We start from the raw sequence: 137,262 nt of genomic DNA, 5'->3' as shown, positions 1-137,262 counted from the left end.
ATTAGCTAAAATAAAATAAAATAAAAATATAAAATAATTAAAAGTTGAGAATTGATCTAAAATATAATTATATTAGAACTAGATAAAAAAAGGGTTAGAAATTACAATAAATAATTTAGGATTTAGAATATTAATTGTAATTTAACATATAATTACATTAAAATTAGATAAAATTAGTAATTACAATAAATAATTAAGAATTTATGATTGATTATGATTTAATTGAATTAATATTAGAAATTAAGTGTATAAGAGAGGAAAGAAAAAGAAAATAACAAAAAAAGACATAGGATTTGAAGGTATTATTGTCATTTCACATGTATAGTTAACGGAATTGATGATTACACTTTGGTCCAAAATCAGATGGGAGCTTTCTGACTATATTTGAACCACATAGGGGAATAAAATACACTGGCCTCAAAACACGAGCTTTTTTTTATATAAATATTTTAAAAAAAAACAAATTAGAGAATTGACACACTTTTCTAATTATTTGAGAAACTATCCCATTTTTGAAATCGCATTGATAATGACGTGCTAATGTGGCAAGTTGAAATCTCATTTCGCATGTTGAAAATGAGATTTTAAGTTGACATGGCTTCTATTGCGATGACATGACAAGTTGAAATTGCATTTTAAACATATGATTTCAACATAAACTCGCATTTTGAAAATGTAATTTTAAGTTGCGCAATTACAAAACCCATTCTGAAAATGACATTTGAAATTGAAATTTAGCAATTCCTTGGCAGATTGAAACGAATTTCGTTTCAACATTTTTTAACACACATAGCCAAACTATTCATATTATTTTAGTACAAGTAAATTTTTATTCATGTCAAATCATCACTCCTTGTATGTGTGTGTGTGTGTGTGTGTGTTTTTTCCTTCTTGTAAATTAAAGTGAATTTTGAGAAAAGATAAGGACTCCATTAACGTAATATAGTAAACGCTATAATTTAACATAATTATATTGAGTTTCCTTATTTTAATTTGTATAATATTTAATTTTTATCAATAATTTTTTTAATTATATGGATAAAAAAATAATATTGTCATCATTTTTAAACAAAATTGTATATTTTATGTTATTTATTTTGTGCTTACATAATATCTATATTAGTTTCAGTCCATTTAACTTTACTAAAAGGGAGATTAGTGTAATTATATGAAAAATGTGAGGCTTGATGTATTTATTATTTTATTTTATTTTGTTTTGTTTTTAAATTTAGAGGAGGTCAGTGTAATTTACCTTAAGAGATAATAAATGCACAACATAAGATTTTTATTGAAGAACCATATAGTGGTATGGTATAAATTCAAACTCTAATGCATCGGTGGTTAATTCAACAAGTTAATACATATGTCAATAGGTAGTCACTAATGTCACATGCATTACTAGCCTTACAAAAGATGAAGTCAATTTGAAAATGTGACAACTCTTTGAATCACCTATCTACATAAAACTACAATTATGTCAATTGTAATGTTTATCATTTATTTCATTTTACTCATAAAAACATAAATGTTATAACACATTTTTATATTAAATTTGGAAATGTGACAACTCTCTTAATCAATTATTTACATAAAACTACAATTATGTGAATTGTAAGATTTATTATTTACTTCATTTTACTCATAAAAATATATTATAACACATTTTTATATTAAGAAATATGATATGACATACAACATAGTCACTTAAGATTGATAATATTACACCACCAAACCCACAATTCCTTACCCAAAAATTTTAAATCACTTCCATTTTTGAGGATGTCAACCTCTCAAGGCTACCACTATAGTAGACAATGTAAACATAAATTTCAGAACATGAAACTTCATGTTTCGGATCATCTACCATGTGTATTATCAAGAAATCAAGACAAAAAACATACCTGAATCCATCGATGAACAGTTAAACGGAAGCGTCTGATTGTCAATAAAACCTTTGATATTGACTATGTTATTGCCTTCTAATCCTTTCCCCTTTGTGCCTTATGTTTCTCCTTGAGAGGATTTAGAAAACAAAACAGTATTCTTGTTTTTTTCACTCTTGGGAAGGAATAGGGACCATAACATTTTAAAGGTTGTAATTGGTTTTCATAACTGAAAGGTAATGAAAACCAATAAATTAACCATTATTGGTTTCATAACTGAAAGGTAATAAAAACCAATAAATTAACCATTATTAGTTTCATAACTGAAAGGTAATAAAAACCAATAAATTAACCATTATTAGTTTCATAACTGAAAGGTAATAAAAACTAATAAATTAACCATTATTATTATTGGTTTTAAAACTAAAAGGTAATGAAAACCAACTTTAACCAATATGTTTTAATTTCTATTTCTGCCCCTCATAGAAATAGAAATTATACAACTAGTATCTACACATTAGGTCCATAACACATATACCCTTAAGCCTATTAACTAAATTGAATCACTTAAATTGTAGGCTTCTTATAAATGATAACACCACATTTAATTATGTGGTCCCATTGAGACATTATCTAACAATCTCCCACTGGACCACATATGTATCCTGAAAAATGTGCTTAACTTTAGTGAGCTCAGAAATTTGTTATCATAACTTGAGGGTATCCAAACAATCTTGTCCATTAACTATATTAATATAGGATCAAAGCGGTCTTCGTTACATTAATCGTAACTCGACCCACCAATGGTCACGTATACGAATACAGCTAAATGACATAGATCAATCATGGATGCGTAGCATGGAAATTACATGTGATGTGATCCATACATGCCTATTTCCAACTGGTCCTACTTAACTTTATTGAGATCAATACTTCACAATACGTAACAGAGCGTAATAAACTGAATACCTCATTTCTGCAGAAATTAATCTAATTACATAGATAAAACTCAAGGCTGGCATAAAGCAGTAATATAAATACAAACTCCCACTAAACCAGAATGTTCTCAAATAGAACAACACCCATCTGAGCAGTGTGCTCATGAAAGACCTTGGGTGGTAGTTTCTTCGTAAGTGGATCCGCTATCATGGAGTTTGTCCCAATGTGCTCTATGGAAATCTGTCCACTCTGCACTCTTTCTTTTACAACTAGGAACTTGATATCAATATCCTTTGATTTTGTCGAGCTCCTGTTGTTATTGGAATATAAAACTGCAGACTTATTGTCACAATATATCTTAAGTGGTCTTTCAGTGCCTTCCAAAATACGCAACCCAGTGACAAAATTCCGCAGCCATATCCCTTGGTTTGATGCCTCATAAGATGCTACAAATTCTGCAGCCATAGTGGATGAAGCTATGAGCGTCTGCTTTGCAGACCTCCAAGAAATTGCTCCGCCAGCTAACAGATAAATATAGCCTGATGTGGATTTCCTACTGTCTTGGCATCCAGCAAAATCGGAGTCGGAATATCCAATGACCTCTAACTTATCCGATCTCCTATATGTGAGCATATATTCCTTTGTTCTCTGTAAATATCGCATAACACGCTTGACTGCTTTCCAATGATCCATGCCAGGATTACTTAAATATCTGCCTAACATGCCAACTATAAACGCAATATCCGGACGCGTACATACTTGAGCATACATTAGACTCCCTACAGCCGAGGCATAAGGAATCTTCTGCATTTCTTGAATTTCAAGACTGTTCTTCGGGCATTGGCTGAGACTAAACTTGTCTCCCTTAGCAACCGGGGTTTCACCTGATTTACAATTTTGCATGCCAAATCTAATGAGTATTTTTTCGATATAGCTCCTTTGTGATAATCCCAGAATACCCCGAGAACGATCTCGGAGTATTTCGATTCCTAATACAAAGGAAGCATCACCAAGATCTTTCATTTCAAAATTCTTAGATAGAAATCTCTTGGTGTCATGCAATAAGTTTATATCGTTTGTGGCAAGCAATATGTCGTCAACATATAAAATCAAAAATATGTGTTTACTCCCACTGAACTTGTGATACACACATTCATCAACAACATTAGTTTCAAAACTATACGAAGTGAGAATTTGATGAAATTTGAAGTACCACTGACGAGAAGCTTGTTTGAGTCCATAGATGGATTTAGTCAATTTGCAAACCATATTCTTTGGGTCTCCTGACACAAAGTTTTCTGGCTGCACCATATAAATTGTTTTGATATCCATTTGACGCAACTCAAGATCAAAATATGCAACAAGCGCCATAATTGTTCTAAAAGAATCTTTCGAAGAAATTGGAGAGAAAGTTTCTTTAAAGTCAATTCCTTCTTTTTGAGTAAAGCCTTTGGCTACAAGACGTGCCTTATACCTCTCCACATTACCATTTGAATCCCTTTTGGTTTTAAATATCCATTTACAACCTACGGGCTTCGCACCAACTGGTAATGAAACAAGTTCCCAAACTTTATTGTCTTGCATAGACTTATATTCTTCATTCATGGCTTCTATCCACTTATGAGAGTTGGAACTTTCCATGGCTTGACGAAAGTTGATTGGATCATCTTTCGACATTCCATTTTCTACCTCATGTTCCTGGAGATATACAATATAATCATCTGAAAATGCAAATCTCCTTTCTCTGGTGGATCGCCTTAATGGCACAGATTCTTGAGGTTGAGGTTGTAGAGTTTGTTCCTTAGGAACAATTACCTCATCTTGAATGGAGGTTTGAACTATATTATCTTGAACAACATTGTCAGGTTGAGGATCCGAAATTACTTCTCGAGCAATGACAGGTATAGGAACCTGTGATTGGTCAAAAGTAGTAGTAGGAAGTGGGATTACTCCTGCTTCCTCCTCAAAGACAATATCTCTAACTGGATTTCTCCCCCCAAACTCAACATCCTCAAAAAATGTTGCAATTCCCGTCTCAAATATTGACCTATTTGTGGGATCATAAAACTTGTAACCCCGTGATCGTTCGGCATAGCCAATAAAGTAGCTGCTAATGGTTTTAGAGTCCAATTTTCGTTCATGAGGTTTATAAGGCCTCGCCTCAACAGGATAACCTTTTAAACAATTATGCTCACATTAAGTTACCAAACAGATAATCTCTAAATAAATTAATTTAATAACAACATCTCAAGATACCTAGCACAACATTAATACCAAGCCTTTGGGCAGTGATATTAACTGTAAGTGGTATTCTTGTTGTAATGATCAAACATTGACAATAAGTTATGTCAAATAACAAATCTATCTTTTGATGGATTTATTATTCACATTAGGTTTCCTTGACAATTGGCACATGTTTATCACCACAAAATGTGTGTGTAATTCTGCCAAGTATTAATCATGTCTTTGGACTGATAAATACCCGCATGAGATACACAGACATGAACTTCAAAACATTCCATATAAAACAATCGAGACAAGAGAGATCACTTTTGTGACATCTTGTTTGAATAGACTTATATTGAGAATGTTAGAAAATTAAATTTCTGTAGACGTTGTATGAAATTACATTAAATTTAAAGATTTCTAAATTTGTTACCCCGTATATGTTATATAATCTGCAGCAATCCCAATTATATATATACATATATAAATAGAATTGACGGGTCAAAAAAAAACTGAATCCATTTGGAAAAATGAACCGCCCATCCGAATTATGTTCCATTTCCAGAAAACAAAACAGAATTTGCAGCAGAGGGAAAACAGAAATACAAAAAGCAGAATCTGATTCCAAGAAACTAAATAGAATGAATAAAAGCATATCTATTCTGATGATACACATGATATAACCGCTCTGATACCACTTGTAAACATAAATTTCAGAACATGAAACTTCATGTTTCGGATCATCTACCATGTGTATTATCAAGAAATCAAGACAAAAAACATACCTGAATCCATCGATGAACAGTTAAACAGAAGCGTCTGATTGTCAATAAAACCTTTGATATTGACTATGTTATTGCCTTCTAATCCTTTCCCCTTTGTGCCTTATGTTTCTCCTTGAGAGGATTTAGAAAACAAAACAGTATTCTTGTTTTTTTCACTCTTGGGAAGGAATAGGGACCATAACCTTTTAAAGGTTGTAATTGGTTTTCATAACTGAAAGGTAATGAAAACCAATAAATTAACCATTATTGGTTTCATAACTGAAAGGTAATAAAAACCAATAAATTAACCATTATTAGCTTCATAACTGAAAGGTAATAAAAACCAATAAATTAACCATTATTAGTTTCATAACTGAAAGGTAATAAAAACTAATAAATTAACCATTATTATTATTGGTTTTAAAACTGAAAGGTAATGAAAACCAACTTTAACCAATATGTTTTAATTTCTATTTCTGCCCCTCATAGAAATAGAAATTATACAACTAGTATCTACACATTAGGTCCATAACACATATACCCTTAAGCCTATTAACTAAATTGAATCACTTAAATTGTAGGCTTCTTATAAATGATAACACCACATTTAATTATGTGGTCCCATTGAGACATTATCTAACAGACAAAGCTTAGCTCGTACATGCTACTATGACCAAAGATCCCTAGCGAGAACAGTTTGGACAAATGCAAACATGGGAAGCAAATTTATAGGATGTGCAAACTATGGGATAATCACTTCCATTATTTATTAATTAAGTAATTAATGTATTTATATTTTATGTTCTATAATATTTAATTACAAGTATGAATTTATTTATTAAATTTTAGATTCAAGCTATTTGTGAGTACTTTGAGTGGATTGACTCACCATTGTGCCACTGCTCGCGTAATCTACCATACCAAGACTTGTGGAACGAGTAAATCATATGGAGTTGGAGCTTGAAAAAGCTCAAAAAAATGAGAAGTTGTATCAAAGATTTCTGCTAGGAAGCTGGATACTGTTTTTAAGCTATATGGCATGTACTCTAAAATAAAAAATAAAAGAAGTGTTATATAAGCTGATATGAGAAAGGAATAACCCTTTTGGAAACCTTGTTTCTCTAATATTAAAACTTGTATTTTGAGGATCATGTGAGACATGCCTTTCATCATACCTATGTTAGTTTGACGAGGCTAGAAGACTCAACCTTGATTTATCTTTAATTTATTTTATATAGGTTTGGATTTAGGAATTAATTATGTAATGTCGTTTATTTTGTGAATTATTATCATATTGGGGACCTTGTCGGTTGGCCTTTAAATTCCAAGCTTATTGATATTGTGATTAATATTGAGATCAGAGAAATTGATATTGTTTATTTTCCTTTATTTTATCTTTTCCATTTGCTTGTTCCAATCTTGCTTACGATTCAACATCATTATTTTTCTGGATTTCCTACTATTTTCCCCCCATATGAACTATGGAAGTGTGCAAAATTCCACTGATGTCTCGTAAGTCTTTGAGTGTTAGTGATTTCTTGGAAGCAAGTCTCAATTTGGATTTGCAAATTCTTAAAAGAAACCAAATTCTGAAATTTTCTAATTTATGGATTTTTGTTCTCAACATATTTGGATGAATTATACAAAAAAATCAAATAATATTCGCAAAGGTACAACAATTGAAATGCTGATAATTAAACTACAAGCAAGCCTTTTGTTTTCCAACTTTTGTGGAACCTTTTTTAATTTAGTTGCATCGTATGTGTATTTTTGGCTTATTCCGTGTGTTTTGTTGTTTAAATATCATGAACTATTGAAGTAGATAGTGGCACCCTCCGCGTGTATATATATATATATATATATATATGAATAATGTTATAGTACACTAAATATGCATTCTTCTTTAACCTTGAATTAAAATAAAATTATTATTCTTTAAAAAATGGACGACTGGCTCATTCCTTGCAAAGGCCTACCTTCATCCACGCCTGGCAAGGGCCTACCTACCTACCTAGTATATATATATAACTGTAGTAACTAATTTTTTTTTTTTTAATTTGAAAAAAAAGGTTGAAACAAAGGATGAAACTAATGGACCAAAATTAATGCAGATATCGTGTAAGCACAAAATAAATAACGTAAAATATATAAGTTTGTTTAAAATGGATGATAATATTATTTTTTTCATCCATATAACTAAAAAAATTATTGATGAAAATTAAGTATTATACAAATTAAAATAAGGCAATTGAATGTAATTATGTTAAAATTATAGCTTTTACTTTAGAATAATGCTTGGGACCCCCTTTTGGGGGTCACCCCCTCACCCCCCTTTGCCACGTGGCAGGTGGTGATTGGAGGAGCAGGAAAAAAAAGAAAAAGAAAAAGAAAATGTAACCAATGAGAGAGAGAGGGGGTAAAAGGGAGTGGGGGGAAAAGGGGGGATGAATCATTGTTGTTTACTTTATTACGTTAAGGGAGTCCTTATCTTTTTTCAAAATTCACTTTAATATATAGGAACGAAGAAAAAAAAAAAAAGGCATACAAGGAGTGATGATTTGACATGACTAAAAATTTATATGTACTAAAATAATATGAATAATTTGGTTATGTATGTTAAAAACTGTTGAAACAAAATGCATTTCAATATGCCAATGAATTACTGAATTTCAATTTCAAATCTCATTTTCAAAATGGGTTTAAAATCACATTTTCAAAATGCGAGTTTATGTTGAAATCGCATGTTCGAAATGCAATTTCAACTTGCCATGTTATCGCAAAAGAAGTCATGTCAACTTGAAATTGTATTTTCAACATACGATTTTAACTTACCACGTCAGCGCGTCGTTATCCATGTCGACCTAAAATCGCATTTTGAACATGTGATTTCAAATTGAAATTGCATGTTCAAAATGTGATTTCAAAAGTGGGTTAGTTTCCCAAATAGTTTGAAAAGTGGGTCAATTCTCTATTTTTTTTTTTATTTTAGAATATTAAAAAAAAAAAAAAAGAACTCTCAAAACACAAGGGGTTAAAATGAATTTTGCCCAATAATTCTTGTTTTGTTTATTGTTACAATTTATTTAAGGGTGATGCACCAATAAATCCCAAATTGTGATTTTATGAATTGTTTGGTCTTCCATTTTTTCTTATGGACCCAAAGGTCCCATTCCATTGTAGATTACATGAAGCGACAAGTTATAAACACGCGTGTGTTATGTGTTAAGGGAAAAATATGAGTTTTCTCATAATGGTAATAAATGTAGATTTTGTCAAAACGTTGCCAATTCATACTATAAACTTTTAGGCTCCTTCCTTCTTGATGAATGAATCCCACATTACAAACATGGGAAGATTCCTCAATTCACTATTGGAAACATTGCATTCACAAAGGGAATGATGGATTAATATTTCCGTTTCTAGTTGCCAATTTCACATCGAATTTGTGATGTGAAAACCCTACACTATCGAAACCCTGTTGTTTGCAGTCCCATTTGTTCCATTGATTCAAACATTAGAAAGTAAATCGTCAAACGTTAATGGAAATGCGAGATTTAGGTCCATATGCGGCGATAGCGAGTTTGGGGATACAAACCCTACGTTGGCGAGGCGTGAGATTGGGTAGACGTAGAATTTGAAAAGTGACCATAGGGCTCAGTGTTGAAGGTTAATGATAATGAAACAAGAAGGTATGTAATGTTTGATTTATAGACAATCGTAATGGAGAATATTATATTAGGGTTCATTTCGTGGTGGGTTTTAAAAGGATGTATATATTCAGTTTATATTAATTGAATGTTTGTAGTGTTTGTTTGTCCATGAAGTGTGTTTGATGTTGACGATGTGGGATAGTTGTTGTAATGTGATAATGTCATAATTGAATATTAGTTTGAATTTGGGACACCTCTAGTGTTAAAATAATGCATAACATCTTCACTTTTTACATTTGGGTGTCTTGTTTTGGGGTTCAATTTGTTGAACAATGGGTTGGTGATGTTCACCTCCAGCTAACATTATCAAACAAATATCTTGCATAAGTCAACATTCCATTCCTATTACAAAAATCGAATCAACATTAGATAAAAATGAATCACAAAAGGGCAATGACATCAACTCAAACGGCACCAAATCAACCATATACAATTTTCCAAAATAAAATGGATTAATTGATTCATAAGAAAACTATTAAGATTAAATGGATCAACTTTCCCTCATATGAGATTTATTAGCAAATTTTAAAAATTATAAAAATTCAGTACATTTTTAAAAATATTTTATTTTTTAAGTGCATATAAAAAAATGACTAAATTATTAAAAAAATCACTAAAGACAACAAAACACATAAAATAAAATAAAAAAACTCAAAAACTATTTAAAAAAATTCAAAACCAAACAAAATAAATGTTTTTTAGTTTTAAAAAAATTATTTTTAAAATTGAAGCTTATGAAATGATCCCATTTATAAAAAAAAATTATAGAGTCATCACTGATAATATGATATAATGAAACATCATTAAAATCATAACTAAAACTGGGTATATGAAACACACCCAAAAGGTCTCGTATACTGTAAAAATTCTCCCAAAATAATTGATAAATTGAGAATAATGGTTACCACATAAATTGAGAACAGAGTGAGGTCTATGCAACTTGAGAGTTTTCAATATAAACGGTTTGAGAATCTGAATAATATTTTATTAATTTTTGTGTCTTCTTTAGAGACAATTAAGAGATGACGTTTTTTTTTTGGGTGAAATTACGAAGTGCGTATAGTAATTAGAAATAGACAAAGTTCAAGGGAATACTACCCCGGGTTTCTTTTTGCTGCTCCGTCTAGGCCCGGTTTAGGCTCAAGCCCACAAAGCAGCCACTTTGGCCCCGCAAAAAAAGGCTGAAAATAGGGCCCTAAAAATATTTAGTCTTTTACCAATCTGTTAAAAAAGGCCCAATTTAATATTACAAGTTCAAAGGCCTAAATGAGTACAAGGCCCAATCTAAACTTAATGAATAAAGGGGCCCATCTAAAATATGAATTCATAAAGAAAAAGGCCTACTGCAAAATTCTGTTTAATACATAGCCCAAATATAATTAAAAGGCCTAAAATCTTTTAAAATAGGATAATGTTAGAGAAACTAAGACTCCGTTTGGTGGAGTTTTCAAAATTTAGTTCCACACTCACTTTTGAGTATGGTGTTTGTTTAGGGTTTTCAAATCATAATTCTACACTCATTTCTCAAAACTCAATTCAAAACATAATCATTACTTTTCAAAACTCATAACCAAACACATAATTCAAAACTCTTTTCAAAACTTCATTCAAATCAATATTTTAAAAATATTTTAATTTTGTTAAGATTTTAAATATTTTAATATTTAAATATGTTACGATTTTTTTAATTTTTTAATTTTTTTTTAATTTTTTGAATATTTTTAAATATTTTAATTTTTAAATATTACGATTTTAATTTTTTAAATTTTAAAATATTTTATAAAAATAAATTCAAACTCTATTTTATAAAAATATTTTTAAATATTTTAATTTTTTTGTTATGTATTGGTTACGATTTGAGTGTAGAGTTGTGAAAGTAGCATAGAGTTTCGAGTTATATGTTTGGTTATGAGTTTTAAAAATAATTTTTTAATTGAGTTTTGTTTTATGTGTTTGGTTACGATTTGAGTGTAGAGTTGTTTTTAAATTTAAAATATTAAAATTTAAAATTATTTTAATTTTTTGAATATTTAAATTATTTAATTTTTTACGATTTAAAATTTTTGAATATTTATTTTAATTTTTTACTTATTAAATTTTTTAGATTATTTAAATTATTTAAATATTTATGATTTAAATTTTTTGAATATTTATTTTGAAAAAAAATTATTTCCTTTGTAGTATTTTCAATTAAAAAATTGATTAATGTTTTTTTTTGTTAATAATAAATTTTTTTAATTGAATTTTAAAAAGAGTTTGGTTATGAGTGTTGATCAAAATTTTCAATAATGTGAAAGTAATGTGTTTTGTTATGAGTTATAGCAATTTGAATTAAGTTTTGAAAACTCTTTTCAAAACTCATAACCAAACAAATTTTCTTACTTCACATGTCAAATCAAACTTTCAAAACTCAATTCTACATTCAATTCAAAACTCAATTCCACACTCAATTCAACACTTTATTCAAAAACCATAACCAAACAAATTTTCTACACTCAAATCATAATTCTAAAACACACAAACTCAAAATACAACTCATATTCTCAAATCATAGTTACAAAGCTCTACCAAACGGAGCCTAAATTTTCTACTAAATAAATTACCAAATATCTCACGAAATTTGAGGCCCAATCAATCTATTATCTATAGTACCTGTGTTGCTGTTCGTTCCTCCATGACTGGCAATCGAAATTGGGGAAATACAAAACAGAAGCCCCAGAGCAAAGCAAAAGCAAGCCACGCATGGACGCACAAAGATCAATTGATGTCCAAAGGAGGAGAAATTGGAGGCCTAAAACTCAACATTATTGATATTTTCTCAACTTTCATCCATCAAAAACAGTGAAGGTGTTTTCTTTTACTCTCTATTTTATTTATTTATTGATTTTATGGAACTATGTATCTTTTTTAAATTAATGAACATTTAATATATTTTTTATTTTATTTTTATTATTTGTCTCATATTATATTTGTTATACAAAATAGCTTTTAAGTTTTTGCTTAATGAAATATTTGTTTGATGATGATTATCATTTTTTTCCCTATTATGATTACATGATTTTTATTTTATTTTATGTTTATTGATTATTGGATTTGTTATAATTGAGGATCAAGTTAACTATTAGCATGATGATGATGATGATGAACTATGCCAGAAGAAAAATTGAATGGATTAGCAATTTTCATCCATTGAAAAATATTTAGGGTTGGTTTGGGGTGTCTTAAAAAAGTGTACTTTTTGTCTTTTTACGAAAAGATGTGTAAAAAAGTAGAGAGATGATGTGATGGAAAAAAGATAAAAACATAAAAAGATGGATTATATAGTTCATGCCAAATCAACCCTTAGTTGATAAGTTGGAATATAAAAGCTTGATAGGCAAATTTGCAGTTAAAAATGCAAGAAGGGTGATATTTAAGTGATACTTTGTTACTTTCTGTTCACTTTTTTGGTACTCTAACTCATATTTTGATCCTTTTTATTATTGTAAACTTTATTATATATTTAGGCCTCGTTGGGGAACAGACTTTTTTAGTAACTTTTTAACTTTTTGACTTTTTGATTAAAATATGATGTAAAAAAATTAATATGTTTGGGATGACTTTTTACGAAAAGATGTACAAAACGTAGAGAGAAAAGAGAATCTTTGACTTTTTAGTATAAGTTGTTGGTTTTTTGATTTTTTTAGTGATTTTTTGGCTAAAAGAGCCACTTGCCAATTCAGGCCTAAACAAAATTTTGTAGACTTTTTTTGTATTATTATTATTTTTAATATGCTTGAAAAGTCTCATATTTAGGCCTCGTTTGGGAATAGGTTAATTTAGTAACTTTTTGACTATTTGGCTAAAATATGAGCTAAAAAAAACTAGTATGTTTGGAATGACTTTTTGACTTTTTACGAAAAGATGTGCAAAAAGTAGAGAAAAAAAAGAATCTTAGACTTTTTGATATGAGTTGTTGGCTTTTTGGCTAATTTAGGTCTCGTTTGGGAACCATCCATTTTAGCCAAAAAGCCAAAAAGTTATTAAATTAGTCAAAAAGCCAACAACTCATACCAAAAAGTTAAAGATTCTCTTTTCTCTCTACTTTTTGCACATCTTTTCGTAAAAAGTCAAAAAGTCATTCCAAACATACTAGTTTTTTTTAGCTCATATTTTAGCCAAATAGCCAAAAAGTTACTAAATTAACCAGCCAAAAAGTTACTAAATTAGTCTGTTTCCAAACGAGGCCTTAGTAACTTTTTGACTTTTTGACTAAAAATGAGGGTTCCCAAACGAGGCCTTAGTGTTCGTTTGGGTTCTGAAAAATTTAGAGCCGGCACAGGCACTGTCGGTATTCAACTTGGATCATTTGTCTCTGGGGGTGTCCAACCTGTGTATATGGTGGTCTGTGCGTGTGTGTGGGGGAGGGGGGGTTGGGGAGGAATCAATGGTTTTTGCCACAATTGTGTTGTAGTTTAGCGGAGGATTTGAATTTGGTTCAAAATGACGTGCGTTTCTGTGTTTCCAAAGAGACCAACACGCCAAGGAAAATATCACTGCCCAGGCACACAAGGGCCCCGTTTGGTGTATCTGTTAAAACAGCTTATAGATTATAACTTAACAGATTATAGATTATAACTTTAATCAGAAGTTGTTAATCTGTTTGGTGTAGCTGTTGGATTATAGATTTAAGTTGCTGAGTAATGTTTGTTAAATAAGCCGTGAAATAGCTTTTTTAATTAATTTTTATTTTTTGTTTGTCTACATTTCTCATAAAAAAAAATAATAATCTATAGTCCATTTGAGTCTTTTTTTATTTTTTAAAAAATAAAAAAATTTAAGAGTATAACCATAAATTAACATGTCCACAGCAGAAGTTGATAATCAGAAGCAAGGGGTGAGCAGCTTCTCAGAATCAGCTTTTTTGAGTTAAAATAAGTTGTTAGAATCAGAAGCTGTTTGAAATAAGTTTAACCAAACAGTCAAAATAACTTTTTCAAAGCTAAAAGCCATAAGTTGGCTCTGAAAAGCTGAAACAAACACCCCCAAGGAAGAGTGATCAAGTGTAATCAGCGAAAATCCAATTAGGTAGGCAGTGGCGGAGTCAGAAAATTAATTTAGAGGGGGCACTTACTAATTATAATAATTTTTACAAAAATATTTTACGTAAATTTTTTATAATTGATTTCAGGAAACATCAAAAAAAAATTATTTGTAACTAGTGTATCATGGATAATACAAAAAAAAATATGGATATAAGCCTTAAAATAAATTATATAATGATAAATTATTTTTTGATACAAAATTTGATTAAAAATTCTATATAATGGTAATACCACGTCATCATTGGTATGTAACATCACCCACTAATTGTAAATAAACGCATAAAGAGTGAACCTCACATGTCAAATATAACTAACAATCTAATAAATTTCATATCTTTATAGTGAGATTACTTATACTCGCATATCACTAATAATGACATCGTCGTTACATTCAAAAATTTTCATAGCTAATATGGTTTATTTATAACAGTCTCTTCATTTTTAATCAAAACAACCGTTATTGTTTTCATAATTTTTAAAATGTCATTGACATTTCACTCTCACTACAACATTTTCTTAGTTTAGTGACATTTGAAAGTGCCACAAAACTATTCTTCTAATGACATTTTTTGGTCTTGTGGCATTTTGAACAAGTGCCACTTCTATCGGTGCCACGGTAGATACGAGTACCACGGTAGATACTTGCAAGTGCCACTGCACCATCATGGCTGAAAACTTTCAATGACATTTTAATGTCATGGGAGATATTATTTGTGAGACTATCAAGCGCCATTAAAAAAAGAGTTAGTGACACTTGTAAGTGTCATTACACCATCAAGACTAAAACCTTTCAGTGACACTTTAATGTCATGGTAGGCACTATTCGTGACGCTATCAAGTGCCATTCATGACGATAATTCGTTGTAGAACAATTTGATCCGCTCTTGCGGAGACTCGAACCGCCAACCTTCCGCACCATAAACCTTATACACCACACTCTTCCCACTACACCTCTATACCACCACATGATTATATATGCAACATATATTATTTATATGGTACATACATCCATATTAATATAAAAGTATATGTATAAACATAATTATTTTATTGAACATAATTTATGTAAAATAAACTATTTACTACCAAAATAAAAAAAAAAAGATCGCTTTTAGCGACTAAAAATATTTTTTATTTTTAGTCGCCAATTCTATACTTTTGGCTACTAATTATTTTTTTAGTTGCTAAAAAACTTAACTTTTGTCGACCAAAATCGGATTTGGTCCCCAAAGATGCACTTTCAGCTACCAAAATTTTGGTCACCAAAAAATTTTATTCCCGCCTTAGGATTTTAGTTCTCTTGCGATAAAAATGACCACTTTTGGCGACTAAATTATTTTTTAGTCACAAATTGTAGACTTTTGGCTACTAAAATTTTTTTAGTCGGTAAAACCCATATAATCAGCGACCGAACTTATTTTTAGTCGCCAATTGTAGACTTTTGGCTACTAAATTTTTTTAGTCGCCAAAAAGCTTTACTTTGGGCTACTAAAAATTTTTTAGTCACTAAAACCCATATAATCAGCGACCAAACTTAATTTTAGTCGCCAATTGTAGACTTTTGGCTACTAAAATTGTTTAGTCGCCAAAAAGCTTTACTTTTTGCAACTAATGCTGTTTTGGTCGTTGAAAGCTATACTTTCAGCGACCAAATTTTTTTGGTCAGGAAATTTAGTCGCCGAATATGCTTTTTCCTGTAGTGTATATTGAGTTTAATTCATTTATTTTCAATCATTTACTGCATTTTAAAAATTTAGAAAATATATTGGCATTTTTTGTTTTTTCAAAAATGTCATTATAAGCTTGGAAAGTTTTTGGCTTAGTGGCATTTCTCAAAATGCTATAAAATATTTGTTTATGACACTTTTCACCTAAATGCCATAAAAAGTAATTTGCACCTACCTAGTGTCCTGACATTTTTTTAAAAATGCCATTGCAACTAAAGTTTAGTGGCATCTGTTTGTAAATGTCACGAACATAATTTTTTGTGTCATTATTTTATAAAATGTCATAAAATTGATGTGACATTTCTTTATTGAAATGCCACTAGAGCCTTATATGTTTTGTGGTTCTATGACATTTTTCTAAAACATTTAATGCCAATTTTTATTTTTGTGACATTTTCTAAAAACATGCTACTAGTGTAGTGTCACTAAAGTGTAAATTTGTTGTAGTGACATTTTTGTTGTAGTGAAGTGACACTTTTTTTAATTGAAATGCCACTAGAGCCTTGTATGTTTGTGGCTCTATAACATTTTTCTAAAAAATGCCACCAAATATTCTTTTTGTGACATTTTTTAAGAACATGCCACTAGTATGGTGTCACTAAAATATGTTTTTGTTGTAGTGTTGTGACAATTGTTCATTGAAATGTCACTAGAGCCTTTTATGTTTGTCGTTTTGTGGCATTTTTCAAAAACGTGACTAAATATCATTTTTTGTGGCATTTTCTAAAAATATGCCACTAGTGTAGTGCCACTAAAGTATGTTTTTGTTGTAGTGTCTAATAATATTTTTGTAATTTTTTATTTTAAATTTTTTTTTATGTTTACAAAAAAAAAAACAAAAACAAAAATCCAGGGGGACACGTGACCCCTGATCACATGCTCTCTCCGCCACTGTAGGTAGGTCAAGGCTGAAGGATGGAAGGGATGACTTTGTATACGAGTTATTACACCCACAGTTTCTGGGATGCCACGTCAAATTTTTTTAATGTCATACATATTAGAAAGAAAGTCTGGTAGTATGTGATACAACAAAGTAAAACATATACGTTCTTTCATTTATAATATGATAATGATAATAATGGGTCACTGACAAGGTTTGTCAATGGCTTTTCTTAACAAAAATGCCCCAGACCCCTGCACTTCCCCACCCCCAGCACCCCACCCTCACGTGGGGGTGGGTGAAAAAAAAAAAAAAAAAATTGGCTAATGAAACCTCCACTGGAGTGCCTAGCATAGTTGTTTTCTTAATTATTTCAAAAATATATTTTACTTTTAAATCTGATTAGACTATACAAAAATGAAAAACAAAAAATAAAAAAATATAACTTTTAAATTATACTTTTTAAATTTTCCTAAACTAGATTGACCAAAAAAAAAATTAAAATTAACGCAAATTTAAAATAAAATAAAGTCACTAAAAATTTAAAAAAAAAATTAAAAAAGTTATGACCTTTAGCAGTTGCCAAACAGAACCTAAAAAACATGTAGGTAGAAGACTTTTACTTATTATCTATATTTACTATTCTGCCCCTCAATTAGGTCCAGGATTATCACCGTTCAATAAAATATTATCATACAAATATAGTTAACCTCACCATGCACACATACAAGTTAATTCACTCTAACGAATTGCACCTTTGGCAATCAAAATTGGAGTTTAAAAAAAATTTAATCACTAAAAATTGTGGAATTGACGATCAAAAATATTTTTAGTCGGCAAAAATATAACATTTAGTTACTAATTTTTTTTAGTCGGGGTATATTGATTATTAGTGACTAAAACAAAATTTAGTCACTAAAAATACCAAAATTGGCGACAAAAAAATATTTTAGTCGCCGTATATTGAGTTTTTGCTACTAAAACCATTTAGTCGTCGAATGAAAAATAAAAAATTATTTTTTATCTTTGGCGACCAAAAGTTTAGTAGCCAAAAACATATTTTCAGCGACAAAAAAATATTTTAGTCGCCGTATGTTCAGTTTTGGCTACCAAAACTATTTCGTCGCTGAATGTAAAATAAAAAATTATTTTTTATCTTTTTTGGGTCGCCAAAAACATATTTTTAGCGACAAAAAAATATTTTAGTCGCCGTATGTTGAGTTTTGGCTATCAAAACGTTTTAGTCACCAAATGTAAAATAAAAAATTATTTTAATCTATAGTGACCAAAAATTTAGTCGCCAAAAACATATTTTCAACGACAAAAAAATCTTAGTCTCCCAAAAATTAAAATATTTGGAGGGAAACATTTCAAATTTTGGAGGGATTTATAAAATTGATTAAGGCTGAATTGTGCAACATTGAGGCTATTAATTAAGATCTCTTAACTTTACTTACTTGTCAAAAAATATATTTTATACCTGTTTAATGTTAATCAGGCTGTACATAATCGGAGAATAAAATGGGCAAAAATATAGAATTTGGAGAGAAAAAGAGCTTGTTGCACGTGCGTTGACTTTTTCACACCTGCGTTGACTTTTCTTGAAAAACGGACCTGATGTTTTAAACCTCTTTGAAAGACAGCAGAAGGATAAATAGGCACGAAAGAGGCTGGATTAAGGTTCTGAAATTGATTCCAAAAAGAGAGAGGCTAGGGTTTGGAGGAAAAGGAGGATTCTCTAGTTTTCAATCCAACTTCCATGGAGTCTTCCATCTTTTCTATCTCTTCTCACTCCTCCATGAGTGGCTAAGCTCATCTTTTCTAGGGTTTTAATGAAACCTTAGCCATGTAATAGGATTTTTCATATGCTTTGATTGTGATTCGGTTTGAATCAATGTATGGATGTTTTAGAAGTTTATAATAATTATTCTCTTCATCTCTTCAAGTATTTTACTCTATGTGATTGTTTAATACTTTCCATATATTAGTTTTCTTTGTGTTTGTGTTCAAAGTACGAGACGAGTCATGCTACGAGAGACGGGTTGTGTTACTACCGTAGTTTAGAGCAAACACCTCGTGCTACGTGGGATGACTCGTGCTACGTGGGATGACTCGTGCCTGTACGTTGAATGCAACAACCCTCTTGATCAATATTTCAAACTTGTAATTGTGAAATATTGGGTATTTCAAACCGGATTGCAATTGATAGCCGATGTTTAATCTCGCCCTAGGATTTTTACCAAAAATTAATATCTCAAACCCTAATTCTAATTGTCAATTTAATTTTTTAATTTCATTTAATTCCTTTTTAGTCATAAAATCTCTCAGCCTTTTTAATCAAAATTAATTTAGGAATTAAGCAATTAAATTAATTTAATTTCACAATTGTCCCTGTGGATTGATACCTGGACTTGCCATTATTCTAAAAGAATTTGGTATAGTTTAGTGTTTAATTTTGGTGTGTGTAACGACCTATCAAATTTTGGTGCTGTTGCCGGGGACTTCTGGTGAAATTAATTAATTTAAAGTTATATTCTTATTTTAATTTTTAGTTTAGGATTTTATGCTTTCGTGTTGCTAAGTGTGCAGAGCGTTTGAAAGTGGAAGCTATCACTGAAGTGCAAGCGGAGCCAACCGAGCTTTAAAAAAAAAAAAACAGACAAACAAACAAACCGCAGCACTAAAGTGCTTAAAAAAGAAGCAAACACTCGCAAGCAAGGCACCAAAGTGCTACAAAGAAAGACAAAGCTCAATTGGAGGTTGGAGATAATGTCTACATGTCAAGCACCCGCAAGACAAGTAAAGCGTTTTTGTTAAATCGCTGTAAGTATTCTCTTCGTTGGTATTTTTGCTTACATAACTTAGTGCACAGAGTCGGAACTTAGTGTGTGTGAGTGAGTAGTGTATGCACGAGCGCCGTTCTTGTCGCCCTGAATTGTGGAGTTTAGACCTTGAATTAGAAAGGACTTTTAGGAAACTTAGAGCTTTTGCCCGTGTTCCTAGGCTTGAATATTCATATCCATACTTTGAGCCATTAGAGATGGAAAATCCAAATGTCCCGAATGCACCCACCCAGACCCTTAAGGATTATTTCACACCCACTGCACATACATCACCATCATGCATCCAATTACCCGACACCACTGCTGCTCATTATGAGATTAAGTCCAGCACCATACAAATGCTTCCATCATTCCATGGACTAGCTCATGATGATCCGTATAAACATTTGAATGAATTTCTGGAAATTTGCTCTGCAGTGAGGATCCAGAATTTCACAAATGAGACCTTAATGTTGCGATTGTTCCCATTCTCATTAAAGGACAAAGCCAAACACTGGCTGAACTCCTTACCTGCTAATTCAATCAAAACTTGGGACCAATTACAGCGACGGTTTTTGGAGAAGTACTTTTTCATCAGTAAAACCAACCAACTTAGGTGAGCCATCACTAATTTCGCTCAAATTGGTAGCGAGCAATTTCATGAAACATGGAAGAAACTTCGTGACCTTCTCCATCAATGTCTCCACCATTAAGTGCTTGACTGGCAACTTGTTCAGACTTTTTACTATGGCTTAACTGAACCTTACCGCCAAATGGTGGATCCATCTTGTGGTGGGACATTCATGTCCAAAAATGACGCCGAGGCGTGGCAATTATTTGAGAACTTAAGTGATAATTCTCTTCACCATGCCTCTGCAGCCTGGCAAGTCCGACAACCAGTAGTTGGAGCCCCAAAAAGAGAGGGCATTTATGATATCAGGCAAAACCTATAGTTAGCCCAACAAGTAGAGGCATTATCACACAAAATGGACCAATTATTAGTTGCGGGACATGCCCCTACACAACAAGATCAACTTCAATTTCACAAGGCATGTGTTATTTGTGCGAGCCCTGCTCATGATTTGAGTGAGTGCCCTTCAGCATCACAATTTTCGGAATTAGTCTAAGAGCATGTGAATGTAGCTCAAGGATTCTCCAACCCGGGTAATGACCCATACTCTAACACATACAATCCGGGATGGAGAAATCACCCTAATTTTTCATGGAGACCTCCTTCACAAGGCACTTCTTACAACCCTCCACCACCAAGGCAGAATTTGAATAATTTTGCCAACCAATCTTCTTACCGGCCACCGCAACCTTATCGACCCCTACAACCTTACCGACAACCACAACCCCCGCATGTTCCTCAAGGTAACTCGGCCTTTGAGACTCAAGTGTTAGAAATTCTTTCAAAATTTAAGGGGTTAGCACCAGTAGTTCATTCCCATACTCACTCCATTACCAAGCTAGAGGCCCAATTAGGCCAAATGGCTAACAACATGAATAAGAGAGAGGAGGGAAAATTACCGAGTCAAACTGTAGCCAACCCTAAGGATCAATGTGAAGCAGAGAGTTCAAGTGGGAATGGAAAGCACTATGAGCAGGTGCAAGTAGTGATTACTTTGAGAAGTGGAAGAGAGTTAGAGCCTCAGCCTGTTACGTCTGATGCAACTAGGGCTAAGAAGGGTGACCACGGTATTACACCCAATGAGAGAAAGAGTGAGGGAGAAACACCTAAGAGGGATGACTTAGTCCCTAGCACTTCACATGAGCCTAAGGCACCATATGTACCTAAGGCACCCTTTTCCCCAATACCTTGATACACCGTCCCCTTTTAATAAGAAAGCGGCATCCATAGAAGCAATGATGGAGGTTTTTAAACAGGTAAAAATCAACCTCCCCCTGTTAGAGGCGATTAAGCAAGTACCCTCTTATGCTAAATTTCTGAAGGACCTTCGTACGCAAAAGCGTAAATCTAGGACACATGTGTCCCAAAAGGTTGTACTCACAGAGCAAGTAAGCTTCATCTTGTTGAATGACATACCCCCTAAGCTTAGAGACCCAGGTGCCCCAACCATTGCATGCATCATAGGGGACCATTGCATTGATAGGGCCTTGTTAGATTTAGGGGCTAGTGTCAATTTGTTGCCATACTCTGTGTATGAAGAATTTGGGCTTGACGAGTTGAAGCCTACTACTGTTACTCTTCAGTTGGCTGACCAGCCCTTCAATGTGCCACGTGGCATGATTGAGGATGTGCTAGTGAAGGTCGATAGGTTTTACTTTCCTGTTGACTTTTTGGTTTTAGATGTGAAACCGGTAGCCAGTTCTAGGAAACAAATCCCGGTGATCTTAGGTCGACCTTTCTTGGCTACGGCCAATGCATGCATAAATTGTTGTACCGGGGTCATGAAAGTTTCATTTGGGAACATGCAAGTGAAACTTAATGTTTTCCAAGCATCCCAACAACTCCATAAGAGAGAGGTGTGCTTATTTGTGGATGTTGTGGATGGGATTGTGGAGGAAGCTTTACCCTTCATTCTTGTAGAGGACCCTCTAGATGCTTGTCTAGCTCATTTTGGGTTTGAGAATTTTGATATCGATGGGTCGGTTGAGGAGGTGAATGCCTTGCTTAATGCTTCTTTCACACCGGATTTTCCTCCGTAGAAAGCCCGATTTGAGTCACTTCCTCCTCTATTGAGAGAGCCCACCATACCATCTTTAGACACACCACTTACACATGATTAAAGCCATTCCCAGCCACACTCAAGTATGCATTTTTAGGGCCCCCGGATACTTTACCAGTCATCATTGCATCTGACTTGACTGCAGAGCAGGAGAGTCAGTTAATGAGTGTTCGCGTGGCACATCGAAGTGCTATAGGGTGGTCGGTGGCTGATTTGAGAGAGATAGATCCCTTCGTGTGCATGCATTATATACATCTAGAGGAGGACACCAAACCTTCTCGTGAAATGCAACGGAGGCTTAATTCTAACATAAAAGAGGTATTGAAAAAGGAAGCGTTGAAACTATTAGATGCGGGTATTATATACTCCATCTCGGATAGCAAGTGGGTGAGTCCCACACAAGTGGTGCCCAAGAAATCAGGCATCACTGTTATTGAGAATGAGAGAGGAGAGTCAGTCCCCACACAAACTACTACTGGGTGGCGAGTGTGCATTAATTGTAGGAAATTGAATTCCATGACTAGGAAGGATCATTTTCCCTTATCTTTTATTGATTAGATCCTAAAGCGGTTAGCAGGGCAAAGCTACTATTGTTTCCTTGATGGCTATTCTGGGTACAATCAAGTTCCTGTGTATCCGAATGACCAGGAAAAAACCACCTTTACATGTCCTTTTGGCACTTTTGCCTATCGCCGAATGCCCTTTGGGCTTTGCAATGCACTAGCAACCTTTCAACGGTGCATGATGGCTATCTTCTCTGACATGGTGCAGAAATTTTTAGAGGTCTTCATGGATGATTTCTCGGTATTTAGACTGTCTTTTAAGGAATGCCTTAGAAACTTGACTACAGTGTTGGAACGATGTACTGAGGAAAACCTGATTTTGAGTTGGGAAAAGAGCCATTTTATGGTTCATGAGGGTATAGTGTTGGGACATATTGTGTCCCCTCGAGGTATAGAGGTAGACAAGGCTAAGATTGACCTCATTGCAGGCCTTCCTCCACCCAATTCTATGCGTTAAGTTAGGTCTTTTCTAGGGCATGTAGGTTTTTATCGTAGGTTCATCAAAGACTTTAGTGAAATATCACGTCCTTTGTGTAGTTTACTCGCTAAGGACGCGCGTTTTATCTTTGATGAGGCATGCTTGAAGGCTTTTGAAACACTGAGAATGACCCTTACCACTGCCCCAATCATGAAATCATCGGATTGGTCACTTCCCTTTGAAATCATATGTGATGCCTCAGATTATGCTATTGGGGCTGTGTTGGGTCAAAGGGTCAATAGGGCACCATATGCTATATACTATGCTAGTCACACTCTCTCGGATGCACAATTGAATTACACTACCACCGAGAAAGAGTCGCTAGCTGTGGTCTTTGCCTTAGATAAATTCCAGTCCTATCTCCTAGGTTTCAAGGTCATAGACTTCACAGATCATGCCGCTTTGCAGTATTTACTATCAAAGAAAGAGACCAAACCTAGGTTAATTAGATGGATTTTATTGCTTTAGGAATTCAACCTAGAGATCCGAGATAAGAAAGGATCTCAGAATGTGGTGGCGGATCACCTCTCCTGAATCCTTGTTGAGTATACTAGTGACCCTCTAATTTTGCATGATTCGTTTCCGGACGAACAACTCCTTGTGGTGTCATGAGCGAGCCCCTCGTAGTTTGCACATATTGTGAATTACTTGGCCATTGGGCAATCTAAGCAAGACAAAGACCAATTCTTTTCGTAGGTCAGGTATTATTTTTGGGAGGATCCGAAATTGTTTAAATATTGCTCTGACCAAGTGATCCGACGGTGTGTGTCGAAGAGTGAGGTGCATAGCATTCTTATTTTTTGTCATTCTTATGCATGTGACGGTCATTTTAGTGGACATAAAACAACCGCCAAGATTTTACAAAACGGGTTTTATTGGTCCACAATTTTTAACGATGCCCATTAATTTTGTAGAACTTGTTTGCGTTGTCAACAAATGGGTTCGATATCTCGGCGTGATATGATGCCAATGTCCTCTATTCTTGTGGTAAAGATCTTTGATGTTTGGGGGATTGATTTTATGGGCCCTTTCCCGTCGTCGTTCGGGTTTGAGTATATTCTCTTGGCAGTGGATTATGTGTCTAAGTGGGTGGAGGCGATAGCTACCCGAACAAACGATCATAGAGTAGTAATCAAATTTTTGCTTGAAAACATCTTTAGTTGTTTTGGGTTTCCTAGAGCCATAATAAGTGATCAGGGTACACATTTTTGTAACTGGTTCTTTGAGTCGGTAGTTAAGAAATACTTTATCACTCATAAAGTTGGCACTCCATACCACCCTCAAACTAGTGGCCAAGTGGAAGTCTCTAATAGGGAGGTGAAGTACATAATAGAGAAAACGGTGAGGCTAGATAGGAAAGATTGGTCAAAACGTTTGATTGATGCATTATGGGCCTACCGCACTGCTTATAAGACCCTCATTGGGATGTCACCATATAGGACGGTGTTTGGCAAAGCTCGTCATATCCCCGGTTGAACTTGAGCACTGAACGTTGTGGGCCATAAAGAAGTTTAACTTCGACATGGCCACAACTGGGTTCAACCAGAAATTGCAACTCAATGAGTTTGAGGAAATTTGGAATGATGCACATGTGAGTTCGAGAATTTTTAAAGCTCGGATTAAGGAATTCCGTGACAAGCACAGTACTAGAAAATCCTTTGAACCCAGCCAAAAAGTGTGGCTTTTTAACTCAAAATTGAGACTCTTTTCGGGTAAGCTTAGATCAAGATGGGATGGTCCTTTTGTGGTTGTTGAGGCATTTATTCATGGCGCCATTGAGGTGTAAGATCCAAAGAATGACCACACTTTCAAAGTGAATGGCCAAAGACTGAAGCCATATATGGAGGGAATTGGGAATGGGGATATGATTGAGTCCATTGCTTCGATAGACTCTTTTTATTATGATTGAGAGATTGATGTCTTGTTTTCTCTTCTTTCCTTTCTATTCTATTCTTTTTTTTTCTTTATTCTTGCTGTGTTTATTTGCATCTAGGAGACTTTAAATCCTCCAGAGGTGTAACTCCTTTGGTGTTTGCCGTGCCCGAACAGCATCTAATGGTCTGGTATAGCCACCTAACTGTGTTTGTAGTGAGTTCCTAGGAGACCAACTTAGACGGTGGAAACTAGAGTTCGAATGGCAAAGCCTAGAACACAAAGGTTTGGAATTTCTGAGACTAAAGTTTGGTTTGAATACCTAGGGTGTGGAGATTACTTCAAAACCACCCCGGCTTGAACTCTATATGGCAGCCCCATAGGTCGAGTTAGCCTTAGCCGCCTCGATTCTGGATACCGAATCAACCTAGTTTGTCACCCTGTTGGAGAATAGGGAAAGTTACAAACACTATTAGGGAGAAAAGTAGTACCCGTGATTTTTGCGTGAAGATTATACCTTTATTGAACTTTTGTTTCTTTTCATAGGTTATTCTTGTTTTGATTGTGAAATAAAGGTACAAGTTGAGCTGAGGGTGTTCTAAAAAAAAAAAAAAAAAGAAATCCCACACGTGCGGCACTAACCACCGCACGTGCGGCAAAACTTTCAGTTCCAAATTTGAGCTTGCTTTAATTGCAGGTGTGACTGTGTGGTGTGGCAACCGAGCCGCACGTGCGGCTTGATCCCTGCATGTGCGGAACGTTGTTTCAAAAAAAAAAATTTAACGCACAGGCGGCCACAACTTTAGTCCACAAGTTGCTGCCTGTTTTATATGCATGAGCGTGGCTTGGTGTGGGGTGAGTCCGCACGCGCGTGGAACAATCACGCACGTGCGTGACGACGTTCTAAAAAAAAAAAAAAGATTTCTGTCCTGTATGTATATTTTTGTTTTATCTATTTCATTTTAACTTATTTTTATTTATTTTACTTTATTTTATTTTATTTTATTTTAAAAAATAAAAATAAAAATAAAAAAATTCAGATTTTTTTTTCCATTTTATTATTATTATTTATTTAATTTTTTTTTTGCTTTTGAAAAAAAAAAAGAAGAAGAAGAAGAAGATTTCAACAACAACCAAACCTTAGTTTTTTTTTTGACTATCACTTTCGCAACCACACTCACTCTCTACCTCTCAGCATTAATATCTCTCTTTTTCTCAACCAACCCCACGAACCCACCACCTCATCACACCCCACTATCACCAACCCTTCAACTCTCACCCCTCCCTCCTTCTTCCTCCCTACCATCTCACTGCCGGCGCCCTATTTCCTCTCCGTCCGTCGAATCTCCAGCGACCACCATTTTTTCTGGCGAATATTCCTTCTTTCTCTCTTTTTCTTCACTATTTAAAGGTAAATCCTTCCTTTTTGTTTAAAACTTTATATTTATTCTTTCAATCTTCTATTGTAGTGAGATTTCTGGATAGTTTTATAGTAATCTATTGTTCATCCTTACAACAACAACAACAACAAAAAATTAACCGTAGAGTTTTGTTTTCGATTTTGTTTTTTTTCCAAGTCATTGTCCATTGTTCATCTTAAAAAAAATAATAATCTGGGCAAGAAGACGACCGCCGCATGTGCGGCCCTCTCCGATGGACGTGCGGCCCAAAAAAAAAAAATTTATAATACCTAGTTTTTCTAATTTATTGTATTGTCCATCTATTTATTTAATTGTTTAGATGTATTCTATTATCTCAATATTACTTGTTAGTTTAATTCAATACTTGTCAAAATGTTAATATGTAAGTTTATATTATTCTATTTTATTTTGTTTTAGGTTAAATAATAAAAAAAAATACTACTAAGAATTGCATGTGGTACTTCAGTAGGTAGACTTGTGCTTAAATATCTTATTTGATTCTCATGTTGGTTTCATGGGTATATATGTCTATTGTTGGTGTGTGCAGGACATGAGTCGACGGATATCCAGCCGGGTCTCCAAAAAGGCCAGAGGTTCCACCTCCTCAGCACCACCACCGTCACCGTCACTGTCACCGCCATCCTCGCTACTACCACCGGTTAAGTTACCACGGCCGGAATGGGCTTCACGCCCGCTTCACAAGCTCACACAATTCAACATTGCATATTTTCAGCATGACCTGCTCACTTCTTAGGCCGTTGAGCAGCTTCACCTCTGGCAACAGTTAGGCCTTTGCACGGTTACGACGCCTACTTATCCTCGTTTGGTACGACTCTTCTACCAGAACATGTATGAGTCACTCACCGAGGTAGAACTGCCGTCTACTATTGATGGCCATCTCGTCAGCATCACAGAATCCATGATTGCCGACGTGTTAGGGTTCTTTTCCAAGACAGAATACCAGCCCTTCCCGGAAGTTAAGGACCAACAACCCATACACAGCCTCATCCAAGAGTACTTCCCGGGGGCCCACGGTGACGCAAGTTACACGTGCTTGCGCCGGAGCAAGCTGCATGGCCGCTTGCTATTCATTGATTCTATGGTACATAAGAATGCCCTTCCACTTGGGCATAAAGCTAAGCGTCGCTTGGAGTTTGTTCGAGTCTTACATGGTTATCAACATGGTTATCAGGTCCCGCTTGCGCACATCATCTAGATATATATGCTCAAATTTCTACGAGAGGTAGTTCGGCCTTAACCTATGCAGAACTTGACTTGGCCCCTGCCATTTGCCAACTTGCTCACACTTGTCTTCGAGCTGAACAGCCTTTCTATTGATTCAACTGAGGAGATTGACAGAACTTATCTGACTTTCAGGCAGCGGGAATGACAGCATAGCATATGTCGTATCCCGCAGCAAGTTAGTGCCCTGATTGATGAGGCCCAGGACCCCGTCCACGACCAATCACCTCATCCTGCCTCCCCAAGGGGACCCATCCTACATGACTCGCGAGGAGTACTTACAGCTTCAGCACTCTGTGGATCAAGTCCACAGTACTCTTTGTGATCACCACTAGAGTCTCATGGGGTTGCGCACGGATTTTCAGGCGCATCGAGACTATTCTCAGGCGGCTTTTGATCAGCTCAACGCTTGCCAACTCGACATTCAGCAGTCAGTTGTATCACTGTACACTGACTTTTACACATATCGAAAGTCGAGCCAACAGCGTTTTGACCAGCTCGGCGCCGGGGTTCAGGATGAAGCATTCGAGACACGGTCATTGATGGCCGCCTTGTTTGCCCAGCATTTCCCGCCACCACCACCACCGAATTCTCAATAGTATTGGCCTATATTTTGCTTTGTCTCTGTTATTTTTATTTTTATTTTTTGTTATTTCTTTTTTTCAAAAAAAAAAACACAAAAAAAAAAATTAATTGTGTGAAGTGTGTGTGTGTTACTCTATGCCTACCTGGATGTGCACCTACAATCTCTGGTAATATTCTCTTATTTCTCTTTACTTTTTCATTGAGGACAATGTCATATTCAAGTTGGGGGATAAGGGTTGTATTTTCTTTTGTGCATTTCTATTTGGCTCATAATTCATGCTTATACCTGCTTCACTTGATTGCATTACTTCATTTGATGTTGACTTGTTGCTAGTAGGGTGATGATATTTGCATATGTTAATTGGGGAGCATAGTAGACTTGTAAGAAAAGGGTTTATTGGGTAAATACTCACATGTGATGTTTGCACTAGGATAGTTGTTTGTGTTTGTGGTATTAGTACACGTGTCATGAGTATGCCTTATTTCACATAAACACACTATCGTAGTGTTGACCTCTTTATTATAATTCCTGATGTACATCATTGATAATGGCTAGGGTTACAGAAAAGAATAAATGAGTAGCCAAGATTCTTTAAAAAAAAAAAAACACTTGACTTGTTTGGGTTCGTAGCCTCTTTAACTCGAGTTATTAAGCCTATAAGGGTGTCTCTACACCTAGTGCCCTAAAACCGTCTGGTTTGGGAGTTATTGGCCCAATATTTGCTACATGGGTTAATTAGAAAGCTTAAGGGACTTAGACATTGCACAGTTAAGGAAAAATAAAGAGAATGACTTGTTCGGATTCGTAGGCTTTTGTAACAACCCCCATACTGTTTACTGATTAATGACCGATTGATTACCGATAATCACCAATTACTGTTAAACGGAACTGATAATGACTGATAACTGACTGATAATTGAACTGATTAAAAGTACTGAACTGACTGACTGAAATTGGAAACCGAATTGACTGAGTATATGTTAGTTAATTGCATTCTATCTGTTTGATTGTCTGATTATCTGTTCATGCTTATATGTTTAAACTGCTAATTGAAGGCCTTATCGGCGGCCGAACTAGAAACCGATTGATGTTCCGTGACCCTCATAATTAATATGATTTTATGGTATAATTATCGGAAAACTGATTAGGTGTGATTAAATTAGATTAAAATAAGCCAATTGAAGAGTTGGACTTAATTACCGTTTTGCCATTGAGTGGGCCACTATCTCACACACATACTTGAGCCAAGAACAACATTTCCTCAGCCATTTTCCTTCTCATTGCCGACCAAGAGGGAAGAGAGGAGAGAGAGTGAGAGGAATTGAATTCTACCTTGGGTTTTGCTTGGAGAATTGAAGGAATTGAAGTATAGATTGCATATTTGAGCTCCTAGTCTTCTAATTCAAGCTCTAGGTAAGGATCTTATCTTCTTATTGATGCTATTGAACTAGTTCTTGCATGGTTCATGCTTCATTGTAGAACTAAGTCATGATTTGGGTCATTAATGGTGAATTGAAGCTCATTTCTTGCATGCATGGTTGAATTAATGAGTTTTGAGTTGAATTCATGGTAAATGGTTACATGCATGTCCATGTTGTAAGAGTAGACCATGTTTTCATCTTGTTTTGAAAAGAATGAGCTCATTTGAACAAGCTTTGAAGCTTTGATTTGGTTTAAATCCTTGCATGTTTGCATGTTCTTCATATTCTTGAAAATGGGTTTGAATATGGTTCTAATTGACTCACCTTTGGGGCTTGAATTCATAAATTGAGCTTTGAAACTTGTTATACATTGAATTTAATGATGTTTTCCAGAATTTGGGCCCAAGAGGTCGAGTTTGGAGTGATTGAATGCTTGGTTTGAGCTTGGGAGGCAAATCTGGAAATTCCAGATTTGGCTTCCTCGCTCGAGCGAAGGATTCCCCGCTCGAGCGAGCACCTTTGTCCAGGGCTCCGCTCGAGCGACTATCGAGCGACCATCGCGCGTAAAATTTCAGCATCCAGTACTTTTACTGTTTTGCAGACCGCTCGAGCGAAGGATTCCTCGCTCGAGCGAAGCCTTTGATTTTGGAATTACGCTCGAGCGTAGAAAGTCTCGCTCGAGCGAGGCTCTTATTTTCAGCAAAGTTTGCGAAATGTTTTCTAAGTGTATTTTTGCATCCTCATCCCATCCTAGGCATTCTTAGGCCTAGTTTAAGGCACCTTGATGAGGATATCATTGTAGAACACACCAAGGCAAATTAGGGATTAAGTTATGAGATTTCCCAACTGTGTAGCTTAGTGTGTTCAACCTGTGAACTGTGTAGGGTTGGCAACTGGGGAGACACGCTCTAGCATACTGTAGCCCAGAACTCTGTGAGTAACAAATGTGTAAAGATATGTTCAACTGATTATCTTCTGAATACTGAACTGAACTGTTTACTGAACTGGTATTATTTACTGAATGAATGTATGTCCTTTATTTCTGAACTGTACTGTGGCATCCTTAGTATCTACGGTTTACTGTTACCGTTACTGTCACAGAGATCTCTGTCGGTTTCCTTGTGGAACCACTACTGTTTACTGACTGATGGCCATCATTACTGTTCGGTCTTTCAAGACCTACTGTTACTGTTATGCTAATGGATGTACCACATATGACTGTTTACTGTACTGAACAACTGAATGACTGATTGAAATGAACTGTTTTCATACTGTAAGGACATTCATTCTAAACCCCTTTACGCTTTATGTTATTCACTGGGCTTTAGCTCACTGCTCATATATATATGTAGGTGTACAGGCACCAGAACGGAGCTAGGAGCGTCAGGGTAACTCCAGTTTTGTCAAGCCAGCCTTTGTGCCTCACTGCGAGGTTCCGAGTTGCCATGCTATGGCTTGGGGGTGTTTTGTTGGTTTTCCCCCGCCTGTCTTCTGTACTGTCTAACTGTTTTGTATAGACTGACTGTTTACTGTACTGTTATACAGGGATTAGGTCCCTGTACTGTGTGACTGTTAATTTTGTATACTGTGTTGTACAGACGGAATGTTTTCTGTACTGTTATGTGGGGTTGAGTCCCTAGTTAAATGGATGTGAATATTGTGTACACTGTTCTGTACTGTTTTTGTATAATGTATGAAAAGCCTTTTTGCATACAGACTGTCACAGCTCAATGGACACTATTTATTTACTGTATTGGCTTCCGCCAGGCCCTGTACTCTGTTTCACTGTATTACTGTTCAGCAGGCCTTCGGTAATCTCGGATTACTGGCCGGTTACGGTGCTAAACCCATAGGGCCGGGTTTGGGTCGTGACAGCTTTTTAACTCGAGTTATTAAGCCCGTAGGGGTGTCTTTACACCTAGTGCCCTAAAACTGTTTGGTTTGTGAGTCATTGACCCAATGCTTGTTATATGGGTTGATTAGAAAGCTTTAATCGATCAGGACATTGCATAGTCATCTAAAAAAAAAAAATCTTAAGAATCTTAGCTGCAGCAGTTTAGTTTTTCTGTATATGTTGAGTGTTATTATGAGTTACACTAGGCTATTATAGTGGACAGTTAACTAATATGGAGATTGCACTTTACACCGAGGATACTGATGATGTGTTTACTAACATGTACAAGTACAGGGGACTTTACTCTTGTATTAACTGAATTGTGGTTTTGGCTCAATAGATTCCTTCATGCTTGTCCACTTTGCCTTCAATGACTCATTATGTCTCAATATCACACTGTAGTGGCACATAAGTTGATTGTTAGGTGGAGTAGTGTGGTTAATTGTTGTTGAGCATAGATGAATATGTTAATGTTTGTGGGAATCATTTCTGAAAACCCTCACGAGACTTTACTCGTCCACTTGGGGTAACTTTGTGGTTTAAAGGCTTATTGCATATGCTAAATGCAATCGTTGTCCCACAAAAGAGGAAATAACTAGATTTTCTTTTATTTTATTTTTATTGCTTGCTTGAGGACTAACAAGTTGTAAGTTGGGGGATGTGATTAAAGCCGAATTGTGTAACATTGAGGCTGTTAATTAGGATCTCTTAACTTTACTTGCTTGTCAAATAATATATTTTATGTTTGTTTAATGTCAATCAAGTTGTACATAATCGGAGCATAAAATGGGCAAAAATACAGAATTTGGAGAGAAAAAGAGCTTCCCGCACATGCGTTGACTTTTCTTGAAAAGCGGGCCTGATGTTTTAAACCTGTTTGAAAGACAGCAGAAGGATAAATAGGCAAGAAAAAGGCTGGTTTAAGGCTCTGAAATTGATTCCAAGAAGAGAGAGGCCAGGGTTTGGAGGAAAATGAGGATTCTCAAGCTTTCAATCCAACTTCCATGGGGTCTTCCATCTTTTCTACCTCTCCCCACTCCTCTATGAGTGGCTAAGCTCATCTTTTTTAGGGTTTTGATGAAACCTTAGCCATGTAATAGGATTTTTGATATGCTTTGATTGTGATTCGATTTGAATCAATGTATGGATGTTTTAGAAGTTTATAATAACTATTCTTTTTATCTCTTCAAGTATTTTACTCTCTATGATTGTTTAATGTTTTCCATACGTTAGTTTTCTTTGTGTTTGTGTTCAAAGTACGAGACGAGTCATGCTACGAGAGACGGGTTATGTTGCTACCGTAGTTTAGAGCAAACACCTCGTGCTACTCGGGATGACTCGTGCCTGTATATTGAATGCAACGACCCTCTTGATCAATATTTCAAACTTGTAGTTGTGAAATATTGGGTATTTCAAACCGGATTGCAATTAATAGCCGATGTTTAATCTCGTTTACATGGTTAGTGGTGAATTCTCTGCCCTAAGATTTTTACCAAAAATTAATATCTCAAAACCCTAATTCTAATTGTCAATTTAATTTCTTAATTTCATTTAATTCCTTTTTAGTCATAAAATCTCTCAATATTTTTAATCAAAATTAATTTAGGAATTAAGCGATTAAATTAGTCTAATTTCACAATTGTCCATGTGGATCGATACCTAGATTTGCCATTATTCTAAAAGAATTTGGTATAGTTTAGTGTTTAATTTTGATGTGTGTAACGACCCATCAAAAATTAATTGGCGACTAAAATTATTTAAGTCTCACCTCACTTCTCCGTTTATTCTCCTTCACCACACCAAACCTCACCCCACTTCACATGACCACTGACCACCGCCACTGCCTCAGATCACAACGGCCACCGTCGCAGATCACCAATGCCACTGCTGCCATCGCCACTGTTGCAAATCACAGGTTCTCTCTCTCTCAATTGAGCTGTGTCTCTGTGTCCCTATCTCCCTTCCTCTATTTCCCCCTTTCTAATTATTGCTCGGTTTTATATTCTTGATTCAGTTCAATTTCGTGTTGATTTCTAAAATGGGTTTGGTTGTTGTGGTTTGATTTCTGATTGTGTTTCACAGTCGAGATATAACTGTGTGAAGCAGATCAACCTTGAATTTGCACAAGATATTAAAGACAAACATCTTGATATCCTTAGAAGCAAGGTAACATTTCTGGTTGTATTATGTAGTTGCATTGGTGCCTTCAATTGAAGAAATTGAAATGTGCTGATACTCTGATTGATAAAAGAAGAAGAATTTAATCGTCTTAGTTTTCGTAATTATTAGATGCAACACACATTTCATTAGAGGTTCAGAATTACTAAGCCCTAACTTATCTATGCTTTACTTTAATTATTTTTGGGTTTTATTGAGGTTTCATTTTTCTTACTATTACATATGTTTAGAGCAAATTACTAAGTTTGGTACATGGTGATGGGTATTTTAATGGCCTAACAAGTGAAGCAACAGGGAACACTGAAAGTCTGAATTCATAAGACATAGGCCTTAGCTCTCAATGTGTCAACTCTCATATGTAGAGGTATTATGATTTGTTTCAAATATAAATGAATTGTCAACATTAGTGATTATTTGCTAACATGAATTGTTGCTATGTTTAACTATGTTGCAACTTTTATGTGCTTATAATTTTGATTATGGAATTTTCTTTTTCTTCTAAAAGATTCCTCATGTATTATATATCCAGTGAAATAAATTATTTTGTGGCTATTAATTTGTGTTTGTGCATTAATTCTTGTGTAGTTTACCTGCTATCATTGTATGAATTGCATTTGCATTAATAAGTATTTGTGTGCAGATCGGAGTATGATACCCTTGGTACTTCTGTTAAAGCTGCTGTTGTTTATCTTGGAATAGCATTAGTGAAGATTGGTTGATGCAATTTCACGTTGCCACTTGACCTTTCATTTGATTCATTTTTGCATCTTTGATTTACATCTAATCTTCTTCATTTCGATGGATATATTTCTCATCGCCGACTTCATACTTTTAATTTCCATTAACACTTTTTTTTCCCTTGCGACAGCTTGTTTGCGTGGCAACCTTTTCTTAAGGTGCCTAAAAATGACAGCTTTTTTTTTTGCTTTCGCTTTTTTTTTTTTTTGGTTTTTGTGATATTGAGCGTTTAGACTTTAGATTCTATATGGAGGATTGTGTTGCTGAAGTCCTTATGTTCATCATCATATATTAGAATCTAATTTGATGAGCCAACCTGTGAGAGCATGGGGTGTCTATATGTAATACCTTATGAACAATATGTAAAGCATATATCTGGGTATTTATTTGTATATAATATTCTTTTTAATTATGTTTTAATATTATTAGATGGACAAAAATCCATTCACACTTTATTACACAGAAATTATAATAAAAAGAAAAAGAAATCTACTACTTTTTGTTACTAGATCATTTTGTAGGTTTTATGGTCTTTCTGACCATGTTCATGGACTTGAATATTAATGATATCTAAGACTTGTTACAAATATTTATTCCTCTATTATCTTTTCTATTAACTTTATCTTTGAAGATTGGGACTTCAATTGTTCAGTCATCATTATGCAATTAATAAGAAAAAAAACACTGATGTATAAATGAGATTATTTGGTGCTTGTTTATTGATCCATCCAGTACTCAACTCTATCTCCCGTCTATGTGGGAATTGAGGAATTTCTTCTCTCATGATCTGTATAAAAATGGCTGCCAAAAAATCTCTGATAAGGGAATTGAAGCTAATACAGTAGTTTGTGCTAACCTGAAGGTCTTCTCCATTTGTTGTGGTTCATTCATTGCATTTTCATTAGTTGGTATATTTGTTGCTGTATAACGAATATTGTCTATTATATCCTCATAAATCGTTATTTGCCTATCTTAATTTAAATCTTTGAAATAACAATCTGTTAAGCTAAAAGGAATTATTCACTGATTTTTCTTTATTTGGTCTTGCTATATCAATTGATATATTCGTTGCGTTATTCATCTAAATTCAACTGAGTTAGTCATCTAATTTTTCCTTCTCCATAACCTAAACTACTTGTTAAATAAATTGAACCATGTTCTGTTTAAACAAAAATCAATCTCTGCATTTTTAATTAGTTACCTCACTGGTTTTTCCTCATTTTGTTTTGCTATATTAGTTATAATACTTGTTCAGCTATTCATCTTGAACAAATTAGCTATTTGATTTCTCACCTCCATTAGCTCAAATCACTTGTTAAGTAAACTACAATCTGTCAATTTCTGATTAGGAAAAGGAAACATATAAATGTGTCAATTCCTTAAGGTTATTCATTTGAATTGAGTCAATAATTCATTTGAAAAGATTAATTGTATTTGAATTTTAATTACAGCTTTCGAACCATAAAAAGATAATAAATTTCTTCGACCGTAAAATATAAAAGATAATAAATTTCAAGTTGTATGTATTTATTTATTTATTTATTTTTTATAATTCTAAATGCAATGTTATTCAATAAAATATTAATCGATATTATGTTGTTGTTGCAGATTGATAATGTTGGCATGGATACAGTGATTTTTTTGGGCCAGATTGATGATGTTTGCATGGGCGTAATTTACATTATATTTTTGTTTATGGAAAACATGTACACATGATATGTTTTGTTATTAAGATTTTTTTTTTTTTAATTTGGATTCTTATTTTCTTTGATATGTACAGTTAATAGTTAAGTTTTGTATACGATTGAAAATTGAATGCTACATTGAATGAATGAATGGATGAATAATTTTGTATATGCACAGGTTACAGGTGGCGCAAAACTAAAACATATTATAGAACAAATTATAAAAACTTAATGAGACCTTTTTGCGACTAAACAAATATCATAGGTTGGCTTTTGGCTACTAAAATTTCAGTCGCCAATTGTCAAAAAGTGAAACTTTTGGCCACTAAATTTTTAGTCGCCAATTGTAAAAAGGAAACGTTTGGCTATTAAATTTTTAGTCACCAATTTTCAAAAAGTAAAACTTTTGGCTACCAAATAGTTAGTCGCCAAACATACATGCTCAATTAGCTACTAAATAATTTAGTCACTAAAAGTAAAATATATATATATTTAATTATTTTTAAAAAATATGTGGCGACTAAAGTTTTAGTCTCCAATAGGTCACTTTTGGTTACCAAAAAAATTTTAGTCGCCGATTGTTCCCCCGACAAACTATTGGCGACCAAACGGGTGACCAAATATATTAGTCGCCAAAAGTAATTGGCGACTAAAAACAAGGCTTTGGAGACTAAAATTTTAGCCACTAAAAGTGAAAATTCTTGTAGTGATTGTTAGTTACGTTTAACTAGTGAAATTCACCCTTATGTGTTATCTTATTCCTTGATTGATGATATCTCGTGTCGATAATGATATAACTATAACTAAATTTTGACTTGTGGGGTAGGAAAAGGAAGAGACAATCAATAGATCCTAATTTGCAATACATTAAAATATAAATACAATTATAAAAAAGTCCAATCTAAAGAATGTATAAAATATTATGTCCCATGAGTAATTTTTCTTAGAGAGAAGACACTCTTTGTAAAATAATGTGGTGAGAAGTACATTTTATTATTTTGGAAGACATTTCAATTTCAATTTTATCTTTTTAATTTTTATTAAGAAATATCTGTTGAAAATTTTTTCTATGTGTGAAATTTCTGCGTTCAAATTCTATCTGTCTAAAAATTCTATCTGTTGAAATTTTTGTCCTAATTTTTATCTGTCTAAATTTTTTCTTCAAATTTCTCTACTGCTTCCTTTTATGTGGTCTATTTCATAGCTTTGAACAACCCAAAAACTTTGTGCAATTATCTGGTGTTTTCATTTTATTGCCCCTTAGTTTGCTTTTGGAAACAAAATGCATAAAAAAGGTTAAAACTTTGAGGAAATATCATTTTACCTCCTAACTTATCGCGCATTTTTTAATTTGACTCTCATATTTCAATTTACTTCAATTTAGTACCTAAACTTTTAGAAAATTGATCCATTTAACCTCTGTCGTCACATTCCGTTTACAATTGGACGAAATGTGTGGCACCAAAGTTCATTTGGAATTTCATTTTACCTCATAAACTATACCTTAAAAATCAATTTGCCCCCCTAATATAAAAAAAAATTAAATTTAAATATTTAATAAATAATTTTTTATCTCAATAATGAAAAAATTAAAATTTAAATGATATATACTTTGCAAAAATATATATATATATATATATATATATATAAATTCTCATTTTGAATTATTTTGAGACCATGAAGCATGGATAATTCGACAAACATGTCATACCCGTATCGGGTACTTACTGACTTATGATATTTCTGCATACATACCGGGTACACAAAATATGTACTCAATTTTTTTTTTCTTAATTTTTGGCCTATCCAGACATATCTAATATATATCCAAGCCGTACCGTATCTTAGTCGAAAATAATATTTTTCTTCTACTACAAAGATAAAATTCTTTTTACTAAACTTCTTTTTCATTTTTAGTTTTGTGCTTAGTGTGGTTTTAAAATTAAGCTATGGTTTATAAGTTATTTAATATAATAATATTTAATTTTATCTTATACCTATATTTTTGGCATTAAATGTCAATTGTCTGTTGGATTTAATAAATTAAACCATTTAATCAATTTTTGTATTATTTCAAATTAAAAATAAATATTTTTTTACAAACGTATTAAACCATGCCCGTACTCGTACCCCACTTTTTAGAGATTTTACCATGCCGCTGTACTCATATCGCATCAATACTAGTACTTATACTCATACTTGTGCTTCATAGGTCTCAAATTATCTCGAGTTGATCCTAGAGAAACTTATTGAGCCAAAAATTTCTTGACTATTCTATGTGTGTGTGCGTGCGCAATTGTAACTAGTTTATTACCCAAATTAATTTCAATAAAATTGATTGACTAATAGTAATTTCAAAATTGAGTAGGAAATTTTTTTCAAAATTCAGTGAGTTCCTGGTACGGGTACGACATGTTTGTCGAAATATCCATGCTTCATAGTCTCAAGATAATTCTAAATGAGGACTTTTACATTTTTTTTATTATTTTTTAGCAAAGTATATATTATTTAAAATTTAATTTTTTCATTATTGAGGTAAAAAATATTTATTAAATATTAAAATTTATTTTTTTTATATTTGGAGGGCAAATTAATTTTTAAGGTATAGTTTGGGAGTAAAATGACTCTAAATGAATTTTGATACCACGTCAGCATATTCCATCCAATTGTCGACAGAATGTGACGGCAGAGGTTAAATTAATTAATTTGTTGAAAGTTCAGGTACTAAATTGAAATAAATCGAAGTATAGAGGTCAAATTGAAAAACATGCGATAGTTTGAGGGGCAAAATGATATTTCCTCTAAAACTTTCTTCATTTCTTAAACAAAGTGCACTGTTGGCTAGCATTTTGGAAGTACTAATCTTTTGATTATGGCTTTAAATTGAAAAACATGTGATAGTTTGAGAGGCAAAATGATATTTCCTCTAGAACTTTCTTCATTTCTTAAACAAAATGCCCTGTTGGTTAGCATTTTGGAAGTACTAATCCTTTGATTATGGCTTTAAATAAGCAATAAAACTAGATCAAAAGTGCTAAACAAACATTATTGAACTATGGCCCTGTTGGTTTTTTTGGCTTTCGAGGGTTAATAGTGTAATTTTAGGCGTGCCAGCAAGGATCAATAAGTCATTACAGAAATTTTAATTGCCAACCAATTATCAGGCGATTGTGTTGAAATTCTTTCAGCCTTAATAAAGAGGAATTTTACTGGTGGTTTGCTTAGGAGAAACTTTTAAATAAAAACAGGCATAGAATAATTTAGAACTGAATTTCATTAAGTAAATGAGAACTTATAATGAAGTTACAATGACCCAGCCTCGAAGAGGTTCACAGCAACAATTACTTGAAACTACTTCTAAGAAATGAAGTGCAATGCGGGAATTGAAGGTACAAGAATTAAAGAACTGGAAATAAAAAAACTGGAAAGAAAATATGAAGTAAATAATTGGTTTCTAGATCTGAGTCTAGTTCCTTCTTCTGTTGGCCTTCTCTCCTATTTATACTTTCTAATGGTAACCGTCGAAGTGGACTTCCAACCGTTGAAATGCACTTCCACGATCTCTGGTCATGTCCTCACATAGTTAGCTTCCACTATGTCATTCTTTCAGCTAGGCTTTCCTCTTGAATTTTGAATTTGAATTATGATTAATTGTTGGGTCACGTCATTTTGCGCCTTCTAATTGCTCCAATGCTGCGTAGATCCATCATTACCAATATGAACTGTCACGTGTCTATTGTTGATTAGAGACTTGTATTAACTCCCTAAATTACCCTTTATGAACCACGTGTTAAGCTGTGATTGGCTTATACAAAATATGTAGTCAACATTACCCTCCGCACTAATATAGCCAATACTTGGTGATATTAGTGGATCAATGCACTTTGCCCATGTCCTAGGACGTGCATGAACTTTGCTTATCTTAGAAGTGCAACCGTCTTCTAGCAATGAAGCACTGAACTCCATTAAATTCCCCCTTATGCTTGAACATTTCCTGCACTATCTATGTATAAGAAGGGGTTGATACATCTCGAATGGCCAAACAAACCCTCTCTTACATTGATCGAGCATATGAAGAAGTGTTATACAATGATGACCGATCTCGAAAGAACCTTCACGTATTTATTAGCCACATTTATTTACCTCCATTTTATACAAGTTATGGAAGCTTTTGCAGAATACAAACCTTTAGACCAAGAATTTGCAAAGATGGATCTTGGAAACTCTTCTTCTACTCCAAAACTTTCTGCATGGGACAAGGCTACTTCCTCTTCCTCTAGAAACATTGATGCTTGATCAACACAGGCTCAACCTCAAATAAGGGAGCAGTTTCATCACAGAATTGTTGAATTCGATGATCTGTGCCTCCTTCTTCCTAATGCTCAGTGGTATACCTTTACATACCCTTTGATCGCCGTCATTGTTTAGAGGACAACTTGCTTTCAGCACTGTATACCTTCTTCCTACCAACGAGGATAGTGTAGAAAACTCCTAACCTCATCGAAGCATTTGGATTCAGTCATTTATTCTTGGTTGAGAAGGCAAAATATTGTTCTTCTGACTGGCTGGAGTGCATGAATGACTCTCAATTTCCTTCTTATTTTGGGATAGACCTTTTTGTACCCTCTTTCTCTCAGAATCCTGACTGGATGGAGGAATTGAAACTCACTCTCTTCGAGGGTCCACTTTCTTCGAGGGTCAGCATTTCTCTTCTTACCAACCTCCAGTTCCTCTAACTGCATTTCAGCAGTATAAGGCTCAGCTCTTGCTTGCCGCCTTCTCCCATTTGCCTTTCGAAGTACTTAGAGATGAGGTTTCTCACAAGGACTTCCTACGAACATGTGACATTGTATGTCAAGGTCATGTTCTCAACCCCATAGCCCAAATAGAGCTCCACACCTTCTTAGACCAACTCCCTCTCCTACTCAACTGGCATAAAAATTCTTTGGCTGCCAGTGATTCATTGGATGAAATCACTGCCATTCAAATTCATACCCAGTACGAAGCAGAGAACCTTCTTAAAGAATATGATGCTTTCAAGAACAAGGACTTAGTGTATTGGGATGATGTAGACATGGACGAGATGGAGTAGGATTTGAAGGCAACGAAGTTTAAGGTGAAGGCTGAGCAGATTTTTCATCAAATAAGAGCATACCAGCTGCAAAAACCCAGCCTAGATAGAATTGAAGATATGATAAAGAAAGAACACAAGTTCATAGAACATTGCTGGGTTAAATTCAATGAACTTGTTACTTTTTCCATTCCTTACTATTATGAAATTGAATTTGTAGCCAAATAGGCCCTTATAATGTAAATGTTTATACATTAATAAGACTGAGTTTTTGACATTCCAATTTGCATCATCTGGTTTTCATATTCCAATTGTATGATCAATTTAATATGTCCTTATTCCTTGCTTTGTTCATATAATCTATACAAACAACAACTTCGAATTAACCAATCTTGCGTCGAAGCCTGGTTTAGGTGCGTTCGAAGCATGGAGTTTCTCTTTAAAGTAACAACATGTATCTTCAAAGGGCTTTGTTGTAACAGAAAGTTCAATAAAGTACTTTTATGTTTGGGTAAGCCCTCTGGTCTTTGGGATTTCCACATTGTTTGACCAAGTACTGGCTTTGTAATGCTTACTTATTTTGAAATCCAAAAAGTCAAGCAAGAACCACATTCTAATCACAGATTATTACGAAGAATCCTTCGAAGGAAATTGTCTTTTATGAAAATCCCAAGAGAATACTTTCAAAACCTTCGAAGTAAACAAACCCCAGCTATACTTGAGTTTAAGGTATAAGACTGGCTTCGAAGCTAACTATCTACTTTCGAAGCTAAGCTGAGTATTTAAAAAAACTGGCTTCGAAGCCAACTCTTTATTTTCGAAGCTAAGTTAAGTATTTTGAAATGTGTTTCCCTCCTTCATACGGTATTCATATACTTGTTCAAAGATAGCTCTCTTTCTTGTGTTTTCAGGGATTTTAAAATAAAAGCTTTAATCATAGATATGGGTTAAACTTGGGCTTATTTGACTCGCTATGTTAAATGGGTAATTTTGGATAGAAAGGTTTAAAACCCCATCTTCTTGCGCTTTACCTATTCACTTGTCCAAAATTCTATTTTCACTCCTATTGCTCTCGACTATAATTTCTTACTTTTCTCACACTTATTTTATTTTCCCTCTTTTCAACCCCTCACTAATGGTTTTTTCTTCCTCGAAAGTGCCAGTTATTGAGTGCATGAGCCCGTCTATGGCTTTGAAGAGGTGTATTAATGAAGAGATAGTTAAATTCAAAGCTAGTAGACTAAGCACCATAGATGGATGTGTCTTTATCCCTTGCCACAGTGCTTAGGAAGAATACGTCCATGGACCTATGTTCAGAGAAGCCCCTGTTCAGCTTTCTGCTTTGTATCCTCGTTTAGAGGATCACGGCATTCTTTACGAAGGGGGTCTTGACTGAGGGAGCTAGAGGATGAACCGATCTCATCACAAACACCTTTCAAGGCTAGGACCTTTATTAAACATAAGTGGAAGTCTATCCCAAACACATAAGCTCGATAGCTGTGAACACATAGAACATCAAAATGAGCTCTCGTGCTCCATTCAAAACATCTCCACCACTTTGTCACTTCGGCATAATCACACCATTAAGTCCTGAAAGTTTTGTTAGAATTTGGGTGAGCTAATGCCTAGTAAGAATACTATTAACAGAGTATGTAAATGATTGAAATGCATATGATAGGGCACATGCCATGATAAAATCCATATTTTCTTTTAAAATCAATGAAGCTCAATGCACAATTTTCATTTAAAATCCTCCTTATCAACAATGGGGCGGTAAATACGCAACGACGTCTTAAACAAGAACCGCAATACCATACATACATATATAGATTTATTTACTGAAAATATTCTCACATTCGTTAAATCTAAAAACGGGGGGGGGGGTGATGGGCACTCAAAAACCGTTTCCCTTCCACATATGTTGACTCCTGAAACAGCGGGCTCGTGGATACCCCAAAATCATATTTTTCCACATTTGTTGACTTTTGAAACGGTGGGCTCGTGGACACCCAAAAACCTTTTCCCACATTCATCTGGCGATAAGCTCAAGATAGGGAAATTTGACACCTTGACTCCTCACGCGAGTACCAGTACAATACACAACTCTTTTCGAAAACCCGACTCTACTATTTGGACTCATGCGCCATTTACTCCCTTTTAGCATTTTCAAATATCCAAGAGATTGTACCATATCAAGAAATGAAATTATGTAATGTAATGCAATACATGAATTTGTAAATATTTCAATTGCCTAAGATTCATTCATTGGCAAACATATAAATCTTAACATAGTTCATAATTAAGAACTTTCCAATTTCCACATTCCCAACAATACCCAACTTCCTTTATCACAATATAAAATTCCATAATGTCTCAAAATTATTATTCATACACCATTCCACTAAACATTAACCCAATTTCATTAATCAATGCCTAAATGAACAAAATTCCTTCTTTAAAGCAAAATCAAAACTAGGGTTAAACAAAATTTGGGGCTTTTCCCCTATTTGTATTTTAAAAACGAATATTCATCATCAACAACTTTTATCGTCAATAGTTATTCAAAACCTTTCAAAATCTTAGACAAAAACTCTCTTTTATGCATCAACATCCATTTAATCTAACACATTCATCTCATACATAATTACCACATATAAGCCTCAAATCATAGATATACTAAGTTAAAAGTACCTCAACCTCAAGAATGGAGACAAGAAAGTAAGGCCCGAGAAGAACTCTTCACGAAAACGCAATTCAATCTATGAAGATCACGGTCTCTGCACAGGCTTCGCTTTTTACAAGAGATCTAGGCTTGATTCTTGATTCTTGGTGAGAAGAGAGATTTCTAGAGAGAGAAAGATAGGGTTTTGCGGAGCTAGGAAGAGAAAGAGGAAACAGGAAATAGGAAAAGAAAAGTGAGAAAAAAGTACAAAAATTGACTTTTTAAGTTTGATGATCGCGCATACCGCTTGTGCGGTCTTTCTACCACTCGAGCGATGAACTCAAGCTCTCAACATTACGGTCTATAGAGCAAAATATTGGTTGCCCCTTTTTTACCGCTCGAACGGTGAAACCAACTACTCGAGCAGTCACCCTGAAAACAGATTGTCATACAAGCTCAGTTCCTAAGGCACTCTCTACACATCAATCTTATTTTCATATGTAACTATTTAAGTTTACAATGTAAATAAGAAAATACCCCCATTTGGATTCAAAGAAAAATACAAAAAAATAAAAAATAAAAAAATAAAATAAAATTCAATTAAATCAAAAAGTGATTCCTCCAGTTTTAATACAAAAATAATTTTTTGACTGAAATTTCTAAGTTTGATGTTAAAGTAAAGGGGTTAATACTTCGTAGAAAAATCCCATAAAATTAAATTAGACTATTTAATATACAAGGAATAATTGCCGTAAAAATTATTTCAAAATCGTAAGTTTTGAAAAATCTAATTTTTATACTTGGAAAATTTTCAGAATAAGTTCAATTTTTTATAGAAAACCTTTTTAATACAATTATCTCTATACAAAAGGAAATCAGGGTCGGGTCTCAACTCGTGCCGCTACATCTTCAGTGTGATAACCACACATAAGACAAGAAGCATTGACAGTCAAGCCTCTTTTTATTCTCAACTCATTAGTTAAAAGCCTACCAAGAAGGATTAACCAAAAGAGTTTTTGTGGAACTTTCATTTTCCAAACCCATTCCGACTCTAAATCCGTGTTATTTGCCACCTGGTTGGAAGGAATTTTATAGGCAGCCACAAAAGAGAAGCCTCCTCCAATGGACCCTTCCAATGAGGAGTATTAGAGAAGATAACAAGCCGAGGTAAAATGACTTTATGTATACAACCGATGGCAGCACTAGGAATTTTAGAACTCAAACAGTTCATGTCCCAATTGCCCTCCTCATCCATAAGTTTATTTAGAAATCATAAATAAACAATTTGTCCGTATTATTGTTACTGACATTCACACAATCAACCCTTTTACCTCACGATTTTTTTTTATAAAAATAAATAAACAAAACAATAATTAAAAACAAAAAATAATTAAGTAAATCTTAACTACAAAGAACAAAGAACCCCAAAGTCAACAATTCCCCACACTTCTTGTCTTCTACGCCCTACACGAAATAATGGTTTTAACGATGGGTTTTAAAATGTCACTTTTGTAATATTTAACAACATTGTGTAAACGTTGCATCTTTATAAAATTAAAACGACCCCGTTTTAATAATAGAAGGCATTTAAGGGCTGGTTTGGGGTGTCCTAAAAAAGTACACCTTTTGTCTTTTTAGATTAAAAAAGACAAAAAAAAATATATGGAGGTTTGGATTAACTTTTTGACTTGTTATGGAAAAATGTGTATTAAAAAATTATATAAAAAAAGTGTGTAAGAGATGATAAGAGAGGAGTGGGCCCCAGCCATACAACCGACTGTACAACCGGCAGACTCAATTGGAGTTGGAAATTATTGGCTAATTTTTGTATAAAGCATTGGACGGTTTTGTTTGGCCCGTGGGGGTCATCACGGGTCCCAGTTTAATAATCTAAACCGTTCAATGTGTGTAACTCGTCGAACACTATGTACCTATAAAAAATCACGTTAATCGGATATCGTTAGCTATCTGATCAGATCTATTTATTTTTCAATCATTAATTATAACACCATCCATTTGTTGTACATAACTGATTTGATCATATAGTTATCGATATCCGATCAGTGTGATTTTTTGCAAACATATAGTACTCGACGATTTCTACACATTGAACGGTTCAGATTATCAAAACGGGACCCGTGATGACCCCCATAGGACGAACAACGGTGTGTGTAAAAACCACACCCAATCATTTCTTTTTTCTCCACTGCGGCACACAACAGCTGCATACACATCAATTCGGTGTGCAATTTTTTTTTTTGAAGAAAATTGATTTTTAAATTTTTTTTTTTGTGAATAGTGATATCTTTTTGAATTTTGGAGTAACTTTTTGACTTATTGACTTATTTAGGATAAGCCAAACCAGCCCTAAATATCTAAACCCTCCCTCCGTCTCTCTTTTTTTAAAATTAAAACGATCCCGTTTTAATAATAGAAGGCATTTAAATGTCTAAACCCTCCCCCCCTCTCTTTCTTTTCAAACCCTTATTTTGTATATGAGGAAGCCGATCGACTCGCTCACTCTCTCTATCTCTCTAAACCCTAATCTCGCTCTAAGTGATTTCGATTCATTTCAGAGAGGGGATAAGAGATTCATTTGTCTCTCGCGCTCGCTCAGTCAGTCTCGCTCGCTCGCTCTCCCTCTAAATCCTCTCTACGGATTGAAGTTCAAGCTGCAGATCTCAGTACATGATCTCTCTCTTCATACGAGACGTGTACATTGATGTGGTATTTGATTTATCGTTCAGAGCACCACCGTCTCTCTCTGATGCTCTTCCTTCTCGATTTTGTTGAGTTAGTTGTTGATTTGGTTGATTTTCGTTTGTGCAGATCAAGGCATCGAGAGAAGGCATTGAGAGGAGGCAGAAAGGTTCAGATCTATACCTCCTTTTTCTCTCTCTCTTGTTAATCTGAAGGCTTTCGATTTGGTTGTTACTCTATTTTATGCCCAAATGATTAAATCCCTATATTTTTCATATAAACCGATTTGATTTCATCGGTTGAGTTTGGTCCAGCCACTGTATATAACTGTTGCAGTGCACAAAAAGAAATGTTATGACAAATGTTTAGCTAATTTTGCACAAATTTGATGGACTAAAATTTGAAACCAGGGCAGAGTCAGGATTTTTGTCAAGGGAACTCTTAGTAGAAGTCTATAACTATATATAATTATTTTTTTCTTAATTGAAAATTGAAAGAAGTAAATATTTTGGAGTGAGATAATAGAAACTAAAAACACAATTCAACATAATGTAAACACAAATCAACAAATAAGTAAACTCAATAGTTCAGTCCCTAAATAAAATTTACAAAATTAAATCTGCAAAATGAGTGGAACAGGATGCAGCCAGCAGAGTAGATAAATATCTGCTAAGTAGGTTTTTTAACATTGTGGAGGGGAAAAAAAAAAAAAAGCAACAAAAACCAGTTTTGAAAAGGCGCCCAAACTGGTACCCTACCCAAATCGAGCATTGTGCTTTGCCCTAGAAAAATTCCTCTGAAAATGGCTTCCATTTTCTTCGATTAAGGGCTTGTGATCTTCACTACACACTGCAACAGTTGCTAATTGGAATTTTGGAACTCAAAAATATATATCTGGCTCAGAAAACACTTTATCTTGAAGTTGAATGAAATGGAAACTGAGAAGGGTAAATAAGCAACTTTTTAGGTGGAAAAAAGTACCAATTCAACATTTTGTGACCTTGTTTGCTTACTCTAGGCATGAAATGATTTTAACTGGTAAGGTACTAATCAAAATTTGAAGAGTTCCATGCGTGGAAATAATAACGTGGAGATGGAGTCATGGAGAAAATGACTCGTACATTCAACACTAGTAAATAGGGAACAGGATACAACGTTTGATGCATCTTGATATATTTATTGAATTCAACTCAAAAAATCCAAATAGATAGCATACCCTGTCTTTTTGAACTAATATGTTCACTGTTTAAAAGTATATAATGGATTGGTGCAATTATTTTAATAGCATAACTTATAAATTATATTTAGAAGATTGCCAGACATTGTGCACTATCTACTAAAATCATATACTTAGCAGCTGAATTTAAGTTCAAGGTCATTTGATATACTAAATGGTAAGGGCATAATTGTTAAAGGGACACACCTAGTCCCCAAAAGGCTTAAGGCTTGTGATCATCACTACACACTGCTTTTCAATACTCATTGACTTCATGGATTGTCTTCAGCCTAGAGACCGAAAGGTCTTCTCTGGCTTCACTACAGCAGAGGTTATATAGAGCTATTTTTTCATTCGTTCCTTTATGTGGATCTTATTTACTGAAATTCAAAATTTGTTTCAGCATTATAGTCTATTGAATCGATGATGAAATGTTGTGGGAGAGTTGTATCAACTGTTAAGTTTAATGCATTACTGGTTTTTGTGTTATACATTTCAAAAAAAGCAAGCTTACTGATGAATATTTCACCGAAGTGTTACTATATATATATATATATATTTCATCAAATGAATATTTAATTTTGGAAGTAGTCAAAATACTTCCAAAATTGAGATGTTGGGAATTTGGAAATTGATTTGATAGACATTTAGAGCCTTTTGTGGAATAAACTTTAGTTGTCCTTGATGTTGACAGCTTTTATGTTTACCCTTTAGGCCGTGGTCTGTTGAGAAAGAAAAGGAACAGGTTAGAAACGCCATTTGCTGGAAAACTGGCAGCCTTTATCTCTATGTGTGCTTGTCTTGGTGTACTTTAACCAGAAGCTTACTGATGTAGGAATAGCTAAAGTTCTTATAGTACGTAATTAAGTTTTCATGGTCTAACCAAATTTTCATGTTTTTCCTGAAGTTATTGGTTGTGCTGGCGAGAGCGATAGAGGAAAGAGACCCATGGTGACGAAGATTAAAACAGATAAAAGTGATGTGACTATCTTGACATCTGACAATTCGAAGAATGAAGATCCTTGTATGTATTGCAAACCGTACTGCATGAAGAAAATATGCCACCACCAAAGTTGAAATATAATCAGTTTACAACATGCTTCTCTATGATTGATTATATATATATATATATAATTCCATGACAAGGTTCTAATTCTTATTGAAAAACTTCACATAATATGGAAAAGAACAATCTTTCTACTGTTTCTCGAGGTGAGAGACTAGTGTACTTGTATAATGGATGGATGTTTTCCCTAATGCCTCAGTTGTAGGGAAAAGCTCAAAGAGCATTACTAATTCCTGGTTGTTTCATCTTTGCCAGTGGACATACTGGATGACATGTTGGCTGGTGTAAGATGGACTATGAAGGAGTATTTGAAACATGGAGAGAATGATTACTATCCAGCTCTTCCTAATGGGCACAGGCTTTTCTTGCATGATATAAGACGGGTAGCTGTACCTGCAGCTGTTGCTATGGGTGAGGAAGGCGATATGGTTGTAAGTCTTCGAGACCCCATTCTACTTTTCTTACCAGTTAATTTATCAATTCATATTTAGTGCCATAAATTTGGGGGTAAAAGTCACTCAAAACTAATGGGGATAGAAACACATTGATTTGTGAAAGAGAAAATTAGAATCTGTCATCTTAAACAGTTCCATTACTTAAATGATAGAAATGAGTTTATTCCTGAACTTTTCAATAGAGATACATAAAGAGTTTTGTTGTTCTAATACAACAACAAACTAAATTCTATTTGTTTCCCTATGTAGCTTTTGGTGACTGTTAAAGAGTTTGGGATGTAATGGGACGACTTTGTTCCCTTGTCTTCCCCATGTTTGATGCTATTAATGGACAATAATAACTTGCCTATGCATGCACTATTAATTGTTTATTATGTGTTCTCTTTTTATGTGCAGTTGGTTACTGGAAAAGGCCATGAAACATACCAGATAGAAGGTGATAAAAAATTCTTTGATGACCGTGAGGAGTGTAGGGAAGCATTGCAGTATGCTGATGAGCTTCACCAAGCTGGAATTGACACGAGTGAATTCCTATAGCGGTAAGTTTTCTCTCTTATATTGCTTGCCAAGAGATTTTTGAGTCTCAATTATTGGTATACCGAAAAGAACCGCCTGTTTTTTGTGAGTAGCTCTATGTAGTGCAAAAAGAACAGATTTGATGCTTAACATGCTTGGATAGTCATGTCAATTCTTTTCTATATAGAAAAGAATTTATACAGATATAGAAAAGAATTTATACAGATGTGTAATGAAGCAATGAGAAGAAAGTCAAATTTAAAAGAAAGTCAATTCTTTTCTATATGTAGAGCAAAAAGAACTCTCTCTCTCCCATGCTTGTCACCTTCCATAGCCCCACATTTCCCAATGCACAACTCTCTGTCTCCCACGCTTGTCAGCTTCCATGGCTGAGTAGGAGCACTGCCGAACGTCTCCCTATGCTGTGCCGCACACGTCTCCTTGGTCGACCAAACCCAAACACACCCATGGTCGAAGCATCACCCTCCTACGGTTGTGCAATACTCTGATGGTCGAAACATCACCCTCTATGGTCAAACACTGTTGGCCGAACACACCCATGGCCGAACACGCAGAAACTTGCAACCTCCTATGCGTCCACGTCCGCCGTTGTCGAAGACTCTCATGGTTACCCCTGGTCAAACAAGACCCATCTTCCATGGCCGAGCTCCCATGACCGAAACTAACATGGCCGAAACACTCTACTGAAGCTTCAAGACCGAACCTCTTTTTGGCCGAAGCTCCCAACATCACTTTCCATGGCCGATCCCCTGACCGAAACACCCTTGGCCGAAACACTTAACAACTCCCGTGGTCGAAACACTCCTTTTGCCGCAACGCTGCTGCAACTCCCTTGATTGAAGCCCTACTCTTAGTCGAACAAAACCATCCATGGGCTAGAGACTCCCATGTTCTAACACCACCTATGGTTGAAAACCACCTCCATGGCCTGTGACACCCATAAAATTGAGACCACCGATCTCACCACAGTTTAGGAAATATCTCACCAATAACGGGTATTGTTCACATGCCAGAAACCATATTCAGAACAACCAAACAAACACCTGATCCAAGATACAGAACACAACCTAAACAAGTGAATGAACTAAGGAGAAAGAAGAGAGGGAAAAAAACACTAATGTTGTGTTTGGCTAGGAGATTTGAGGAGGGATTTGGAATGAGAAATGGAAAATGTAGATGAAATGTGAATAAAATATACTTATATTTCACATAATTTCATACACTTTTTCTTTCCCTTTCAAAATCCCTTCTTAAATCTTTCAACCGAACACTTGTAAGGGTTCAAAATTATTGAAAGAGAATAAAAGTAAAACACAGTGAAAACTAGGCCAGTTGATTGCCATGGCCAACAGACGGTGGCCGGACAGCCAACGGTGAGATCGGGGAGGAAGTTTTTAGAGAGAAAAGGAGAAGTTTTTTACAAATAAAATTCTAAATAGGTAAGCTGCACTTAGAAAGGTATTTCTCCTTTAGGACTTTAACCCCAAAAGCAATCCCCAATATTCATGCTTTAAAGTATTAGAATCAAAACTTTTCATATCATTCTAAATTAATTTCTTACTATGCCGTTAATTTGGACCATCACATAAATAATATCACGTGTGCTTAGTGGATATTTGAGATTTGTTTATCAATGTTTTTTTTTTTTTTTTTTTTTGCGCATATTTTGGTCTTTAATGATTTTTTTTAAATTCAAAAAATTTTGGGTTTTTACATTCAGCTTGATGAAACGAATTGAAAAATTAAAAAAAAATTCTAGAAAAAATCAGAAAAAAAAAACAAAAATAAGAAAAAAATATTGGATTTTTTTAAAGCTTATTTTGGCTTTTTATTTATTTTTTTTAGAATTTTTCAAAAAAAAAAAAAAACTTTTTAGATACGTCTACACAATAGGTACCAAAAGAAAGGACATAATTTAAAAAAAAAAAATGTCACTAAAGATAAAAAAGAAAAATTACAAAAAAAGAAAAGAAAATGTGACTTACATAGAAGTTTCCAAATTATATAAATAGAAAATAAAGTATATCTGAATGAGTATTTGTGCGTAGATATAATGATTTAGCTTATATGTATTGTAGGAGGGGAAAATTACCTGTCAGTAGAAGATTAAAAGAATATTTATAAATTACTGATAAACTTTACAAATATTAACTTGTAAAATGATAACTTTTTATATCAACAAGTAATTAATTTTTAAGTTTTACACTGAACAAAGAGACCAAAGAGCACTATTTAAGTGAAAACGCAGGTAGTTGTCAAAGGCGTCCACTCATAGCCTTCTTTGGCATAAGTTGCTGAACTCTTTTTAGAGACTCCGACATATTTGGACTTTTCATTACTCCCTCTTGTTTCAGAAAGCTGATACATGTCAACAGTGACGCCAAATTGTACGTCACTTTCAAATAAACCAGAGCTGACAATGCAAAATGTTTTACCCTTCAAAGGCACCATAATGTTTACCGTTGCATGCTCTACATTCCCAGATGGAGACACAAGTCCACGTACTTCATAACTTTGCAATTCCCTCTTGTCATTTTCTCACCACCCAATGAATCCATATCCTTCCAATTATCTTTCTCACTACTCTCAGCACTCAACGTGTTCATTTTCTCATCACCCAATGTACCCATATTTATCCCATCATCTTTTTCACCACGCGATGATGTCCAATAATTTTCCTTGACATGATAGGTAAAAATCCTTTATGGGTTGAAAAAAATAAGTAAATTCTCGATGATGGCATATGAGAGGACCTCATACTTATGCTGCCGCCCTTTACTAGCAAAGGGAAACTGATCGAGAACAGTCCAAGACTTGTCGCAAGGCTCACTTTTAGGCTCAAATTTCTCAAGATCACGCGAGGCAAGGTTAGAGCTAAGGACATAAAATATATCACCTATAGGACCCAATACTATTGGCCTGAATTTTGCCTTTTTCATAGGAGGTCCATCATGAACATCATTCTTGGGGTTGTTGGTGTCAAAGACATAGCAACGCTCAGATAATTTTCCTTGTTTTCCTCGTGAATGGTCTTCACCCCCAAACATATAAATTTTGCCATCAAAATGGACAAAACTCATAAAGCCTGGATACGATTCGTACGGTAACTTGAGCAGAGGTTTTGCTAACGCTGGAAGATCCTTCGTTTCCTGGCTGGAAGACTCCCCCTCAGAGCTCAAATTCAAGTCGGAAAGTTTAATCCTATGGAACGAATGACTGTACTTCCCCACACTGTACATGAAGATCAAGTAGAGGCAACCTTCTGCTTCGGACATCTGAGAGCAACTCCGCTTTTTATTTTTGACCGGGAAGCAACTGCAGTTCATGTTTAATTAGACCTAAAAAATGTCCTGAGAAACCCAACAACAACCAAAGTTAAACATCCGCTTATGATGTGATTATGTAAAAGTCCATACACATATACCTAGATACTAAAAATAAAAATAATAAAAAATAAAGATTTTGAAGATTTGGGCTTTGTTTGGTTTAACTCTCAAAACATAATTTTAAATTTTTTTTTTTAAAATTTTGTTTGATTGGAAATTTTTTAATTTTTTTTTCAAAAATTAATCTTCTACATATCAATCAATCACTTTTTCTCCCTCTTTTCTCATTCTCAATCACTTTGTTTTTTTTTATACATATCTACTAAACTATAATAAAATATTCGACTCCGCTACGTAGCTCGAAACTTTTGAGCTCGAAATTGGTTGGATTTCAAAATGATGTCGTTTTGAATTTTTTTTTTGTTTTTTTTTTTTTCTTTCTTTCTCGTTTTTTTTTTTAAGATGAACAAGAAGAAGAAGAAGAGATAAGAGAGAGCAGCTGGTGAACACATTTATTAACACATCATCATCATCAAATCATCATCATCATCAACAGTCAACAAATTTTTTTGGAAATCAACAAAAAAAAAAAAAAAATAGATCTGATCTGTTCATCAGATCCAAATCCACTAGAAAAAAAAAAAAAAAAAATAATAATAATAATAATCAACAACAACATCTTCATTGACACCATCTTCATCAACATCATCACCATCAACACATCATCATCGGCGATACTTACTGGTGATCACAGCCATCACCGTCAATCTTCCTACCCTTTCTCTTCTACCATCACTGCCATCACCGTCTTTTTCTCTTCCTTCTCCTCTATTTCTCTATTTCTCTCTCTCTCTCTCTCTCTCTCTCTCTTTCTCTCTGATTGTTTGGGTTTGGTTCAACCTTTGAGAGAGAAACGTGAAGTGGAAGGGAAAGAAAGAAAAAAAAAAAAAAAAAAATCAAAATCAAAATCAAAACCACGTTGTTTTTGAAAATTGAGTCATTCGGGGCAAAATGTTTTGAGCTACAAAACATTTTCTTAAAATATCAAATTATCTCAAATTCTCATATTCCAAAACTATTTATAAAATATACAACAAACAAACTAAAAAAATTTCTAAACTATTTCTCCAAAAATTTTTTTAGGGTGAATTATAAATATACACTTTGAGGTTTGTTTAAAATATGAATTAAAGGGTAAATTATAAATTATAAATATACACTTTGAAAAATTACAAATATGTCAATGTCAAAAATTTTTTATTTAACAGAATTAATTGAAAAAGTAAAATTTCTAACTGTTCATCTATATAATAATAAAATTATTTGAATTATTAATTGAAATAAAATTTTAACATTATTAAAAATTGTTAATTAACTTGATAATTTATTAATAAAAAGATTTATTTGTTATGAAATTAGGAACCTTAAGGGTTATAATATAAATTCTAGAATCAAAAGAGATAATTTATAATTTAAGTAAATCTCAATAAGTGTATTTATAGTTTACTTTTTTCTTTTTTTTTTAAATTTTTCTTTCAAAATCAAACCAAAAACACCCTAAATTTTCCAAGAGCAAGATCCAAAAAAGTTCAATCAAGAGGTACCGAGAGGTAATAATTACACCGCAGTGATAAAAACGTATATATTTCATAAAAAAAATTTATAATTTTAATTATTAATATTTATAAAATTTCCTAAGTAATTATTTTTTTAAAACCTCACTAAAATTTCACCGATATGACATTTCTTTAACAAAAATCTAGGCAAGAAGTTTTGATATGTAAGTGCTGTTTTGCAACCTTTCCAAAAAAGTCACGTTTTTGATCCAAGGTCCAAAAAACGCAATAAAATCGGTTTGAGAAGTTATAAAAATGCAAGTGTAAAATTACAAATTGGGGTCTATGACAAAAAAATAAAAAAATAAATTTCTTCTGTTGAGTAAAGGTATTTTGGTCATTTTAATTTGATTTGACACTATAAACAAATATTAAACAAAAGGGTCCTGTTATGGTGTGCAACCCTTTAAGGTTGCACACCATATGCCACTAACACAAAAGGCATAAATGGAAGATATAAACATTAAACAGGACAGCAACAGAAAAGGCGTAAATGGAAGGCGTAAGTTGCACGCTTAAGAAAAGTCCTAAACAAAAAGGTCAAAAGTCAACTTTTTATCAAAATTTTAAATTACTTTTCAAAAAGCTAAAAAATTTAATTAAAAGTCAAAAGTCAATTTTTTATCATCTTTTTAAAACACTCCCAAGTAATCCATTTCCAAACATTCAACTTCCATGAAAATCTATTTTCCTCTACAGTAGCGGCCTATGGTTTTTTTGGGCTTAGGCCGAACATCAAAATGAGATCTTAAGTCAGTTTGGAGCCCAGTGGCAGACACGGGTGGCGGCCCAAACTTTTGAAAAAATTACACTTTTACCATGCTATTTAAAATAATTATAAAAGAAATTTATGTTATAGGCTTTCAAAATATATATATAATCTTACTCCAACCTCTCCAAAATTTAAAGAATTTTAGTTTGCCATCTTAAATTTTGAAATTTTTTATTATTCTTATGCAATTTTTAATAATTATAAAATAAATTACTCATTCTGTCCCAAAATATTAATTCTTTATTCTATTTTTCATTATCTCAAAATATTAGTCTCTTTTTAAAAGTCAAGTACAAAAATAATATAAATTTCTTATTTTGCATTTTTTTTTTTAAAATTCATTAACAACATAAAAAGTACGATTATGACATTGATATTCTCTAAAAAATATACTATCAAAGGATAATTTTGAAAAATTATTTTTTTAAAGTGTAATAATTGTACTATTAAAAAAAATTGAATTTTTCAAAAGAGACCATTATTTTGGGACGGAAGGAATAGTATTTTAGTCACTCCAAATCTATAAAAAAATCTCATTATTATCATGTCATTTTGAGTTTTTTGTAAAATAAATTAATATTTTGATTTCTAAAATCTATATAATCTTACTTCAATTTTTCAAAAAATCTAAATAATTCTATTTTAACCCTCCTTTACACAATTTGTGCGTTTCTGCATCCACTGTTGTAGCCTATGGGCAATGGCAAAGCCAGGATATGAATTCAGAAGGGGCACGGAATTGAAAGCTAAACAAATTCATAATTCAATTTAACTTAATTGTTATTTGATGACAGAACTACAAATTAGTGTGATACAAAAGTTATATTTAAATACAAGTTTAAGTTAATCAATTAAATCATATAAAGATGTACACACAAAAATAAATATAGAGAGATAGAAAAAGAAATAAAAAAAGGGTGAATAAATAATACATAAGAGCTACTATATATATATATATATATATTTTTCCACTGCTTTAAATCACTAACGTATCAATATATTATTAATTGTTATTAATTATATAATAATTATTTATAAATAAACGAACTAATTATGAATATAAATATGAGAGGTGATAGAAAATCAATGACGCATAACATTTTTTAATATAAAATTTATAAATTTTTTTTAACATAATTAAATATTTAAAGTGATAAATTAAAGATATACATATGACAAATTAAACATTTACCAGAGACAAGCGTAATTTTCTAAAAATTGAGGGGGGGGCATATGACCAACTTTGGTTTATTTTTGAGAAATAAATTTTGAATTTTTTTTTTAAAATTTTGTTTGATTTAGTGATTTAGGAAAAAAAATTTCAAAATCATTTTCTCTTTCTTATATATCAATCAATCATTTTTTCTCTCTAATATCTCTTTTTTAATAAATTTTTCTCACACATATCTACTTAATTATAACAAAACATCAAATCATTCAAATACTACAAAACTATTTCTAAAATATACGACCAAATAAATAAAAAAAATTTCTAAACTCTCTACAAAATATTTTTTAAAAATTTATAACCCAAAACAAAACCAAACACACCGGATACGTTTCTCCGTAATCCCTTCTCCTGTGGAAAGGTTCTCACCTAAGGACATGGTTTTATGTGAGTAAACCAACCATTGTTATGGTGTTATATCACCCCCATCAACTTGTTTGTCTCCAAATTTTGATCAGGATGGTGATGTTTCTGTGGAAAACGGCAGAACGTAACTCAGCAGCAAATTGCCGAAGCTTTCTGATCACCGGTATTCACCGGGGTCGGGGAAGAATACCCCATGCCAGTGTCCCAAGTCGTTAACCAAAACAACACCATTTTCTATCAAGCAAGAACTTGGGAACTATACAATAAAACTATTCTAGAGTCCCATGTTCTGGTTTGGGGGCTGGAATGTGACGGACCAGCGAAACTTCTTACCTGTCGGAGCTATGGTGGATGTTTCTATTGTGCTTTGATTATTGCTTTTCTGTTAGGAGAGGGATCTTTTTGATAGTGTCTTATTCGTCGGAGGTTTGTGCCGGAGAAGAAAACAACTATGCAATATTTGCCGGAGCTCCGAAAGCTGTACTGTACTGCTGCTGTCCGTGGCTCGGTCTGCTGCACAGCTGTTGTGTTTGTGGTGCACTGCAGCTGGGTGTGGCGCTGCTTGTGCTTGCAATACCACGGGCTGGATGGTGCTTTATATAATATTTTATGGGTGTAATTATTATTATTATTATTATTATTATTATTATTATTATTATGAGTATTTTAATAATTATGTTACTCATAGATTTTATTGAAATATAAAAAAAATAATTTATTTTAAGTTAAATACAAGTAGTTAGAATGAAATTTATTAATAATATCAAAATAAATAATTTATACGGAGTGAATGAGATAAAAATTGATATACAATTATAATGTTTTTACAATTTCAGAGTTAAAACAAAGAATGTAAGGTTTTACATCGTGTTATTTGTATATATAATGGAAGATATTATGAACTTCGAATAATTTATCAATTTTTTTTTATCAAATTTGTCATATGCGTGTGGGACTCATATAAATCCATATGTGTGTGGGTCTCACACCCATGTAAGAGGTTTGGTAAAATATTTGGTGCTATTCGCACCTTATGAATTATTTTGAATTCTCTATTTTTTTGGACCCTCACTTATAAATTTTGAAATCCTTAAAATTTCTTTCCCCTCCAAATAATATCAAAATTATCATTGTGAAAACATTACACCAATTGAATGCACACTCACACACCAAAAAAAAAAAAAAATCGTCTTTCAAAAAACACTAACAAAACTCACCAAGAAGAAGAGCCAATGTGATTACTGTCTCTACTGCATCATCTATCATTGTCACAGTTGGTATGTTCTCTCTCTATATATATACATAATTTTTTAGTTTTTTTTGTAATAATTTCTTCTCTTGTAAAAAAAAATTTGTAATAATTGGTTTGGTTGGTTTTATTGGTAGATATTATAAATTTGTGAGTTCAGTAGAGAACTATGCAACAATATTATCGAAGCTACGCGATGAAGGAATAACTTTTGAACCTGATAATGGATTTGAGCTGCTTCTGATAACTTCTACAAGTGTTAAAAATTTTGACCATTCAATGTGTTAAAAAATTTCATATTCGGGCTGGTATTCCCGAACTTGAAAAAATGAAAACTTCTACAAGCGTTTACAATTTTGACTGTTCAATGTATTAAGAAATTTTCATATTCAGACCTGCATTCCTGAACATTACTTATTTGTTCGGGAATGCCTTCCCGAACAAATAAGTAATATTCGGATTTATATTCCCGAACTTGAAAAAATGAAAACTTCTGCAAGCGTTAACAATTTTGACCATTCAATGTGTTAAAAAATTTTCATGTTCAAACCTGTATTCGCGAACATTACTTTTGTTCGGGAATGCCTTCCCGAACAAATAAATGATGTTCAGGCCTGTGTTCTAGAATTTAGGTCATATGTTCGAGAATTCAATCTCAAAAAAATGACGAGCAGATTTTATTCTTTTTGCCATTTTTTTTTCAAGAAACTTATCCTTTCAAGGCCAATCTTCTCTGAGCTAAAAACAATATCAAAGCTATGAACATTCTCTAAGCTTTTGTTGTTGTACTCCTCTCGTTTTATAGAGTTGTAGTTACCAGAAAAACTTCCACTCATTGTCATTGCCGAAGAAGTATAGGTAGTCAAATGGTTGTCACTGTTACCGTCGGAATATTGCCGCCAAAGGGTTTTCAAGATTTTAAGGGTGTGTAGGTTTTGAAGATGGAATTTAAGGAAGATGAATGGATGGTGATGGAGGTAGGTGGTCTCATAAACTCTAATTCATGATGTAGTTGGTGTTTATGTTTAATTGTGAGATGATGTATCCTAAAATTAATAATGTCTTTTTTAATAATTTTATTTGAGGTTATTATTGTAATAAAAAAAATGATTAAAAATTAGAGGGTCTAAAATAATTTATGGGGTGTTAATAGCAGCACTCTTTAAAATATGTTGTTCACAAGGATAAACATAAACTTATGCAAAATGACTAAACTACCTACATATATATATATATATATATATTCTATACACCGGAACCAAAAACTAAACCCAAACCTAAATCCAGCTCCTTCTTTCTCCTCCTTCACCTCTAGATGAGAGTTTCCTACTCCTATTCCACCGCCACAACCACTGCCGGCGACATCAACCCTCTCCCTCCACCACACACTCTCTCTCTCTCTCTCTCTCTCTAATAGAAAAAAAAATTAAATAGATATATATAAATTTGAACAGATAGTCAAAAAAATTCAACAGATTAATTAAAGAGTAAAATTGAAAATAAAATGTCCTCCTAAATAACAAAAATGGCTTCTCACCAAATTATTTTCACAAAAGATGAATATCTCACTAACAAAATATCCACCGAAACTAATACCTTAGACACCCTCAAAATTAAATTTATCACTAATATTCTCATTCTTTAATTATTTGCTAATTATCCCACTTACATATTATTAAATTTAAATAAGTACAGAAAGTAATCTGTATATCATTCTCCATGGTAGGATGATCCAAACAAAAAGATAAATTGCTAACCTTACCGGAGAATTCAACACCTACGAACTCGTGAACATTAAACTTGGCACAACAGCTAAACTTGTCGCTCCCCCTCTGAAATCATGCCTACAACAGCTAATTAACTCCTCCATAGCCTCTCTTGCATATATATATACATCCACATTATTTTTTATAATTCTGATGTCCAATCTGTTACCTTGTTTTTTTTATGTAATCTCCTAGCATTGCTTTTATTTATTTTATTATTGTTAACGGTATATTGTCATATTGTACACCATATCATTACCATATTATGCATCACTTACCATATTGTACGTTACCATATTAAGCTTCTCCTTCTCCTATATAAAAGAGTCTTGTTATCACGACTCATCCCAGTGACCAGGGCTGGATTCGCAACTAACTAATTCTAAAATTTCTTAGATTAATTCCAAGTAATGAAATTAAATAATGCAGCGGATTAAAATAAAAGATGTAGATAAATATCTGAAGCGTACATAGAAATTATTATTTATATAACAATGAAATATTAGTCAGATAATGATTATAAGAAAAAACATAATATCCATATCAAATTTGAGGTTTTGATCCATAGGGTAAAACCATCATTCTTTAAATTTCTTCACTTGAAAGGGGTTTTAACAACTATAAGCACATGACAGAGTAAGAAATATTATACTGAGAGTATGAGGGTATAAAGTCATCATGGATAATTATTTAGGCTAAACGATGAATAGTTTGGTTCAAATAAATTATTTTTAATAATAGACATATAACACAAAATCATATAAACAAAATAATTATAACCACGGTACAAAACAGAACAAAGGGTCAATGGATCCATGATAGACAGAGGGTCATGAAGTGACTTATCAGAAGGCCAAAGGTTATTTAAGTCCCCCAAGGCATGAGACTGTCAGATGGTCACTAAATTGACAATTCAGAGAGCCAGTAATTATTTAAGTTCCTAAGGAATGGGACCTCTGTGGTGGTACTTATCCAAAACAAATATTTATAAAATCATTGTCAAATATTTTCTAAAATTTAAACAAATATATCTATGGGTTTCAATTTAAGCAAATAGAGTTCAGAAAATAATCCATATAATTGAAACATTAACATAACCATAAAGAATAAATTATATAAAATAAATTTGTGGTAACTCAAAATATTCGTAACATATATTATGGTAATTCAAGACATATATAAAACATACTATGGTAGCTCAAGGTATAATATAACTCACTTAAATAGTAATTCCTAATTATGCTCCCATTCATCGCGAGCTGACTCTCTCCCTGTGGTTATGTTTGTTTTGTTTTGTTTTGTTTTGTTGTTTAATCTTTGGGCCCAAATTCTAACATAATCAAACCATCGTAATTAGATTACATTTTATTTTATTTTATTAATTAATTAATTTATATTTATATTTTTAAAATTAATTAAACAATTAAGGTGTCACACTTGTATTCACTCATTATTCATTCATTGAAATATACAGAGTTATATTCTCTCTCTCTCTCTCTCTCTCTCTATTCTCATAACATGGTATCAGAGCTATAATTATTTCTTTTTCTCTACTTATCACCAGAATATAGAATATATTTTATGGTACCAAGGTCACTATTTGTTTCTTACTATTTTTCTCTGAGACGACCATCAACCTACTCAGAATTTCCAGACGATTTCAATGCCACAAAAATCATCTCCAACGGACCAGTGACGTGCCCTCACGCGCCACCTCCATCACCGCGTATCACATCCTTCCGTCGCCACTCTCACACGTGCCTGCACACGCGCCTCCTGTCTCCTGCGCATAGCGTCCATTTGTTGCTAACGTACGCTGCGCCCTGTCTCTTAACCTACGCCGCGCCCCTGTGCGTTATTGTGCGTTGCGCCTTGCTGACAACATCGGCCCCCCTGTTGTTGACGTCAGTCCTATCCCCTATTTGGTACTGTTTCTTGTTTTGGCTATTTTTCATCCAGTTTCGGCCTATTTTGATCATTTTGGGCCGATTGTTGACTATTTTCGACCTTCCGGATTTACTGGTGCACTTAGTTTTACCCAGTTCTACTTTGACACCACTGGACCCTCTTTGTGAGTCATATTTTGCTCACTTCATGGATCATGCAAACAACTCTTCTCAACACAGTGGTTCTTCTTCTCAACATAATGGTTATTCTAAACCACCTACGACTCATAGTCGGTATCATACTTCGGCTTATTTTGCCTCAACTGCTACTTACCTAAACTCTTCATGATATTGAAGCCATTGTGAAAGAGGTTCTTTCTACTTCTACCTTTACCTCTGGTATACCCTCTACTGCTCTATCAGTCACTTCAGGTACCTCTTCTTGGTATTTTGATTCAGTTTGTTGCAATCATATGACCTCTGACCTTATGCTTTTTTCTTCTATTACATCTTCTTCTAATTTACCAGTTATTCATACTATTGATGGCTTTCAAATGCATGTTAGTCATATAGGCCATATCTCTACGTCTAATATCTCTCTCCCTTACATTTATCTGATCCCCAACCTTACACTTAATCTTATCTCTATTGGTCAACTATGTGATCTTGACTTCACTGTTTTATTTTCTCCAATTGGTTGTGTTGTGCAAGATCCGAAGACAAGACAAACTCTTGGGATAGGTCGTAGACATGGTCATCTGTATGAGCTCATCTATCTGCGCATTCCATTATCCAATACTTCTTCTATCCAGACTGTTGCTCCTGCTACTACTAGTTCCCTTCTTGCTTTATGGCATTCTCAGTTAGGTCATGTGTCTTTTGGTCATTTACGATCTCTAGTTTCAAGTGGTCAATTAGGTCCTGTTCCAAATGATACAGTAGACTGTCTATCTTGTCAGCTTATTAAACAACCTGCTTTACCATTTCATACTACTACCTCTATGTTTCATGCACCTTTTGATCTCATTCACTCTAATATTTTGGGGCCTTCACCTAATACCACTATTGGGGGATCTAAATACTTTGTCATATTTGTTGATGATTTCACTCGTTTTACCTGGCTATTTCTTATGAAATCTCGTTTTGAGTTACATCAACTATACTATGATTTTTCACAAATGGTCAAAACTCAATTTTTTTCCACTATTAAAATTTTTTGTGCTGATAATGCCCAAGAATATAAAGAAACTCATTTTTTGCGATTCCTACGTCAAAATGGTACACTATCTCACTATTCTTGTCCTGGTACCTCCCTACTAAATGGCCGTGCTGAGTGCAAACATTGCTATATCTTAGACACTGTTCATGCTCTTTTAATATTTTCTTCTTGTCCTGAATGTTTTTGGGGGAAAGCTACTCTCATAGTCATCTATACTATCAACCGTGTCCCTTCCTTTACCATCAATAATCAAACCCCATATGAGCATCTATATGGCACACCTCCTGTCTATACTGGTCTTCGTGTGTTTGGATGTGCTTATTTCGTTCTTCGTCACCCCCATGAGTGTACCAAATTAGAACCTTGCGCCCGTTTGTATTGTTTCTTGGGGTATGAGATTGAACATAAAGATTATTGTTGTTGGGATCCTCTTTCTCGTCGTCTCTGTGTCTCTCGTCATGTGGTAGTTTGGGAACACAAGATGTTCTCTTCTCTGTCTAAGTTTCAGTTGTCCACTCCTCCTACTATACCATTCTTTACAGATCTTTCTCTTTTGTTTGATAAGCTTGATACAGATTCTACTTTCGATATAATGACTGCGACCTGTCCTGAGGATTCTGCTCTGCGTCCAGGTCCTGCTGCTCCACTCTCTAATCTTGAGCCTGCTCCTGCTCCTTGTCCTGTCTTCATTCATTCTCACAATGAGCCTCATGCATCCTTTGATTCTACTCCATCATCTTTTCCACCAGAGGCACCTCTTCGTCATTTTACTCGGGTAACACAACCTTCTGTACTTCTTCGTGATTTCATTGTTGGTTCTACTGCTTTTTCTTCTCATGAACCTACTTCTTATCAAGAGGCTTGCTCTAACTCTCTTTGGCGGGAAGCTATGACTGATGAACTGCAAGCTTTTGATAAAACTCATACCTGGGATGTAGTTAACCTTCCACCTGGAAAGAGAGCTGTTAGTTGCAAATGAGTTTATAAGATCAAAACCCATTCTGATGGTTCTATTGAGCGTTACAAAGCTCGACTTGTTGCCCGGGGTTTTACTCAAGAATATACGATTGATTATGAAGAAACATTTGCCTCTGTTGCTCGTCTTACTTCAATTCGTAGCCCCATTGCCATTGATGTTGCTCGCCATTGGAGTCCTTGTTAGATGGATGTCAAGAACGCTTTTCTCAATGGTGATTTCACTGAAGAAGTTTATAAGCAACCTCATCTTGATTCCTCAGTTCCGTCCACCAAAGTTTGCAAACTTCGCCGTGCTTTGTATGGTTAGAAACAAGCTCCTCGTGCTTGGTTTGCCAAGTTTAGTTCTACCATTCGTGACTTTGGATTCTCCTCCAGTGCCCATGATTCTACTCTGTTTATTCGCAAGACAGAGCGTGGTATTGTTCTTCTTCTCTATGTAGATGATATGATCATCACTAGGGATGACACAGTGGGTATCTCTAGTCTCAAACAGTTCCTCAATCGCCAGTTTGAGATGAAAGATTTAGGTCTACTTAGCTACTTCCTCGGCTTGGAAGTTTCTCAAGATCCTTCTGGTTACTTTCTCACTCAGGCCAAGTATACATCTAATCTCTTAGCTCGTGCTTGTCTTACTAATTGCAAGACCGTGCCTATCCCAGTTGATTCTCAGACTCGTTTCACACCTCTTAATGGTCACTTGTTATCTGATGCTACTTTATATCATCAACTAGTTGGCAGTCTTGTCTATCTTACGGTTACTCGTCTAGACATTGCCTAAACTGTTCACATTGTCAGTCAGTTCATGGCTGCTCCTCGCTCTCCACACTATGATGCTCTGGTTCGCATTTTGCGGTATCTCAAAGGCACTATATTTTATGGTCTTCACTACTCAGCACACTCTTCTCTACAGCTACATGCCTTTTCTGATGCAGATTGGGTAGGGAATCCTACTGACCGCCATTCTACTATAGGGTTCTACTTTTTCTTGGGTGACTCTCTCATTACCTGGCATAGCAAGAAGCAAACTTTTATTGCTCGTTCTAGTACTGAGGCTGAGTATTGTGCTTTTGCTAACACTACTCAAGAGTTTATGTGGCTTCGTTGGCTTCTTTCTGATATGGGCGTTTCTCATCCTGCTGTCATTACCCCCTATTGTGACAATCAGAGTGCTATTCAGATTGCACATAATGATGTCTTCCATGATCGCACCAAGCATATTGAGATTGATTATCACTTCATACGACAACATGTTGCTAGTGGCACTGTTCGCCTTATCTTTGTTACCTCTGTTGATCAGACAACCGACATCTTTACCAAGGCTCATCCTCCAGGACGCTTTTCTAATTTACTTTCCAAGCTCAAGTTGATATTTGCATTGCCACCTTGAGCTTGAGGGGGGGTGTTAGCTGTATATATCTATATTGCCATATTGTGCATCTTGCCATATTATGCACCATACCATATTGTGTTTTACCATGTTACCATATTATGCATTACTTACCATATTGTACATTACCATATTAAGCTTCTCCTTCTCCTATATAAAAGAGTCTTGTATTCACTCATTATTCATTCATTGAATATACAGAGTTATATTCTCTCTCTCTCTCTCTCTCTCTCTCTCATAACAATTCTGCTGCCAGACATCTGGACATGTAATGACGTGGTTTGGAGAGTAAACAAATATTAAAAAAAGAAAACAAGGAAAGGAGAGAGAACGAAGAGAAAACAGATTTCCAGAGAAGAAGAAAACCAACTCTCTTGGTTTTCCTTTCCTAGCTCATTTCATTCCCTTTCTCTCTCTAAAATACTCTCTCTCTCTCTCTCTCTCTCAACAAAGAGGAGTTGCAGAGTAGCCTTGTGGGTTTAGTCTAAGAGTATCCTCATGGGTTTAATCTGTGAGTCATAATTCAATGTTCGTTAGCAAGAAGAACATGGACTGTGGCTGTACTGTGGTGGAGATGTGGCTCATATGGTGGCGACCAACGCTGTCGAATCGTGATATGCATTGTATATCATTATTGCACTTTTACATATCGTGTATCGTATCATATCATATCGTATTGTATCGTGCATCATATGATACAATAACATATATTAAAATAGATTAAAAAAATAAATATTCTCATATAATATATTACAAAAATAAGCTACTAAATCATATAATCAATAATCAAATTGGTATATATAAATTCAATCAAATTAGATTCATGATAGTAATTTACTTTCTTGTAGCAAAAGGAGTATGAGAGTCAATTTTTCTTGCCAGTTTATTTGAATTTAGGTTTCCTTTGTATTGGGTTTTTTGATAATATAGTTCATAACTGTTCAATGAGTGTCAACTATGTGATTGATGTAAGAAATTAATGTACATGTAACCATAGTAATAACGTGGAATTGAACTTTATAGGATCTTGAATTCAATACAACTCAAGAATAAAATGAACATACTTTTGTCAGCTATTAAATTAGAGAAGTTGAGAAAATACCTCTAATAGTTGAACCTTGAATTCTTGGCTCACATTCTTCTCTCTGTTTCTCTTAATCAAGATGACTATAGAACTTTGAGTGATGGAATAAAATACTTATCTCATGAAAGGGGAATCACCCATTCTTATATAGAGGAGAGAAGAAGGCCAGATAAATTCTATTAGAAGAATTTCTACCCGTCAAGGTTTTCTTATTTTCTTAGAAGAGTAATTATATTAAAATTCTAATTACTGAACTTTATCTCAAATATTGGCTTTATCTAATTGTGGAGTCCAAATAAAATAAAAAATATAAAAATATGTAGGCTATTGGGCCACATTAGAAAATAAATCCAACATTCTCCCATTTGGCCTATTAAGCCGATTATGATGCAATTATGAGGTTTTTCAAAATATGCAATTTATAAAAATTTTGACTCATTGGATTCCACACTAAAAACTTTGACACGTGATTACGAATTTTAAAAATAGCCAATAAGCTCAGATATATTAGAAACTATAATACTGTGATTACTTCAGATCACCAATGTGAGTCATAGCGGTTATATAACATTTATGTCATATTTCCTTCTATGCACCACACCATCGATAACCTTCACTAGCCTAGTCCATTATTGAGATATGTAATTATTTACCTAAAAGGCCTCTGTAATTTGGCTTGTTAAGATATTTCCTATTTATCAATATTCAAAATGTGTACACACACTTTTAGAAATAGGAAAAATAGAAACAAAATTGTTATTGTGCAAATAGTGTCAAAATAAAAATAAGCATTCAAGATTATCCATACACATCGTGGGTTGCTTAAAAGCCCATCCTGATAACATGTTCTTTGTATGTCTTTGGTGACAATCCCTTTGTGAATGGATCAGCAATCATAAGAGAGGTGCTTAAGTTTTCAATTAACATTTGTTGTTTCTGGACTCTTTCTCTAACAACTAAGTACTTTACTTCCATGTCTTTAGAACCACAGGAGTACTTTCCATTCTTAGAGAAGAAAATTACTACGGTATTGTCACAATATATCTTTAGCGGCCAGGAAATTGAGTCAACAACACCAAGTCTTGAGATGAAATTTCACAACCATAAAGCATGATTTGTAGCCTCAAAACATGCCGCAAATTCAGTCTGCATAGTAGATGAAGCAATAGTGGACTGCTTGACTCTCTTCCATGAAATTGCTCCACTAGCTAGTAGAAAAACAAAACCTGATGTAGATTTTCTACTATCAAGGCAACCAGCAAAATCTGAGTCTGAGTATCCGGTCACTTCCAACTGTTCTGATCTCTTATAGGTGAGCATATAGTCCTTTGTTCCTTGAAGATATCTCATAACCTTCTTCACTGCTTTCCAATGTTCCATTCCAGGATTACTTTGGAATCTTCCCAACATTCCAACTGCAAAACTAATATCTGGCTTGGTACATGTATAGGCATACATCAAGTTCCCTACTGCTGATGCATATGGAATGTCCTTCATTTGTTTTCTTTTCAAATCATTCCATGGACACTATTTTTCACTTAATCTATCACCCTTCATGATGGGTGCATCACCGGCTGAACAAAACTGCATATTGAATCTCTCCAAAACACAAAAAATATATCATTTCTGAGGTAGTCCTAGTAATCCTTGAGATCGATCCCTAAAGATCTCTATGCCAATAACATAGTTTGCTTTACCCATATCGACCATTTTAAAGTTTTTTGAGAGATATTCCTCGGTTTCATGCAATAAGCCAAGGTCATTACTAGCTAACAAAATGTCATCCACGTATAGCACCAAAATAATGAACTTACTCCCACTAACCTTCAGATATATGCACTGATCAACTGTATTTTTCTTAAATCCGAAGGAGGTAATGGTATCATTAAATCTTAAATACCATTGCCTGGAAGCTTGTTTAAGGCCATATATAGATTTTTTTAATTTGCAAGTTAAATGTTCTTTACCTTTCTTTGCAAATCGTTCTGGCTGCTCCATATAAATTTCTTTATCCAAATTTTCATTTAGAAAAGTAGTTTTCATATCTATTTGATGCAACTTTAAGTCATAATGAGCTAATAATGCTAGGATGATTCTAAGCGAGTCCTTCTTTGATATCGGAGAGAAGGTCTCTTTATAGTCTATGCCTTCTTTTTGAGTAAAAACCCTTGACAACAAGTCTGGCTTTAAATCGTTTGATATTGCCTTTTGCGTCACGCTTGGTCTTGAAGACCCATTTACACCCGACCTTTTTACAATTATTAGGCAATTTGACGAGATCCCAAACACCATTCTGTTCCATGAATTTTAACTCTTCATTTATAGCATTGACCCATTTAGCATAATCATCACTATTCATGGCTTATGAAAATGAGACTGGATCTTTGTTAATCCCAATATCAAAATCAGATTCCTATAGATACACCATGTAATCATCTAGAATGACAGGCTTTCTTTTCCTCTGAGATCTTCTCAGAATTGTAGGTTGTGATGGTTCTACAATATTTCAATGGTGGTATCTTCATGAAGTGGTGCAACATGAGGTGGTGAAGGATTTTCATTATGTTGTTCGTTTCCCTCAGCCTATGGAACAGTCTGAGGAACAACAATTTTTCGATAAAGGTCAAATGTTGGCACATCCACCCTAATTTCCTCGAAATTCACCACTCGTGTTTTCTCACTCCCACTAATTTTACCAGTCTCCACTATTCTCGAACTGTGATTAGGACAATAAAATTTGTATTCTTTAGACTTGTTTGGATAACCAATGAAATATCCAGATATTATTCTTGAGTCCAACTTTTTTTTTATGGGTTGAAGATTCTTGCGTCTGTTGGACAACCCCAAATATGTTATGTTTTCTACCAGTCCACAACTCAAAAGGAGTTGTTGGAACTGCCTTACTAGGAACCCTATTTAAGATATACATTGTAGTCTTTAAACCTTCACCCTACAGTGAAATAGGTACAATTGAGTAACTTAACATACTCTTAATCATATCTTTAAGTGTACGATTACGCCTTTCAGCAACTTCATTCTGCTGTGGCGTACCAAGCATTGCATATTGAGCAAGAATGCCTTCCTTTTCTAAAAATTTGGCAAATGGATCAGGATTTTGGTCTGACTCATCATATTTACCATAATATTCACCACCCCTGTCTGATCTCACTATTTTAACCTTTCTATTTAATTGTTTCTTGACTTCAGTTATGTACACCTCAAAGATGTCAACAGCCTAAGACTTTTCATGAATTAGATACACATATCTATAACGTGAGAAACCATCTATAAATGCGATGAAATATTTTTCACCACTAAGACGTGATGTTGAGTGGCCCGCAAATATCTGTATGAATTGTCTCAAGAAGCTCATTACTTCTTGTAGCAACTTTCTTCGTGTGTTTGGTTTACTTTCCTTTAATGCAATCTACACATATCTCAAAATCAATAAAGTCTAGGTTTTCCAAAATCCCATTCTTCACCAATTTTTCAATTCTATTTCTAGAGATATGCCCTAACCGTCTATGCCACAAGATTGAGTATTTTTCATTAATTAGACCACGTTTTAAACCAATATTTGAATGCAGAGTTACTAATGATTGTGCAAACTCATGATTTAAGGTAATTTTATAAAAACAATCACATAAATTACCAGAACCAATCATTATTGAATTAAAAATTAAATTGAGTTTTCCACAACTAAATAAAACTGAATATCCAACACGATCTAATTTGGATAACAAAATTAAATTTCTAGAAACTGAAGGAACATAAAAAGTGTCTTCTAGATGCATCTGATGACCCGTCTCTAAGATCAGTTGGTAGGTTCCTATAGCTACGACTTCAACTTTGAGATAGTACCCCATATAGACAAATCTTTCACTTTCCTTCGATTTCCTGGTTGAGAGGTATCCCTACATGTAATATGTAATGTGGGTCGTGGTCCCAGAGTCCATCCACCAAGTATTAGAAGGTACTTTTGTAAGATTTGATTCATAACAAAGGAAAATTTATTACCTTTCTTTTCGAACCAAGCCTTTCTCTTGCTGCAGTCTTTCTTCACACGTCCTTTTTTGCCACAAAAATAGCACTTGATAGTGAAACCATTCAGAGCCTGATTTTCTTCCCCAGTTCCATTCTTTTTCTTGGGTTGATTTTTCTTTACTTTTACAAACTTACCCTTCTTTTTCTTTAGAGCTCCATGAGTTATAGCCAATGCAGTTTGACGTCATTCCTTCCTCAACCTCACTTCCTCCTGAACACACATATTAGTTAGCTCATTCAAACTCCACTTATCTTTATTGGTGTTATAGTGAATTTTGAATGCGCCGAACTGTAATGGAAGTGAGTTGAGAATAAACTGCACGAGGAAAGTTTCATCAACTTGCATCCCTAAAGTTTTAAACTTTGCAGCTTTGTCAGCCATATTGAAGATGTGATCCGGAACTTCTCGGTTGCCATCATATTTCATTGTTGTCAATTTAGCCATAATAGTGTCAGCAAATGACTTGTCAGCAGATCTAAATCGATCTTCAACAGCCTTTAAGTATTCTAATGCATTAACAGTTTGAGGTAAAGAGGTCTTGATGTTATTTGCAATAGTCATCTTCATGAACATCAAACTAAGTCTATTGGACCTTTTCCAAGATTCAAAAAGGGCAACTTATTTAGCAGTACTATATTCATTAATGTCTGTAGGTTTATCTTCAAGCAATGCCATATTGAGGTCCAACACACCCAGCGTACACTGAATATGTTCATACCATTCCGAAAAATTCGAGCCAGTGAGTAGAGGGATGCTTGATGCAAGAGAGTGCAATGAGGTGGGAACTATCACTGAAATAAGATAGAACATATGACGCCTCAAATTTACTCCAAGGGTTAGGGTAACGTCACTCAAGAGTTTTTTGGTCAATAACCAAGTAAGATCTCAAGAAGGTCGAAGGAGTCAATATAGCCTCCATTCTAAGTCAAACCGCCGTAGATAACAAGCTATCTTTTTGACAGATCTTAATACAAGGTCTCATAAGTAACGCGGAAATATGTATAAATAATATACCATAAACAATATACATATTAAAGCGTTGAGAATTATAATGATGAACTATTGATATCACATAAGTCTTTCCTGTGGGCAAAACTTAGGTATATCTATTGTCCACTCGTTAAGAAATACTTATGTAAGTCTAAAGTAATTTATGTAACTTTTCAGTTAGTCATGTTACCGTTGGGTATTCAATTCTAATCTGTCAAATTACATAAGTTACATTACCCTACCCAGTTCATAATTATTTGAATGTAACTTTCCTTTAGGCTAGTCTCAATCTCCTAATTATAACTGCAATTGAGAATATTATCGAACTTAATATTACCCTTTTAACAATTCTTTTATGTAGTTCTATATTCATAAGTTTTACAAATCTAGGCCACTTTGACAGCTACTAAAATTAGTAAACGTTATGAATACGGAACTAACCAACAATATTCTCTATTCATTAATTTAAGTTATTTAATTAATTCAATCACTATTTTAATGAAATTAACTCTAGATGAACATGAATATATATATATATATATATCAAATTATGCAATATGGCAATCATGAATATCTCATATAATGATTAATAAGAATTACACCTAATATAAATTAACCACTTCAATATTTAATATTTAATGTCATATAAAATTTCTAACAATTATAAAATATATATATGCAACAAAGTTTACTCGATGATCACCTTACTTATGAATAATAGTTACCGATCACATGATGGTCCTTAATGTCATAAATTAAAAACGTTCTAGAAATTTTGAAGTCTCCTATTTTTATATAAGAAGAAACTGCTTTAATTTAAATCAAATCTCATAAAATATTATTATTTAACAAAATATTCGAGGATTGCGATGCGGTGGTGTATAGGATCAGAAATTCAAATTAGTTTAAAATATTTGAAAAACTTTTTTACAAGTAACCAAAGAGTAACAAACATAATGGAATAATGACTCATGATTAATGTAAAAGTTTTACTACGAAATTTCCATCAAATAATATATACAATTGATAATAATAATAATTATAAACATTAGATATTAATATTCCAAGGTGTATTGATTCACAAAACTAAGATTCTAATACCATATGTAAAAAATTAATGTACATGTACCCATAGTAATAATGTGGAATTGAACTTTATAGGATCTTGAATTTAATATAACTCAAGAATAAAACAAACATACCTTTGTCAGCCATTGAATTAGAGAAATTAAGAAAACACTGAATTCTTTGCTCACATTCTTTTCTCTGTTTCTCTTAAATAGGATGACTATAGAACTTTGAGTAATGGAATAAAATACTTATTTCATGAAAGGGGAGTCACCTATCCTTATATAGAGAAGAGAAGAGGGTCAGATAAACTCTATCAGAAAAATTCCTATCCATCAAGGTTTCCTTCTTTTCTTAGAAGAGTAATTATATTAAATTCTAATTATTAAACTTTATCTCAAATATTGGTTTTATCTAATTGTGGAGTCCAAATAAAATAAAACATATAAAAATATGTAGGCTATTAGGCCACACTAGAAAATAAATCCAACAATTGATAGAGAAAAAAATTAGTTAATGGGGCCAAAGGTGAAGAAAAATGTAAAAGTTAATTAATTGTGCGATACGAGTAGCATTGCGATACAATATGGAATTGTATGACACAAAAACATATTTCATGATTCAAGTCACCAACAATATGAGTCTAGGATACGTATCTTTTTTCATACAATACGCTATGTATCATACAATATGTATTGCGTATCTTACGATTTTGACAACACTGGTGACAACAACGGTGGTGACGGGGAAAGGGTTGGCGGTAGGGAAGGGAACTTGGAGAGGGACTGAGCAGGGGAGGGTTGGCCAGTGAAGGACAGTGGGGAGGGGGGGTTGGCCGTGGCCGAAATGGTGGGAAGGGATGATTAAGAAAAGAGGGAGAAGAGTTCAGGGTTTCTATTTTTTTTTTTCTTTTAGCAAAACGATGTTGTTTTTCTAATTTAGGAAACCTGTAAAGAAAGAAATTGTAGAGGATCCTAACTCACTACCGACCAAAAAAAATTTACCGCGGCCAATCATGTCGATGTACACATTTTCTTTCTAGTTCTATGTAAAGCTTGCGATTAGTTTTAAAAAATAAAAAATAATATTAGAGATCTCAAAAAAATTATTAATTTTTTACTAAATATTATGTGAGACCCACATGAGTGTAGACCTCACACACCATGTGAGTGTTTGACAAAAAAAATTTGATAATTTTTTTTGAATCCCTAACATTGCTCAAAAATAAATAAATAAAAATATGTAAGTTTAATATTGTAGCCTTGTAGGTGCAATATAATAAGTAGTTATTGAATAAAATAATTATATGATATAAAATAGTTAGTGTAATTATTAAAATACTCTTCTCTCTGGTAGTTTTGTTTAACAGAGATGGATGGATAGTTGAGACTGAGATAAAATTAAAAATTCAAAAATTCAAAATTTAATTTATTATAAGGATCAAAATTTGACTATATATATATATATATATATAATTTATATATATATATATATATATTATTAATTTTCTCTTCAAATTATTATGGTTCTCAAATTGAACCAAGAATGAAGGGTTTCTGTTAGGTAGATATAGAAAGTAACCACTGGTTGGCACAAGCGATACTTGTACAAAATAAAATAAAATATTTATTAATTATTGTGTGTCATTTAAGTGATAATGGTATTTGAGTTCCAAAAAAAAAAAAAAAAGGTGGTAAGTGTATTTTTCGATAGACTTAAGGTTCAAGGTTTGAGTCATCCTCCTCCCATCTACCTTTTTTTTTTTTTTTTAAAGTAGAAAAATTAAAAACATGTTGCATAAGGAGAAGTATAGATAGATATTCTCTTATCTTCTGAATAGGAGTGTAAACAATTTGGTTCGGTCAAAATTGAGAGAGAATTTAACACTGAACCAAATTTTTTAGTTTTGTGAGTTAAGAAACTGAGACCGATTGCATGATGTTGAAGTGAAAGTGACAATATAGATGAAAAATGAAAATAATATTGAAGTGAAAGTGACTTAATATATTAAAATTTTAAAATGACCGAATTAATATGAATTTTGTAAATTGGGCGGAGTTTTCTTCACGCGCCACACTTTGCTAATGATGTTAACGTATAAGTTAAATATTCAAAACAATAATGGAATTATTATGAATTTTTTAGGTTTGAAGTGAAATTTCTTCAACCTTTTGGCTTGTTTTGAGTAGATTAAAAGTTGACTTTATGATTTTTTTAATTTTTTTTACAAAAATATGTAAAAAAATTAAAAAAAAAATATGATCCAAAAAAATTAAAAAACCATTTTTTTTTTTTTTTTTTTTTTTAAACGAGTACCCAAAACAAGCCTTCATTTTTCTAATGAACCTCTGCAGGGGTTGTTGACAACAACAGCTCCAAATATCCCGGCCGCCTTCTCCTTGTTGATGGCTTCGCTATTCCCGCCCTGCACCACCACCCACCCATTTTCTAAGAGTTTCTCTTTTTAATTGCAAGTCTATAGAAGTTGGAAGTGTCGATCAACTATGGCCTATTTTGAAAAATAAGTTGAAAATTAATTTTTTAGTGTTTTATTTATTTTTTTTTTTAAAAAATATATAAAAAAGTAAAGAGGTAATATAATTTAAAAAAATAAAAAAATTGACTTTTAATTTAATTGTCAAAATGGGCCTATAATGTTCCTAAAAATTATTTTATGAAATTTTTTTATTTAACCATCTTGTTTCATTTATACGAAAGTTGGTCACCTTAAGCTTATCTTCCAAAATTTAATTTAGTTTGTCTTTATCTACTAATTAATTAAAAGTTGATGACAAGAAAGCCCAAGTATAAAAGAGTATTGTCAAACGGCAATTGGTTTTTTAGTTGACATTTTGATTTTTTGATTATTTTAAGTTGAGATTAAAAAGTTTGTTTTGGTTAGTTTTTTTGACTTTTTTGACTTTTATAAGAGAAAAAATGAAATGATTATGATTTAAATATAACAATTTATCTTATTAATTTTTTTGCTGGTGGGTATTTTGGACAGACTTTTTCCTTTTTTTTTTCAAACGAAGCCTTAATTGTTCTTCTTACCTACGTTTACCATATATATCATTTTTCTCCTCTCCCTCTATCTATATTTTTGTAGTAAAGGCCGGTTATGAGGTAAGACAAACAAAATAATTGTATTGAGTCCTTAGTTGTGAATTTGATAGTAATGTCTTAGTGATTAATTTATTAGTGGTGATAGTGACGTGGAGGTGCAAGAAGAAGCTATGATACAATTAAAGGTGGGTGATCGGCCCTCCGATTCTATATTAGTATAGTTAATAGTTATCTCAAAATTATATCAGCTTGCCCTCTAGGTTTGTATTAAACTTTTAAGTGGTTACTCTCCAATATTATACCAACTTGCCCTCTACGTTTGTATTAAACTTTTAAGTGGTTACTCTCCAATATTTATGAAACAGGTGTTGACATATGAAATTACAAACTTTGGACAAAATTTAACAAAAGAACGAAGCATTAGCTTGCAAGAAGAGAACAATATTCCTTTCAAAAAAGAAGAGAACAATAGTCATATTTATTAAAAAAGACATTATTTGAGATTTTTATATTAATACTATCATAGATGTCTTTAATAATTTGAAAGTTCCTCAAACAATGTATTTTTTAACAAAAAAAAAAAAAAAAAACATTATGCTCCTATGTTTCTTTAAATATGCATCAAAATAAATGAGCAGTAATCATTTGACCTCATGAGCTACATTACTACATATACAAAATTAAATTAATAAAAAATATTAAGAATGTACATGTTGCCACGATGAAATCAATCTCTAGTAAAAAATTAATAAGAATACCAACCAATGACAATATCTCTAGTGGGCGGGATGAACTCCCCTCATACCTCATCTATCCATTTATTTTCCGAGTTAGGTTGGGTAGGATTGTTAGTGCAAGGATTTGTTATCAAAAATTTGATTCAAGCCCAATCGACGGTGATTAATCGACAGATTTAAATAAATTTTCAATAAAAATTAGGTTTTGTGATTGGGTTCTATGTCTTAAACAGATTAAGAACTTTGCTAGAGGTAATTAAATGAAGAACGAATAAAACATAACAAAATATATATTTATTCAATTGAATTGTTACTTGCTACTAGTTATAAGAACTTTAATAAGAACAAAAACTGAACAAACAACAGAAGGGAAGAAATAGAGGTTGGAAAAGCTAATACTTACTCTACTCTTAACAATGGCTAAAAAACTAAATATTTTCATATAATATATAAATATATATTACAAAAATAAGCTACTAAATCATATAATCAATGACCAAATTGGTCAATGAGATATATATAAAATCAATCAAATTAGATTTATGATAGTAATTTACTTTCTTGTAGCAAATGGACTATGGGAGTCAATTTTTCTTGTGAGTTTATTTGAATTTAGGTATCCTTTGTATTGGATTTTTTAATAATATAGTTCATAACTATTCGATGAGTGTCAACTATGTGATTGATAGTGAAAAAATTAGTTAATAGGGCCAAAGGTGGAGAAGAATATAAAACTTAATTAATCATACAAGACAAGTTGAATCGCAATATGATATAGAATCGTATGATACAAAACATATCTCACGATTCAAGTCACCAACTGTGCGGAGAGCAAATATTCAGGCAAGCCCGCATTCCTTTCTTCCAAGCTCCAGTCTGTCTGATCGACCTGCGAGCACAACAGCGGTGAGCTACCGGCGGTGTGTGGCCGGAAAACCCCTCCGACGATCAAGTTAGACACACACACAGGGATAGAGAGAGAAAGAGAGGACTGAGTTGTGTTTAGTGTAAATCTCACCAAATGTTCATCTGTCCCTGCATGGGGGGCGCAGACCCGCTTTTATACCTTCTGCGCCCCAAATCTACTCCCATTAGTCTCTCGACACGTGGTGCTACTATCCCATCCATCAGCACAAATCTTGCTGTACATTACCTAACCCAACTGCCAGCTTACTCTACTGGGAGCTCGGCAACCGGGGTACAGCATTACGACCGTCGACATCCAGGCTGCACTTCATGCCCAAGTGTAGCAATAGCCGAGCTCCGTTCCTATAGTGCCCGACTGCATTCTGGCAAAGTCGAGCTCTGGAAAGGCCACGCCGATCAACCAAAGGCTTTCCTGCCGAGCTTCTGGCACGAGCTTCACTGCCGAGTCAAAGGTGTATGCCTTTTGGCCGAGCAACGCAAGTTGCACGGTCACCACTGGTGTGAGTAGTTCGGCCACGGGCCGAGCGGCCCCCACTTCGGGCAAGTACTAATCTATCTCGGCCCAACATGCCCTTGGGCCTTCAACATGCTCGGCTTTTATCTCGGCCCACTTCCGGCTCATAAATCTCCCTCTCAATTGCCCCTTAATTCCGTCCGCGCAAGTGTGACTGGGATTATTTATCCTGACCGGGGTAACACTTCCTCGGTCGTCGGTTTTGCAAGAAGTCAACCGAGCTGGTTTTCTTGCTCGGCTCCTTAATTCACTCGGTCGACGCCTCCTCTGGCCTTCCTGTCTCTTCAACTCTGACGCCACTATTAATGGAGGCACGTGTCAATCTCCTATTGGAACCCAACCGTCCCCTCAAATTTGAATTTGGGCGGCTTCTCCCTCTCTATAGACATACACCTTCTCACTTCTTTTCATTCCTACTGCCTCTCTTCAAGCCTTCGACGTTTCAGAGCTCAAGCTTCCCCAGCAAAACTTCGTCCCTGCCACTCCTTGCATTTGTGCTCGAAGAAGTAGGCCCTGCCCTCAACTGGTAAGTTCCTTGAACCTCATTTTTGCTATTTCAGTCGGCATTTCACATATTAGGGCACTAAATTCGTAGGTTTTAGGACATAGGCACCCAAAACCGTCCCTAACCCTTCACTCTCCTTGCTGTTCTTCATTTTCTCTGATGAACACTGAGGATCTGGGGCGGACTGGGCTGCAGGTCTTCCTTTGATCCAAAAAAATCATTCGGACCGAACAAATACGCAATTTGTCCCAACCTTAGTAGAAACCGGGCTAACCAAATGACTTGGCCGTTCAACCGGGCTAATATCTGGTTCGCTTGGGCGACCGAGCTCCTTGGCTAGCCTTTACGACCGAGGTGGTTTGGCACAATCCAAGTCCGAGCTCAAGTCTAGCTCGTTTTGCGCGACCGCGCTCCCACTTACGATTACCCTCCGTTTTCCTACAGAGTCCAAGGGGACCAAAGACCAATTCTGAGGCTCTCAAGGACCGAGCAGCCATTAATTCCCAGCCTGTGCCAAACCACCTCAGCCGAGCTAAATTGGTCGGCCACACATGGGGAAATTTCGCTTCCTCGTGGACACACCTGCTGCCTTGGCCACCTTCAGGGAAGAATACGGTATCCCGGCAGATGTCCATTTAGAGCTCGCCGAGATGGAAACAACCCCTTGGGGCAGGCTTGACCAATGCCCCTTCACCGTGCTGCCAGTAATTGAAGGAGGCCTCCGCTTCCCGGTCAGCCCTTTGATGACCGAATTTCTGCGCCGCACCAGGCTAGCACCCACTCAAGTTTCAACCAATACTTACCGAATAATCAATGGCGTGCACGAGCTAAACAACCGGCTAGGAACAAACTTAGGTTTAGCCGAGATACTACGACAATACACCCTTGGTCACACCGGCGACGGCCTGACCTATTATTTAAAAATAAGACTGGGCAAAGAGAAAATAGTGACCGGCACCCCAGACAAGGACTTACATGATGACGACTTCTTCTGGGTGTCTGGCAATTATGAAACAGCCGATGTACCGGGCTGGTTCATCAGCAAGAACTTTGGTTCCACATGTAAGCCGCGCTAATTTGCTCCGTTAATTTTCTGACTTCAACATTCTGTACTTAACCATTTTTCCTGTTTCTTTTGCAGCAATTCAAGCCTTGCAATCCAACTACCAATATCCCAACGTAGAAGCCATCCGGACCGTGCTCCGTTGTAGCCACCGGGATTGCAACAAGTTGCTCGGCTACACTCCAACCTACAGGTACTCAACTCCACGCCGGAGCAAAGTTACAGACTTTCTCCGTGCTCCAACACCTCCTCCAGACCCAACTCTACCGGACGTGCCGCTAATCCGACTGACCGAAGAACAAGAGATGGCAAAACGAAGCCGCATCAAGAACCTCCTCACAGCAACCTCAGCCGAGATACCGAGCATCATTACCCACCCCCCAGCTGCCGGTCAATCCAGCGGCCCCGTGGTTGCCTTGGCATTTCCAGCCGCCGGGCAGGCCAGACAAGAGACTCGCCGGGCTGGCAAAAGACCTCACGCAGACCCATCTGTCGAGCTGGTTGCCGAGCTAACCACCGAGCAACCTGCCGTCACTGTCGACCCGACACCAGCGTGGCAACCGCAGCTAAAGCACCGGGAAAAGGACATACCGGCTACCGCTTCCATCAAGGGCGACAAAGAGCACCTGCTCGCCTTTGACCTTTCCAAAACCCTTCTCCTACCGAGCGACGTAGTCGGCAGCGACCATGTTCCTGACACCCGGTTGGTGAAATCGTCTGTTAAGTCCATGACCAGGGTAAAAATCTCAATCTTCTACTAAAATTTTTACAAGTGTTTGCACGGTTTCTTCTCTAATCAAATTTTCTTCTTGCAGGCCATCCAAAAGCAACACTTGGTCATAGAGCGCATCCATCGACTGCGGCAAAAGGCGAATGACTCCGCAAGCCAAGTCCAAAGCTTTCAAACCGAGTTTGGCCGAGCAAAGTCCTCACTTCAAATCGCCGATGCTGACAACAACAGGTTGCTCGACCAGCTTGACGAAGCCGAGAAGAAGAGGGATGAGCTCCAGGCCGAGCTGGATGCACTCAAGAAGTCAAGGGAGAAGGAGTACAAAGATACCAACAACGCCGGCTTCACGGAAGCCGAGGACAGCTACAAGAGGCATGTCTTCGCAACTCAAGACATTTATTTCAAAGTGGGCTGGAAGTCTGCTTGCGAACATCTCGGTCAAGGTCCTGATACCGACGTGTTTGCCACTCCGCCGCCTGTCTTCCTACCGGCCTACCTCGTTCCATATGCCAACGACGTCTTCAGCGCGTTGCAGGCTGAGGCCGAGGAAGGTCTTGAAGAAAAGGCTGAGGCAGATGCTGAGGGAAAGGACCACCAAAAGCAGGAGCAGCCTGGCCGATATGAGTCTGGGATATGTATCTTTTTCCATACGATACGTATCGCGTATCTTACAATTTTGACAACACTGGTGACAGCAACGGTGGCAACGGAGAAAAGGGCTGGCAGTGGGGAAAGGAACTCGGAGTGGGGCTAAGCAAGGGAGGGTTGGCCAGCAATAGACAAGGGGGAGGGGGGGTTGGCCATCGTCGAAATTGTGGGAAGGGATGAGGAAGAAGAGAGGGAGGAGAGTTTAGGGTTTCTATTTTTTTTTAATTTGTTTATTTCACAAAACGACGTTTTTCTAATTTAGGAAACCCGTAACACAAACATTTCTTCGCATACTTTTCTCAAGCGTAACAACGTAATATTCTAAAAAAAAAAAACTCATTAGTGTATTTTTTTCAAATATAACACTCCAATCAATGTAACACACACAAAAACTCCTTAGTGTACAGAAAAACTCCTTAGTGTACTTTTTTCAAACGTAACACTCTAATATAACACTCCAATGTAACATACTAAAAAATTTCTTAGTGTTCTTTTCTTAAACATAACAACATAACATTCTAAAAACACTTCTTAGTGTATTTTTTTCAAACGTAATATTCCAATCAATTTAACACACAAAAACTCCTTAGTATAGTTTTTTTTTTTTTAAACTTAGCACTCTAATGTAATACCAGAAAATCACACTAACAAAAATGTGAATCTACGCTTGCCAACCAACATTTAGCCACCAGCCCTTCCAAAAAGAATCTTCCACACCTTACCTTTCCATCTTTAAAATAAATAAGAAAAATGAAAAAATGAAATACAAAAGAACATTCACTTAAACTCAAATGTCATCACATGAAATAAATACAACTTTTCAAAATAAAAAAACTAATTAGTTCATAAGAAAACTCTTTGGACTAAATGGATCAACATTCCCCCATATAAAATTTAAGAGTAAATTTTCCATAAATATGTTGTAAAATAGTGTGTAATTATTAAAATACCCTTCTTTTTGGTAGTTTTGTTTAACAAAAATGAATGGATAGTTGAAACTGAGACAAAATTAAAAATTTGAAGTTTAAATTTAAAAAAATCAAAAATTAATTTATTATAAGGATCAAAATTTGAATATATATATATATATATATATTATTAATTTTCTCTTCAAATTATTGTGGTCCTCAAATTGAAAGGGTTTCTATTAGGAAGATATAGTAAATGACTAGCGGTGGACACAAGTGATACTTGTATAATTCAAATAAGTAAAAATAAAATAAAATATATATTATTTATTATGTGTCATTCAAGTGGTAATGATAATTTAGTTCAAAAAAAAAGAAGAAAAAAAGTAGTCAGGTTATTTTTCAATAGATTCAAGGTTCAAGGTTTGAGTCCTACTTGTCCTCCCATCTACCTGGCATACGGATAGATATTCTCTTATCTTCTTACTAGGATTGAAAACAATTTGGTTCGGTCAAAATTGAGGGAGAATTTAAAATTGAACTGAACTTTTTAGTTTTGTTAGTTATGAAAATGAAACCGATTGCATAATACGGTTCGATTTTATTAATTTTGTTGATTTTTTGTAAAGAAAGAATTTTCATAAAAATTTAAAAGATTTTATAAAAATTTGTAAAATCTCTATTGAAAGTAAATGAATTTTTTTTTTTTTTAATGAAAGTTCTATAAATACTTTCCTCTCTATTTTTTTTTAACAAAACGTATATTATTAATTACTTATATTCTAATGTTCAAAGAATTAAAATAAAAAATATTTAAATGAACTATTTTGATCGGCTCAGTTTGTATTGTTATAAAAATAAACAATAAGTTATGAAAACATAACAAAAACTAAAATTTTAGTTGATCTTAATTAGTTAGTTTGATTATGTCGTTTTTTTTTTACATCCCTATTTTTAATCTTAAAAAAACAAAGTTTGAGATTATTGTCCCAAAAAATTTAAGATTAAACTTATGACCTCCATACTGGGAAAAAATTATTATAGGTAGCATTTGAGATTCAATAGTTAAGAATAAAGTATATGAGACACTAAATGCATAAGAGAAAAGAAAAGAGATTGAATGAGAATATGGAAAGATTGAATAATTCAAAAATAAAAATAAATAATTGAATAATATGTTCCATTCTATGTGTTTTATTTTTTTCAAGACGAGTTTGAGAGAATCATTTCAGTTTGAATGCAAATATTCCTCCTTTTTTTTCTCTATCCTTGTTTTCTTCTTGGTCTTCCTCTATGTTGATCTTCGTTCCTTACAAATTTAAGTTTTTGTGTGTGTATGTGTATGTGTATTTTTTTTTTGTTGGGGGGGGGGGGGCGCTTAATTGAAACGATGTTGTTTTAACGAACTCCAGAAAAATTGCAAAGGATGGATGGCATAGGATCCAAAAGCTACTTGTTGCTTAAATGGTTGCTAAGGCTCTTTCTTATTTGTTTGGTCCGTGTTCCAACTGCCTCCTTTAAGCGAATGAATTAATAATAAGTGGCCGCGGTGGACTGATAGTTTGAATCAATTAATCAAAATAAGCCAATATTTAAGTTAAAATTGTTTTAATCCTGTCCAAACCATCTTGGTAGCATCTCAGCCAGGGACTTTTCGATCTCTATAGATTGGGTAGAGTTTTCTTGACACACTATACTTTGACGTTGATATTGAAGTATAGAATAAAAATTCAAAATGACGACACTATTATAAATTATTTAAGTTAGGTGAAGTTTTCTTGACACGCCACATGTTGCTAATGAATGTTGAATGAGGGTCACAGTATAAATTGAAAAAGAATGATGTTGAAGTGAAAGTGACTACATAGATTAAAAAGGAAGATAATATTAAAGTGAGAGTGACTTATATTAAAAAAATTTAAATGACAGAATTAATACTCCCTCCGTCCCAAAATATTAGTCCCTTATTTCATTTTTCATTGTCCCAAAATATTTGTCCCTCTTCAAAAATCAAGTACAAAAATAATACAAATTTCCTATTTTGCCCTTCTTTTAAATTAATAAACAATATAAAAAGTAAAATTATGACATTGATATTCCCAAAAAATGTACTATCAAAAGGATAATTTTGAAAAATCAACTTTTTTTAAATGCAATAATTGTACTATCAAAAAAAGTTAAATTCCCCAAAAGAGACCATTATTTTGGGACGGAGGGAGTATGAATTTTTTAAGTTGGGCGGAGTTTTCTTGACACACCACGCTTTGCAAGTAATGTTGACATGTAAGTTAAAAATTCAAAATAATAATGAAATTGTTAAGAATTTTTTATGTTTGATGTGAAATTTTCCCAACCGTTATTTATCTAATGAGCCTCTCTCTAGTGGTTGTCGACTATAACAGCACCAAATCTCTGGGCGGCTTTCTGGATGTTAGACCATTTTAATATCTGTTATTTATTTATTTATTTTTTATTTTTATTTTTTTTTAATTTGACCTTTTGTCTTGTTCATGTATCTTTTTTGGTCTTGTTCATGAATCTCATTTTGTTTGGTGAATAGAAATTCATGGTTTTTTGGTGACCTTTTGTTTTGTTCATGAATGGAGATTAATTGGAAGTTCATGGACTTGGTGGTAAGTTAATATTTGGAGACTCTCCCTTGTCTCTAGTTTAATGGTCATTATTATTTTTTGGTGTAATTTGTAAGGTCTTAGCGGCCTATAAATAGTTCATTTCATCTACTCTTTTTTACACCAACTATTATTTATACTTGAGAGATTACTAGTAAAGAATGGTGTTTTTCTTGGTGGAGTTTTAGGTTCACCATTTTATGCAGAGTTGGCCTGAACGATACGACAAGTGGTCGGGCTGTTGTATCTTGGAGGGGACAAGTCATAGTTTCGTGATTGCTGCATCGATATTTGGATCCTTCCTACTGTAGTAGGTTTGATCTCCTAAAAGAAAACGAGATATTCGTGCCTCAGCCTGATCTATTTGTATCTCATTTTTTTTGCATTATTTATCAATAAAATATAATTTTTCTGGTATTTTCACTAACAATTTTAAGGAGATTAAACATGGAAGAAGTATTAGAAAAAACCAATGATGGAATTGGAGATCTCAACAAGCCTTTCAAGTTCAAGAGAGTTCATTTTAAGAGGTGAAAAGGAAAAATTCTTTTTTACCTCAACTTTTTGAAAGTTGCTTATGTTCTTACTGAGAAGAATCCAAACAAAATCCCAACTGAGGAGATGAATGATGAAGACTGCGAGACACATGAAGCAAAAGTGGCTTTATATAATATAGATGAGTATAAATGTCGTTTATATGTCTTAAATTGTCTTGCTGATCAATTTTATGATTACTATAACACCACTTACACTTTGTCTTCTATTAATTTTTGGCATGCTCGCTTGTGTCATATTAACCGTAAATATGTAGGAATCATGAGTAGTTTAAGATTAATTCCTAAGTAACAAAAAAAATTGAGAAATGTGATGTTTGCAGTAAGACAAAAATTACCAAGAGGCATCATAAAAGTGTTGAGAAAAATACCAAATTGCTAGAATTATTTCATACTGATTTGTGTGAGTTTGAAGGAATTTTAACTCGGGATGGTAACCGATATTTTATCACTTTTATTGATGATTTTTCAAAATACACAAACGTATATTTATTAAAAAATAAAGTGATGCTTTTGAAAAATTTAAAGAATTTTTCTTGAAGTGGAAAATCAATTCGGTAAAAAGACTAAGAGAATTAGAAGTGATAGAGACCGAGAGAATAAATATCCGGCAATATGAATCTCTTAATTAAAACGATGTCGTTTTAACAAACTCCAGAAAAATTGCAAAGGATGGACTATAGAGGATCCAAAAGCTACTTGTTGCTTAAACGGCTGTTAAGGCTCTTTCTTATTTGTTTGGTCCTGCGTTCCAACTAACTGCCTCCTTTGAATGAATTAATTAATAATAAGTGGCAGGGGTGGATTGATAGTTTGAATCAATTAATCAAAATAAGCCAATATTTAAGTTAAAATTGTTTTAATCCTATCCAAACCATCCTGGTAGCACTTCAGCTAGAGACTTTTCGATCTCTATTAGATTGGGTAGAGTTATCTTGACACACTATACTTTGACGTTGATATTGAAGTATAGATTAAAAATTCAAAATGACAACACTATAATAAATTTTTTAAGTTAGGTGAAGTTTTCTTGACACGCCACATGTTGCTAATAAATGTTGAATAAGGGTCACAGTATAAATTAAAAATGAATGATGTTGATGTGAAAGTGACTATATAGATGAAAAAGGAAGATAATATTAAAGTGAGAGTGACTGAATATATTAAAAATTTTAAATGACAGAATTAATATGAATTTTTTAAGTTGGGCGGAGTTTTCTTGACACGCCACGCTTTGCAAGTGACGTTGACGTGTAAGTTAAAATTTTAAAATAATAATGAAATTATTAAGAATTTTTTATGTTTGATGTGAAATTTTCCCAACCGTTATTTATCTAATGAGCCTATCTCTAGTGGTTGTCGACTACAACAGCACCAAATCTCCGGGCGGTCTTCTGGATGTTGGATCATTTTAATATCTGTTATTTATTTATTTTAATTTTTTTTTAATTTGACCTTTTGTCTTGATCATGTATCTTTTTTTGGTCTTGTTCATGAATTTCATTTTGTTTGGTGAATGTAGATTTATTGTTTTTTGGTGACATTTTATCTTGTTCATGAATGCAGATTAATTGGAAGTTCATGGACTTGGTAGTGAGTTAATATTTGGTGACTCTCCCTTGTCTCTAGTTTAATGGTCATTATTATTTTTTGGTGCAATTTGTAAGGTGTTAATGGCCTATAAATAGTTCATCTCATTTACTCTTTTTTACACCAACTATTGTTTATACTTAAGAGATTACTAGCAAATAAGGGTGTTTTTCTTGGTGGAGCTTTGGGTTCACCATCTTGTGCAGAGTTGGCCTGAACCATACGACAAGTGGTCGGACTGTTATATCCTGGAGGGGACAAGTTATAGTTTCGTGACTGCTGCATCGGTAGTTGGGTCTTTCCTACTGTAGTGGACTTGATCTCCTTAAAGAAAACGAGATATCCATGCCTCAGCCTGATCTATTTATATCTCATTTTCTTTGCATTATTTATCAATAGAATATAATTTTTCTGGTATTTTCACTAACAATTTTAAGGAGATTAAACATGGAAGAAGTATCAGAAAAAACCAATGATGGAATTGGAGATCTTAACAAGCCTTTCAAGTTCAAGAGAGTTCATTTTAAGAGGTGGAAAGAAAAATTCTTTTTTACCTCAACCTTTTGAAAGTTGCTTATGTTCTTATCGAGAAGAATCCAAACAAAATCTCAACCGAGGAGATGAATGATGAAGACTGCGAGGCACATGAAGCAAAAGTGGCTTCATATAATATAGATGAGTATAAATGTCGTTTTTATGCCTTAAATTGCCTTGCTGATCAATTTTATGATTACTATGACACCACTTATACTTTGTTTTCTATTAATTTTTGACATGCTCGTTTGTGTCATATTAACGGTAAATATGTGCGAATCATGAGTAGTTTAAGATTAATTCCTAAGTGACAAAAAATTTTGAGAAATGTGAAGTTTGTAGTAAAGCAAAATTACCAAGAGGCCTTATAAAAGTGTTTAGAAAAATGCCAAATTGCTAGAATTATTTCATACTGATTTGTGTGAGTTTGAAGGACTTTTATCTCGGGGTGGTAACCGATATTTTATCACTTTTATTAATGATTTTTCAAAATACACAAATGTATATTTATTAAAAAATAAAAATGATGCTTTTGAAAAATTTAAAGAATTTTTCTTGAAGTGAAAAATCAATTCGGTAAAAAGATTAAGTGAATTAGAATTGATAGAAGTCGGGAGTATGAATTTCTTAGATTCAACTTTTTTGTTCAGTCATTGAGAATTATTCATGAGACTACTCCACCATATTCACTTTCATCTAATGGCGTAGCCGAAAGAAAAAATAGAACGTTAATTGACTTGACGAACGCTATGCTTATTAATTTAGGTGCTCCATCAAATCTTTGGTATGAGACTAATTTGACAGCTTGCCATGTGATAAATAGAGTGCCACACAAAAAGACTAAAATGGTACCTTATGAATTGTGGCGGGGGCATAAACCAAATCTAAGTTATTTGAGGGTTTGGGATTGTTTAGCTTTTCTGAGGCTTGCAGATCCTAAACGACTTAAATTAGGTGAATGAGCTACCACCTGTGCTTTTCTTAGATGTGCATTGCACAATACAGTTTATAGATTTTTTGATATGGAAAATAATATTATTTTTGAATCAAGTGATACTATTTTTCATGAAAATAAATTTCTTTCAAATCTAAAAATAGTGGGGGTCAAATAATTTCTGAAAATATTTTGTCCATGCTTAGCCCTTCTACTCCATCCCAAGTTTTTCAAGAACAAGAAAATTCTCAAATCCAACCAAGGAGGAGTAAACGAGCTAGAGTTGAAAAATTTTTTGGTCCTAACTATTATCTTTATAATGTGAAAGAAATTCCTCTTACAGTGCAAGAAGTTTAATCATCACATGATGCTATTTTCTGAAGAGAGGCTGTAAATGATGAGATGGATTCACTACTTTCAAATAAAACATGGAAGCTAGTGGATTTACCTCCAGGTTGTAAAATTATTGAGTATAAATGGCTCCTTTGTAAAAAAACTTAAACTGGATGGAACTATAGATAAATATAAAACGAGGCTTGTCGCTAAAGGTTTTAGGCAATAAGTTGATCTTGATTTGTTTGATACTTTTTCTCTGGTTATTAGAGTTACATCAATTACACTATTGATAGCAGTGGCTACAATTCATGATTTAAAAATTCATGAAATGGATGTTAAAACAGCATTTTTAAATGGAGATTTAGATGAGGAGATTTACATGGACCAACCTGAGGGCTTTGTGGAGCATGGCTAAGAAAGCATGGTGTGTAAGCTAACTAAATCCCTTTATGGTTTAAAATAAGCTCCTAAACAGTGACATGAGAAATTTGATTCATGCATGCTTAAGAATGGCTATAAGACTAATGAATGCGATAAGTGCATATATTATAAAATTTGTGAGAATGCACATGTGATTATTAGCCTATATGTAGATGATCTACTTATCGTTGGCTCTAATTTGCATATTATGAATGAGACTAAAAATATGCTTAATAGCCATTTTGATATAAAAGATCTTGGTGAAGCCAATTTTATTTTGAGAATTGAAATTGCCAAGACAAATGATGTCATTTTTCTTGACCAGTCACATTATGTTGAGAAAATTTTAAAGAAATATAATTTTTTAGACTGTAAACATGTTGCTATTCCTTTTGATGCAAGCATACATTTATCTGTTGTAACAATTGAAAAAGAAGTGATTAATCAAAAGGAATATGTTAGTATGATTGGCAGTTTGAGATATGCTACTGACTGTACTAGACCTGACATTGTATATATTGTTGGACTACTTAGCTGATTTATTAGTAAGCCAAGTCAAGGTCATTGGCTAGCCATAGGAAGAATTATGAGATATTTATTTGGTATAAAAAATTGTGGTTTGTTTTATAACAAGTATCCTGCGGTACATGAGGGATATAGAGATGCTGATTAGAATACTTTGTCAATAATTCTCTCTCTACCTTAGGTTTTTTTTTTTTATACCTTGGGTGGTGGTGCTATATGTTGGAAGTCTAAAAAACAGACTATAATTGCTAATTCTATCATGGAAGCTGAGCTTATAGCATTAGCTTTAGCATGTGAGGAAGCAAATTGGTTGAGAGATTTGTTACATGAAATCCCTTTTTGGGAAAAACCAATTCCTCATATGTTAATTCGTTGTGATAGCACTGCTGCTATTGGTAGAGTGAACAACCATTTTTATAATGGTAAATCTAGAACTACTCGAAGGAAACACAGTAATGTGAGATCCTATTCGAATAATGACATCATAATTGTGAATTATGTAAAATCTTGTGATAATCTTGCGGATCTGTTAACCAAGGCCTTGGTGAGAGATAGGGTTTGGAATACATCGAGGGGGATTGGTTTGAAGCCTATAAAATCATAAACCATGTATGAAGGGACTCCTAACTTGGGGACCAGAGATTTTGTAACTAGGTTCAATGGGAAGAACGAATCATATGGTGGTTGTAAAAAAATGCACTCTTTAATATTTTGTTATCCATCCCTATGATGTAAGTGCATTTGTTCTGTAATGTTAGAGGGTTGAGTTTTTATACTCTTAATGAAATTCTGTAGCACTTGTTGAGTGGGGTATACAAATTACAGGAACATCCTTGACAGATTTCACCTATGTGAGCATGAAAGTGGGGTCGCTTTCTATGAGAACAAGGCTTATTCTCAAATATGCTCATGAAAACCGGGATAGGCATAAGGCCGTAATGTGCGGGCTATTAAAGCTCATGTCAACACCTGGATTATTATGTGCGAACATTAATACTTTATTTCTTCTAAGTAGTCATAGCTCAAGTCTGAGATCATTACTGACTCTGGAGTAGAAGTTGTTTCCCTAATGAAGGTTTAATACAGATCACACCTTCATGATGCATACTAGTCTATCTGTGTTTGATAATCTCTTTTGACCTTGTTGATATTACAATGAGTGGAAGATTGTTGGACCATTTTAATATCTATTATTTATTTATTTATTTTTATTATTATTTTTTTAATTTGACCTTTTGTCTTGTTCATGTATCTTTTTTTGGTCTTGTTCATAAATCTCATTTTGTCTGGTGAATGGAGATTCATGGTTTTTTGGTGACCTTTTGTTTTGTTCATGAATGGAGATTAATTAGAAGTTTATGGACTTGGTGGTGAGTTAATATTTAGAGACTCTCCCTTGTCTCTAGTTTAATGGTCATTATTATTTTTTGGTGTAATTTGTAAGGTCCTATAGTGGCCTGTAAATAGTTCTTTTCATCTATTCTTTTCTACACAAACTATTATTGACACTTGCGAGATTACTAGCAAAGAAGGGTGTTTTTCTTGGTGGAGCTTTGGGTTCACCATCTTGTGCAGAGTTAGCCTAAATCATACGACAAGTGGTCAGGCTGTTGTATCTTGGAGGAGACAAGTCATAGTTTCGTGACTGCTGCATCGGTATTTAGGTTCTTCCTATCGCAGTGGGCTTGATCTCCTTAAAAAAAACGAGATATCTGTACCTTAACTTGATCTATTTGTATCTCATTTTCTTTACATTATTTATCAATAAAATATAATTTTTCTGATATTTTCGCTAACATTGAATATTGATAGCGTTGTTATTCCTGTCCTGCACCACCACCCACCCATTTTGTATCACTTTCTTTTTTTTAATTGCAAGTCTACAAAAACTTGAAAGTGGTGGATCAACGATAACGTTCCTAAAAATTATTTTATGAAATAACTTTATTTGACCATCTTATTTCATTTATACAAAAGTTGGTCAACTTAAGCTTATCTTCCAAAATTTAATTTTGTCCTCTTACTTAGGCTTATATACTAATTAATTAAAAATTGATGACAAGAAAGCCTAAGTATGAAAGAGTAAATTGTTCACCTTGCCTACGTTTATCATATATATCATTTCCCCCCCCCCCCTCTCTCTCTCTCTCTCTATATATATATATATATATAATGACATAACATCCACACACAAAAAAATACACAAATACATAACACACAACATAGGCAAAATGATTTTTTCCAAGTGAATCTCCCCACTAATTTTAAAACCCAATTCTTGGAGGCCTTTGCTAATCCCCTGGCCTCCTCCAAGGGTTATATGATAGCTGCCCTATTTTGCAAACAAACGCTAATAGTGTGTCACACATCTATCCTAATCCAATTCCCTTCGCTGTCAAACAAAACAAATGGACCCACATACTCTTTCATAGACTTCTGTGAGCCCTAATTCAAGCACATAATCTGAATTATTTACCTTGTAGCCCTCGCAATAGAAGTCATTTATACAAAAAATCAACTCTATCGGACAATTATAGACACATTAACAAATTGTATTTTATTTTATAACATAGATTATTCAAATTTACAATTATATTTGCGATTTATTTTATAAAATAAAATATAATTTATTTCAATATTTATAGATGTCTAAGGAAATTATTTTTTATATAGATGACATTGATTGCAAAACTTAGTAGGTAGATGGTGGGAATAATGCATGCCGCAGAGGTATGAAAAGGTGTATTGGGCTAACCCCCTAGTGGGCCCATCATATTCATGACAATTTTATGTGGTTTAATTTTGGGTTGGGCGCATAATGTAAGAACTTAAATAAACAAAATAAAAATGTTAGAGATTTTAAAAATTTTATTAAATGTCTCATATGGGTCATAAAACTCACATTGTGTGCATATACCCATGTGAACAAAATTGCCTAAAGATTGTCTAAGACACAGCATAGATTGCGAAATTTGTGTTCATTTTATTGAATAAAATCGTGTATACATGACAAGATTCTGTGTACAGCCCGTTGTGAGACTTTTTTTTTTTTGATCGGCAAAGAAAAATTTCATTAAAAACATGAAATTAAAGGTACAGGAAGATGAAATGCACTGAGAGAGTTTCGGAAAGTATAAAAAATCCCTACTACTGCTACTCGCAACCATACAACCAACCCCTCAGCCTCATAATTTTTTTAAACAAAAAAAGTTAAGAAGGACTTAACAAAATATAAAATACATGATTTTCCACAAAAATCAACCCACCAGAATCAAACCACAAAATCAAGCTAGTAACCCAAATATTTTAAACACCTACACTCCCACAGCCCACATTACCCAAGACCCACGCCACCCACGCCTACTCTGCAGCTCACGCCCACGCCTACTCTGCAGCCAACCACCCACCTGAACACCTAAGCTGCTGTGCTACTGCACTCCCGAGGCCACACCTACTCTGCTGCACGCTGCTGCACTCCCCACACCACCGGAAAACACTGTAGCCAACAGGTCACGGCTCCAAATACCACCGGAAAATACCATCAACCAACAGCCCACAGCTCCAAACACCATTACAACTCCAATCTCCATTGCAACTCCAAACTCCACCTCCAAACTCCGAAGACAGATTAACACCCAACCTCCAAACTCCAAACTCCAACCTCCACACTTGCTGCCGAACAACCTGCCAAACTCCAAACACCACCGGAAAACACCATCAACCAACAGCCCACAGCTCCAAACACCATTGCAACTCCAAACTCCAACCTCCAAACTCTGAAGACAGATTAACACCCAACCTCCAAACTCCAAACTCCAGCCTCCACACTTGCTGCCGAAGACACCCACACCCACACCCACTGCAGCTCCACGAAGAACGACACTCGAAGACAGATCAACACCCACACCACTGCAGCTCCATACACCAACCAAGACACCGACCAACCGCTGGGACACCACCATACATTAGAAGAAGATCACCCCTCAAACTCTCACCCAAAGAGGAGCGCACGAATGAAAACCAGACAGATCTGGATCGACTTCGACATCCATGTTTCCGTCCAAACAAAGCATCGAAACTTCTCCACCAACCTGAACCAGAGTTCACCCCTCAAGCTCCTACTCGCAAAAGAGCGCACGAATGAAGATCCTGGACGGCCCCGAATCACCATAAAAACCAACCGCTGCAAGACAAACACCCTAAGGTGGGAGAAATGAGGGAAATCAAGTTTATTGGAGGAAAAAGAACAAAACAAACGGATGCCGGAAAGAACTAGGCCAGCCGACCGCCATAGCCGAAGGCGGCGGCCGGCCGGCCCAAAGGGAGGCCTGGGAAGTTTAGATGCAGGTACTTGTGTGTTGTTTGTTTCACAATTTTGTAGAATATATGCCCGTTGTGAGACTTACTGACATTCATAACCATACTTCAACACAAAACCGACTGCAAAATTCATTACTAATGCTACACTAGGGGGAAAATGATACAGGTTGTGAGAGAGAACTAACTGGAAACTCATTACTATGTATCAAGAATTGAGTTCGCAGTCGTGGGATGTAGCCAGCCATTCACCGTAACGATTACAATCTAATACATAATAGGAACCAGCCAGTTTGGCTATGAAATCAGTTAGCACACCACCAAGATGTATTCAAATTGGGGCCTTGACAAGCTATTACATTCGGGCTGGTACTGTACCTGATGACTGATTTTTAGAACTATAAGTATTCAGATGGAGGCACTAGAAGAATATAAGAAAGATTTGAATGGTCTTCCTTCAAAATCTAACACATTTGTTTCATATCACTAGTTTTCTCTCTCTCTTTCTCTCTCTCTCTCTCTCTCTTTTTGGTTACCCTTGAAAATGCTGGCAATATTTAAAACTGTAACATGTTAAAACAAATCAACTTGAATTTTGCAACAAACAGAACTTAGTAAATCAAACTCACAAATGTAGTTTTAAGCAAATATATATATTTAATACAGAATTTAAGTTACAATAGCAATGTGCATAATACATATATACAACTTGTAACAATCAGATCCAAAAACATCGATCAGCCAACAACAACAACCAAAAAAAAATGATAGCCCCCACTGAGTAACCATTAAGCTTCTTTTTTCTTCAACCTCTCATGCCAGGCACCATTGACGAACCATTAAGAAATATTAACTTGCATTTTTTTTTTCTTTCAAATACGCATTGATTAGAAGTTTAATGACTCAAAAATTAAAATTAAAATTTGAGAATAATATATGATTTAAAAAAGATAAAATAATAATTTTTTTACATATGAATAAATAAGTAATGCAAATTGAAGGGAAAAAAAAATTCCTTTATTTCAACTTTAAAAAAAATAAATACATAATAAACACATTACTTAAAATGATAAATTTTACGTTGTTTATACAGTTTGAAATAAGTCTAATATTAAATTATTAATATGTTATCTAGCATTAATTTTTGAGAGATTGTTTGTTTTTAAATATTTTATCAATGAAAATTGAGTATTTTTTTTTTCATTAAATGATTTAATAATATCTTAACAACTTGAAAAAATTACTCATAAATCCCATTTAGGGAATGTTGACCCATTTATTCCTGGGTGTTTTTTGTTAAACTATTTAATCCCTTTTTATTTTTTGTATGCTATTTTGTTTGTATTGTTGAGTTGTAGTTTACATGTTTGCGTTTGGTTTTGATTTCAAACAGATTTTTTTGGTGTTGTAGTTTACAAATTTATATTTCTAGATAAAAAAATGATCGTGGTTTGAATTTTTTTTGTTTTTGATGTGATGATCTTATGGTGGTAATATTTGTTCATTATTATGAAAATATTACAAGATGAATGAATGTCAAATTAATATAGGATGTATCAATTAATATTCAATTGTTTATAAAATCGATTAAATTTTTGCAGGTATTTACGCATATTTAATTGTGGCTTTTAAAAGTGTCAATGAAAAGAACTTATAAGTGATATTTTGTAGTAGCGATAGTAGCATTGCAAAGTATCACTAAAACAAGTTCCAATGTCACTTATATCATTTAATGGCACAAATGAATTGGATTTAGTGTCATTTATATCAATTGTAAGATAACAAACGTCATTAAAAATTCATATAGTTGCATTTTTTAAATTACAAGTCTTTTTTAATGGCACTTGATAACGTCACGAATAATGTCTATCACTGAAAGTGTATAACCTTGATGGTGTAATGACACTTAGAAGTGTCACTAACTCTTTTTTTAATAGCGCTTGATAGTGTCACAAATAGTATTTATCATGACATCAAAATGTCATTGAAAGTTCTTAGCCATGATGGTGTAGTGACACTTGCAAGTATCTACCGTGACACTAGTATCTATCGTGGCACAGGTATAAATGACACTTGTTTAAAATGTCACAAGACTAAAAAATATTATTAAAAAAATAATTTTGTGACACTTTCAAATGTCACTAAATTAAGAAAATATTGTGGTGTTAGGACTTTAACCCAAAAGCAATCCCCAATATTCATGCTTTAAAGTATTAGAATCAAAACCTTTCATATCATTCTAAATTAATTTCTTACTATGCCGTTAATTTGCACCATCACATAAATAATATCACGTGTGCTTAGTGGATATTTGAGATTTATTTATTTTATTTTATTTGGGGGAGGGGGGCGCTTATTTTGGTCTTTAATGATTTTTTTTTAATTCAAAAAATTTTAGTTTTTAGATTCAGCTCGACAAGGCGAATTGAAAAATTAAAAAAAATTTAGAAAAAATCAGAAGGAATAAAAAACAAAAAGTAGGAAAAAAAAATATTGGATATTTTAAAGCTTATTTTGGCTTTTTATTTATTTCTTTTAGAATTTTTCAAAGAAAATTACTTTTTAGATTCATCTATAGGGACCAAAAAAAAAAGACAAAATTTAAATAAAAAAAAATGTCACTAAAGATAAAAAAGAAAAATTACAAAAAAAAAAAAAAACAATAATGAGTCATACCCCGGCAAAACATTATTCCCACTCACTTATGATTGGTCCAAATAAAAAAAGAGTACAAGCATATTATTGATCTACATCAATATGGAGTGGTGGGGCTCCCGAAAAGGGGTTCCAAATATTTTTCCAACAAAAAAAAGGAATAATATGATCCAAAATAAGTAAAAAGCCAACAGCTGGCTTTTTACTGGTTGCCAAAGCCCCCCCCAGCGAAAACGCAGGTAGTTGTCAGAGGAGCCCTCTCATAACCATCTTTGACATATGTTGCCGAACTCTTTTTAGAGACTTCGACATATTTGGACTTGTCATTACTTCCTCCGGTTGTTTCAGAAAGCTGATACATGTCAACAGTGACGTAAAAATGTTCGCCACATCCGTATAAACTAGAGCTGACAATGCAAAATTTTTTACCCTTCAAAGGCACCATAATGTTTACCGTTTCATCCTCTACAATCCCAGATGGAAACACAAGTCCACGTACTTCATAACTATGCAATTCCCTCTTGCCCACATTGAAATCGTAGGCTGCAAGAGCAAATTCTTTTGGCGAGGAGAAAGCATACCTTAAATGATCAAGTAACTTGGCCTCATCGATGAAGGGTAACATTTTCATTTCCTCACCACCCAATGAATCCATAGCCTTCCAATTATCTTTCTCACTACTCTCAGCACCCAACGTGTTCGTTTTCTGATCACCCAATGTACCCATATTTATCCCATCATCTTTTTCACCACGCGATGATGTCCAATAATTTTCCTTGACATGATAGGTAAAAATTCCTTTACGGGTTGAAAAAATAAGTAAATTCTTGACGATGGCATATGAGAAGACCTCATACTTATGCTGCCGCCCTTTACTAGCAAAGGGAAACTGATCGAGAACACTCCAAGACTTGTCCCAAGACTCACTTTTAGGCTCAAATTTCTCAAGATCACGCGAGGCAAGGTTAGAGCTAAGGACATAAAATGTATCACCTATAGGACCCAATACTATTGGCCTGAATTTTGCCTTTTTCATAGGAGGTCCATCATTAACATCATTCTTGGGGTTGTTGTAAGTGTCAAAGACATAGCAACGCTCAGATAATTTTCCTTGTTTTCCTGGGCAATATTGCTCACCCCCAAACATATAAATTTTGCCATCAAAATGGACAAAACTCATAAAGCCTGGATACGATTCGTACGGTAACTTGACCAGAGGTTCAGGTACCACTGGAAGCTTCTTCGTTTCCTGGCTGGAAGACTCCCCCTCAGAGCTCAAATTCAAGTGGGAAAGTTCAATCCTATGGAAGGAATGACTGTACTTCCCCCCACTGTACATGAAGATCAAGTAGAGGCAACCTTCTGCTTCGGGCATCTGAGAGCAATCTCTCTTCATGTTTAGTTAGACCTAAAAAATGTCCTGAGAAACACAACAACAACCAAAGTTAAACATCCGCTCATGATGTGATTATGTAAAAAGCCCACACACATATACCTACATACTAAAAATAAAAATAATAAAAAATAAAGATTTTGAAGATTTAATTTTCCAAGAGCAAGATCGAAAAAAGTTCATTCAAGAGGTATCAAGAGGTAATAATTACACCGCAGTGATAAAAACATATATATACATAAAAAAAAAATTATAATTATAATTATTAATATTTATAAAATTTCTGAAGTAATTATTTTTTTAAAAATCTCACAAAAATTTCAGTGATATGACAGTTCTTTAATAAAAATCTGAATAATGTTAGGGATCATAAAAAATATGTCATGAAATGCATCATGAAAATTTTTCATCCCTTAATTAGTGTGTGGTGTTTTGTTGTATGGGTAATTCAAAGATTGAGAATCTTTCATGATAATCTTCATTATATTTTCTTCATAATTCCTAACATTACTCTAAAAATCTAAAGTAAGAAGTTTTGACTGTAAGTAATCCATTTCCCTACATTCAAGTTCCATGAAAATCCATTTCCCACTTACATATTATTAAACTTAAATAATTATAAAAAGTAATTTGTATATCATTTTCCATGGTGGAATGATCCAAACAAGAAGATAAATTACTAACCTTACCGGAGAATTCAACACCTACGAACTCGTGAAAACTTGGCCACAAAAGCTAAACTTGTAGCTCTCCCTCTGGAATCTTGCCTACAACTTCTTCCTCCCCTCTCTGCATATATATATTCCAATAATGACCCGGGCCCCTTCCTCCCCCCCCCCCTCCCCCTCCCTCAACATGATTGGCTAATTTTTTTTTTTTTTTGCTTCTCCTCCAATCACCACCCGCCACATGTGTGTGGGGAGGTAGGAGTAGTGATGGGAGGAGTTCTCAATCATGACCCATAAACACCCACCGTATTTTTGTATAGAGCCATTCTGTTGGCATACCTTCCTTATTTATTAAAAAATGCTAACCGCCCGAGACCTTTGACAAAAATTTTAGGATCCTAGCTGTGCTTTTATTTATTTTATTATTCTGCTGCTGGACATCCGGACACGTAATGACGTGGTTTTGGAGAGTAAATAAATATTAAAAAAAAGTGACATTTGAAAGTCCCACCAAACAATTGGTCAAAATTGAGAGAAAATTTAACACCAAACTAAACTTTTTAGTTTTGTGAGTTAAGAAACTGAGACTGATTGCATAATGCGGCTCAATCTTATTTGTTTTGTTGATTTTTTGTAGAGAAAATTTTTTCATAAAGCTTTAAAAGGTTTTATAAAAATTGGTAAAATCTATATTGAAAATAAATGAAAAAAATTAATGAAAGTTCTATAAATACTTTCCTCTCTAATTTTTTTACAAAACGTATATTATTAATTACTTATATACTAGTGTTCAAAGAATTAAAATAAAAAATATTTAAATGAAATATTTTGATCAATTTAATTTGTATCGCTATAAAAATAAACCACAAGTTATGAAAATAGAGCGAAAATTAAAATCTTAGACGATCTTAAACGGTCAGATCAATTATGTCGATTTTTTTTACATCCCTGCTTTTAATCTTAAAAAAACAAAGTTTGAGATTATTGCCCCAAAAAATTTAAGATTAAACTTATGACCTCCATACTCAAAAAAAAAAAAAATGATTGAAGGTAGCATTTGAGATTCAATAGTTAAGAACAAAATATTTTAGACACTAAATGATAAGAGAAAAGAAAAGTGATTGAATGAGAAAAGCAAATAGATTGAATGAGAAGATGGAAGATTGAATAATTGAAAAATAAAAATAAATAATTGAATAATATGTTGTTCTGTATCCATTCCATGTTTTCCTATTTTTTTCAGGATGAGTTTGAGAGAATCATTTCAGTTTGAATGCAAATATTCCTCCTTTGTTTTCTCACTGTCCTCATTTTCTTCTTCGTCTTCCTCCCTGTCCATCTTCGTTCCTTTCAGATTTAAATTCGTATGTGTGTGTTGAAGTGAGAGTCACGGTATAGATTAAAAATGAATGATGTTGAAGTGAAAGTGACCATATAGATTAAAAATAAAAATAATATTGAAGTGAAAGTGACTTAATATATTAAAAATTTTAAATGGTGGAATTAATATGAATTTTGTAAATTGGGCGGAGTTTTCTTCACACGCCACACTTTGCTAACGATGTTAACGCATAAGTTAAAAATTCAAAACAATAATGGAATTATTATGAATTTTTTAGGTTTGAAGTGAAATTTCCTCAACTTTTTGGCTTGTTCTAAGTAGATTAAAAGCTAACTTTATTATTTTTTATTTATTTATTTTTTTTAAAACATATGTAAAAAAAAATTAAATAAATAAAAATATGATCCAAAAAAAATTAAAAAACCAAAAAAAAAAAAAAAAAATTAACCGAGTACCCAAAACAAGCCTTCATTTATCTAATGAACCTCTATAGGGATTGATGAAAAAACAGCTCCAAATATCCAGGTCGCCTTCTCCATGTTGATGGCTTTGAGTTTCTATGAGTTTCTTTTTTTAATTGCAAGTCTATAGAAGTTGGAAGCGTGGATCCACCATGGCCTATTTTGATAAATAAGTTAAAAATTAAATTTTTGGTATTTTATTGATTTTATTTTTTTAAAAAGGTACATAAAAAAGTAAAGAGGTAATATAATCTAAAAAAAAATCAATAAATTGACTTTTAATTTAATTGTCAAAATAGGCCTATGACGTTCCTAAAATTTTTTTTATGAAAAAACTTATTTAACCATCTTGTTTCATTTATACAGAAGTTGGTCACCTTAAGCTTATCTTCCAAACTTTAATTTAGTTTGTCTTTATCTACTAATTAATTAATCAACAATGCTAGGTAGCTCAAAATTTTGTAGCTCAAAATTTTGTGGCTCAAATGGCTCAAATTACTCAAAACAACGTCGTTTTGAGTGTAAATGAGTGTAAAATGACGTCGTTTTGATAGATTTGAGCCTTTGAGCCACAAAATTTTGAGCTACCAAACATTTTCCTTAATTAAAAGTTGATGATAAGAAAGCTTAAGAATAAAAGAGTATGTCAAATGGCAATTGGTTTTTTTAGTTGACATTTTGATTTTTGATTATTTTAGGTTGAGATTAAAAAGTTTGTTTTGGTTAGTATTTTTTATTTTTTTAACTTTTGTAAAAGAAAAAAATAAAATGATGATGATTTAAATGTGACATTTTATATTATTAATCTTTTTTACTAGTGGCCATTTTAGTCCCGACTTTTTTTTTTTTTTTTTTTTTGGCAAACGAAGCCTAAATTGTTCATCTTACCTGCGTTCATCATATGTATCTTTTTTCCCTCTCTCTCTATATATTGTTGTAGTTAAGGCCGGTTGTGAGTTAAGACCAACAAAATAATTGTCTTGAGTCCTTAGTTGTGAATTTGAAAGTAATGTCTTAGTGATAAATTTATTAGTGGTGATGGTGACGTGGAGGTGCAAGCAGAAGCTATGATACAGTTAAAGGTGGGTGGTCGGCCCTCCGATTCTATATTAGTATAGTTAATAATTATCTCGACATTACATCAACTTGCCCTCTAGGTTTGTATTAAACTTTTAAGTGGTTACTCTCCAATATTATACTAACTTGCCCTCTACGTTTGTATTAAACATTTAAGTGGTTACTCTCCAATATTTATGAAACATAGGCGTCGAAATATGAAATTACGAACTTCAGACAAAATTTAACAAAAGAACGAAGGATTATCTTGCAAGAAGAGAACAATATTCATATTTATTAAAAAAGACATTATTTGAGATTTTTATATTAATACTATCATAGATGTCTTTAACAATTTGAAAGATCCTCAAACAATGTATTCTTTAACAAACAAAAAAAACATTGTGCTCCTTTGTTTTTTTAAATATACATCAAAATAAATAAGCAGTAATCATTTGGCCTCATGACTTACATTACTACATATACAAAATTACATTAATAGAAAATATTAAGAATGTACATGTTACCGCAATGAAATCTATCTCTAGTAAAAAAATAATAAGAATACTAACCGATGACAATATCTCTAGTGGGTAGGATGAACTCCCCTCCATACCTCATCTGTCCATTTATTTTCAGAATTAGGTTGAGTAAGATTGTTAGTTGAGGATTTGTTAGCAAAAATTTGATTCAAGCCCAATCAATAATGATTAATTGACAGACTTAAATAAATTTTCAATGAACACAAATAAAAATCAAGCTTTGTGATTGAGTTTTATGCCTTAAACAGAGTAAGAACCTTTCTAGAGGAAACTAAATGAAGAAGGAATAAAACTGAACAAAATATGTATTTATTCAATTGAATTATCACTTGCTACTAGTTATAAGAACTTAAATAAGAACAAAAACTGAACAAACATAGTAATCGACAGAAGGGAAGAAATAGAGGTTGGAAAAACTAATACTTACTCTACTCTTAACAATGGCTAAAAAAATAAATATTTTCATATAATATATAAATATTTTACAAAAATAAGCTACTAAATCATATAATCAATGACCAAATTGGTCAATAAGATATATATAATCAAATTAGATTTATGATAGTAATTTACTTTCTTGTAGCAAAAGGGCTATTAGAGTCAATTTTTCTTGCGAGTTTATTTGAATTTAGGTATCCTTTGTATTGGATTTTTTTGATAATATAGTTTACAACTATTCGATGAGTGTCAACTATGTGATTGATAGTGAAAAAATTAGTTAATGGGGCCAAAGGTAGAGAAGAATATAAAACTTAATTAATCGTACGATACAAGTTGAATCGCGATACGATGCAGAATCGTATGATACAAAAACATATCCCATGATTCAAGTCATCAAAGATATGAGTCTGGGATACGTATCTTTTTCTATACGATACGTATCATACAATACGTATCGCGTATCTTACGATTTTGACAGCATTGGTGACAACAACGGTGGCAACGGAGAAAGGGGCTGGCGGTGGGGAAAGGAACTTGGAAAGGAGCTGAGCAAGGGAGGGTTGCCCAGCAATAGACAAAGGGGGGTTGGCCGTCGCCGAAATGGTAGGAAGGGATGAGGGAGAAGAGAGAGAGAAGAGTTTAGAGTTCCTCTTTTTTTTACACAAAACGACGTTTTTCTAATTTAGGAAACCTGTAACACACTAAAAAAAAAATTTAGTGTACTTTTTTCAAGCGCAACAACGTAACATTTCTAAAAAAAAAAACTCTTAGTCTATTTTTCCCAAATATAACACTCCAATCAATGTAACACACAAAAATTCAAACGTAACACTCCAATCAATGTAGCACACAAAAACTCCTTAGTGTACACAAAAACTCTTTAGTGTACACAAAACTCCTTAGTGTACTTTTTTCAAATGTAACACTCTAATGTAATACTCTACTATAATAAACTAAAAAATTTCTTAGTGTACTTTTCTTAAACGTAACAACGTAACATTCTAAAAACATTTCTTAGTGTATTTTTTTCAAACGTAATACTCCAATCAATATAACACACAAAAACTCCTGAGTATATTTTTTTCAAATTTAGCACTCTAATGTAACACTCCAATGTAATATCAAAAAATCTCACTAACAAAACAATAGATCCACGCTCGCCAATTAACATTTAGCCACCAATCCTCCCCCAAAAAGAATCTTTCGCACCTTACCTTTCTATCTCCAAAATAAATCAGAAAATAGAAAAAATGAATTACAAAAGAATATTCACTTAAACTCAAATGTCATCAAATGAAATAAATACAACTTTTCAAAATAAAAAGAATTAATTGGTTCATAAGAAAACTTTTTGGATTAAATGGTGTTAATCATGTTGTTTAATTTTGATAATGTCTAAAATATTATTTGAAAATTTTAGATTTTTTAATATACATATTCTATATTATTTGACACAAAATATTATCTGTTTGAAATATAAGTTGTATGATATATTTGTTATAAATATTATTTAAATGGAAATATTTTGAATATATCACTATTTACTTTTTGATAAATTTAAAATTAATTAGTTGTATTATTTTGATAAAATTGATTGATTGGTTGGCTGGTCATTATTTACTTTTTGACAAATTTAAAATTGATTAGTTGTATTATTTTGACAAAATTGATTCATTGATTGGTTGATCACTATTCATCTTTTGACAAATTTGATATTGATAGGTTATCTTCTTTTGATAAAATTAATATACCCACATGGAGTGGTAGGTTATATTTAGTTGAAAATCTCTACAACATATATAGAAATTTAAAAAAGGCATATATGTTTAGATTATTATAAATATTACTTAAAGAGTTTTTACTATGTATGCAAAAATTTGATTAGAATATTATATATAATGCATATAATATAAATAGAATACATCACGTGAGCAATTAGACTTTTTGCACTACATTCATTATAGGGATTTTTATTGATAAGTCCAATTTAGAAGTGTTTTAACTCAAAAAAGTCCATGAAGAAATTTTTTAACCCATTTAGTCCCATGTATGTACAGTTTTATTCCATAAAGTCCATTTTCTTGATTTCCACTATTTTCTTGGACACTTATGCCCTTATATTTAATTTTGATACTCTTATAAATATTTTTTCAACGATTAGCAATTTAATGATGTGAACATTCATATTTTAAAATTCACATTTGTAGAAATGTAAATTGGCCAGGGGGCGGCCCGAAACCCGCCTGCGAGTCAGGGCGGGCCCGGCCCGTTGACAATGTGAATATTCACATTGACATGTTAAAATTCACATTAATAGGAGTATAAAATTGGCCCCCGTCCCGTGGAGGCGCGAAACCCGCCCGCGGCCCATGGGCGGCCCGGGGCGGGCTCGGTCCGGCCCGTTGACAATGTGAATATTCACATTGACATGCTAACATTCACATTGATAAGAGTATAAAATTGGGCCACGGCCCATGGGCGGCCAAAAGTCCGCCCGCAGCCCGGGGCGGGCCCGGCCTGACCTGTTGACAATGTGAATATTCACATTGACATGTTAACATTCACATTGATAAGAGTGTAATATTAGCCCGCGCCTCGTAGCTGCCCGAAACCCGCCCACGGCCCGTGGGCGGGCCCGGCCCAGCCTGTTGACAATGTGAATGTTAACAATGATAAGAGTATAAAACTAGACAGCAGCCCAGGGCGGGCCCGACTTGGCCCGGTCCGGCCCGTTAACAATGTGAATATTCACATTGACATGTTAACATTTACATTAATAGGAGTGTAAAATTGGCCCCCGTCCCGTGGCGACGCGAAACCCACCCGCGGCCCATAGGCAGCCCGGGGCGGGCCCGGTCCGGCCCGTTGACAATTTGAATATTCACATTGACATGTTAACATTTACATTGATCAGAGTATAAATTTGGCCCGCGACCCATGGACGACCAAAAGCCTGCCCGCGGCCCGGGGCGGGCCCAGCCCGGCCCGTTGACAATGTAAATATTCACATTGACATGTTAACATTCACATTGATAAGAGCGTAAAATTGGCTTGCAGCCCGTGGGTGGCCCGAAGCCCGACCATAGCTCGAGGCGGGCTTGGCCCGACCTGTGACAATGTGAATATTCACATTGACATGTTAACATGCACATTGATAGGAGTGTAAAATTAGCCCGCGCCCCGTGGCTGCCTGAAACCCGTCCACGGCCCGGGGCGGGCCCGACCCGGCCTGTTGACAATGTGAATATTCACATTGACATGTTAACATTCACATTGATAAGAGTGTACAATTGGCCCGTGACCCGTGGGCAGCCTGAAGCCCGACCTCGGGCCAGGGCGGGCCTGGCCCGTTGGCAATGTGAATATCCATATTGACATGTTAACATTCACATTGATAGGAGTGTAAAATTGGCCCGCAGCCCGTGGGCGGCCCGAAGCCTGATCGCAGCCCGAGGCGGGCTTGGCCCGACCCGTGACAATGTGAATATTCACATTGACATGTTAACATTAACATTAATAGGAGTGTAAAACTTGTCCGCTGCCCGAAGCTCGCCCGCGGCCCGGGGTAGGCCCGAACCCAAACCCGGGCCACCCCGGGCCGTCCACGGATTTCAGGCCGCCCATGGGATGCGAGTCAATTTTACACTCTTATCAATGTGAATTTTAACATGTCAATGTGAATATTCACATTGTCAACAAGTCGGGCCAGGCCCGCCTCGGGCCGCCCACAGGCCGTGGGCGTGTTTCGGGCAGCCACGGGGCACAGGCTAATGTTACACTCTTATCAATGTGAATGTTAACATGTCAATGTGAAATTTACGTTGTCAACGGGCCTGGCCCGCGTCGGCCCGGGGCCGGGCTTCAGGCTGCCCACGGGTCACGGGCTAATTTTACACTCTTATCGATGTTAATGTTAATATGTTAATGTGAATATTCACATTATCAACGAGTTGGGCCGGGCCCGCCCTAGGCAGCGGGCGGGCTTCGGGCCGCCTACGGGCCACGGGCCAATTTTACACTCCTATCAATGTGAATGTTAATATGTCAATGTGAATATTCACATTATCAACGGGCCGGACCGGGCTCGCCCCGGGCCGCCCATGGGACGCGAGTCAATTTTACACTCTTATCAATGTGAATGTTAATATGTCAATGTGAATATTCACATTGTCAACAGGCCGGGCCGGGCCCGGCCCGCCCCGGGCCGCCCACTGGCCGTGGGCTAGTTTCGGGCAGCCACGGGGCGCGGGCTAATTTTATACTCGTATCAATGTGAATGTTAACATGTCAATGTGAATATTTGCATTATCAATGGGTCGGACCGGGCTCGCCTAGGGCAGCCCACGAGCCGCAGACGGGTTTTGGGCTCGCCACAGGCCGCGGGCTAATTTTACACTCCTATCAATGTGAATATTAACATGTCAATGTGAATATTCACATTGTCAACGGGCCGGGCCGGGCCGAGCCCGGCCCGGGCTTCGGGCTGCCCACGGGTCATGGGCCAATTTTACACTCTTGTCAATGTTAATATTAATGTTAATATGTCAATGTGAATATTCATATTGTGAACGGGCTGGCCCGGGCCTGCCCTGGGCGACGGGCTGGTTTCGGGCCGCCCACGGGCCGCAGGCCAATTTTACACTCATATCAATGTGAATGTTAACTTGTCAATATGAATATTCATATTATCAACGGGCCGGGTCGGGCCTATTTTTTTGGCTTGTGGGCCGGCCCGACCCGACTCGAATTTTTCCGGGCACTTACGAGGATCGACATGAGCCGGGCCCCTACACATTGACGATATAAACATTTATATTGACGATGTGAACATTCACATTAAGGGTATTTTGATAATTATGTCACCCATAGGACTTATTGAAACATAAGAAAATTATGTGAACTAAATGGAACATAAATAGATGAAAAGGGTATTTTGGTCTTCTTATCTCAAATTGGACCTAATGGAATAGTCAAAAAGAATATGGGTTGGATGGAATAAAACTCTTAGAAAATGGATTTATCAAAAAAGCTCCATTGATTATATCATGTCCATATATATATTATTATAATAAAAAAGGAAGAAAAATATGGAACAAATCATTTCATATATTGAATTCAAAGTTGTGAATATTATATTATAATAATCAAGTTGCCTATAAGAGAAAAAACGGTGGCTCCATGTTTGGAAAAAGGAAAAAGATAGTTTTACTTCTAATCATTATCTTTTACTGTCTATTTGAAATCAGAGAGTACCATGGGTATCTGTTTTGTCAAGAGAAGCATCTCATCTCCTAACAGATAGATTTTTGAGTATAAATAAAAGTATTTTGTGTAAAGAAAAATTAAGAACTTGAAAAGAAAAATTTGTGTGCTTCCTGGCTAGAAGACTCCCCCACAGAGCTCAAATTCAAGTCAGAAAGTTTAATCCTATGGAAGGAATGACTGTACTTCCCTACATTGTACATGAAGATCAAGTAGAGGTAAACTTCTGCTTCGGACATCTGAGAGAGAGCAACTCCACTTTTTATTTTTGAACGGCGAGCAACCCCACTTCATGTTTAGTTAGGCCTAAAAAATATCCTGAGAAACCCAGCAACAACCAAAGTTAAACATCCGCTCATGACCTGATTATGTAAAAAGTCCATACACATATATCTACATACTAAAAATAAAAATGATAAAAAATAAAGATTTAATTTTCCAAGTGCAAGATCCAAAAAAGTTTATTCAAGAGGTAATAATTACACCCCAGTGATAAAAACATATATATTCATAAAAAAAATTATAATTATAATTATTAATATTTATAAAATTTCTTAAGTAATTATTTTTTAAAAACTCTCACGAAAATTTCACTGATGTAACATTTCATGAATAAAAATTTAAAGGATAAATTACAGATACACCTCTTGAAATTTATTCAAAATGAGAATTGTCCCTGTAATTTGGAAAATTATAAATACAATCCTGTCAGAATTTTTTATTTATCAAAATTAATTAAAAAAATAAAATTTCTAACTGTTCACCTATACAATAATAAATTATCTGAATTATTAATTGAAATAAAATTTTAACATTATTAGAACTTGTTAATTAACTTAATAATTTATTAATAAAAGAACCTATTTGTTATAAAATTAGAAACCTCAAGAGATATAATGTAATTTTTAAAACCACACAAAATAATTTGTAATTTAAATAAAATTCATGAAATGTGTTGGTAATTTACCCAAATCTTAAAGTAGGAAGTTTTGATATGTAAGGGTAATCCATTTCCCTACATTCAAGTTCCACGAAAATTTATTTTCCTCTACGGCAGCGGCCTGTGGTTTTTTGAGGCTTGAGATCTTAAGTCAGTTTGGAGCCCAGTGGCAGACACAGGGGTGGCGGCCCAAAATGTTGAAAAAATTACACTTTTACCATGCTATTTTAAATAATTATAAAAGAAATTTATATCGTGAGCCCTTCAAAATATATATAATTTTGTTCCAACTTCTCCAAAATTTAAAGAATTTTATTTTGCTATCTTAAATTTTGAAAATTTTTATTATTTTTATGCAATTTTTAGTAATTATAAAATAAATTAGTATTTTAGTTACCCCAAATCTTTGAAAAATCTCATTACTTTCATGTCATTTTGAGTTTTTGTAAAATAAATTAATATTTTAATTTCCAAAATTTTTATAATCTAACTTCAATTTCTCAAAAATCTAAATAATTTTATTTTAACCCTCCTTTACACAATTTGTGCATTTCCGTATCCGCCACTGTTGTAACCTATGGGCAATGGCGGAGCCAGGATTTGAATTTAGAAGGGGCAATGAATTGAAAGCTAAACAAAATTTACAATTCAATTTAACTTAATTTTTATTCGATTGTAAAACTACAAATTAGTGTGATGCAAAAGTTATATTTAAATACAAGCTCAAGTTAATCAATTAAATTATTTAAAGATGCACACACAAAAATAGATATGGAGAGGGATAGAAAAAGAAATAAAAAAAAATGGTGAATAAATAATACATAGGAATTGCTATATATTTTTTGTTTTTTTCACCGTTTTGAATCATTGAATCGCATAACAATATATTCTTAATTATTATTAATTATGTAATAATTATTTATAAATAAATGAATTAATTATGTAACATCCGGATTTTTAATTTAATACCATGATTATATTAATTACATATGAATATGAAAATATATATATATAAAAAAAGAAAAAAGAAAGAGGGGAAATAATATAATAATAAGAATAACAAAATAATAATAATAATAATAAAGTAAATACAATTCCTTAGTATATCAAAAAGTGAATATCAGAAATCTGTGTTAAAGGGGTAGATTGTGGGATACCGCATTTTGAATATTAAATATTTAGTAAACGGTAAGTGATATTTTATAGTTTGGTAGTGAGATTTTAGATGTGAACTTAATGTATAATCATATGTAATTTTAGAAATCAAAACTTTTAGAATTGAAACAAAATAATAATAAATAAATAAAAATTAATTAAAATAAAACAATTGATTCTATAATTTTACGTACCAAAATGAATTCTAAATTAAAAATATAATCACTGCCAAAACATTACAAGATAGTAAATATATTATTAGGGGCTAATTCCAAACAATTATATAAATATATGTGCCAAAATACCAAAAGGATAGTACCTAACTTATGGACTCAGCACAAAGGTATATTAAGCCACGTGTTAGGGAGAGGGTACTTAAGGCACTTGAGAATGCCACCTGTGAGCATTGGTGAGGAAATTCGGATGATGACATCTGTATAGTAATTAAGAGATTTTGCTTATAGGGCAAGTACGCGAAGCTAGTATAAAAAGGGGGAGGTGAAAACCGGAGGAGCGAGGGCAGTAGAAACAAAACAAGAAAAGTAAAGAAAGTAAAAGCCCAGGGTGAAAATGGAGGGATCGGAAAAAGGAAACTAGCAAGAGTTAAAATTAATGTGACTTATATTATATTTTGAGTTGTCATAATATATTTTATATATGTTTTGAGTTATTATAATTTATTTTACGAAATTTGTGATTTATAAATTATATTAATATTTTAATCACGTAAATTATTTTCTGACCTCTATTTGCTTAAATTGAAACTCATGGATATATTTGTTTAAATTTTAAAATGTATTTGAAAATGATCTTGTAAACAATTATTTTCTGTAAGTACCACCATAGGAATCCCATACCTTGGGGGACTTAAATAACTATTAGCCCCTGTTTGGCCACTTTGTGGTCCTCTGTTTGTCATGGATCCATTGACTCTTGCTCTGATTATCACTCAAATGACTCCTGTTCTGTACCATGGTTATAGTTATTTACGTAATTTTTATTTCAGTTTCTGCCACTTAAATAATTTATTTATGCAACTTAAATTATGTTAATATTTTAGCTTAAATAACTATCCATGGCTATTTTGTGCCTCTATACTCACTGTATAATATTTCTCACTATACTATGTACTTATAGCTATTACCTTTTCAGGTGACAAGACTTAGCAGGATCAAGATGGGAGATAAACCACAATGTTTTCTTTTTTATACTATATGTATTTTTAATTGGACACCTGAAATAAAATAAAAGTCCAAATGACTATGTTTGTTTCTTTTTAATAAACATTTGGTACCTAATTATTCTATTTTAATTTATTCGTTTGCGCTACGACTACAAAATTATTAAAATTATTTTATTTTTATCTTATTGCGACGCTGAGCCTTTGGGTATCGGGTTTGGATCGTGACAAAAGTAATATCAGAGTTTTTACAAAAACAAAAACAAAAACAAAAACAAAACCCTGAGTGTCTATTAATGAATATATATATATATATATATTGTCATAAAATAAAAATAAATAAACGTTATATTTTGTCCAACATCATAATTGTTTAATTAATTATATATATATATATATATATATATATTGTCATAATATAAAATAAATAAATAAAATATTGTGCCCAACATGATTTAAATAAATATTGGATAGGCTAAGTTTTCCTATGTTGTAGGACATGACACACCAGGAAGAATTGATTTGGTTCGAGCCCCAGGGAGCGCATCTAGCCCCTAACTTATTGGAGGGATGGGAAGACTCAGAAAACACTATCGGATAGACCCACCCCAACCTTGACCGACTCATGGGGAAGCCAGTATATTTGCAGGTCAACCCTGACGAGAACTACCTGTTTTGGAGACTTAGCCAGGCTAGCACCCGAGAGAGATACATTGGGCCGACGCACGTCGTCGAATTGGTACATCCGCATTTCTTGGTTGCTTCCTTAACTCTAGGCTTTACCAAGAAAAGAGGGAATATATACCCTAGCAGCCACATTTGCATTACGACACCCCCCCCACAGCACATTGTCCAGACCCTAGCTGTGGACCACACTGACAGTACCACATACTTAGAGATGCCTGTGCAGCTCACTGGGCGGCAGTTTTGAGGATATGGCCACGGTGTGCCGACCTACGTGGTCTAGGTAATTTGGCGCTGTTTTGGGATTAAGCTCAGTAGATGGGAGTTTGAGTCCCTCGTGCAGCAGGAGTTCCTATGGCTATTCCATAGCCCAGTCTTCCAAAGCCAGTTTTTGTGGGTGCTTAGTGACCTATTCTAGGAACATGACCAAGAGATGTAGTTGATCTTTTTTTTTTTTTTGGAGTTGACAATGACTAGTCTAATTCTTATATTTTTGTATCAGTAGGATTAGACACTAACTCTTGACTGTATTTTAAGTATATTGTACTAATATGTTTTCTTTTGCATAAGTAAAAATTATATATGTACTGTTATAATATCTTGTAAATCGTAGATATGATGTTATGATAATTAAATATACCAAGTGGTTCAAAAAAAAAAAAAAGGGAGTCCACTAATCGTTTTCACCTTCTACTAATGGCTAATGATGGAAATGAAATCGGATCGTCGGTCAACGGTACCGACCCAATGGAGCAAATTATCGAAAGAGCAGTTACCATTTTTCTGCGAGCCCTACAAACTAACATAAGTAACGAAATTCCTGAACAACGAGAAGAGCCAACTACAATAAAACAATTACAGGACTTGAAACCTACCATATTTACCGGCAATACAAACCCACTGGTGGCAGAAGCTTGGGTCAGAGATATGGAGAAAATTTTCCCCGCGTTACCTTGCACAAAAAGACAGAAAGTGACTTTCGCTACATTCATTTTCAAAGACGATGCACAAGAATGATGACTTCTTACCTTGGAGAAAAAAGATATTATGACTTGGGCAACATTCTTGGAGGTATTCTATGAAAAATACTTTCCAGATTTGTTGCGGGAACAAAAGGCGGCAGAATTCATACATCTAAGGCAAGGAACCATAACGGTGGCCGCATACGAGAGCAAGTTCATACAACTGGCTCGATTTGCGGCATACGTCATCCCTACCAAAGCTCGAAAAGCCAGGAAATTCGAAGCAGGATTGGATGCTGAAATCAAGGATAGGCTGAAGGTTTTGAAACTACCAACATATTCAGAGGTGGTGGATCGAGCATACATTGCGAAAAAAAGGGATTAAGGCCTTGCGCTCCGGGAAACCAAGCTAGAGGAAGCGATTTTGGGAAAGAGATAACAGAAGACCCAATGTCGCGCCTCCCAAGAGGGTAAATACGTACACAACCAATTCAACTGGTCAAGAAATCATGGTCCTACAAATCCCAGAGATGGCACCATTCCAACTTGCTCTACATGTGGAAGAACTCATTAGGGACAATGTCGTCAAGATACGGGAGCATGCTTTAGATGCAGCCAAGTTGGCCACTAGCTGAGAGATTGTCCAAAGCTTGCCAATCCTACAGCCAGTCCCTCTGAACCAGTCCGAAAACCCGCGGTACCTGGAAGAGTGAGGAAGGACCAAAAACGCCAAGGAAGAGCTTTTACCCTGGTGCTTGGAAACATAGAAGTTACTAAGAATGTTGTGTCAGGTACACTTTCTGCTTGTGGTTACTTAGCTCATGTTTTCTTTGACTCTGGTTCAACTCATTCTTTTGTTACATTACGCTTTGCCACCAAGTTGGTATCAACACCCGAACCCTTAGGATATATACTATCTGTGTCTTTTCCATCTGGTAACTTCGCTCTTAGTGCTGATGTGTACAAATACTGTATCCTTAAAAGGGGAAACCTTACATGTAGACTTAATTCCCCTCTGCATTAGTACCTTTGATGTGATATTAAGAATGGATAGGTTAATTGCCAAGCATGCCTTTATTGATTGTAAAGCCAAAAAGGTCTTCCTCCGATCACCAAACCAACTCGAACTTGTCTTCGAAGGAACTGGAGTCTCTCTCCCTTCATGTGTTATATCCTTCATGACAACCCAACAACTTCTAAGAAAAGGTTGTTGTAGTTATATCTGTTATGTGATCAATACTCAACAACAGGCACCCATACTTAATGCAATCCCTATGGTTCGACAATTCCTGGATGTATTTCCTGAAGACCTCTTGGCACCCTGATTGACTGAGAAATCGAATTCACCATTAAAACCTAACCTGGTACATAGCTAATCTCAAAAGCCCCTTACCGCATGTCCTTGACAGAATTAAAAGAATTAAAAACTCAACTCCAGGAACTATTGGAAAAAGGTTTCATTCGACCAAGTACCTTAACATGGGGAGCTCTGGTACTATTCGTAAAGAAAAAGGATGGCATGCTGAGGTTATGCATCGATCAGAGATAGGAAACTGTTAGGCCCCGAGATCGTGCAAATAACGAGCGATAAAATTCAACTCATCCAACAACAAATTTGCACCGCCCAAAGCCGCTAGAAAAGCTATGTAGATACAAGAAAACGGGACTTAGAATTTCAGATAGGAGATCATATATTCCTAAAGATTTCACCAACAAGACGGGTTATCCGATTTGGGAAGCGGGGAAAGTTAAACCTATGTTACATCGGGCCATTTGAGATACTAGAAAGAATTGGTCTTGTGGCATATTGCCTTACGCTTCCACCCGGATTATCCAATGTCCACACTGTGTTTCACGTTTCGATGCTTCGTCAATATCTTCGAGATCTAGAGCATGTTGTCGATTATGAGAATCTGACAGTTTAAGAAAACCTCTCTTATGAAGAGTAACTTGTACAAGTTCTCGATCGTCGTGATCAGGTTCTTCGAAACAAGATTATACCTCTTATAAAAGTCTTATGGAGAAATTATCGTGTTGAAGAAGTAATGTGGGAAACTGAAAGTCAAATGCAGACCAAGTACCCACACCTCTTCGAAAACCAAGGTACGTCAAGTTTAGGGACAAATTTCTTTAAAGGAGAGGAGAAATGTAACACCCGAATTTTTAATTTAATACCATGATTATATTAGTTACTTATGAATAGGAAAATATATATATATATATAAAAAAAACAAAAAATGGGGGAAATAATAATAATAATAATAATAATAATAATAATAATAATAATAAGTAAATACAATTTCTTAGGAGATCAAAAAGTGAATTTTAGAAATCTTTGTTAAAGGGGTAGCTTGTGGGACATCGCATTTTGAATATTAAATATTTAGTAAGCGGTAAGTGATGTTTTATAATTTGATAGTGAGGTTTTAGGCGTGAACCTAATTTATAATCATATGTAATTTTAGAAACCATAGCCTTTAGAATTGAAACAAAATTATAATAAATAAATAAAAATTAATTAAAATAAAACAGTTGATTCTATAATTTTGCATACCAAAATGAATTCTAAATTAAAAGTATGGTCATTACCAAAAACATAACAAGATACTAAATATATTATTAGGGACTAATTCCAAGCAATTATATAAATATATGTGCCAAAATACCAAAAGGATAGTACCTAATTTATGGACTTACAAGTGGCATAAAGGTGTATTAAGCCACGTGTTAGGGAGAAGGGACTTAAGGCACTTAAGAATGCCACCTGTGAGCATTGGTGGGGAAAGAGTACGGTTAGGGGTACCAAATTTTTTACTAAATAAATGATCAAATGTCTCACATGGGTGTGGGGTCTGCAATTTTGTGGGCCCCACACCTATGTGAGACATTTGGTCATTTATTTGGTAAAAAATTTGGGACCTCTAGCATTTTCAGTGGGGAAAAAATAATGTTAGGGATATCAAATTTTTTACCAAATAAATGACTAAATGTCTCACATGGGTGTGGGGTCCGCAATTTTGTGAGCTCCACACCTATGTGAGATATTTGGTCATTTATTTGGTAAAAAATTTAGGACCTCTAATATTTTTTGTGGGGAAAGAATAATGCTAAAGATACCAAATTTCCTACCGAATTTTCGGATGATTACATCTGTATAGTAATTAAGAGTTTTTGCTTATAGGGCAAGTACGTGAAACTAGTATAAAAAAGGAGAGGTGAAAACCGTAGGAGCAAGGACAGTAGAAACAAAACAAAAAAAAATGAAAGAAAGTAAAAGATGAGGTGAAACTGGGAGGGATCGGGAAAAAGAAGATAGTAGGGGTTAAAATTAAGGGGAGTGATATTATATTTTAAATTATTATAATATATTTTATATATGTTTTGAGTTATTATAATTTATTTTACGAAATTTGTGATTTATAAATTATATTAATATTTCAATTATATGGATTATTTTATGACCTCTATTTGTTTAAATTAAAATCCATAAATATGTTTGTTTAAATTTTAGAAGGTATTTGACAATGATATTGTAAATAATTATTTTTTATAAGTACCACCATTGGAGTCATATGTCTTGGGGGACTTAAATAACCATTGGTCTCTTGTTTTGCCACTCTGTGATCTTCTGTGTGTCATGGATCCATTAACCCCTATTCTAATTGTTACTCCAGTGACCCTTGTTCTACTTTATTCTGTATCGTAGCTATAGTTATTTACGTAATTTTTATTTCAATTTCTGCCACTTAAATAATTTATTTATGCAACTTAAATTATGTTGATGTTTTAGCTTAAATAATTATCCATGGCTATTTTGTGCCCATATACTCACTGTATAATATTTCTCACTCTGCTAGATGCTTATAGCTGTTACCTTTTTAGGTGACGAGACTTAGCATGATCAAGGTAGAGAATAAACCACAATATTTTCTTTTTTATACTATTTGTATTTTTAATTGGACACCTGAAATAAAATAAAAACTCAAATGACTATGTTTATTTCTTTTTAATAAATATTTGGTACTTAATTATTTTATTTTAATTTATTTAGTTTATCTGCTTGCGCTACGACTACAAAATTATTAAAATTATTTTATTTTTATATTGTTGCAACACCAAACCTTTGAGTACCGGGTTTAAATCGTGACAAATTATAAATAGGAAAATGCGTTGGACCCCCAGTGGGGGTGCTGGGGTCCTTGCTGATTGGCTGGAAAACAATTTTTTTTTTTGGGGGGCTTCAGCCACTGACAGTGTGTGTCATGTGGCACTGAAGTGCTGAGAGTAACTAGTCACTGAGGTCTCCAGCATCACTCTTATAAATATACATATAAAAGGTGAAAGAGAATCAGTGACATATAACATTTTTTTAATATAAAATTTATAAAAAATTTTGAGCATAATTAAACATTTACAGGAGAAAAAGCATAATTTTGTAAAAATTGAGGTGCCCCCCTCACCTCACGTGCCTCAGCCCCAGCCTATCGGCGAAGACCGCAATCCTTCTCTTGTGGAAAGGTTCTCACCTAAGGATATGGTTTTATGTGAGTAAACCCACCATTATTATGGTGTTATGTCACCCCCATCAACTTGTTTGTCTCCAAATTTTGATCAGGATGGTGATGTTTTCTGTGGAAAACGGCCGAACGTAAATCGGCAGCAAATTGAGGAATCTTTCTGATCACCGGTATTCACCGGGGTCGGGGAAGAATACCCCATTCTAGTGTCCCAAGTCGTTAACCAAAACAACACCATTTTCTATCAAGCAAGAACTTGGGAACTATACAATAAAACTATTCGAGTGTCCCATGTTCTGGTTTCGGGCCTGGAATGTGACGGACCAGCGAAACTTCTTAACTGTCGGAGCTATGGTGGATGTTTCTATTGTGCTTTGATTATTGCTTTTCTGTGAGGAGAGAAATCTTTTTGATAGTGTCTTATTCGTCGGAGGTTTGTGCCGGAGAAGAAGACAACTATGCAATATTTGCAGGAGCTCCGAAAGCTGTTGCACTGCACTGCTGCTGTAAGTGGCTCGGTCTGCTGCAGCTGTTGTGTTTGTCGTGCTCCGCAGCTGGGTGTGGCTGTGCTTGGTGCTTGCGATACCATGGGTAAAAACCATGGGCTGGTTTTATGGGGTAAATGAGCGATTGGATGGTGTTTTATACGAGTCCAGATCCCCTCCTTGAGCCTCCTCCTTCATTCCCTCCTTGCAGGGCCTTCGGGTCCACTTTGAGGCCCAGTTTTGATAATCTGAACTGTTATATTTTTAGATTTATTCAGTATATTATACCTGTAAAAAATCAAGTTGATCGGATATCAGAAAGTATGCGTTCAGAAAACTGGGACTACAAACTATTTTTTAATAAACAGTTTTCCGAACACATATTTTATGATATTCGATCAACTTGATTTTTTACAGGTATGATATACTGAATAAATCTAAAAATATGAACGATTCGGATTATTAAAATTGAGCCTCAAAGTGGGCCCGAAGACCCTGCAAGGAGGGAATGAAGGACCGAAATGAAGGAGAGGATCCCAATTCGCTTTATACAGCCTCCGTTTGGCAAGTTGGTTTAGATGTTTTTTTAGTTAAAATAGTCACAAAAAATAATTTTTTTTTTGTTTAATAGACAAAATATTACATCTAATCCATAATTATTATATTTTTTTTTCATAAAAAAATTAATAAAATCAAAAGTCTTTCTCAAACTAGACTTTTTAATCCCAGACTAAAATTGCCAAAAAGTCAAAAACTCAACCCACTTCCCAAACGAACTCATATAATATTTTACGCGTGTGATTATTATTATGAATATTTTAATAATTATGTCACTCATAAAATTTATTAAAATATAAAATAAATAATTTATATTAAGTAGAATATGAATAGGAGGAGTAGAATTCATTAATAGTATCAAAACAAATAATTTATACTATGTGAAGGAGATAAAAATTGAAAGATTGATGTACAATACAATTTCAAAGTTAAAAACAAAAAATGTAAGGTTTTGTATCGTGTTCCTTGTATATATATAAATTACTTTGGCAAATAATTTATATGTATGTTTAATATTTATATATATATATATAATTCGGGTTTTACTTTATTCGATATCTTTGTTCAAATTTGTCGAAATTTAATTTGAATTTCTAAATTTTTACTCAAATCCAGCACCAAATTAAGAAATAAGCCCTACAAAAAGCCGATTGGGTTTCAAGTTACTCGAATTGAGTTAGCCAAGTTGCATCCTATCCAGGGACGGATGCATGATTCTAATATCGCGGGGGGGGGGGGAGGGGGCGAGTGTATATGCAATCAAAGAATTTTTAATGAGCATGTGATATACAATATCAATTTCTACCCAAATATCACAAAAATATAATTAGATATTTTCATTCATCGTATATAGTTACAAAATATTAGCAAAATACAATTGGATATGTTCTAGTAAATCTATATTAATTTTCAAAAAAGTAACTATTTACTTTACATATCTACTTAGGCATCTAAAGTTGTGCTCGACGTTCTTTGATAATATAAAAACCATCTATGATGGAATTTACATCAAAATCTCGAGCAATGTCTTTGTCAACATATATTAACAAATAGCTTGAAAGAAAATCATCCTCCATTTTGTTACGCAATCTAGCCTTTACAATTTTCATGGCTGAAAATGCACGTTCTGTTGTCGTCGTAAAAACTGAAGAAAATGTATCATTGACTACGAATATTTTATACGTTCTGCGAGTTTTTTTTCTAAACTTTCATATCATTTACAGAGAGAGAGAGAGAGAGAGAGAGAGAGAGAGAGAGTAAAGTGGAGAAGCGGGCTTAAAGTGGAGGAGGGCTTAAATAATTAGGTTAATAAGAATTTGGGGACATTTTTAAGCGTGGGACAGGTTACACGTGAGTAGTATTTTTATTTATTTTTTATTTAGTTATAACCAAACAATTAAAAAATTTGAGCCCTAATTAGACAAAAAAAACTTTAACATATTAACAAATAAATTCTCAATTATTTTAACATTACTAAATTTAAAATAAAAAGTAATTATACTTTAAAAAAATTATTATAATTATTATTTTTAGTATTTATCAAAACAAATAATTAAAATTTTAAATTTTAAAGTTGAAAATTTAGGGAGTGGCGGTTCTTAGATTTTTTGCAAAAACTTTGGGGTTGCGAACCTACATAATTTAAAAATATTTGCAATTTTAATACTATATTTAGGAGGTTTTTTCAAAACTTTAGGGGGGCGGTCACCCCTGCCAGCCCCCTATCGGTCCATCCCTGATCCTATCCTTGACGCCAGGCCTGTAAATGGATCGGATTCGGATCGGATCTGTCAAAATCCGAATCCGAATCCGATTATGTCAAACTCGAATCCGATCCGAATCCGTTTAGTCTATATCCGATTATAGATATCCGAATCCGAATTCGATGATTTCGGATATCCGATCCGATCCATTTATTTATTTATTGAGCTACAATTTTATATAATTTGATTTTTTTTTCATTTTGTGTTTTTTTTTTCATTCAAATTGAAAATACTCGGATCAGATTATTGGGTTATCGGGTCAGGTCGGATTTTTGCAGATTTGATCCATTTAATAAATGGATTAAACGGATTCGGATTATGGGATCGAATTTTTTGTAAACGGATTCATATTATCGGATCGGATTCGAATCGGATTCGGGTTAAATCCGATCCATTGATAGCCCTACATGACACACATCTTTTTTAGGATAGGTATTGTAGAAGGCCATTATTATTTAAATTTAAAAATTAGACTCACTTTTCATATATAATGATGTAATAATTAATTAAATTATTTAAAATAACTGTCTCTCATATATTTTATAAGGGCACTCAGACCAAAAGTCTAAATTTAAATTTTTATCCAAATGTTCACATTCTAAATATTTGTTCACAATAATAAACTTATGCAAAATGACTAAACTACCCCCCACATATATATATATATATATATATATTCTAGACACCTGAACCAAAAACCAAACCCAAACCCAAATCCAAACCCATTTCCTTATCTCTCCTCCTCTCTGCTTTCTCCTCTTCCATCTCTAGATTAGAGTTTTCTCCTCCCCCTCCTATTTCACCACCACAACCATTGCTGGTGGCTTCGCTCTCTGATAGAAATTTTTTTGAACAAATAGATATAAAATTAAATAGATAGTCAAAAAAATTTAACAAATAATTAAGAGATAAAATTGAAAACAAAATATCCTCCTAAATAACAAAAATGACTTCTCACCAAATTATTTTACAAAAGGTAAATCTCTCACTAATAAAAAAATATTCACGGAAACTAATGTCTTAGACATTTTCCAAATTAGATTTTTCACTAATTTTTCCATTCTTTAATTATTTGCTAATTATCCCACTTGCATATTATTAAATTTAAATAATTATAAGAAGCAATTTGTATATCATTCTCTATGGTAGAATGATCCAAACAAAAAGATAAATTACTAACCTTGCAGGAGAATTCAACACCTACGAACTCGTGAAAAATTGGCCACAACAGCTAAACTTGTAGCTCTCCCTCTGGAATCTTGCCTACAACAGCTAATTAACTTCTCCCTCCCCTCTCTGCATATATATATATACATATATATATATACACCCACCTTATTTTTTTTTTAATTCTGTCGTTCAATCTGTCACCTTCCTTATTTATTAAAAAATGTTAGCCGCCCGAAACTTTTACTAAATTTTTTATTAAATATTTATATAGGTGTGTAACGCGTGAGACCTTTAATAAAAATCTTGAGATCCTAGCTGTGCTTTTATTTATTTCATTATTCTGCTGCTGGACATCCAGACCACCAAGAATCCTCTAGAGTGAAATTTTTCTAAAGTTTCCTAGAGTGTTATATTGTGTGGTTGAGATTTACTGGCAAGTCACATCAGAAAAATTGATGTGACTTACCAGTAAATCTCAACCACACAATGTAGCACTCTAGGAAACTTTAGGGAAAAATCACTCTAGAGGATCCTTGCTCCATCCAGACACGTAATCACGTGGTTTTTTAGGGTAAATAAATATTAAAAAAAGAAAATAAGGAAGGGAGAGAGAACGAAGAGAAAACAGAACGCCGGAGAAAGAAGAAAACTCAGCTCCCGAAGTCCATCTTCATCGTCGCCGTCGGAGCCCCACTCTCTTGATTCTCCTTTCCTAGCTCCTTTCATTCCCCTTCTCTCTCTAAAATAGTCTCTCTCTCTCTCTCAACAAAGAGGAGTTACAGAGTAGCCTTGTGGGTTTAATCTGTGAGTCACAATTCAATGTTCGTTCGCAAGAAGAACATGGACTGTGGCTGTGCTGTGGTGGAGATGTGGCTCGTATGGTGGCGGCCAGTGTTGTCGACTCGTGATATGTATTGTATATCGTTATTTTACTTTTATGTATCACGTATCGTGATATAATAATATATATTAATGTACTTTAAAAAAATAAATATTTTCATATAATATATAAATATATTACAAAAATAAGTTACTAAATCATATAATCAATGACCAAATTGGTCAATAAAGTATATATAAATTCAATTAAGGAGTTTTCTCAAGTGTGCAAGTGCACACCATGTGCCACTTACACAAAAAGTGTAAGTGTAAGGTGTAAGTGTAAGGTGTAAGTATAAGTATAAGGTGTAAGTGTAAGGTGTAAGTGTAAGGTGTAAGTGTAAGGTGTAAGTAGGTTGCACATGGTGTGCAACCTCAAAAAAGGTGTAAGTGTAAGGTTTAATTTTTTACAAAAGGTGTAAGTGTAAGGTGTAAGTGTAAGGTATAAGGTGTAAGGTGTAAGTTGCACACCATAACCAAACCCTTCAATTAAATTAGATTCATGATAATAATTTACTTTCTTGTAGCAAAAAGAGTATGAGAGTCAAATTTTCTTGCGGGTTTATTTGAATTTGGGTTTCCTTTGTATTGGATTTTTTGATAATATAGTTCATAACTGTTCAATGAGTGTCAACTGTGTGATTGATAGTGAAAAAATTAGTTAATCAGGCCAAAGGTGGAGAAGAATGTTGAAGTTAATTAATCGTACGATACCAGTTAAATCACAATATGATACGGAATTGTATGATACAAAAACATATCTCACAATTCTAGTCACCAACAATATGAGTCTGGGATATATATCTTTTTCTATACAATACGATATGTATTATATAATGCATATCTTACAATTTTGACAACAACGGTGGCGACAGGGAAAAGGCTAGCGGTGGGGAAGGGAACTCGGAGAGGGGGCTGAGCAGGTGAGGGTTGGCCAATGAAGGACAGGGAGAGGGGGGTTTGGCCGTCACCGAAATGGTGGGAAGGGATGAGGAAGAAAAGAGGGAGAAGAGTTTAGGATTTCTATTTTTTTTCTTCTTTTAACAAAACGACGTTGTTTTTCTAATTTAGGAAACTTGTAAAGAAAGAAACTATAGAGGATCCGAACTCACTGCCAACCCAAAAAAATTCACCGCGGCCAATCATGTCGGTGTACACGTATTTCTTCTAGTTCGATGTAAAGCCTGGGATTAGTTTTAAAAAATAAAAGAAAAGGTTAAGCATCTCAAAAAAATTATTAATGATAATACTGTCCGTCCCGAGTGGATGAGTCGGGCTGGTCCAAGTTCTTCACGTTCCGGTTCTGGGTGATGATTCCGCCAACTGACCTGCAAGCAAGTCCAAAGGGGAATGGGGCAGTCCCCCAGTGAACCCTCCGGCGAGAGAATCAGTAGAGGAAGAAGGGAATGTAGAGAGAGAGAGAGAGAGAGAGAGATCGAAAACCTAACATTCCTCTTGTCTTTCTATTCTTGCTTATATCCTTTGGTAATCATTTCAATGTCCCTTGTGACGTGCCCCCTTCCGCCGAAAGCCTGTGCCGTAGCTTACCTTGTTCAGGGTGAGGGGGCTCTGTTCCGACGGGGAGGTGTTGTCGTAATAAATGCTGTGATGGGCTGCATTAATGGTGATGTGTTGTGGTAATAACTCTGCAGATCTTTGTCTGCTGATGTGGCCTGTGTTTCACCTGCCATGTGCCCGAATGCCATTGGCCCTCCATGTCTAGATGGCCTCCAGCTGTCCTAGGCTTTGCCAATCAGGTTATGCTATTGGTCCCAAGCGATGGGTTTGGGGTGGTTTGCTGTGGGCCGTATGCCTTGTGGGCCTATCCATGTCAGTAGTCCCTCATTTTCGAGTGCAGCTTTAGCCCAACGAAGGGAATAGTAATAAGGAAGAGAAATGCGAACCGAGTGGAGAGGGGTGGCCGAGCGGGAGGGGTCGACTGTGAGGCGTGCCGACCGCGAGGGTGGCCGAGCGGAAGGGGTCGACCGCGAGGCCTGCTGACCGCGAGGGGTCAACCGCGAGGCGTGCCGACCGCGAGGGTGGTCGAGCGGGGAGGGGTCGACCGTGAGGCGTGCCGACCGCGAGGGTGGCCGAGCGGGAGGGGTCGACCGTGAGGCGTGCCGACCGCGAGGGTGACCGAGTGGGAGGGGGCGACTGTGAGGCGTGCCAACCGCGAGGGTGGTCGAGCGGGAGGGGCCGACCGTGAGGCATGCCGACTGCGAGGGTGACCGAGTGGGAGGGGGCGACTGTGAGGCTTGCCGACCATGACGGCGCGGGGCTCAAAAAGAGAGGGGGTAGGGTGGGGCTATGTGATGATGTGAAATGGAAAGGACAGGGTAAGGGGAGGGGACAGTATATCTTTGCCATACACATGGCAGTATCGTGGGGGAATTGAAGCGTTGGAGCAGAAATGAAATGATAGGTCACGAGGGGGGTTTTGAAAAGGCGGTTTTGGCGGTTGATTTGAAAGGTTTTGAAACGGGCGAAAATTAATGTGGATCCATGGAATACGGGTAAACCGTGGGTTTTTGGTATAATGCGTTTCACCTACCTTTTTACAAAAACTCAAAATATCCAAGTGTTAATTTCTTCATTGCGTACGACACACCTGTGTAGCATTTTCCCAACTTCCTTGCTCCTGCGTCAGAAGTGATTTGTAAGCAAACTCTAGAAATGGCAAAAGAAGAAGTAGTCAATGTGAGGGTGGATCCGCTGGGAGACGATGATGCGGAGGAGCTAGTAGCGCGATATAGGACGGAGACACGAATGGGTGGGGTGGGGGTGGGGGAACTGGTGGGAGAATCACAGGCGACGGCCCTGATATTGGCTCCAAAGCCACTAAGCCAGGTAGAGCCAGATCAGTGGCATACTAAGGCGGACAAATGCACACTCACTGCGGCGGATTTGGAGGTTATCAGGGAACGATACCAGATTGTTGTGGAGGTGGAGTTATTGCTGCCAACATCAAGGGAAAGGCCGTCTGCTGCTAGGCCATGGGAGTTTTCCCTGTACGAGGAGGTGCTAAAAGGTGGGCTGAGGTTGCCACTGCCCCAAGTGGTGGTTGACGTGCTGAATTGCCTGGAGGTAGCGCCGGGGCAATTGATGCCCAATGCATGGAAGATTCTGTTGGCCTGTGCGAGTGCGTGGCCCAAAGCGAATGGAGGGGAGGCCATGACGGTAGACGAGTTCTTTTCGTGTTACAAGGCGTCGGGGCAGCAAGAAACGTGGGTCACCCTTCAGGCGGTGATGGGGAGGGGATTGGTGGCGGGACTGCCGACATCGATCAAGGGGTGGCGGCTACGGTGGTTCTACGTGTCTGCTAATGGGGGAGTAGGGGTGCACACCATCTGGAAGGTGCCAACTAGGTCGATGGAATCGAGACTGGGGGCAATGGCGGAAGAGAGGGTAAAGAGAGTGAAGGAGTGGAGAGAGAGAGAGAGAAGGCCAAATGGGACGAGCTTGTTCAACCGTCCGCATTGTTTGAGGCGGGGCTGGGACCGCAGCCGAAGGGTGGGGACCTCGATCGAGTGGAATTGGAGGCGAGAAGAAAAGCTCAGGAGGTGGAGGATCGGGCCATTCTGGCCAAGGCCACGAGGTTGAAGAAAGCGCGGGGAGACCGACCGCCTCAACCGATCGCGCGGGAGAGGATCCGACCGCGTCCAAGGCCGTTGGGGGGAAAAGACTTGAGTAGTTTTGAGCCGCGGCCGCCCCCTGTAGACCCTGTAAAAGAACATACCAGAAAGGAGGAGGAGGCTCTGAAAAAGAAGAAGAAGAAGAAGAGGAGTGCCCCAGAGGAAACCGCAGATGAGTCGGGGGCCAAGAGGGCTAAGGTGGCCCCAACTGAGGTGGAGGTCCCTGTGGCCATGGATGCCCCGGAGGTGGTGGAGGTCACCCCAATAGTGGAGGCTGTGGAGGTTGCTCCAACAGTGCAAGTAGAGGCTGGGCTGACTGAGGCGGCGCCGAGCGGAAGGGAGCAGGTCCCGAAGGGGCCTGCCCCCTAGGAAGGAGGGGTTCATCTGGCTACGGCAATTTATCATGCGCGTGCAGTAGCTGGAAGGTTGGAGGGAGAAGAAGGCCCAGCCAGGGCGGGGGCAGACTGCTTGGTGAGGATTGTGGAGGAGACAGCTCTGCGCGCGGCATCAGGATACAGTGAGGCTGACCTGATGAGGGGGTTATGCTCCGCCCAAATGGAGGTAACTACCTTGGCAGGGGCCCTTCTTATGAAGGCAGGGGCTGCCAAGTTAAAGGCTGAGGAGGCCAAGGCCTAGTTGGCCAAATTGAAGAAGGACAGTGCCGACTAAAAGACTGCCCATGCTGTTCTGCCAGCAGTCAAGTTGGAGCTGGAGGACACACGCCGTAAGGTCGTGTCGTTCGAGTTCCAACTGGCTGGCGAAAAGAAAAAGTTGGAAGAGTCTGAAAGGGCCTGCGCCGTTGCGGTCAAACGGCATGAAGAGGCCATGAGCAGCAATGAAGAGCTGGTCAGGCAGAAGGACGAAGCAGATTCCAGAATTGTAGATCTGTTGAAGGAGTTGCGGGAGGAGCGCGCCAGAGCAGAGGAGAAGAAGGCGAAGGCGATGACGGAGCTGGAGAGTCTGAAGAAGGGGGTGAAAGAGGAGAGGGCGACGGCGGCTGCTGAAAGGGGGGCCCTGCAAAGAGAGCTGGACGAAGAGAGGGCGAAGGCGGCGTCTGAGAGGGCGGCCTACCCTGATCTGTGCGTCGCAGCAGTGGAGCAATATAAAGGGTCCCCCGAATTTCAGATGGTGGTGGACGTCGCTGTCGCCAGGAGTCTGGCTGGGCAAGAGTCTGGGGGGGTGGGCCCATCAAGGAAGACTGCTGGAGGTAGGACAGAGGCAGAGGTGATTGAAAGCTTCCAGCAGTCAGACTTCTACAAGCACGAAATGGTCAAGTTCTGGGACAGCGGTTGGAAGATGTTCAAGCGCAGAGCTGAAGAGCTGTTCCCACACTTGGGCCTGAGTAGTGTGACGATAGGTGAAGATGATGTGGCCCAGACCCCCCTGGACAAGGGCGTTGAAGAAGAAGAGCTGGCGTTCAGCGAGGAGGAATAACCAAGAAGAAGAAGAGCTGGGCATGGGCATGCTCTGTGTTTGTGTTTGTGTTTTTGTTTTATTTATTTATTTATTTTATTTATTTTTTTTGTAATGAACTTGTGTACACATTGTAAATGTATGAGTGGATGAATGAATGAATGAAAAGTTTAATTGTTAATGAGTTTGTGTAGAAATGTGATTTTGTTTATGTTGCCAGTTGACTGTGTGGGCGTGTATTGTCTAAAATGAATGAAGTCTTGTTATGAAAACTGGTCATAAAAATTGTGCAATAAAAATTTCGTGCAAAGTTAAAGTTAAAAGTTCCTTCCAGCGGAGTGCGATTGGAGTTGTACGAAAATTGAAAGGATGATAGTGGTTGATTGAAAAATTGGAGTAGGAAATTATAGAGCATGATATTAAGTACGGATGGAGAATCCACGGATAAGGACAAAGGGTAGGTTGCAAATTGTAACTAAACAGTTAATTGTAAACTTGTAGAGGAAAGATTGGAGAAATAAACTGGGTGAGGTGGTAGATAATCTGATTAGTAAATGAAATTCGTGAGAGCATGTTTAGAATTTAACTAGGTAAAAACGTGGTCCCAGAATTGTGAATAAGCTTCAAAATGTGACAAAGTGTTAAAGATGTGGTCCAGCTTGGCTTTGAAGTGCTCAGTCTGGCTGAGGCTTTGAGTGCTCGGTCTGGGCGAGCCTTTGAGGTGCTCAGTCTGGTTGAGGCATTGAGTGCTTGGTCTGACCGAGGCTTTGACGTGCTCAGCCTGGCTGAGGCTTTGAGGGCACGGTCTGGCCGAGGCTTGGAAGTGCTCAGTCTGGCTGAGGCTTTGAGTGCTCGGTCTGGCCGAGGCTTGGAAGTGCTCAGTCTGGCTGAGGCTTTGAAGTGCTCGGTCTGGCCGAGGCTTTGAGTGCTCAGTCTGGCTGAGGCTTTGAGTGCTCGGTCTGGCCGAGGCTTGGAAGTGCTTAGTCTGGCTGAGGCTTTGAGTGCTCGGTCTGGCCGAGGCTTGGAAGTGCTCAGTTTGGCTGAGGCTTTGAAGTGCTCGGTCTGGCCGAGGCTTTGAGTGCTCAGTCTGGCTGAGGCTTTGAAGTGCTGCAAGTGAAAATGTCATGGTAGCGAGATACAGACAGTTAAATTATGAAAGCTGAGAGCTGCAACAATGTTGGCAATACAAAAGTATGAACTATTTATTGAAGAGGGAAATACAACAAAGTTGACAATACAAAAGTATGAACTCATTGATAGTAACGCTTCAAATGTTCCGCATTCCAGGGATGGGGGAGGTCGCGGCCTTCCATGTCTTGAAGGCGGTAAGTGCCTGGTCGTGGTCGGGCTTTCACTACGTAGGGTCCCTCCCATTTGGCTGCCAGTTTGCCCTCGGTTGGATTCTTTGTGGCAAGAGTTGCTTCTCTTAAGATAAGGTCCCCCACGGAGAACTCTCGTGGTCGAACTCTGCGGTTGTAGTGTGTTCTCATTTTCTGCTGGTACGAAGCCAATCTGACAGCAGCAGTCTCTCGGAGCTCTTCGACGAGGTCCAGGTTTGCTCGATGCAGTTCATCGGCTGAGGCCAGATCCGGATGTAAAACCCGGGGGGTGGGAAGACCAACTTCGACCGGAATAACTGCCTCAGCGCCATATGTTAAGCGAAAAGGGGTTTCGCCAGTGGGAGTGCGAACAGTGGTTCGGTAAGCCCAGAGCACGTTTGGTAGTTCCTCGGCCCAAAGGCCTTTAGCAGCTTCGAGCTTAGTTTTGATGATTTTCAGAAGGGAACGGTTGGTGACCTCAACTTGGCCGTTTGCTTGGGGGTGATCGAGGGAAGAAAAGCATGGTTGAATCTGGAGATCTGCACAAAATTTTCTGTACTTCGAGTTATTGAATTGTTTGCCATTGTCAGAGATGATGGCTTGAGGGATGCCAAATCGGCAAATGATCGATTGCCAGATAAACCTGGTGGTGTTCCGCTCGGTGATTGTGGCAAGGGGTTCAGCCTCAACCCACTTGGTGAAGTAATCGATGGCGACAATCGCGAACTTGGTCTGGCCTCGACCGGTGGGAAGTGGACCGACCAAGTCGATCCCCCACTTGGCAAACGGATAAGGGCTGTAAATCGTGATTAACTCTGTAGGGGGAGCATGGGGGATGTTGGCGAAGCATTGACATTTATCGCATTTGAGCACGAAGTCGGTCGTATCCTGATTGAGAGTTGGCCAAAAATACCTAGTACGGAGTATCTTGTGGGCAAGGGACCTGCCACCTTAATGATTACCACAAATTCCCTCATGGATCTCCTGTATTACATAAGTTGCTTGAGCTGGATTGAGGCATCGTAGATATGGCCGGGAGAAACCGCGCTTGTATAATACATCGTCGATAATGATGCAATTGGATGCTCGGGATTGGACTTTGGCTGCCTGCTTTTGGTCATTTGGGAATGTCCCTGTGGTCAAGAATAGGAGAATATCGGATGCCCAAGGGATAGGTTTGTTTTGGATGAACTGTACAGCTTGCAGGTTGGGTGAAATGGCCGGGTGGTGTAGGTATTCGAGGCGGACATCATGGCTGAGATTAGGATGGTCAGCAGAGGCCAACTGAGCCATCTCATCTGTTTTGGAGTTTTCCGCCCGAGGAATGTGCCTGATGTGGAAGGTGGTGAAGAGGCGAGAAAGGGGGAGTGCCATGTCCCTGTAAGCTCGCATTGTGTCTTCCTTGGCGTCGAAGTCCCCCGTCATCATACTATCAATGCCCAATGTCCTTGGCAAGATGGAGTCCTGCTATCAATGCCTCATACTCGGCCTCATTATTGCTTGCTTCAAACAAGAAACGGAGGGCACATTTGAAGTAGCCGCTCTCGGGGGAGGTGAGGATGAGGCCGGCACCACTTCCGTCTCGTCGAGACGAACCGTCGACATTGAGAGTCCAAGAATGAGGATCGTCTGGCTCTGTTAGAGTTGGTGGGAGCGGAGGGGTAGTGGTCGGGGTCGGATTGGTGAACTCCAGAATGAAGTCAGCTACAGCCTGTCCCTTGATTGCTGTCCGAGGGCGGTAGGAGATGTCGAACTGGCTGAGTTCTACTGACCACTGCATCAGTCTACCTGAGAGTTCTGGTTGCTGCATGACCTTTTTCAGGGGCTGGTCGGTGAGGACCACTATGGAGTGGGCTTGGAAGTATGGGCGGAGACGTCTGGAGGTAATGACCAAGGCCAGAGACAGTATTTTCTAGTAAGGGGTAGTTCTGCTCCGCTCCCCTGAGAGCCCGACTGATGTAATAGACCGGCCGTTGGATTGAGCCATCTTCTCTGAGGAGAGCTGCACTGACTGCGGTGCTCGATACTGCTAAGTAGAGGAAGAGGGGCTCGCCCGTGATTGCTTGGGAAAGAAGGGGAGAGTTGGCCATGCATTGCTTTAACTGTTGGAAGGCCTCTTTGGATTCGGCTGCCCATTCAAAAGTCTGCCGAAGAACTTTGAAGAAGGGTAGGCACTTATCTATTGCACGGGAAATGAAGCGGTTGAGGGCCGCCAGTCGGCCGGTGAGTCTTTGAACTTCTTTGACCGTCCTAGGCGACTGCATCTCAACCAAGGCCTTGATCTTCTCAGGGTTAGCTTCAATGCCCCGCTGACTGACCATAAAACCCAAAAATTTTCTAGATCCTACGCCGAAGGCACACTTCTCTGGGTTGAGCTTCATCTGGTACTTGCGCAGGTGGCGAAGGTTTCTCGTAAGTCAGTGAGGTGATCGGAGGAGTATATGCTTTTAACTAGCATGTCGTCGACGTAGACTTTCATATTTCGGCCAATTTGGTGATGGAAGACGGCATTAACCAGCCGTTGATAGGTGGCCCTGGCATTCTTCAACCCGAATGGCATTACACAATAGTGGTAGGTACCTTGGTCAGTAATAAATGATGTGTGTTCCCGGTCAGATGTGTGCATCAGGATTTGGTTGTACCCAGAGAAGGCGTCCATGAAGCTGAGCATTTGATGACCAGCCGTGGCGTCGACCAGCAGATCTATGCGGGGAAGGGGGTAGCTATCTTTGGGGCAAGCTCGGTTCAGGTCAGAGTAATCGACACAGAGTCGCCATTTGCCATTGTGTTTGCGGACGAGGACCATGTTGGACAACCACCTAGGGTAGTCCACATTTTTGATGAATTGGGCCTCGAAGAGCTTGTCAACTTCTGCGGCTATAAGAGTGTTGCGCTCCGGATGGAAAATGCGTTGCTTCTGGCGGTGGGGTCGAAAGTGGGGTTCGATGCTGAGGCGGTGGGTTATGAAGGAGGGGTCGATGTCTGGCATGTCAGAATGGGTCCAGGCGAATACATCTCTGTGCTCGGTCAGGAGAGCGGTAAGGTCGGCCTTGGCTTGGGAAGGTAGTTGGCTGCCAATTTTGGCGGTTTTGATTGGGTTGGTGGGATTGATGTTAACTTCAACAAGTTTCTCCACGGGTTCGCCTCTGACCAGCTCGTCTTTGTCTCGGACGTCAAGCCCTTCGATGATCATGGCCTCTTTTAGCTTGACTTCTTTGAGTGAGGCGACATAGCACTCCCTGGCCACGGTCTGTTCTCCTTTGACAGTTTCGACACCGAGATCGGTAGGAAATTTGATGGCAAGGTGATAGGTGGATGTGATGGCTTGGAAGGCGTTTAAGGCTGTGCGGCCAAGGATGATGTTGTAAGCAGAGGGGCAGTCGACCACAAGGAAGGTGAGCAACTTGGTGGTCTGCCTCAGGTGTTCGCCAATGGTGATAGGTAGATCGATGGAGCCGATGGAGGTCACACGGTCGCCGGTGAAACCGACCAGAGGGGTTTGGAGGGGAGACAAACTTTCTTCCCCGATCTTGAGCTGGCGGAAGCAATTGAGGAAGATGATGTCTGAAGAGCTACCGTTGTCAATGAGGACTCGCCTGACCTTGTAGTTGGAGAGGATGGCGGAAATGACAAGGGAGTTATCATGTGGGTAACGGACTCCGACACAGCCGTTGTCTGTGAAGGTGATGGGTTCGATCCACTGTTTTGACTGTTTGGGAGGTCTGTCTACCGTCGCCACTGCTTTGTCTGAGCCCTGCCTGATCTTTCTGAGTTCTGCCTTTTGAGCTGAGCGGGATGGGCCCCCGCAAGCGAGGTCGCCTGAAATGACTCTTATTTCACCGACTGGTGGAGGGGGATTGCCTGGTGGTCGAGGCTGTGGTAGTGGGCGATCGTGGCCTTGGTTAGGTGGGTCTTGATTGCCGGGGGGGGTGTGTGTCGGCGATTGTTCCTGGGAGGGTCGGTTCTTTGCCTCTGTTGAGGGCGGGTGTCTGTGAATCGGCTGAGGCGGCCCTGGCGTATGAAGGTCTCGATCTGATCTTTGAGGTTAATAAACTCGTCGGTGGTATGGCCATGGTCTTGGTGGAAACGGCAGTATTTGGACTGATCTTTCCGAGTGGAAGGGTTTCGTGAAGGTAGGGGCCACTTGAGGGGGTAGTCCCGCTGGATCTGATTGAGGACGTGCTCCATGGGGGAGTTGAGAGGTGTGTACCGCTCAAACCGACAGGGCGGTCGGGTCGGAGTCGATCGGTCGGCTCGGGGGGGTCGGTCATTGTAGTGGGGTGTTTGGTTATTATACTGGGCGGCTCTGGGTTCGGAGTCTTTCCTCTTGTCTCTGAGGGTCGAATTTTTAGGGGTCGGTTCTTGCCGAGCAGCCAGGGAATCTTCAGCATTCATGTATTTCTGGGCTTTGGATAGTAGGGCTGCCATGGTGGTTGGAGGGTTTTTGGAGAGGGAGAAAAGGAAATTGGACGACCGCAGGCCGGCCATGAAAGCGGTGAGGATGACCTTGTCGTCATTCTCCGCTACTTGAAGGGCCTCGGTGTTGAAGCGGGTGACGAAGTTGCGGAGCGACTCCCCCTCGGTCTGACAAATTTTTAGGAGTTGGGTGGCTGGACGTCTCTGACGCTGGGCTCTGATAAAATGGCTCAGGAAAGAGTCACTGAGGTGTTGAAAGGTGGAGACGGAGTCCGCCGGTAACTGGCTAAACCACAACCGAGCTGATCCCTTTAATGTCACTGGAAAAGCTCGGCAGATGATCTCGTCAGGGAAAACATGGAGGATCATGAGGGTGCGATAGGTTTCCAGATGGTCGACTGGGTCCGTCGTGCCATCGAAGGAGTCAATAGTAGGCATTTTGAACTTGGCGGGCAATGGTTTGTCGCGGATGGAGGCAACAAAAGGCGAGTTGGCGGTGACTGAGGGCTTGTGCTAAATGTTCTGCATGACCCCTTGTAGTTGGAGTTTCATAGCTCGGAGTTCAGCGTCCCAGAGGGGGATGTTGTCACCATGGTCGGTCAATGGGGGCTGGACACTGCTGGCTTCCCCCTCAGGGGCTAGTGGCACGACTGGCGAGCGTGGAGGTGGAGGTGGAGGTGGTAGGCTCATATGTGGAGGAGGAGGGGGTTGTAAACCTTCTGGGTTGGGGGGAGGGGGTTGTGGAGCAGTGTGGCCCGGGGTTCTTTCTTGGTTGGGTGGAATGTCTGGAGGTGGGTTGGGGAGGTTTCTTTGGAGTAAAGCATTGATCAGGGCTTGGTTTTGCTCGGCCATGCGGTTAATACTGTTAGTAAGTTCGATGATGTACTGTGGTGGGTTGTTTGGATAGGAAGGGTCTGTTTGATGATCGGTGGTATTCTGGTGGGAGGCCATGGACCTAGTCGTGACCATACACCTGGACGGGTGAGAGGAAAAAGGTAATGGTGAGAAAGGAGGGCTCCGGCGATAGTGAACACAACTAGCGCACGAATAAACCACAATTTCCCACAGACGGCGCCAACTGATAATACTGTCCGTCCCGGGTGGATGAGTCGGGCTGGTCCAAGTTCTTCACGTTCCGGTTCTGGGTGATGATTCCGCCAACTGACCTGCAAGCAAGTCCAAAGGGGAACGGGGCAGTCCCCCAGTGAACCCTCCGACGAGAGAATCAGTAGAGGAAGAAGGGAATGTAGAGAGAGAGAGAGAGAGATCGAAAACCTAACCTTCCTCTTGTCTTTCTATTCTTGCTTATATCCTTTGGTAATCATTTCACTGTCCCTTGTGACGTGTCCCCTTCCGTCGAAAGCCTGTGCCGTAGCTTACCTTGTTCAGGGTGAGGGGGCTCTGTTCCGACGGGGAGGTGTTGTCGTAATAAATGCTGTGATGGGCTACATTAATGGTGATGTGTTGTGGTAATAACTCTGCAGATCTTTGTCTGCTGATGTGGCCTGTGTTTCACCTGCCATGTGCCCGAATGCCATTGGCCCTCCATGTCTAGATGGCCTCCAACTGTCCTGGGCTTTACCAACCGGGTTATGCTATTGGTCCCAAGCGATGGGTTTGGGGTGGTTTGCTGTGGGCCGTATGCCTTGTGGGCCTATCCATGTCAATTAATTTTTTACTAAATATTACGTGGGATCCACATGAGTATGGACCTCACATACAATGTGAATATTTGACAAAAAAAATTGATAATTTTCTTAGAATTTCTAATATTGTTATAAAAAAAAAAATTGTAAATTTAATATTGTAGCCTTGTAGGTGCAATATAATGTGCAGTTATTGAATAAAATGATTATATGATATAAAATAGTCACTATAATTATTAAAATACTCTTCTTTCTGGTGGTTTTGTTTAACAAGATGGACGGATAGTTGAGACTGAGACAAAATTAAAATTTAAATTAAAAAATTCAAAATTTAATTTATTATAAGGGTCAAAATTTGAATATCTACATGTATATATTATTAATTTTCTCTTCAAATTATTATGGTCCTCAAATTGAACTAAGAAAGAAGGGTTTCTATTAGGAAGATATAGAATACGACTAGCGGTTGGTACAAGCGATACTTGTACAATTTAAAAAAATAAAAATAAAATAAAATATTTATTAGTTATTGTGTGTCATTTAAGTGATAATGGTATTCAATTCAAAAAAAAAGTGGTAAGGGTATTTTTCAATAGACTCAAGATTTAAGGTTTGAGTCATCCTCCTCCCATCTACCTTTTTCCATCTACCTTTTTTTTTTGGTATTTTTTTTTGTTAAGTTGAAAAATTAAGAACATGTGGCATAAGGAGAACAATAGATAGATATTCTCTTATCTTCTGAGTAGGAGTGTAAACAATTTGGTTCGGTCAAAATCGAGACAAAATTTAACACCAAACTGAATTTTTTAGTTTTTGTGAGTTAAGAAACTGAGACCGATTGCATAAATACGGTTCAAATTTATTTACTTTGTTGATTTTTTGTAGAGAGAGAATTTTCATAAAGTTTTAAAAGGTTTTAAAAAAATTGGCAAAATCTCTTTTGAAAATAAATGAAAAAAATTAATGAAAGTTCTATAAATACTTTCCTCTCTAATTTCTTTACGAAACGTATATTATTAATTACTTATATATTAATGTTCAAAGAATTAAAATAAAAAGTATTTAAATGAAATATTTTGATCGGTTCAATTTGTATCGTTATAAAAATAAACCACAAGTTATGAAAACAGAGCAAAAATTAAAATCTTAGACGATCTTAAATGGTCAGTTCAATTATGTTGATTTTTTTTACACCCCTACTTTTAATTTTAAAAAAACAAAGTTTGAGATTATTGCCTCAAAAAATTTAAGATTAAACTTATGACCCCCATACTCAAAAACAATGATTGTAGGTAGCATTTGAGATTCAGTAGTTAAGAAAAAAATATTTTAGACACTAAATGGATAAGAGAAAAGAAATGACAATGAATGAGAAAAGAAAATAGATTGAATGAGAAGATGGAAAGATTGAATAATCCAAAAATAAAAATAAATAATTGAATATAATATGTTGTTTTGTATCCATTCCATGTTTTCCTATTTTTTCAGGATGAGTTTGAGAGAATCATTTCAATTTGAATGCAAATATTCCTCCTTTGTTTTCTCTCTGTCCTCATTTTCTTCTTGGTCTTTCTCTGTGTCCATCTTCGTTCCTTGCAGATTTAAATTTGTGTGTGTGTGTGTGTGTTTTTGGGCCTTAATTAAAACGTTGTCATTTTAACAAACTCCAGAAAATATGAAAAGGATGGACTGTAGATGACCCAAACGATGCTTGTTGCTTAAGCGGTTGCTAAGGCTCTTTCTTATCTATTTGGTCATATGTTCCAACCGCTTCTTTTGAACGAATGAATCAATAAGTGGTCGTAGTGGACCAATAGTTTGAATCAATTAACCAAAATAAGCCAGTTTTCAAGTTAAAATTATTTTAGTTCTGTCCAAACCATCTTAGTGGCACCTCCGCCAGAGGCTTTTCTATCTCTATTAGATTGGGTGGAGTTTTCTCGACACACTATACTTTGATATTGATATTGAAGTATAGATTAAAAATTCAAAACAACAACACTATTATAAATTTTTTAAGTTGAGTATTTTGGCACGCCACATTTGGCTAATGAATGTTGAAGTGAGAGTCACAGTATAAATTAAAAATGAATGATGTTATAGTGAAAGTGATTGTATAGATGAAAAATGAAAATGATATTGAAATCAAAGTGACTTAATATAATAAAATTTTAAAATGATGGAATTAATATGAATTTTGTAAATCCAGCGGAGTTTTCTTCACACGCCAAACTTTGCTAATGATGTTAACGTGTAACTTAAAAATTCAAAATATTAATGGAATCATTATGATTT

The 137,262-nt window shown here is 35.5% G+C and overlaps 3 protein-coding genes, 2 long non-coding RNA genes and 1 pseudogene across 11 annotated transcripts; 2 read left to right on the top strand and 4 right to left on the bottom strand.

Annotated features, from left to right (window-relative positions):
• The first annotated feature begins 33,981 nt into the window (after nt 1–33,981).
• Nucleotides 33,982–36,972, top strand: LOC145820645 (uncharacterized). Its single transcript, XR_014362573.1, has 3 exons — nt 33,982–34,117; nt 34,285–34,368; nt 36,727–36,972. It is a non-coding gene; the product is annotated as an uncharacterized LOC145820645 (long non-coding RNA).
• A 10,045-nt stretch (nt 36,973–47,017) lies between these two features.
• LOC145820644 (UDP-N-acetylmuramoyl-L-alanyl-D-glutamate--2,6-diaminopimelate ligase MurE homolog, chloroplastic-like) lies at nt 47,018–85,648 on the top strand. Of its 6 annotated transcripts, none has more exons than XM_082917027.1 (6): nt 47,018–47,263; nt 47,366–47,405; nt 49,360–49,476; nt 49,774–49,949; nt 50,370–50,512; nt 85,425–85,648. In XM_082917027.1, the coding sequence occupies exons 1-5, from the start codon at nt 47,225–47,227 to the stop codon at nt 50,508–50,510; spliced, it is 513 nt and encodes a 170-aa protein (XP_082773153.1). In that variant the 5' UTR covers nt 47,018–47,224; the 3' UTR covers nt 50,511–50,512; nt 85,425–85,648. The 6 variants fall into 6 exon arrangements, with proteins under 6 accessions (XP_082773153.1, XP_082773151.1, XP_082773154.1 ...); XM_082917025.1 differs by having other exon boundaries at nt 85,407–85,648; XM_082917028.1 differs by lacking the exon at nt 85,425–85,648 and adding an exon at nt 81,118–81,133.
• On the bottom strand, nt 68,483–68,884 carry LOC145819434 (secreted RxLR effector protein 161 pseudogene; annotated as a pseudogene).
• LOC145819433 (uncharacterized) lies at nt 71,616–71,993 on the bottom strand. Its single transcript, XM_082913427.1, has one exon. The coding sequence runs from the start codon at nt 71,991–71,993 to the stop codon at nt 71,616–71,618; it is 378 nt and encodes a 125-aa protein (XP_082769553.1).
• Nucleotides 85,649–97,028: 11,380 nt separating the features above from the next.
• On the bottom strand, nt 97,029–99,463 carry LOC145820643 (uncharacterized). Of its 2 annotated transcripts, none has more exons than XM_082917021.1 (2): nt 99,161–99,463; nt 97,029–98,503 (listed from the first exon to the last, which is right to left on the bottom strand). In XM_082917021.1, the coding sequence occupies exon 2, from the start codon at nt 98,477–98,479 to the stop codon at nt 97,286–97,288; it is 1,194 nt and encodes a 397-aa protein (XP_082773147.1). In that variant the 5' UTR covers nt 98,480–98,503; nt 99,161–99,463; the 3' UTR covers nt 97,029–97,285. The 2 variants fall into 2 exon arrangements, with proteins under 2 accessions (XP_082773147.1, XP_082773148.1); XM_082917022.1 differs by having other exon boundaries at nt 99,166–99,253.
• Nucleotides 99,464–108,072: 8,609 nt separating this feature from the next.
• Nucleotides 108,073–121,846, bottom strand: LOC145820642 (uncharacterized). The gene is made up of 2 exons (XR_014362572.1): nt 121,673–121,846; nt 108,073–108,566 (listed from the first exon to the last, which is right to left on the bottom strand). It is a non-coding gene; the product is annotated as an uncharacterized LOC145820642 (long non-coding RNA).
• Nucleotides 121,847–137,262: the final 15,416 nt, after the last annotated feature.

Source organism: Camellia sinensis, chromosome 2 (assembly GCF_055761805.1).
Source record: "Camellia sinensis isolate YWXY chromosome 2, ASM5576180v1, whole genome shotgun sequence".
NCBI lineage: Eukaryota > Viridiplantae > Streptophyta > Magnoliopsida > Ericales > Theaceae > Camellia > Camellia sinensis.
The sequence above is the reverse complement of the archived record's forward strand: the minus strand, read 5'-3'. Positions and strand labels throughout refer to the sequence as shown.

Coding starts and splice junctions, on each gene's coding strand:
- LOC145820643 (XM_082917021.1), bottom strand. CDS start 98,479: ATGAAGAGAGATTGCTCTCAGATGCCCGAAGCAGAAGGTTGCCTCTAC.
- LOC145820644 (XM_082917023.1), top strand. CDS start 80,608: ATGGCAAAACGAAGCCGCATCAAGAACCTCCTCACAGCAACCTCAGCC. Junction 81,040..81,117: donor CTGTTAAGTCCATGACCAGG/GTAAAAATCTCA, acceptor TTCTTCTTGCAG/GCCATCCAAAAGCAACACTT.
- LOC145819433 (XM_082913427.1), bottom strand. CDS start 71,993: ATGACTATTGCAAATAACATCAAGACCTCTTTACCTCAAACTGTTAAT.